Source organism: Grampus griseus (assembly GCF_964374135.1).
Source record: "Grampus griseus genome assembly, chromosome: 10".
Classification (NCBI taxonomy): domain Eukaryota; kingdom Metazoa; phylum Chordata; class Mammalia; order Artiodactyla; family Delphinidae; genus Grampus; species Grampus griseus.
The window spans coordinates 1,928,671-2,043,401 of NC_139004.1; the positions used below are offsets into that span (position 1 = coordinate 1,928,671).

The 114,731-nt window shown below is 47.7% G+C and overlaps 3 protein-coding genes and 2 long non-coding RNA genes across 12 annotated transcripts; 3 read left to right on the top strand and 2 right to left on the bottom strand.

The window, feature by feature from the left end:
* Nucleotides 1-670: 670 nt before the first annotated feature.
* On the bottom strand, nt 671-4,115 carry LOC309827776. Its single transcript, XR_014297245.1, has 2 exons — nt 3,497-4,115; nt 671-2,408 (listed from the first exon to the last, which is right to left on the bottom strand). It is a non-coding gene; the product is annotated as an uncharacterized lncRNA (long non-coding RNA).
* Nucleotides 4,116-22,974: 18,859 nt separating this feature from the next.
* On the bottom strand, nt 22,975-35,561 carry LOC309827773 (serpin B6-like). 3 transcript variants are annotated; one of them, XM_082662583.1, is made up of 7 exons: nt 35,487-35,561; nt 29,431-29,605; nt 27,360-27,509; nt 26,513-26,630; nt 25,217-25,359; nt 23,716-23,871; nt 22,975-23,503 (listed from the first exon to the last, which is right to left on the bottom strand). In XM_082662583.1, exons 2-7 carry the CDS (start codon nt 29,593-29,595, stop codon nt 23,099-23,101), a joined length of 1,137 nt encoding a protein of 378 aa, XP_082518709.1. In that variant the 5' UTR covers nt 29,596-29,605; nt 35,487-35,561; the 3' UTR covers nt 22,975-23,098. The 3 variants fall into 3 exon arrangements, with proteins under 3 accessions (XP_082518709.1, XP_082518707.1, XP_082518708.1); XM_082662581.1 differs by lacking the exon at nt 35,487-35,561 and adding an exon at nt 35,216-35,345; XM_082662582.1 differs by lacking the exon at nt 35,487-35,561 and adding an exon at nt 34,999-35,189.
* Nucleotides 35,452-40,485, top strand: LOC309827775. Its single transcript, XR_014297244.1, has 3 exons — nt 35,452-35,564; nt 39,830-39,918; nt 40,318-40,485. It is a non-coding gene; the product is annotated as an uncharacterized lncRNA (long non-coding RNA).
* Nucleotides 40,486-54,733: 14,248 nt separating this feature from the next.
* Nucleotides 54,734-70,234, top strand: NQO2 (N-ribosyldihydronicotinamide:quinone dehydrogenase 2). Of its 3 annotated transcripts, none has more exons than XM_082662786.1 (7): nt 54,734-54,855; nt 56,051-56,193; nt 57,708-57,872; nt 64,943-65,073; nt 67,224-67,337; nt 68,229-68,330; nt 69,892-70,234. In XM_082662786.1, the coding sequence occupies exons 2-7, from the start codon at nt 56,187-56,189 to the stop codon at nt 70,066-70,068; spliced, it is 696 nt and encodes a 231-aa protein (XP_082518912.1). In that variant the 5' UTR covers nt 54,734-54,855; nt 56,051-56,186; the 3' UTR covers nt 70,069-70,234. The 3 variants fall into 3 exon arrangements, with proteins under 3 accessions (XP_082518912.1, XP_082518911.1, XP_082518913.1); XM_082662785.1 differs by having other exon boundaries at nt 54,752-54,958; XM_082662787.1 differs by lacking the exon at nt 54,734-54,855 and adding an exon at nt 54,969-55,404.
* Nucleotides 70,235-76,910: 6,676 nt separating this feature from the next.
* On the top strand, nt 76,911-111,738 carry RIPK1 (receptor interacting serine/threonine kinase 1). 4 transcript variants are annotated; one of them, XM_082663311.1, is made up of 12 exons: nt 76,911-77,034; nt 87,902-88,125; nt 88,929-89,085; nt 91,823-91,960; nt 93,672-93,897; nt 95,858-96,007; nt 100,854-100,930; nt 104,605-104,695; nt 105,577-106,149; nt 107,367-107,519; nt 109,162-109,490; nt 111,247-111,738. In XM_082663311.1, exons 2-11 carry the CDS (start codon nt 87,974-87,976, stop codon nt 109,446-109,448), a joined length of 2,004 nt encoding a protein of 667 aa, XP_082519437.1. In that variant the 5' UTR covers nt 76,911-77,034; nt 87,902-87,973; the 3' UTR covers nt 109,449-109,490; nt 111,247-111,738. The 4 variants fall into 4 exon arrangements, with proteins under 4 accessions (XP_082519437.1, XP_082519435.1, XP_082519438.1 ...); XM_082663309.1 differs by having other exon boundaries at nt 109,162-111,738; XM_082663310.1 differs by lacking the exon at nt 76,911-77,034 and adding an exon at nt 77,597-77,766 and having other exon boundaries at nt 109,162-111,738.
* The last annotated feature ends 2,993 nt before the right edge of the window (nt 111,739-114,731 follow it).

A 114,731-nucleotide genomic window follows, 5' to 3' on the forward strand; every position in this document is an offset into this window, starting at 1 on the left:
TAAAAACTCTTATAAAAACCAAGGATAAAAGGATATTTTTAAAACCATTTATGTAGCTTTTATTTCAATTTCAGTACCTTGTCACTCAGTATTACACAAATGGTCGTATTCTGGAGATCTTGTTTAAATTATGTGCAGATTAAAGAATTATATTTTCGTTTTTTAAATTTTAATTTAATTTTTAAAATTTATTTATTTTGGCTGCGTTGGGTCTTCGTTGCTGCGCACGGGCTCTCTAGTTGTGGTGAGTGGGAGCTACTCTTCGTTGCGGTGCGTGGGCTTCTCATTGAGGTAGCTTCTCTTGTTGTGGAGCGTAGGCTCTAGGTGCAAGGGCTTCACTAGTTGTGGCACGTGGGCTCAGTAGTTGTGGCTCGTGGGCTCTATAGCGCAGGCTCAGTAATTGTGGCATACGGGCTTAGTTGCTCTGCAGCATGTGGGATCTTCCCAGACCAGGGCTCGTCCCCTGCATTGGCAGGCAGATTCACAACCACTGCGCCACCAGGGAAGTCCCCAGAATTATATTTTCTTAGTTAAAAATTTAAATAAATGGACATATAGAGAGTAAAACAATGTAAGTTTTCCTCCTATACCCCCTACTCCAATCTATCCCAGAGATAACCACTGTGCAGAAAAGATGTGGCCCCTTAAACTTTTTCTTATGGATTCACATATATAAATTCACATGTACACATACAGGGTTTTGTTCACAAAAATGACATCATACTATACACATTGTACTGCAAAATACATTTTTTTTTTTTTTTTTTGCCGTATGTGGGTCTCTCACTGTTGTGGCCTCTCCCGTTGTGGAGCACAGGCTCCGGATGTGCAGGCTCAGTGGTCATGGCTCACGGGCCTAGCCACTCTGCGGCATGTGGGATCTTCCCGGACCGGGGCACGAACCTGTGTCCCCTGCATCGGCAGGCGGACTCTCAACCACTGCGCCACCAGGGAAGCCCGCAAAATACATTTTTCACTTAATTTGTTTTCATGATCTTTTTCAGGAACTGCATACACATACAGGGAGGAGCCGACTCTGACTACATGTTGGATCTGTTTCTTTTACTTTAACCTTTGCTTCCCGTTGCTTTTGTTCACCAAAAGGATACTGTCTATACGTAATGGCCTGCCTCGGGGAACCCTGCTCCTCTGCCTGAATATTAAAACAAAGTGGTTCAAAGGACCCCTGAAACACCCCAAAGAGAGATATGAACTAATTAGGTTCACTTGGTATGTTGAATTACATGGGAAGTGTTGTCAAATAAGTCATAAATCTTCTCAGGTTATATTGTATGGCAAATGGAGAGGTAGTCTAGGGATTATATGGACTTCCTACAATCTGGTATGTCCTGGTAAAATGTTATCAGTCATAATTCTAGCTATTGTCTGAAAAGTGTTGCATGTCACAGCAGTAACCAAGTTACTTTGTCAGTTGCATTGTAACCAGATTTAAACGTGCTTCTTAAGTCTTTCGTCATTATAGACAGTTATGGTTTCACTCTGACGCCTTTGCAAAAATGTTTCCTCTTCGAGACGTTTTATAGAAGGGACCTTTGGGTAAATATAAGTTTCTGGCTTTCAGACAATAATGCTGAACTGGGTAAGAAATTGAAGAATTCTAATGGGAAAACTGATGGCTTCTTAAAGCTGTTTTTAAAAAAGGATTAGTTACATAGGACTGAGTAAACTGGTGAATATGGTTATAATTTTTATAGTTTCTATCTGAAAAATGACTGGTTTCAATCTGTTTTCCAGGTGTAAGGAGAACCTTCCCCTTAAACTAATTATAACTTAGAGGAATTTGGTAAATTATACCTTCATAAGCAGAATTGAAACATTTATCTTTTTCTCTCTACTTGGTCGATCCTGCCTGTTAGCATAGGCTTGTCTCAAAGATTAAGCCATGCAGTTTAAGTACGTACGCCCAGTACAGTGAAACTGCGGACGGCACCTGTGGCGAGCGGGGAGCTACTCTTCCCCTGCCTCTGGGAATCCTGCCCCTCTGCCTGAATGTTAAACCAAAGTGCCTTTGTTCAGCGAAACATCCGGCCCCTGTCCACTTGTGAATGGCTGCAAGAAAGAAGAAATTAACACATCCCCTCCCCGAGGCTGGCCATTCCAGGAGATATTTGCAAAACGTATGGCCTTTTTACTTTACTTCCTCATCTCCTCCCCCTCTCTGTGCTATAAAAGGAACTGGCATCCAGACCGCATAAGACGGAGACACTCATCTGCTGTCTTCTCAGTCTGCCAGCTTTCCGAATAAGGTCTTATTCCTTGCTTCAACACCTCATCTTGCTGTTGTGCGGCGAGCTGAGCAAGCTTGTCTCGGTGACATATAGACCAATCACATTTTTTTTTAATTTCCTGCATCATATTCCATCATATAAATGAATTACATTCTTCTCCTATGGAGAAAAAAATTAAAATTGGATTAATTCCATTTCATTGTATTCCTTTCCTCTCCTACCCTTCCTCCTTCCCCCTCCCCTTCTTTCTTCCTTTCTTTTTCTTTCCTTTTTTGCTATTAAAAAATAATGTTAACTGTATACTTAGAAATGATTAAGATAATAAATTTTATATTATGTGTGTTTTTACCACAATTAAAAATAATAACTTAAAACCCCTGTAGATCTGAATTTTTTAAATAATGCTGAAGAAAAGAACCTGGAACATATCTGAGCATGTGTGCAAATGCTTCTGTACAACAGATAATCTAAAAGTGAGAGTGCTGGCCCCAAGGGAACATTCATCTGAAATTGAAAGACTTCCAAAAAGTCTTGTTAACTTCCCTCCAAAAAGCCGAATTTATACCACACTTCTTCATAGTCTGATGGGCACTGGGAATTACCAAGCTCTAAATTATAACAAAGGGCAGCACAAGGATTCTTATGGTGATTGCACACTCTGTCTCAGAATTCCTGGATAGTGCAAAAAAGACCAAGACAAAACAAAACAAAAAACAAATTCTAAAAACAGGAACCAGGAGTGTATGAGAAGGATGTGCTCCCTCTTAAGGTCATTTGCCTCTTGCATAACCACAGAGCAGAAAACCCAAGAGAATGTATTGAAAACTCTTAAATGACTAAGAGTTCACCAATTTGGCCATATATACAATAAATGCTGTGATATAATAAGAAATATGTATTGGTCTCTGCCCATCCCCCAGATCCCGACACAGAGCTCCTAAATCCCTTGGCACTTCCTGGGTGACAGGAGCATCACTTGTTCTAAGGAGGCCAATCCTGGTGGCTCCCGGATGGCTGCAGGGTGGGGCTGCTCTCCAGAAAGGCCCAACCATGATGAGATGCTTGAACTTTCAGTCCCATCCCCCAGGCTCCAGGGAGGGGAGGGGGGCTACAAATTAATAATCGATCACGCTCCATGAAAATTCCTAAGTGATGGCTTCTGAGAGCTCCCAGGACGCTGAACACGTGGAGGACCAGCCTGGTCTGTGCATCAACTGAGTTACCCGACAACAACTCTGGAATTTTACCTTCAGGGAAAAGTAGAGAATACAAAGCATGATGAATCAACCATGATAGGGCTTATTGGAACATCCTTGATGATTAGTCTAGAACCAAACATTCTTTTTTCAAATTTGCTGAGTTTGGCTTGGTATACAGAGAAATCACACACGCGGGTGGTGACATCGGGACATCTGCAAAGTCAGTGATGTGAACCACTTCCCGGTCACTCAAGGAAAACTCTGCTCCAGGTGGGAGAACAAGACAAACAGGAAATGAGGGATGGGCTGGAGAGACTACGTCATCTCATGTGGTCAAATGCCCCAAAGCTACGTCCAGGGCAAACATTCCACGACTCGGCACAGGCAGCCACAACGAATGGCTCGAAGGGGAAATCACCAGCCATGGACAGCGTGAGTGCATTGATGAACTTCTGGAAGCCTCCAGAAAAGATGCTGGGTCTGGAGCCAGAGAGCGAAGAGGAAGGAGGCCACCTCCATAAACCCTGAATGCTGTTGACCTAACACATGGCAATTTTAGAATTGTACTTTTTTTTCATTTTAAAGCTCAAAAATATTTTATGGAGGAAGATCCACTTATTGTTGCTCTCCATCCAAAAAATAAGTCCAATATTAAGGTAATTAGCAAAGTGTGGTGCTGGCAGCAGGTCAAGCCAGCTCGAGAGCCTTGGGAAAATCAACAGAAATCACTCACAGGTGCACTAGCGCACGCACGCACGCGCACACACGGCTCCTGGGAGCAGTGAAGTCCAATCCTTTCCCATCTGAAGAGGAGGACAGGGTCAGGGAGGAGGAAGGGGAGGAAACCCCAGATGAAAAACTGGTAGGTACTCTGCCTGGTCCCCACACACCACGTCTATTCTTTTGCGGTACGCGGGCCTCTCGCTGTTGTGGCCTCTCCCACCGCGGAGCACAGGCTCTGGACGCGCGGGCTCAGCGGCCATGGTTCACGGGCCCAGCTGCTTCGCGGCATGTGGGATCTTCCCGGACCGGGGTACGAACCTGCGTCCCCCGCATCGGCAGGCGGGCTCTCAACCACTGCGCCACCATGGAAGCCCACCACGTCTCTTCTTGCAGACGTGAAGACTCCTCGTGAGATTTTCAGTTGTGACTCAGGCCATGGTCTCCCCATGTGCCAGCTGATACTTGAAAAATGTATGAGATGCCGAATTGTATCCAGACAGCCTGGAAACGGGTATAAAATGGTCTGTGAGGCAAACAACTTTCACCTACAGTGGCTGCTCAGTCTGGGGACGGCCCTCGGCTCCCTCTGGCCAAGCATTATCCCATAACCCATAACCCAGCTCAGAGCGCCTGCCCTTCCTGTTCTCCAGACCTCCGGTGACTCTTGGTCACTGGAAATGGGGCCGAGACAGTGTGCATTGTTTTGTTCTGTTTTTTTTGTTTTTGACTCAGAAACACGGATTTGGAAGCTTCCCTCATTCCTCCCACCCAAAGCCTCCAGGGTAGGCTGAGCATGACAGGGGAAACGAGTGCCTGGGAGACATCGGAGTGGAAAGGCGAGGAGGAAGGGGGGGTCCAGGAAAGGACAGTCGGGGTGACGGGGTACAGCCAGCGAGAACGGGGAGGCTGTGTCTGTGAAGCAGGGAGGTCGGCGGTGTTTGCGCTGGTGGGCAGGTCGTCTGAAACTGGGGGCACATCTGAAACTGAACGAGGCACGGCCATCGTCCCCCAGCCCACATTTCTCCGGCCCACCTTGGAAATGAGACCCTCTCTCACCCAACCAATGGCCTCAGGCCCCCTTCATCCATCACACGCGTCACCACCAAGCCTTGCCTGCTGCCTCCGCGCCGCCGGTTGAGAGCCTCAGGACAGAACGGGTCCCCCACCTCTCCCCACATACACTCTGCGCAGAGGAAGGCGTCGTCCTGGCCCTCCACGCAGCTCTTAACCCGCCCACGGCCCCTGGGATCAGCTCAAAGAGCACTTGCCCTAAACGACCCAGCCTCCTGCCCCGGCCTCTGGAACCCCTGCAGCCCCTCCAAGCCACGTGTGAGCCTCCGAAAGCACTGTTTGCCCGACTCCGGTTAAGGGCGCTCACCCTTCCCTCTCCACGCAAGCATCACGGCCTCAGGCGGCGTCTGAGTCCCCACCCTGCGCGACTCTCCCAGACCCTGCGCCCCGGACGCGCGCCCCGGCCCGAGCCGCACAGCCAGCGCTCCGGTAAACAGGCCGCCCCGCCCGCTCTGCGGGAGGGGCCCCCACGCGCGCGCGGGCCCACCTGCCTCCTCTGCTCCGCGGGACCCCGACCGCCCGAGGCGCAGACCCCGCCGCTGCAGCGCCCAGTGCCGCCCACCGCCCAGGACTTCCCGGCTCCGCGGGCGGGGCGGGGCGCGGCCGGGAACTGGCGCCGCGGGCGGCCGTGCCCCGCCCGCCCCGCGCCCCGCCCCGCCCCGTCCGCCCCGCGCCCCGCCCAGCCCCGTCCAGCCCCGCACCGCCGGGACGCACGGTTCCGCCGGGACCCCGACCGCTGGGACGGGGGCGGGGACAGGGACGGCGGCAGAGGCAGGCGAGGTTCTGAAAGGGAAAGCGCGGCTGCCGGTGGCTCTGTGTCCAGTGAGAAGGGACACCAGGGGCGCGTGCAGAGGGGCGAAGAGGACCCGGACCCCTGGGTTCTTACACTTGCATGAAGCGGACACAGGTGCAGAGGCGCGCTTCTGCTGTAGGTGCGGAGGGCCTGGGGCTCTTTGTAGCGGGGCCGATGCAGCCAGGACGGAGGACTCCTGTCCTCCAGGGCCCGCCGCTCATCAGCGGACCCGAGCCCACTTACAGAGGCCAGCGTCCCTGGGGTCCGAGCCCTTGCCCACCGCCGGGCTTGGGCTGTGGTGCTGGCTTGTAAGCCGAGTGGCAGAACAGATACGGAGTCAGAGGGGCTCGGCCGGGGCCTCCGAGGGGGGCAGGCTTCCAGCGGGTCTCAGTGGTTCAGGGTCATCAGGGCCCACACTCCTCCCATGCCTCCTGTGTCAGCCTCACCCCAGGCCGGCGGCCAGAGGCCCCAGCCACCAGAAGCATGTTGACAGGATGATATCTTTCTTTCTTTCTTTTTTTCTGTTAAAAGTGAAATTTATTACAATACAGTAAGTACAAGTGTTATTTTAAAAGCTGGTGAAAATTATCAAGTGTCTATATAATTTTTCTAATATAAATATTGGAAATAACAACTTGAACAGTTCTATACGTATGTAGTACATTGAAAACATAAAATCATGCACAAGGCTAAAATATCACTTTGCATATTATCCTTTTAGGTATCACTCCTGTCTTCTGATTCCAGCATCATTCCAGAATATGAAGGGGTTACAAACTTCAGGGTTTCAGTGTTTTGAATGTATGTCAGTTATCACACATTAACAATGCTTTAAGATCATTGCTTATGTTCTAATCACGTGGTTCTAGTTCCCGCCTTTCCCTTTCTCCATCTCCATAAGGTCTTGGACAAAAAGTTGAGCTAGAAAACCTGTGATTACAGGACCCAGCATGACATGAATTCCCAATGATTCATTTAAAAGTGGCATAAAGTGTTATATATTTTAAAAGTCCTACAGGACATGAAAGACAATAAATACATCACATGTAAATAAGATTAAGCAGCTCATCCTCTGCTTACTTACTTGGCTCCGTGTCTCTACAGAAAGGAGAAGCCGAGCTGTGAAGAAGATGGGGCAAATCAGAACTGCTGGGAGTGTGTGTGTTTTGGGGGGGCTGGTGAGCAGCATAGGGAAGGAACTGGGGAGAAATGTCAGATTATGAAAGGAAATGAAACAGCATTACTCATCCGTTCTTCCCCATCCTGCTAAAGCAGGGGCCGGTTCCAGCCCAGCCCCCCTCCCATGCCTCCCAGTGGGGGACCCGTCCCCCCAGCACTGTAAAGGCAGCCACTGCCTTTCAGACAATATGAAGCCGTAGCTGTTCCCTGCTGAGAACACTTCGCAAATTTGAGGAACAGCCCATAAAGTATAGGTGTGGACATTTCACAAATTCCAAGGACAGTCTGAAGCCGGCCTCAATGCGAGGGGCAGGGGAAACAGTTTTTCCAAGCAGCTAACGCCCGGAGAGGCTCAGGGCTTCAACCAAGGGGAAGACAATGCTGCTTCCTTCCTGACAGCGCTTGCCAGACTTTGATGTGCCTGTGATTCACCTGGCGTCTCATCAAAGTGTATTAGATTGAGGGTGAGGCCCAGACCCTGCATTTGTCATAAGCTCCTACGGACCACTGAGGCGCTCCAAGGACGCCCCAAAACGGCGGGCACAGCCTGGGAAGGGAGCCTTCCCAGGGTATGTGGGGAGGACAGGACCACTCAGGGGTGCCCCAGATGCTGCAAGACAGACACAACCTTTTCAGCCACACCTGTCACACCTCTGACGCCTCGGCTGCTCCCAGCAGCTGCGGGATGCTCAGCACGAACGTTCAGAAAGCACTGAGCACACACTTTTTTGGCCATTTCAATTGCTGCACTCATTGGATCCCTGATTTCAATTAAGGCAAGGTCGGCAGAGGGGAAGGTGTGTGGATAGCAAGGGTACCTCTTTCTGGAGAAGAGAACCTGCCGCAGAGCGAAATGCTGCTGGTTTCGCGGCACCTGATGGAGGGAGGGAAGCCGAGCACCAGGTGCTGAGCGCTGCCTCCCTCGCTGGCCTCCACTGAGCGCTGTGCTCAACCTTGGGTGACGCTCCCTAGTGAACATTCCAGGAAAGTCGGCCTTGGCCTTCTCAAACACACCAGTCATTCTTGAACTGCAGAGGAAAGACTCCAAGGCACAGCTCTCCTCCAGCTTTAATCTGGGAAGGAAAACTTGAACTTTAGGTGAGCCTACACACGCACGTATGACCCTCACCCCACTCCTCATGCCCGTGCCCCAGAGCGCTTAGGCACTGAGTTCTGGTTCAAGAAAATCCACAGACTTCTTTTGCTTTGTATAAATACACCAAGACTCTGCCCCAATTCTGGAGTTTTCCCTGCCCTATGGACACAGGAGTAAAACAGCTAGGAAACACCCGAGACAAGCAGAGATTTTAAAAAGAACGATTTGCCCTAAACTCATTGTAAATGTTTTTTGATTTCAAGTGTTCTCATAGCCAATTGCTGTATTTATATTCGTGTCACACGCATTCCTGTGAGTCAGAGGATGGTCTGATAGAGGACAGACGAAGGTCTCTGACTGAGGAAGAGAAGGGCCTCGGGGATCCCCGGAACAGGAAGGACGGGGTGCAGCTTCGGCCATCCCTGTTTGCCCACACACACCAACTAACAGCCTGCCCGCGAGTTAGCGTCCAGCCGTCTGAGCCCTGCCTTGTTCTATGCGTCCACGAGGAAGGAAGAAAGGAGAGAGGGGGCTTCTTCTTGCATTTCGAGGCTCCTTCCCTGCCACTGTGCTCTCCCCCGTTCCCTCCTTGAGGCACCCCCCTCCCCTGCCCCCCAGACCTCCCAGGCCATTCCCAGAGGACCTTCCTTCTGGGCGTCTCCTGCCACCTGGAGTCCAGGTGAGCGCTTCTCCCAGTGACAACTGCTTGGACACTAGCTCTAGTCCCAGCCTCTCCTAAACAGCAGATCTCATCCGTGCTCCCATAAGGGAAGTGCCTCTGATCCCTGGAGGAGGGTCAGGGAAATCTGCAGGCCCGCTGCAGCGTCCTGTGCAGCGATGAGCTGGACCTGGCTCCTGCAGGCAAGCTGTTAAACATGTGGTAACCTCAAGTCAGCCGCGGTGAGCTCATTTACACCCGGAACCAGCAAACATGAATCGGGCATCCTCCCCGGCCCACACCCCTACCTGCTCCGGTTTTGCAGAGCCAGTTTGCCCTGGAGCCTGCAGCCCCTCCTGCAAGCTTCCTCTCTCCTTCTCAGCTCTCTGCCTTTTCTCTCCTCTAACACAGATGCGGGCAGCCTCTGTGCGCCAAGACCCGAGGAACCTTCCCTCCCATACAGATACTATCCCCAGGGATAGAAGATGGATTTAACCAAGGACAAAAAAACAGAACTCTCAATATGAAAACGCTTTTCGTTTCTTCTCCCTCTCCTCCCAATAAAAGATACATAGGGGATGTGAAGTCCTTTCAGCGATAGATTAACAGTGGAGAGATTTTGAAATGCTATTTATTTTTCCCGTCAAAATCTTCCCCGTCTTATTATTTTAAGAAAGTACGATTGTATCTGAAAAGTATTTCCCTATCCGGTTGAATGTTAAGGATCCTGCCAGATAAGGGAAAAACAAGGCCCCCCCAAAGGAAGCATTTTTCGGGAATTTTCCAGCACTGTCCAGAAGGGAGGAGGTTTACGTGTTTCTCAAAGTACCTGATTCATGATCTGACAGGCCCAAGAGAGATAACAATTGTGTTGCTGGCCTGAAAATCTGGCAAGCGCCCACGAACAGGCCTCGGTAACTGGGTCACAGCAGCAGCCGCCGGGAGACCACAGCCAAGGTCAGTCCCTCTTTCCCTTGTAATGTCCAGTGAGGCTGACACGTCGCACTGGCAGCCTTTCCTGTGTCCTTTACAGGTACTGTTAGCAAATCACAGCTCCGCAGGCACTCAGACAAGATTTCTCAGCAGCCTACGAAGCACACACACTGACTCTGGCCCTATTCTGCAAAGGTTTCCGTAACGTTGAAGACCTCTTTGCCCCTCTTAACATGTTTCTTCCAGGAGTGCTTCCCCAAGTCGGGCTGCGTCCTGTCATAATGAAGACTCGTTAACTCCGTGAGCAGAGGAGTCTCAGCCCCTCCCATGTGCCGGGCGCTGGCTGGGTCCCAGCTGAGGACGTGACCTGTGACCTGAGGTGGCTCACAGTCTGTTGAGACACACGCTCAGAGGTACTTTCTAGATGTTATGAGAAAACAGATGGTGGCAGCCACACCCAAATACCCCCCATGAAAATCCCCATCAGACACTTAACTCCAGAGGGACTTTCTGGAGAATCTTCTGTCTTCCGCACGAGATGACCAGCCTGAGGACAGCCTAACTCTCCTTGACTCGTTTTTGTGTCCACAGCATCAACCACAGTGTCCGAAAGGTATTTGTTAAATGACTGAGAGGACTCGGGGGGATGTGATCATCAAATAACGCTGTAGCTCTTCAGTCGGAAAGAGAGCTCTTCCCGGTAACTGAAGAGCACAGGGAGCAAGGAAGCTCCTCTGCGAACGGCCTGGAGGTTTCGGGGGGATGCCTCTCAGGGAGGGGCTTGGGGAGAGCACAGGGGCAGGGAAGGAGCCTCGACATGTAAGTTGGGCCAAATCAGGAAGGGTACCCAACACACTGAAACCGAGAGAGAAGCGCCCCGCGATTCCTTGGTTTCCGATGTAAAGTGCGTGGCGGTCAGCTCCCGTCCTCTGCGCATCTCGTGCTTTCAAATCGTTTAGCTTCCGTAGAGGAAACAGGAGGTGGAGGGAAGGAGGAGCCATGTGACCAAGAAGGTGGCAGGAGGCTCCCTGCGTCCCAATATTCCCCAACGTTGAAAGAAAGATCAGGCTGGTGTTCAAAAATGAACATCAATTAACCAGGAGATTCCTGGAATCACCAGCGCTTGTCCAGGAAGACCCAGCCAACCAAAGGGCCCAGCATCACCCCAGTGAGATCAAGCCCAGAGCAGGTGACCTCCACGGGATGGTACCAAGAGCCGTGATGAAGGGTGTGTCTGAGTCCCGCAGAGGAATGCTTGGCAGTGCTGACCAGTCAGAGGGCCGGGAGCCCCCCGTCGGCTCGCTGATCTCACAGCAGCACCACCCCGTGTATTCCACGGCCAAAATGTGGTGACTTCAAGTATTGCCTTATGGAGGGGTTTCTCTGGACTAAGGAATTTCATAGAAGCTATGCAGACTTAAAGCTTCAGTTTCATGAAGAGATTTTTATTTAGAAAGACTATTCTGTCAGAGTGTGGATTTATGAGACACAGGAGAGGACCAGACTGGACCTGGAGAGACCAGTTAAGAAGCAGTTAAAATGGTAGTGGAGAAGGTACAGTGAGACTCTGAATCCAGGCAGTAGCAGTGCAGCTCAGAAGGGGGCACATTTAAGACATCTCGGCGGGGAACCTGCCCAACAACTGAGGTAAGATTGGGGGGGATCCAGGGTGGTCCTTCTACAGCACGGTGGGTGACAGGGAGTCAAGGGGGAGATGCAGGTTTGGGTGCAGGAGGATGGACATATTGGGATTGATACCAGGGAGACAGAAACAATAAAAAAAAAAAAAAGAGAGAAGACATAGTTGAGAAACAATATTAAAATTCAAAATTGTAGTTGCAGATGTGTATCTCTAAGTACATGTTTAAGGCAGTAGAGTATTACTTCATTCTCTTCTCTTCCTTTGTTTTCCTTTTCAGGAATGTGTGAACACTACTTCCCGACAGCAACTCCACATACTTGCTTCACAGAGCCAGTCAGCAGTTCTAAGAAAACGCTGCGTGTTGCGTTTGTTAACTTCATTGAGAAATGATGGGGACCTTGGTGACCGTCTCCACCTTTGTTAACAGAAAATACCACCACCGGCTTTGAGCATCGCCCACTAACCCCCAAAGAGCAACCTCCAAACAGATCTCCGTGCTGAAGACTTGGTGGGTTCCTACGTGAAAAGGGGGTTGATTTAATTGTCCAGCTCAGCCTTTCTCAACAGCAGCACTATTGATATTTGGGGTCAGATGACCCTTCCTTGAAGGGGCTGCCCTGTGCACTGTAGGACAGAGGAAGGAGACAGATGGGCCCCAAGCTAGGCATTTACCACTGGCCTCCCGTTTACATTTCATGGGGCAGGAAAAAGTGGGCTTCAGGCCAGACACAACTAGCCATCTGTTTGCATTTCCTGAGACAGGAGATAGATGGGCTCCAGCTTAGACATTTACAATCAGCCTCCTGTTTGCTCTCCAAAATGGAAGTAACAACAGAAACAGGGTAAGTAGCCAGGCTCTGTCTCCTGTGGACGCCTGAAGATAGCAGTCGTGGCAGGAGCAGAGAGGGGCTAACCCTTGTTTGAGTAATAGATCAACAGGTCACATAATTCCCATCCTTGGGGCAAGGGAGACACTGCACATGCGCAGAAAGGCTCCTTGGGGGTCAAAAAGGAGGGGGCACCACCCCAGAATAGGTGATGCTAAGGCCGTCCCATAGGCCTCTGGGCTGAAATCCCATTTGGAAAAAAGTTGGGCACACATGCTGGGGAGGGTCCCAGGGCAGGGCAGGTGTGGAAAAAGAAACCAGGTAATTGGCCAAAGGTGAACAGAGACCCAGAAGGACCGCCCTATATGAATGACTTCACCGCCTCTTTACTGGGGTCCTCGTCGCTAGGGGGGACGCCCACACCCTTCCTCTCCCCGTGTGCATCTCTGCCCTGCTTCTGTCTTAACTAAACAAACTGTTTCTCTGTGTGCTCTCCCACCTGTTGTTGTGCTATGTCTTTAATAATAAACTCTGTACCTGTTTTTGCAGTTTTTGCCTCCGTGAGAAATGCCTTTTTCACTTGGGGCAAGAGCCAGGGGGTCTGGTGGCTGGGATTCCTAGTTTCCATCCAGGCTCCCCAGGTTCAATTCCTGGGCAGGGAATCAAGGTCTTGCTTCACGCCGCCACTCACTGCTGCCTCTGCGAGACCAGGCCGGTTAGCATCCGCCCACTAGATACCAGTTGCACTTCCCTGAATTATGACAACCAAAAATGACTCCGGAGATCGCCACTTGCCTTCAAGGGGGGAGAGTGGCCCCCAGGTGAGACCCAGTGTAGCAGACTTATTCAGGCCAGGAGAGCTTGATAGCAGGAGACAGAGAGAGAGAGAGAGAAAAACAAGCCTTTGGGATTGAATCTACCACGGCCCAGGGAATACAGGAGAGAGCATGAATAAAAATGAAAATGTTTCACCAGCAATTTTACAGAAGTTCTCCAGACCCGACTGTGAGTACGTGTCAAGTCAGAACGAGAATTTAGGTTGTTCCTGTATCCCACCCTCCCTGATCCCACACCAGCCCAGAGACTACGTGCTCCAGCGAGCCGGAAGGAAGCCCGACTGGGATCCACGGATGCACTTCAGGGGGGAGTGCACACTCCCCATATTATTGTTATTATTAATTATATTCCATATTAATTACATATATCATATCGATCATATATTAACTATATTAACGTTGTACAGATGGCAATGTCCCAGGACACTTTCACCAGATCGTCAAAGAAACCTGAAACAGGAAGACGCTAAGGACCACTTCCCTAAAGTAGGGCCCACTACCTCCTTTGTCCATAAGGTCACGTAACCCTTCAGAGCAATGAGATGTAGCCCCAAATAATTCCAGAAGACGTAAGGCCCCGTTTGTGTTGTGTTCTTCTTTCACTATTGCACAATCACACACAAAAAATGACCCAGTTTTCAAAAAGTTCACTTGGACAGCTGCATTTCACTTTTAAGTACCCTTTTAGCCAAAGTTTAAAATAAAACAAGGTTGAAATCCTTGGCCTTTTTGTGAAACAGAATTGTACTCTTACCTTCCTTATCAGAGATGCAATTTTGCTATATAATACATTGAGGTTCTGGTCCAGAGAAAGTAACTTGTGACTTGATTTCTCCCGTGACACTGGGAAATGCCCTGTCCTCCACAGCTCAGTTTTCCACCCAAGGCTGCCCTTTCTTCATCACCACGGTGCCCCTCCTGCCACCTGCAGGCCCCACTGGCTTTCATGAGCTGGTGTGAAAGTGTGATAAGATCAGCCCTATGAAATCACAGGAAAAAACATACCTGGTTCTTCCTGTGTGGTGGGTACACACCTCTGGGCCATCTGGGCAGACTTGTCTCCGTTTGTTCCCAGGAAGACCATGGCCAGGGGGGAGGAGAGACTCAGGGGCAGGGAAAACAGGTTTCCTGAGTTGTCCTCTCTACCCAGCATTCTTCAGAAACTGACGGCACTCGCCTGCCACACAGGCACGTCAGTGACCCTGAGGACCAGCAGGAAAGGTCTGGAGCCATGCTCTGCTGTGGTCGCCTGGCCATCAGTACCCCTGCCAGTGGACGCGGGGCGTGGCCAGCAGAATAAGGGCCCCTCAAAGATGTCCACATCCTGACCCCGCAAACCTGTGACTGGGTCACCTTACGTGGCAAGAGGGGCTTTGCGGATGTGGTCAAGGATCTGGAGAGCGGGAGATGGTCCTGCACTGTCTGGGGGGCTTGACACAGTCACGGAGTCCTTATGAGAGAGAAGCGGGAGGGTCAGAGGCAGAGAAGGAGACGTGAGGACAGAAGGAAAGGTCAGAGTGACGTGAGTAAATCAAGCAGCCTCTAAAAGCCAGAAAAGGCAAGGAAACGGGTTCTCGTCCCCTGGAGCCCCCAGAAGGAGGCTGCTCTGACTGTCTGAGCTCCAGGATTGTAAGATAATACACTTTGGTGGTTTTCAGCCAGGAAGTTTGCAGTAATTTGTTACAGGAAACTAATACACCTGTTCATTCACAAGCAGCCAATCCTAGCTGCCTGGGTTCATGACTGGTGACCCTGGGCAACAGGACACCTGTGGACAGGAGACCCCCTTGCCTTTACAGCACTCCTCTGTGCCGGCGCCGTACATGCTCATCTCTTGGACCCCTATAAGCACACACTGGGGGCGGTGCAGGGGTGACCCTGCTTTAGCTACGGGGAGATGTCAGTAATGAACCTGCCATGTGATTCCAGAGCCCAAACCATGACATAAAACCCGCGAGTGGCTGGCTCGCCTTCACTTTGGTGTCTGGGTTATCATCATCAACAGTGTTCTACAAATAAAGAATATCGCTCTCTGCAGATAAAAACTACATTTTGATCCCCATGTCATCAGCTGGGCAGATTTCACCAAACCTGGAAGGTAGGTTTGAGCCAGTCCAACGTAAAATGGGGCTACAAGGAAAAGATAAACCTTACTTTGAATCTGGGGGACCCCGTAGAGACATACGTTTTTTGCTCGAGGGGCTGAAACTGGGCTGGGTGGCCTCCGGGGGCGCCTGGCAGGGATGACAAAAGCCAAGCTTGAATCTGCAACCCTGGGGAGGGCGCTTCCTCTAGAGGTGCTGATCGGGGTCCGGCCGCCGGCACTCTCCTGGCAGCTCTGATGCATGCGCCCAGGTAAGAAGCAAAGGACCCATCTGTATGTACCCTGGAGAATAGGAAAAGGGGAGAAGTTGCCCCGAAAGAAGCTTTGTTACTAACTCAAAAGTTATTACAGTTTACTCTTGGTTATTATAAGCTTAGCAAATTACTATAAGTCCAACACTAATGTTTATTTCCATTAACCTTACTTAATAAGAGTAAGGTGTTTTTTTGACTGGGCTACAACTCGATAAAATATTGAATTTCATCAACGCCCTCCTGTTTCCGTGAGTCTCCTTGCTTTTGAGGGCATTTTGGGAAATGAAGAGACAAATCACCCATAATCCCATAAACCTACAAGCTGTTTTTCTCTATTATTTTATCCTTTTTTATATGCAGAGACATATTTTTAGCTCATAGTTTTAAAGCCAGGTAAGAAATATATGTTCCCGCTTGGGAATTTAGAAGATAAGCAAAACAAAGTTACTGGAAACTTCACCCAGAGATAAGGATCATCATACACAGATTCATTTATTTTTTATTTTTTTAGATTGTGGTAAAATACACATAACAAAATTTATCACCTTAACCATTGAAAGTATACAGTTTGAGACACTGTAGCATTAAGTACATTCCCAGTGTTGTGCAACCATCACCTCCAACCTCTCCAGAAGTCTTTCCATCCTGCAAAACTTACAATCTGTCCTCATTAAAAACTAACTCCCGGGACTTCTCTGGTGGCGCAGTGGTTGAAAGTCCGCCTGCCAATGCAGGGGACACGGGTTCGTGCCCCGGTCCGGGAAGATCCCACATGCCGCGGAGCAGCTAAGCCCACATGCCACAACTACTGAGCCTATGCTCTAGAGTCCACATGCCACAACTACTGAGCCCACGTGCCACAACTACTGAAGTCCACGCGCCTAGAGCCCGTGCTCTGCAGCAAGAGAAGCCACTGCAATGAGAAGCCCGCGCACCACAACGAAGAGTAGCCCCCGCTCGCCGCAACTAGAGAAAGCCTGCACGCAGCACCCAGGACCCAATGCAGCCAAAAATAAATAAATAAATTTATTTAAAAAAAAAAAAAACTTACTCCCCATTTCCCTTTCCCCAGCCCCTGGAAACCAGCCTCGACTTTCCGTCTCTGGATTTGACTACTCTACATACTAACATAGGTGGAATCACACAGTGTTTGTCCTTTGTGACCGGCTTAGTTCACTGAGCATCATGTCCTCAAGGTTCATCCACGTTACAGCCGGTGTCAGATTCACCTTCCTTTTCTTAAGGCTGAATGAGTTTCCATTGTATGTGTAGACTCCATTTTGTTTACCCATTCATCGTTTGAAGGACACATGGGTTGCTTCCACCTCTTGGCTCTTGCAACTAATGCTGCTATGAACACGGGTGCACAGATATCTCTTTTACTTTTTTTTTTTTTTTTTTTTTTTGTGGTACGCGGGCCTCTCACTGTTGTGGCCCCTCTCGTTGCAGAGCACAGGCTCCGGACGCGCAGGCTCAGCGGCCATGGCTCACGGGACCAGCCACTCTGCGGCATGTGGGATCTTCCCGGACCGGGGCAGAAACCCACGTCCCCTGCATCGGCAGGCGGATTCTCAACCACTGCGCCACCAGGGAAGCCCCAGATATCTCTTTAAGACCCTGCTTTTAATTCTTCTGGGAACATGCCCAGAAGTGGAATTGTGGCTCACATGGTACTTCTGTGTTTAATGTTTTGAGGAACTGCCCTACTGTTATAGATTCGTTTTCATAAGCAGATGGATCGTCATCTGATCTTTCTTCTAGTTTCCCCGTGGACAGCAAGGCGCTTGGCACTGCAGTTTTGGAACTGCTCCTTTAAGCCTGGGGAGGGCCTTCTGCATCTCTGGGGGCAGCATGGGAGGAGAGCAGAGCTGGACAGGTACTACTGGGGGCTGGGGCACAACTGTTTCAACCAGAGCATCTCCGCTGTTCAATGTTTTATTTTAAGCTTCCTCCTAAAATAGTTTGAGAGGGAGTGTCTCACATTAGAAAAATAAAGTGTAAAGGCCACTCTCTAAATATATAACAGCAGCCCAAACCAGTGCAAATTGTTTTAAGTTTTACAAAAGTGTGTGTAAATGTCAACCAAGAGAGCACAATGGCGGCACTGTTTGCACGGCTGCGCCCGCCAGTAATCAGTCAGCTCCTCGGTGTCCTCGGGTCACTAAGCCTCTCTGGAGCCCCTGGCTGCTCGGGGTGAGCGGGGCCTGTACGGGGTTGGGGAGAGGGTGTTGCAGCAACTGGAAGGCTGGCCTGAGGGCCCTGGGAACTCCCACCTCACCTTACACTGGAAGATACTTCAGGAAATAAAGGGCTGGGGCCAGAGAGGCAGAGTCAAACTGGAAGCACTGGGCCCACCAGCTGTGTGACAGCAACTAAAGAGACCCAAAGAGGGAGAGGATTCAGCAAAATAGAGATGACAGAGACACAAACAGAACGTGCATTGACCTACCTGAGCGTGAGCGCCTTGCCACCTGGATGAGGCAGGCACAGACCTGGGCCGGTGTGTGCGTGCGTGTGCCCGTGTGTGTGCATATGTGCGCGTACATGTGAGATCGTCCTGTCCAACAGGTAAGGGGCTGAGCTGCAAGATCCCGTCCATCTCAGCTTCACGTTTTAACTGCTGTCAGTCCCTCGCGGTTGCCCACGTCTGGTCTCTCCTTGCCTTGCAGTTGTCCCAGGGTTACTTGAGATGCTGCCTCCCGGGCTTAAGTCCTAAACATTTCCGCCCAATAAAACATAACTCTCGACTTTTAGGTTGTGCGTATTTTTTCAGTTGACACACTTACCTGTGGAATCTAAAAAAGGACACAAACTTAGTTACAAAAGAGAAACAGACTCACAGACGTAGAATACAAACTTATGGGGAAGTTTGAATAAAGAGCACACGCAGAACTCTCCTTATATGTTTAAGGGGAAGAAAATGAAAGCTAGATGCCATAGGTCCTGACCTGGAGCTCAGACCCCCGGTGGGGCCAGGTAGGTGAGTGCAAGCTGCCAGGGAGCCAGCACTCTGCGTCTTCTGGCCTGGGGTGGCCAGAAGGGAGTCTGCATGGTTTCCTGCAAGAGATGTGCTGACACCAACGCGGCCCTTTGATCTGCCACCTGGAAGGCCAGGCAGAGTTTAATCCAAGTTGGAGGTGAGCACTTTGGAGTTTTAGGAAGAGCAGCTGCGAGCCTGTCTGCAGACCAGTGCTGGAGCCTAGGGACCGCGGGCTGCAGGGAGAAGGGTGCAAATAAAGAACAGGGAGCTTGCTCCCCACCAAGTCTACAAGGGTTAAATCGTCAGACACTGCACCCCTGGCCGACCCAGCACCGTGCACCCTGAGAGGGGCTCAGGGGGAAAGCGGGGTGGGCACTCTGTGCTTTGGAAAACTGGCCCCCTAGATAGACACATACCTCAGGAAGAATTGTAACGACCCCAGATTCCTGCATCTTCCCACACAGAGAAAAGCACTAAAATCATTAGCTCGAAATATCTGTTCTTCGTGACTTTCACCAAGATGTGTGCTTGCTGCATGCATTCCCTGTAGCCAAAAATTGTTTAGAAAACATCTCTTCCCCTCCCTCTTCAGAAAAATTCCCTCGAAGCTTCTGAGAGGCAGTCTCCCAAGCTACAGTCCTCAGCAAGGTCCCTGAATGGAACTAAACACTAATAACAGATTATCAGAAAGAGAAAGTAAGAAAACAGTCCCATTTACAATTGCATCATAAAGAATAAAATACCTAGGAATAAATGTCACCAAAGAGGTGAAAGACCTGTCCACTGAAAACTATAACTGATGAAAGAAACTGCAGAAGATACATAAATGAAAACACATTCCATGCTCATGGATTGGAAGAATTAATATGGTTAAAATGTCCACACTACCCACAGCAATCTAGAGATTCAATGCAATCCCTGTCAAAATCCCAATGGCACTTTTTCCCAGAAAAAGAACAAACAATCCTAAATTTGTATGGAACCACGAAAGACACTGAATAGCCAAACAAATCCTGAGGAAGAAAAGAGCCGGAGTCATCACACTTTCTGATTTCAAGCTATATTACAAAGCTGTGGTAATCAAAACTGTATAACATTGGCATAAAAGCAGACACATAGATCAATGGACAGAATAGAGAGCCCAGGAATAAACCCACAGATATATGGTTCCCTTACAACAAAGGAGCCAAGAATATACAATAGGGAAAGGATAGTCTCTTTAATAAATGGTGTTGGGGAAACTAGACCACTACCTTACACCATACCCAGAAATTAACTTAAAATGGATTAAAGGCTTGAACCTAAGACCTGAAATTATAAAACTCCTAGAAGAAAACATAGGTGGTAAGCTCCTTGACATTGGTCTTGGCAATGATTTTTTGGAACTGACACCAAAAGCAAAGGCAACAAAAGCCAAAAATAAACAAGTGGGACTATATCAAACTAAAAAGTTTCCATACAGCAAAAGAAACCACCAGAAAAACGAAAAGACAACCTATGGAATGGAAGAAAAATATTTGAAAATCACATATTTCATAAGGGGTTAATATTCAAAATGTATGAAGAACTTACACAACTCAATTGCAAAATAATAATAATAATACAAACAGTCTGATTAAAAAATGGGCAGAGGATCTCAATAGACATTTTTCCAAAGAAGACACACAGATGGTCAATAGGTATCTGGAAAGGTGCTCAGCATCACGGATCATCAGGGAACGCAAATCAAAACCACAGGGAGATAGCACCCCACACCTTTAGAATGGCTATTATCAAAAAGACAAGAAATAACAAGTATTGGCAAGGATATAGGGAAAGGGGAATCATTGAGCACTGTTGGTGGGAATGTAAGTTGGTGCAGCCACTATAGAAAACAGTATGGAGGTTCCTCAAAAAAATTAAAAATAGAACTACCATATGACCCAGCAATTCCACTTCTGGGTATTTATCTGAAGGAAAGGAAATTACTGCCAAAAAGATACCTGCACCCCTATCTTCACTGCAGCATTTTTTATAATAGCCAAGACATGGAAACAAGATGGATGAATGGATAAAGAAAATGTGGTACATATACAATAGAATATTACTTAGCCGTGAAAAGAAGGAAATCCCGCTATTTCTAACAAGACAGGCTTTGAGAGCATTATGCTAAGTGAAGTAAATTAGACAGAGAAAGACAAATACTGTGTGACCTCACTTACGTGTGGAATCTAAAATAACAAAAACAAAGAAAGAACACCAAGCTCCTGGATACACAGATTGGCGGTTACTGGAAGTGGGGAAGGGGTGCAGCAAAGTGGGTGGATGGGGTTTAAAAGTACATCTCTCAATGGCCATCATCGAAGTCTATAAGGAATAAACGCTGGAGAGGGTGTGGAGAAAGGGAACCCTCCTGCCCTGTTGGTGGGAGTGTAAATTGGTGCAGCCACTATGGAGAACAGTGTGAAGTTTCCTCAAAAAGTTGTTTAATTTTTTTTGCAGCTTTTCTACTCACCCGGGACCCAAGAGGATTTTGGCTCAGTGCTCGCGATGGTCCCAACGGCCCGATGCTCAGTCCTGTCACTGTGGACAGGCCTTTTGAAACCCCAGTGAGGGAGTCCAGCTGGGCACAGACCCCAGAGCCCTCTGCAGGGGCACCCAAACCCCAGCTCCTGTGCCCGCCCTTCCCGGGACTCCCCAACCCCTCCCTGTTCCCCGTCCCCACCTGGCAGGGATGCCCTAGGCAAGTCCTGGGGCCCCGGCCCCGTGCTGCCCACTAGTCAGTGTGAGATTAGGGTCATCTTGCGCACAAGCCCCCCTTCTCCATCCCCTTCCACCCAGGCTCTGGTGTCCAGCCACTGCCTACAGGCCCTGGGCCTCCACGAATCCCCTGCCTGGACCCCTCTGTGACCGTGGTCCTGTGGCCCCTCTGAAAGGCCAGATGTGGAGCTGTCAGTACTGGCCTGAGACCTTGGCTCTACCTCTTGGCCAGCTGCAAGAATTTGTTCAAGTTACTTGACGCCCCCTGGACCTCAGACCCCCCCGGGCTTACTCCTTGCTGAGGATTAAGTAAAATCATCAATGCTAAGCAGATGCTCAGTAAACATTTGTGAAGGGGTGAGACCAGCTCTTTCCCAGACTTAAATCCCGGGAGGATTTTATTCTCTAGGTCCTTACAAGAAACATTGCACAACGTAATGGAACTGTCTTCTGGTGGAATTTCATAAAAGACGTGGGAGCATTATTCAGGCAGCTGTGCCTTTTACTAAAATCATACGTTGGGGGATAACTTTTCAAAGGCCATTTGACCGACAGACAAAGTGGAACAACTCAGCGGGACCCAAGAGCCCCTTCGAGCAGCAGCACATGGTTTATTCCACGTGTGTTAGGACTTCACCTGGCAGAGGTCTACCTGTATTATAGGTCTGCGACAGACGGGACCACTGCGTTCGTTTTCACAACTTCCTGCTGATGGGCCCGAGGGTTCTCATCCAGGGAAAGGAAGGACAGATGCCTCGATACCTGGATGGTCAGACCACTGCGCTACACGCCGCAGGTACAAACAGAGCTGTGCGGGGCAGGGAGATGGCGCTGACGACACGGCCCTTCCCCTTCTCACACATCCCACTCAAAATGGCAACGTCTCCTCAGTCTGTCTCTCCCCACGGCTAAGTCGCTGGCTTGGGCTCAACAGGGAAAGCAGACTGGAGGCAGAATGAAATATGCATCGCATCGTTATGTTAGCGGGAGCCCAGCTCCTAATGATGGCAGTCAGGGCAGCGGAGGAGGCCTGGTGGCTGGCCTGGAACACGGCACAGCTCTCCACCTGAACCACAGCGTCAGCTGAGAGCCGGGATCGCGTCTCCAGCAGGTAACACAAGTGGCCGCAGAAACTTTAGCCCCCTCTTTATCTCTAGTACTTGCAGCAGGATAGAAAGTCACCTGGCGTGTATCCGTAAAGCGGTCTTAAACTCTTCCGCTACTGTGAACAGGACTTGTCTGCTCGTCTCTGGCCCCTGGTGGCAATTAAGCATTTTCAGGGAAAGTGGGTGGCTGTGCATCTGAAGAGGTCTGTGACCGCAGACCCCTCGAAGTGCAGACACAGCGGGAAATGGGACTGACTTCTCACGGGTCTGGGTCACTGGCTCTCCCCACCTCTATGCTGGTTTCTGGAGGGCTCACAACAGCGGGGTTCTTGGAACAGAACCCCGCTGAGGGTCTCTGCAGCCTGCTCCCCGTGGCTGCCGCAGCCTCTGCTTCCCTCTGTTCTCTCGCAAACAGGGGCCCCTGAGCAGAGGAGGGAGGAAGCACCTGCGCTCCCTGAGGGCCTGGACGTGGAGGGCGAGGGGCGCCCCTCAGAGCAGGGGCACTTGCCGGGCGTGACCGCCCTCCCCCGAATGGCAATGCAGGTCCTAGGGGGCACGGGACATGCGAACACACAGACACAGGCCTTCTCGATCAGCCCCTTTATTTCTGGACTGTCGCCAAGGCCACTTTGGGTCGCAGGCGCGTCACGGAGCACCCGGGAAAGCGGGCCGGCAGGACCCAGCGGGGCTGCCCGCGGCCGCCGCCTCCTCACGGGCAGCTGAGCCGGCCGCAGAACAGAAGCCCGCGGGTCTTGCTGTGCTGGATAAAGAAGAGGAAAGGGTGGTCGGCACAGAACCTGGGGGTGATCCTGGCGCAGCGCAGCATCAGGACTGCGGCGGTGGCGGCGGCCGCCTCCGTGCCCTGCTCGTCGACCTCCACAAAGGCCTTGTGCACGACCCGGGACAGGCACAGGTTGCTCTGGGCCGACATCGCGGAGAAGTCGGCCCTGGCGCCCTCGAAGGCGTCGGTGACGCCCAGGGCGCGGAGCACGCCCTCCAGGTCGTAGCTCTCCCGCAGCTTAAACCTGGGCAGGGATACCTCCACCTCCTCCTCATCCAGCAGGTCCGGCCTCGTCCACTCGACGAATTTCTCATAAGTGAGTTCCTTTTCCACCTAGAAGAGGTGAGTAGAAGGGCTTCGGGTCCAGAGCAACGCTCAGTGGGACCGTCTGCCGTGGCCCACACGCACCGCACCGTGGGTTCGAGGGGGCGGCCAGGGGAGCTGTGCTGGCTGCAGAAAGGGTTCCTGCTGGGAGGTGGGGAGCCTGCCGGGCGGGGATTCAGACGGGACCCCCTTCCCCCACGGCGCGGTTACCGCTTAGTTACCGTTTTCAAATCGGTGCTTTCATCGGGAAGCATGATGATCATACTGAGCTCGCTGCCGACGTAGGGAAGCACGAGAATCTTCGTGGATATCTCTTCGATGTAGGTCATCTTAAAGCTGGATTTCTTAAACATCATTTGCACAGGCTTCTCCACATCCTGTAAAGGAATGGATAAACAAGAAGTTGAAACAAGACACTGGACGAGTCAGCAGAGCCGGCCCCTCTGGGCCCCAGGAACACTTTGGTGGCTTCCAGACACCACACCAGTCCCCTCCCTCTTGCCAGCTCACCTTCACTGCTTCCGCCTCCAAACCCTGGGGCACCCAGGGCTCAGGCCTCGTGCTGCTTTTCTGCCGGTGATCTCAGTCCCGTGACTTTAAACAGAATTCCCACATTTATATTCCTGGCCGGGACCTCCCCCCGATACTCCAGAGGCATAAATTTTACTGCCTACTCAACACGTGCATCTGGACATAACAGAAACCTCCAGTGTCACCTCTCACGCTGGCTCCTCGTGTTCCCCTCCACGGCTGCTCCATCTATAATTTTCCCCATCTCGGCTGATGGCAACACCATTCATCCCGGGGTCAAAAACCCTGGAGTGTCCTTGGCCCCCGTCCTTCACACTCACATCTGACTCATTACAAACCGCGCTGGCTCCACTTTTTTTTTTTTTTTTTTTTTGCGGTATGCGGGCCTCTCACCGCTGCGGCCCCTCCCGCCGCGGAGCACAGGCTCCGGATGCGCAGGCTCAGCGGCCATGGCTCACGGGCCCAGCCGCTCTGCGGCATGTGGGATCCTCCCGGACCGGGGCACGAACCCATGTCCCCTGCATCGGCAGGCGGACTCTCAACCACTGCGCCACCAGGGAAGCCCTGGCTCCACCTTTAAGACACAAAGCTTGTGCTTCCCACCCCCGCTGCTGTCAGCCCAGCCCTGGTCATCGTGACAACTCCCAAGTGACCTCTCTGGTCCTGCATTTGCACAGGGGCTAGAGGGGTCCCGGGAGATCGGTGCCACAGCTCTCTGTGAGAGCTCAGAGGAGGGGTACAGAAACCGGGCTGGGGGCACTGCTAGGGGGGCTTCCAGACGCCGCTGGAGAGGAAAGGGGGATATACAGGTACTGACAGAATGAAGACAGAGACATGGGTAGGATCCAGGGCCACAAAGAGCTTCACATGCCATAGTCTGGAGTTTGAACTTGATCTCAAAAGTTCTGGGAAGCCAGGAAGACCCCTCAGCCTGAGAGCTACACCGTGGGATGTGCGATACAGACAGAATGCCCAGCGGCAGCATGGACCACGTTCGATGACACAGTGCGGGGGGCGGGCAGGGCGAGAAGAAGGCCCCAGGTTTGCTGGGAGACCGGATGCTGGGCTGCCTAAGGCCACACGAAGCACCAGTTACTTGAGGTCAGCCTTCTCGCACGTTCTATAAACCAATGTGAACACAGGGACTGTTTCCAAGAACCTCCTCTGTTAGTGCGAAATACCCATATTCACCTTGCTGACTTTGAACGGCCTTTCCTTGGTGTGCTGTTTGTTAAACTGATTCTCCCAGTTTCCTTTGAAGTAGATGGCGTTCACGAGAACCAGAGAAGTCATGGAGTCCACTGAACCTGGAGACAGCAGGTCTATAATGTTTCCTGAAAAGAAGAATTAAAGAACCAGTTAGCTAAAGGGCTTCCTGACGGAGGCATCGGGACGACATTCACTGGGCCGTCTTCTTGAGGGGTCAAGTGCACAGACCAAGGGGCTCGCCGTCCTCTAAACAACCATGTACAGGGAGACTGGCCCCTAAAACAAAGGCAGCGACAAAAGCTTTTAAAGCTCTGGTCAGAAAAACACCACCGGTTGAATAAAACATAAAAATGAACCAAGTAATATGTGCAGGATAATTCCCAGTGGGAGAGAAAGGAATGTTGGATGCCTGCGCTTCAGGGATTGTCCTGAAGGTGAGAGGCTGTAGCTTGTGTGGAGAACATTTAAATTAAGAGCCGCAGGTGGCTGAGGACTTAACCAAGTGTCCTGCAATGACACTTAGTCACCCGCAGAGCATAAGCGGTGATGGACAGGCAGGCAGCTTGAGACCCGCAACCAAATTTTTCTTTACACTATTTGTGAAGATAAAGATTATATTAACATTAACAACGACAACAACAAAATTAAAGTGAAGACTGTTATGGGGCTTCCCTGGTGGCACAGTGGTTGAGAGTCCGCCTGCCACGCAGGGGACACGGGTTCGTGCCTCGGTCTGGGAAGATCCCACATGCCGCGGAGCGGCTGGGCCCGTGAGCCATGGCCGCTGAGCCTGTGCATCCGGAGCCTGTGCTCCGCGGCGGGAGGGGCCACAACAGTGAGAGGCCCGCGTACTGCAAAAAAAAAAAAAAAAAAAAAAGATTGTTCTGGAAGAGGTGCACCAAACATTGATGAGGAGACGGAAAAAGCTAGAGAAAATAATTATACACTGATTGTATTTCAAAAGTAGATTTTTAAAGTTTACAGTTATTCAGAGAAAAAAAATCATTCCTGTTTACATTTGATGCTCTTGTGAAGGAACTGATAATAAGATTAATTAAAATACTATGAAAACATCTCCTGTACAGCACAGGGAACTCGACTGAATACTCTGTAATGGCCTATATGGGAAAAGAATCTAAAAGAGAGTGGATCTATGTATAGGTATAACTGATTCGCTTTGCTGTACACCTGAAACTACCACCACGCTGTAAATCAACTCTACTCCAATAAAATTAATTAGAAAATAGCAGGAAAGCAGAAATAACAACGTATCTTCACCTTCTGTCCTTTGGGCCACCCAGGTGTTTATGTGTTTCCTGGATTCCTCCGCAGCGCTGATAAAGTCCAGCTCTTCCATCTCCGCTTGGTAGAACTTGCGGCAGGCATCTTTGAAAGACTAGGAGACACAGAGCAACATAGTCGCGTGGCTACAAAAACAATCAACGCCAAGAGCCTACTTCCTCACCACCCCAAATCAGAACGTTGATAATTTTATGGTTTGCATAGGAATGTACAAATGAACGCGAGGAATTAACCTCAAATCCTTTCTCAGTCTTCAGCTCCATTTAATAATAAATACAAACTAAGAAAAGTCATGGTCTGGATGCCAAATAAATGCCATGGACGCCGCACCAGCGAGGTCAGGACGCTGGCACTGAGACGCAGCAACTGCAGGGCCACGGCCGTGCCCAGTGGGCTCCTACCGTGGTGAGGGCCACTGCTCCCTCGGTGTTTCGGAACCGCCGGCCGTGAACCAGGGCCCGTTGTCCCACAGTAACATGGGAAACCTGCACCCCATGCCACCACTTCCTCAGCGCTCGTGGTGAGGTGTTAAATCCACACCGTTCAGAAGGGCGCCACCTGCGGCTACGGGCACCTGAACTGCAGCCGGTGCCACTGGGGGACTGAATACTTCACTTCACCTGCACTGAATTAACGACACTGGGACATAAGTAGCTGCGTGTCCAGTGGCTGCCATCGCGGACGGCAGTGCGCGGGGTCCTGCGTCACCCCACCCGTGTGCGTCTCAGCCCACAGGCCCTCTGCTGCACCACAAGGTCCCCCCAGCCACCTCCCCGCCGCCTTGGTCTCTACCTTCTTAGTAAAAGCAGCGAGTATGACTTACTGGGAGGAAATCATAAGTCTTCTCTCCAAAGAGCCTGTTGGCGGTTCTGAGCAAGTACTGTGTGCCGGTCCTGTTAACTTCGGTGAGGAGGTTCTGGAAATCCTGGTGGACGTCTCCACCTCCGCTGCTGCTTCTGCTTAGAGAAAGTGCCTGAAATCAAAAACAGATAAAAATACACAACTTCCATGTGCCCTGACTACAGGAAATGGATACAACACTAAAGTCAGCCTAAGGGCCACACTGATCCTCACTGCAGCTTAAAACGAGATTCACCCAGTTAAAGACACAATGCTTCCTGGAAGCCACCCGGCCTCCCTCCCGCAGGGAGTCCGAGCAGTGACGGCAGGAGCAGAAATGCCCCTTTGCAAGCTCAGTTCCGTGCGCCCACTCCTGTGGTCTGTCTGCAGACAAGGCTGCCCGCCAGGCCTCCCGTCTCCGCACACACACGCCGCGTCCTCGGGTCTGGGCTGGCCCTGGGACATGCTCTGACCAGCAGAACACAGCAGAGGTGACTCTTCCAGGCCTGGGCCGAAAACGGCCCGGCAGCTCCACGTTCGCTGTCTCGTCCCCCAGCCCTCACGGTCTAGGAAAGTCCCCGCTACCCGCTGGGGGCGTCGCGGACAGCCCTGGGGAGCTGACACTGCTCGGGGAGAGCTCCTTGTGGGAGGACGGAGGTCCCAGCCAACAGCCAGCACCAGGGCCCTTCCTAGATCACGAGTGAGCCCAGCGGGCACCATGGGGCCAGGCCAGAGGCTGAAAAGCTACCGTCGTCATTCGCAGCCACTCAGCTGCGGGGCTGTTTCTTTTGCAGCCATAGAAGGTCCAGGCAGCTGTCCAGGCATGGTTCTCCTGTAACACAAAGCTAGAACGTGGGCGCTGGCTTTGGACCCAGCAGCTGGCCGAGGCTGGGAGGACAGTGCGGACACCACTGCCACCTGCAGCCGCGGGAAGGCTGGCCCTCTCCCCGGGGAATCGTAAGGAGATGCCCGGGAAGAATGCGGCGTCGGTAGCCGCCTGGGAAAGCGTGAGGGAAGAGAAAGACGAGCTGAAGAGGGAGCTATTTCTTTGTCAAGCAGAATTGAAGGAAATATTTGCAACCCAGGACTTGCTGGGTGGAAAGAGAGAATGCTTCTCCCTCCCAGCCTCTCCAGCCAGCAAATGATTCTGAAAGTAAGTGACGGCCTCAGGGCAAAGGTCAAACGCAAAGCACAGGCCTCGGGCAGGATCAGGACACTTGGTTAAACCTTGGAGATTGAGGCAGGGCCCCGAGAGCCTCTCAGCCAGACAACGGGCTTCAGGACATCGTCCCCCAGCCCAACGGAGCCCTGCCTCACGAGCTTGTGCCCGTGCCCCTGCTCAGGGAAGCAGAATTTAAGCTGCTGTTAGAGACCCACACGGTTCAGAAGCAGCCTGGATCCCAGACACCCAGCCTCCAGAGCTGTGAGGAAGGAAATGGCTCCTGCTTAGGCCACTCAGTGTGGGCCTCGTCAGCATGAGCACGCTGGCACCTCCCCACGGCGCAGGGTGATCCCTCCCTGTCTCTCCAGGGTGTGCCAGGAGTGGGGCGGCCTTTAGTTCACAGAGCTCTGCACCCAGGAGCCTCAACAGCCCTGTTCCTCCTGGACTTGGAGCCCAAGCCCGGCCCCAAGAAGGGATGAGACCCTGGGCCTTGGGCGGGCTGTGAATGCTGGGCGGGGCCAGAGGACACACTATGGCTGCCATCGGTGGCCGCAGGAGCTGGACCTTCATGCCCCGCGCAGCCTGCCTCGGGCTGGTCTGGGCTTCACTGCAGGACTGGCCTCGCCAGCCGGGCCTTGGCCAGCGCATCAGAGCAGAGGCTGGATGAGCACTTGCTCATTCAAGCGTGTCCTCCTGGAAGTCAGGTACTGAGCTGTCAGGAAGGCCCGGCCACCTGCCAAAGAGACATGGTGTGGGAGGCCCAGGGGACGGGGCAGCACAGAGGGGGTTATGTGTCAAGAGCAAGACCTTTGGGATTTGAAACACGGAGGACCAACTCAACTGAGAAAGTAACAGCATTTGCCATCGCCCGGAACTGGTTTCAGGTACGTACCTGGGACATCTGGGCCGCGGTGTCTCCCTTTGCCCCCATGAGGACCATGGCCAGGGCAGAGGAGATGCTGATGGGTGAGATAAACACATTTTGCGAGCTGTCTTCACCCAGATGTTTCAGAAGGGTCAAGGCAAACGTGCCGTTCGCTTCCAACAGAGCATCCATGGCGGCGAGTCTGAAACGATGGATTTAAAATCAGCGTCGCGTAAATCTAGGCTACGCGTCGGCCGTGTCTCACTCTGCTGTTAAAAGTTACCACTGACACTGGTTCAGCGAGCAAATAGGTACAGGCACAAAACTCGATGTCTCTTGCGGGGGCCCTCAGCATTATTTTGTGGGTTTCTAACACTTAGTGAACAGTGACGCTGATAGCACAGCGAGGGAGCGGGAGGGCCCCCATCCTGGGTACCTGCTGGGGGCGGGATCGGGGAAGGAGCTATTCGCCTTTGCTTTCATTTCTGTATTGTCTGGTGTGTTTAAGGGCCTATATGTATCATTTCATAATTTAGAAGTCATTCAAAATGATAATCCAACGACACAGTTACACAAGAAAAGATGGTTGAACGTTTCTGTAATGCGGGAGCAAGGCCCCCATTTAGGGTAACCTGAAGCCTTAAGGTAAAAGACAGATCACATCACATACAAAGAGGCACGAAAGCCTTAAAAACAAACACCTCTGACGTCCAGTTCTCCTTCTATGCGGCCTCAGCTTGTGCCAAGGCCCAAATCAAAGGCCCTGTCCCCAGGCCCTTGCTGCCCCCCAGGCCCAGGCCCTCCTTGCCCGGCTCTGGACGAGGGCACTTGGGGACTCACGCAAGAAGCACAGCCTCCAGCATCCCTGATGCAGTCAGACGTCACGACTCAGCCCCCCCCCCCAACACACACACACCGCACAGGTCATCCTCTGGCCTGGGGACAGGGCCACCAAGACGGCCAGTCTACCAGGAGACGCTGCAGCCCCAGGGCCCTCCATGAACTGAGGAAGGACAGGGTTGTAGGGCCCTGTGTGTGTTAGGTCTGCTGCAAGGTCACCTGGCCAAGGAGATGTCCCACGAGCCCCCTCCCCACCCATCCAGGACTCTATTTCGCCATCTGCACGCATTCCTCCCTCAGATGTCGAAGGAGTGTTGATTCAAACGGAAATGCCAACCTGAGAGACGCCATTAATACAGCACCCTGTCTCTGGTGACGTCCAGCAAACCTGTTTCAGGCTCTGACTTTTCTGTCACTGATCTCGAAAAGCACACCTGCCCTCATCGCCGCCACCCCCCCCCCCCAGGAAAGCACTGTCCTGGCCAGCCCACGGCATCTACTGGGGCCGCGGAGAAATCAGTGTACTTCTGTGTATTGTGTGAAGGGAACTGGAGGTGAAAGATCAATAGTTCTTCCACAGAAAGCAGCTTTGGTCTTAAACACTGAACTGGGAGAAACAAAGCAGGAGACTCAGAGGAAAAGGCACGGAGACCAGGCTCACAGTCCCAGCTCTGGTGCCCTGGGTCAGTTACCTGATTTCTGCTCCCTCCATGAGGAAGGGGATATACCAGATAATCTGTGTTCTGATGGGGTTGGGGCTGGCCACCCCAAAATACTGAAACAGGACTGAAGCTCTCTTGTGCCTTTTTAAGCTCACCTTGTTTGCCTCACCTGAGCTTATTAATAGACTCATGATCTTTTACAAACAAGGTATTTCAATGAGTCGATGTCTGTTTTCTTCTTGGTGCTCAAATCGTCACAGGTGGGGGCTAGTGGGCTTCTCTTTCATCTACTTTATTTTGAGATGTTGATCTCCAACACCCTCCCTTTACAGCAACAACAAGGTCTTACATCCATTTTGAATTTTTTTCCCAGTCCAAAGACACCAAGTGTCAGGCCCTCTCTTGGCTTCATGGAAAAGTTGTAAAGCACAAAACCGAACCCTTGACTCCTCAAGGAGCGCGTGAGTCTTGGTGCTGCTGCGGCGAAGCTGGGCAGATGCTTCCTCCCAAGCCCCTCACGCACCGCGCTGTGAAGGGGAGACAGCACGTCAACTTTTCCTCCACCACCCCGCCCCCGACTTTCCTCAAACACAGCTGAGCTCAGAGACGCCCACCCGGGCTGCAGTGGTCCCAGCCTCCTATTCGGTTGTACCGACGTGTGGATCCCACCGTCTGCCAGCCACGCCGTCCCCACGGTTCCATTGCGGACTCACTGCTCTTCAGCCTGAGCACTGCTGAGCCCCAGACACTCCTTTGGGCCCCATGTCTTCCTGCTTCACGGTTTACTCCCTTCTTTGATGAAGCGAATCGTCCAATAGCTTTCTAAGACAGAATACAGACACTTTGACTTCTCACATGTCTGAAAATGTCTTTATCCTCCCATCCCATATGATTGACGGCTTGGCAGCCAACATCGATGGGCCCCGTTCACTCATTTTGTCGTGCACTTGGTGGGCCCTTTCAATCTAGCAAATCAAGAAAATTTCCCTTCCTCTCTGGGAACTGAACTTTTTTTTTCCCCACTTTTTGGCCACACCGTGAGGTATGTGGGATCTTAGCTCCCCAACCAGGGATCGAACCTGGGCCCCCTGCATTGGAAGCGCAGAGTCTTAACCGCTGGACTGCCAGGGAAGTCCCTCTCTGGGAACTTTTAAGGCACTTGTCAGTTCCCTTGCAGACCGATTGTTCTCTTTTTCTGGGCCTCATGCCTGCACGAGTGGCAGGCACAGGTGATATCTGTCGGGCACTTGGGATCGCACGGCTGCTCTCTGCTCTCTGCGTGCAGTAGAGAGCTCTGCTCTCATCTACCCCCCTCTCTTGCATTTTCCATCACAATGACGTTTTGTTCCATTTTCTGGAAGATACTCATGATTTTCTCTTGCAATCTTTCTACTGATTTTTTCCAGTCTCAGCCATCGTATCTTTAATTCCTAAACACTCCTTGTTCTCTGCTGTTCCTTCTTTACTGCCTCCCCCCCACCCCCGCCAGTTCCCTGGAGAACGTCAATCACAGTCTGTGGTGTTGTCTTCTGCTCCCTGTATCGTCTCTCTTCTCCTGGGGTCTTCTGCTATTGTGCTGGTGTTTATATTATTTGGGTCTCTTTCATACACAGGCTTTCCACAAATGCTTGACAATCCTGGGATGTCAGTCATATTTAAGAGGGAAACACAAAACGAGGTTGGAAACTGCTCACATGGCAGGATGTGTGCGATAAAGGGGTCAGTAGCTTTTTTTTTACTGAGCAACCAGCAAATGGAGGAGCCCCCTGGTCTGGCTGCAGGCAGGGTAGGGGCTGGGGGGTTTCTACGGGACCCATAATCCCCTCCTCTCAGTCCAATGCCTGGGGGTCCCTGAGTTTGCGCATCAGATCCTGCAGGGGTGAGACCTGATCTCCTACTGGGCTCTGGGTAAGGCAGGGAGGGTGGCTGTCCGCTGCAGAGTAGATGGCCTGTGGGGGTCACATCAGTCTGTGGACACGCTTTCTACCCAGGCCCCATTTGCAACCCTGCACTCCACCCCTGCCTTTGCTGGCGCTCGGGCCCCAACGTTGAGCCTGTCCGCCCCTTCTGGTCTGTTTCCCCTCCTCGGCACTCAGCCCCTCCCCTGGTCACTCTCCTCCTCCAAAACCTCTGACCTCTCTTGTCCACTCTTTGTCTCCTCTCTCCCTTCTCTGTCCTTGTGTTTTTCATGCTTCACAAGGCCCCTTCATTGTCGTTTTAGCACGGTTTTATGAAAGGAAGATGCTAACCACATGGTCACAAACCCACAAACTATTTTTGTGAGCAAGAGAAAAACATGAAAAGCCATTTCTTCGCCCACTACCCGGTTCCTCTGTTAATTGTGAAATAAATGTCCAAACTCCGAGTCCCATTTATCAAGATCCTTCTTGTCTGTTTGATAATAACCTGCCACATAATCATAACCTGATTCTCATTATCACTTTGCGATAATATATAAATCCTTAACAATTAATCATAAAAAGATTAAAGAGGTCTTAATCCTAAAAAAGAAAGAAAAATAGGACCAAATTCAAACAGTTTACCACAAAGACACTCCAGATATCAAAGAAAATTATAGACAATCTAGTGGGGTTTTTATATGGAGGGATAGCTCTTCTCCATTCAATGCACATACCAGTAACAACGACACACATTCCACAGGATCACACAGCAAACACAACACCTATCAACAGCTTTCCAAGCTCCTACATTTTAGCTTCCGTAGATAAGACAGCCAAGAGTGTCCTTCATATACACACATGCACACACACACTTGCTAAATTCATCATCTATTTCAAAATTATTTACAGCTTCAATAACAATATACCTTTTAAAATATATTTAATCATGAACATAAAAACCAGCATTAAGGTTTCATTAATGAACTATGCCGTGTGTGTGTGTGTGTGTGTGTGTGTGTGTGTGTGTGTGTAAAACAAGTCTAACCAATCTACCTTTGGCACCATTTTTTCCCTGTGGCACCATCAGTAACCTTCGGCAGTTAATGTACATAATTGGTTTAATTCAACTGATCAAGTCTTAATAATTTTTTAAGGTGTCACTATTTAATTGTGCTTCTTGTCTTAGGATGCCTTAATTTCCTAGAGGATTTACTATTAAAGATAATGGAGACCTGGGCTCCTGCTTGGTCCCCACCTGGTCTCTGGGGCAGTGTGTGTGTGTGTGTGTGTGTGTGTGTGTGTGTGTGTGTGTGTGTGTGTGTGTGTGTGTGTGTGTGTGTGTGTGTGTGTGTGTGTTGCCTAATACATAAACGGGATGATTCCTTCCACTTTACAGGTTTACTGTGAGGCACAAGCGGGTATATTCAATAAACGGTGGTAGAACTACACGTTCCTTTCTTTCTGCTGATGTCCAGGCCTGATCTCAGGTCCAGCAAGCTTGTTAGTGTAAGGTGTGTGGCCTTCCCTGGGGTCTAACGACAAACACTGGGTGCGATGGAGGCCACTCTTTGTATAAACAGAAAAGAATGGTGATTCCATTCACTCTAATTTCACTCTATGGTTGCTGGCTGGAGCTACCCACAATAAGCTCAACTGTGACAAAATGCCGTGGATTGGAACTGGCCTCATATATTGCTTTTAAATACTCAGCTTACATGAGCAAGTATGACTAAAACTGTGGTCCTTCTCTGGGGTGGCCTAAAGCCGGGGATGCAGGCACTCACGAGCGGTGGGGAAGAGCCGGACACACCGAGAACCCTGAGAACCACAGCCCTTCCTGCTGATGCCGGGGCACATCTCTGAGCCTCGGCCACGCAGCCACAGGACCTCAGTCCAGAGGCTACTTTTCACACTCCCCCTCCCCACTCGGCCGTAAGGTACACCAGCTGGGCCTGGAGGGGCCGTGCCAACACTGACCCAGCTTCCCCCAGCACCCGCGTATTCCTGGCGGCATGTGAGGACTAATTTTCCATACTCTCTCCCTCAAAACTGAGCTTTATGGGGGGGGGGGGAAGGGGAAGAAAGCAACTGAAGAGCCGACCTCACCCAGCACGCGCAACCCCAGGTATGACTAAAACCTCTCCCCGGTGGTCCTCTTAGCCCTGAAGATGCCGAACCTTACCACACCGTACCTGCAGCGAGTTTAACAAACAACACACGTGCCAGGATCCGGAATGGTCCTCACTGAGGCCCCCGAAAGCGCCTGAGCGCCGGCCACCCGGTGGGCGGGAGACCGCTGGGCAGCCGGGCCGCCTGGGCAGCCACCCGGGCTTCTCTCGGGCCCCAGCCCCACCCACGCCCGGGCTCCCAACGCCCGGCGCCCTGCGGCGCCAGCCCGCGGGGGGTCACCTGTGCGCGCGGGGCCAGGAGTGGCCCCCGGGGAGGCTCGGCGCCGCCCCCATGCGAGCGTGCGCGAGACCGAGGGTCCTCTGCGTCCCGGGCGGCGGCGGCCGCCACACTCACCACGCCGTCACTTCCGCCGGATCCGAAAGGGAACCCCAGCTGGACCCGCGCCCCCGTCCACCCCTCCGGTCCTCAGCGGTCACGACCCGGCCGCCCGCCCGCCTCCCCGCCTCGCGCGCAGGCCCAACGCCAGGGCCCGAGCGCCCCGGACACTCACCGGGCGCGCGGCCGGAGCGGGCGGGGCGGCAGCGGAGGTGACAACGGCCCCGGGGTCCCCAAATACCGCGGCCAGGAGGTGGGGCCGCGCGGGAGGGGCGGGGCGGGGCCGCGCGGGAGGGGCGGGGCGGGGCCGCGCGGGGCGCCAGGGGTGCCAGGTGCGTCAGGTGCGCCGCCGAGTCCTTTCCGCTCCCAGGGTGGTGACTGCGTACCCGGGGCCGCCTGGGGCGTGGATGGAACGAAGGCCCGGCTCTCCGGAGGCTTTCAGTGGGGCGACCACGGTGTCGCTGTGTCTTAGTACAGAAAGGTGCCCCCCCCCGGCACGTGGGCTTGAGTCGCACAGCGCAGAGCAGAGCGCGCTCTTCCTGGGTGTGCAGAGGGCCCAGTTATCCGACCCGTGTGAATCGGACTCCAGGGAACCGACAGATTACACAAATGCTGTGGAATCCTGGTCTGCCACCTCGGAGCAGTCTTGGAGAACGGAAAGGGCTCGGGTGACTGCAGTGGGGAAAATGCTATCCTCGTCTTCAAAATGATAAGTTCAATTTTGTAAACCTCAGGTAGTTTAGTGCCTCTTCTGCCCTTAGCCTAAGCCAGGGGCTCTCAATATCGACACTGTATTTACCTCTGAGCCGGATAAGTCTTTGTTGCAGGAGGGCTGTCCTGGCCCCTCTACCCACTAGATGCCGGCAGCAAACCCTGCCATCCCTCCCCCAGAGTGACTGTTTTAATTTTATTTTTGGAGTAGTAAACATTGACGAAGGTTCGAGATATCTCGCTTCTACCCTTATCTTCTCCAGTCCTTTTCACCCCAAGTTTATTAGCTGAGCTTTATCCTTCCAGCTTATCTTCTTGCAGAAATAAGCAACATAAATATATTGTGACATGAGAAATAAAATTGAGTCACTATGTCACCGGGTTTTAAATGGAGCTGGAAGGCCATCACGGAGGTGGACTTATGCACGGCCTCGCCAGGTAGAATGACAAACCTTTGAACTGGGCGGAACCACAAAAGCTCCAAGGAGTCTGCAAGAACAACCTGCAACTTGTCACAGTAAGACCTTCCCCTCCCTCTAGTGATGGCCTTAGCGATCAGTCAGGGTCAGCCAAGACTAGCTACTGCCACCATCGGCAGCTGAAATTCTTAGTACGGCAACCTGCCTTCCGTGCCTTTAAAAGCCCCTGACTCCTTTTACTACTCCCAGTGTGACTCGGTTTGGGTTCCTACCCGAATCTGTGTGCCCCAAATTGCAATACTGTGATCTCAGATTATCACTTTTGGTTTGGTTCTTTCCTCCAAGGTTTCTTCAGTTTAAAAAAAAAAAAAGTATATGTATATATATTCCACTCCTTTCTTATCAAAAGGGTAGCATTCTGTCTCTCCATCTGTCCATCCGTTATCTGTCGATAGTTCTGCAACTTGCTTTTTTCACTTAACACTCAATTTTGGAGCTCTTTTTAATTTGGCACATAGAGATCATCCTTATTCTTTTTCAAGGCTGCACTGTATTTCATTGTGTGCCACTGATGGCCATTTGGGTTGTTTCCAGTCTTACGTCATTGCAAATAACGCTGCCATATAAAACCTAGTGCGGGGCTTCTCAAACTGTAATGCACGTGCAAACGGTCTGAGGGTGTTGTTGAAATGCAGCTTCCACTATTTACAATAGCCAGGACATGGAAGCAACCTAGGTGTCCATCGGCAGATGAATGGATAAAGAAGATGTGGCACATTTATACAATGGAATATTAGCCATAAAAAGAAACAAAATTGAGTTATTTGTAGATAATGATTGTAAGAGACTGTCATACAAAGCGAAGTGTGTCAGAAAGAGAAAACAAATACCGTATGCTAACACCTATATATGGAATCTAAAAAACAAATGGTTCTGAAGAACCTAGGGGCAGGACGGGAACAAAGACGCAGACCTACTAGAGAATGGACTTGAGGACACGGGGAGGGGGAAGGGTAAGCTGTGACAAAGCGAGAGAGTGGCATGGACACATATACGCTACCAAACGTAAAATAGATAGCTAGTGGGAAGCAGCCGCATAGCACAGGGAGATCAGCTCAGTGCTTTGTGACCACCTAGAGGGGTGGGATGGGGAGGGTGGGAGGGAGATGCAAGAGGGAGGAGATATGGGGACATATGTATATGTATAACTGATTCACTTTGTTATACAGCAGCAACTAACACAACAGTGTAAAGCAATTATACTCCAGTAAAGATGTTAAAAGAAAATGCAGCTTCCAGTTCACTAGATCCTGAGGTGCTGCATTTCTAACACGCTCTGTGGTAGCTGATGCTGCTGGGTCACAGACCACACGTTCAGTAGCAAGAACTTGGTGTGAATATTGTTTTGTATGATTCCTAGATTCTTAGGAATGGGATTCCTAGATCAGAAGTTAAATACAGATATATTTTTATTAGTTATTGTCAAATTGGAATTGTTAGGAATTGTTTCCTCTCACCAGCTATATCCGAGTGCTTCTTCACAGACTTACTAACAGTGATGCCTGGATATCTTCGGATTTTTACCAATCTGATAGGTCAGAAAAATATTGTCTCAGGTAGTTTAATTAGCATTTCCCTTACTGTGAGTGAGGTTGAACATCATATGCTTTTCATATGTTTAAAAGCCATTGCCTCTGTCTAATTTATTTTTTACCCTGTGACCTGCTCATGACTTCTGTTCGTTTTTAAACATTGTTTGGTCTTTTTCTTCTTGGTTCTTAAGTGCTCTTTATATATTAGCATAATTAGTCTTTGTGATATGTCACACATATTTTCTCCCAGCTTCTCATCTGTCTTCTGACATTGCTTCTGGTGATTTTAGCATATATCTTTTTTATGTAGTCAAATTTAATGATTTTTCCTTTATGGCCTATAGATTTTTGCATCATAATTAAAAGTCTTTCTCCAGATTATAGAGTTCACCAGTGTTTTCTTGCAGTATTTGTATGGTTTTTTTTTTGTTTTTCTGTTTATTTTTTTAAGGCTTTTTTTTTTTTTTTGGATGTTGCGGGTAGGAGTTTATTAATTAATTTATTTATTTTTGCTGTGTTGGGTCTTCGTTTCTGTGCGAGGGCTTTCTCTAGTTGCGGCGAGCGGGGGCCACTCTTCATCGCAGTGCACGGGCTTCTCACTGTCGCGGCCTCTCTTGTTGTGGAGCACAGGCTCCAGACACGCGGGCTCAGTAGTTGTGGCTCACGGGCCTAGTTGCTCCGCGGCATGTGGGATCTTCCCAGACCAGGGCACGAACCCGTGTCCCCTGCTTTAGCAGGCAGATTCTCAACCACAGCGCCACCAGGGAAGCCCCTGTTTTTCTGTTTTGTTTTGTTTTTTACATTTAGACTGCTGATCCATTTAGAGTTGATCCTGGTGTTTGGGAAATGTAGATCCAACTTTTACTCTTTCAAATGGCTTTCCGGTTGTTCCAACTCCATTTGTTACAAAGGCTGTATTTTCACTGATGATTTGACAGGCCACCTTTATTACACACCAAATAGCTGTCTGCACGTTTCTGGACCCATATCCTGTTTCTGTATATGCCTGGCTCTGAACGTTATATCCAGCCACATCTGTCACTCTTTCAACTACAGAGCTTTCCTGATGCGAGTCGCTACCTGGTGCGGGGCAGTCTCCTCATCGCTCCTCTCCTTCAGGGTTTTCCTGGCTTTCTCTGCTTCTTTATTTTCCCATATGAACTTGAGAGTCAACTTGTCTAACTCTAAAAAAAAAAAAAGTGTTGGTATATTTGTTAGAATCATACTGAATTTACCTGTGGTGAATTAACATTGCTTCCTGATTTAGCTATCCTCTCTGAAGGGGAGCAGAACATGCCACCCCAAAATGTGCCCCCCTGGCATGTGGATTATTTTGAGCAGAAGGCGACCAAGACCCAGCAGACTCAGGAAAACCTTTACCTCTCCCTTAACTGCCTAAAAGAATGTAGATAGGGGGCCTAGCCCAGAAAGAGAGCTGTGACCAGAGATAACTTTTCACCTGAAAGACTTACCTGCACAGCGGGGCAGACATCTGCTCTCCTTACGGTCCAGTGAATGCCCCCACGCCCCTCCCCGTGAAGCCCCGCCCCACCCCATTCCTTAGCTCAGGATGGCATATAAGCCTCAACTGCCTGCCTGTCTTTGGGTCTTATATTTTCATGGGACTCCCATATATGAAACTAAATTTGTCTTTCTTCTGTTAATCTATCTTATGTCAATTCAACTATTAGACCAGCCAAAGGACCCAGACAAGTAGAAGGGAAACTCTGACGGTCCCCTGCACAGCCGAGAACAGGCTCTGTCTGTTTGCTCAAATATATTTTTTTGTTTTTCAGGACTGTTGAAGGTTTCTTCAAAAAAGATTGGCACATTTATTATTTAGTTTATTCCTAGTTATTTTATCATCTTTCCGGTGATATTATAAGTAAGCACGTTTCTTCCATTATGTTTTACAGCTGGCTTCTGTTTGAATAGGAGAACATTGTTTTTATGTGTTAACTTTATAACTTGCTGCCTTACTGAATTTTCTTACTATTTGGATGAGTTTTTTTTTTTATTGATTCTTTTGAGTCCTTGAGTCCTACAGCTATATTATATCACCTGCAAATAGAGATAGTTGTATTTCTTCCTCCGATTTTCATGTCTCTGACTGTTTTCTCCTGTTTGATTGCAGTGGCTAATACCTCTGATAGAGTAAATTACTTAACCTATCTACATTTTAGTATGTTAATACCTAGAAAATAAAAAAATAAGCACAGGAAGCCAGCATGACTCCACAAAAGAACAAGCCATTCCTAACCTCATTTGCTTTTTCTAAAAATAGGTTTGGGCTTCCCTGGTGGAGCAGTGGTTGAGAGTCTGCCTGCCGATGCAGGGGACGCGGGTTCATGCCCCACTCCGGGAGGATCCCACGTGCTGCGGAACGGCTGGGCCCGTGAGCCATGGCCGCTGAGCCTGCGCGTCCGGAGTCTGTGTTCCGCAGTGGGAGAGACCGCAGGGTGAGAGGCCCGCATACCGCAAAAAGATAAAAAATAAAAAAAATTAAAAATAAATAAAAATAGGTTTACTTGGCAGGGAGACCTAGGCAGGGGTTCTGTAGACCAGTATTCTCTACCACCCTGTCTGGATTCAAATTAGGTTGGAGAACTGTTTCCAAATTATGTAGGCTAATAATTCTAGGCTCAGTATCCTTCTAGAAAGATTTCTCTTAGCATAAAGTTGTCGAATGCATATTTATCACATTTTCATAACTTAATATCTTAACAGGCTTTTAATGAAAAACAGAATCAAACCCAAAAGTAATCAGATATTTAAAAATAGATGATATGAGTTCACAATTGAAGAACTACTCCGATCACAGGTCGTGTGTGACAAAGGCCTGGGTCTCAATTGTCTCTAACCAAGCATGAAACACCAGCTTGATGTGGTATCACTGGAAATGCTTGTGGGATTTCCACCCCCCCCCCCATTAGCCACTGATTTACAGAGGGAAGAGGTTGCTGGCATTCTTTAAACAAGACCCCTGGCAAACAGTCTCCAGAGCCTCACGGCTGAGATCTAAAGGTCATCACTCCACCGTTCCTCAGAGCTCTTCCGTGCTTTTTCTCCGCTCTTCCTGATTCCTGTTGTTCAGTCATTAACTCGCCGATGGAGAGTGTCACACTCTCTCTGGACCACAGGCCATGAGGAGGATGGAAAGGCAAGGAACTCCTGCGTCTCACCCGCATCTTCGTTTCCCTCAAGGCTTTTCCGTGTTTGGACCTTCACTCACAGAATGAGCCATGGTAATTGTCTTGGAAGCTGAGTTTGGGGGGGTCAATGGTGAGGAAAGAGCACCCCAGCCTGTTTGCAGAAGGACGCACACAGTTATTGCTCAGTAGGACTTGGTGATTCACTGGTGTCTAATGTTTACAGAATTCACCTCAGATATAACAATGATGTCAACAAAAATGACTCCAGAGAATGCCGTTTTCTTTCTGTTCCCAGCTAATTGGTCCCTGCTGCCAACGCTGGCAGAACATCTGGCCTTCACTCAGCAATAAAATGGCATTTTCTTTCCCCAAATGTCCCTGGATGGGGAACTGGTTTGAAGTCCATTTCAAAGGACTTCAGTACTCACTGTAAGATAAAAGTAAGCAGAGCCTTTCAGGTGTGGATCAAGCAGTCTGCATTTACAGTCAGTCATGTGGAAACAGATGAACAAAATCTTGATCATGGTTTCTAAACACAGCTCATTTTATTTATGAATTTGGGATTGTTACAGGTCAATGTTTTCTTTCATTGTGTTTTATTTTTGAAAATAATCCTTCTTTCAAATGTTGGAAATAATTTGTTGGACAAAACACTCAAAAAGCATGTTGTGACCCGTATCCAGGTCATGTAACACAGGTCAGTTTTGACATTAGAGCACACGCGGCAACTCACGTGCGACCCGACCACAGAGCAGCCAGTAAACATCTCCCTGAGCCAGTGCATTTGCCCTGCTGACATTTCAGCTCCAGCACAAAAGCAGGAGAGGGTGGTCCTCTCCTAACTCTGGGCCTCTCACTGTGACTCTTGTGTCATTAATGCGTTCCACGTGCATTTTTCAGTATTGCGTGGATTGACTGACTTGCAAAACGTAAAGAGCGTTTCTGCTTCACGTGCGTGGTAGGGATGGACTTGGATTGACTTAGCCACGTCTTTTAGAAATCAGACCACAGTGAATGAGCCAAGAAAGGTCGTCTCTAAATAGGCAACTGGGGCCTTAGATAAGCAACAAAAACTTACCCTAATGGGTTAAACCATCCACGATTAGGTCAATTGCTTACTAACCCAAGCTAATTGCATGGATATTTACCACACATCTATAATGCAAAACTCTGAGGCTGGTCCAGGGCCAGCTAGAACCTCTGCTCTCCAAACGGGGGCATAAAATAAGTTCCAGGCAACTATCTACATCTATCCGGTTTCCGTAGAGACAGTGAACACTGCAGTGTTTCCTACAAACAACAGAAGTCCTCCAAATGACATAGAGCATGTTCTGTCAGCAACCTATGAGACTTGGCTCTTCATATCTTTTTTTTTTGGCTGCGTTGGGTCTTCGTTGCTGCGTGCTGGCTTTCTCTAGTTGCAGCAAGCGGGGGCTACTCTTTGTTGAGGTGCGCGGGCTTCCCACTGCAGTGGCTTCTCGTTGCAGAGCGCAGGCTCTAGGCGCGTGGTCTTCAGTAGTTGTGGCATATGGGCTCAGTAGTTGTGGCATGTGGGCTTAGTTGCTCCGCAGCATGTGGGATCTTCCTGGACCAGGGCTCGAACCCGTGTCCCCTGCATTGGCAGGCGGATTCTTAACCACTGTGCCACCAGGGAAGTCCCCAGTGACTTCCTTTTTTTTTCAAACCGGAAACCACCTTTCACATTCAGATGCTTGGACTCATAGCACCTTCGTACCCTTGAAGCCCCACTAGGTAGCAGAGCTGGAAAACCCCAAACTCCATGTGTTAGACATTTATTGTACTGAGTACTGTATCAGGTCATAATGGAGTTGAGGAGTAAAACACGGTCCTTTCCCTTCTCGCCGTTCAGATGGATGGGAAAAAGACATTGTGTCTCAGTGTAGTGGGCGGCGGCTCTGATGGGCACACACACAGCGTGATGGGAACAGAAGGACGGAGCCAGCGATGATGCCGTGGGGCTTGGGACAGATTCACGGGGGTGTCAGGGGAGCTGGGTCTTGGGGGAGGGGTGACTGTCCAGATGGAGAGAGGAAGAGGAGCCGCCCAGGCAGGGTCACTCCCGGGAGTGTGTGAAAGGGCTCCCGGGAGGTGCTTTCAGGCTGGGGTACAGGATGTGGGCCGGGGAGTGGCCAAGGTGAGGCCAAGTAGGGTTGAAAGGGTCAGGCTGGGCTGGGCCGGACTGGAAAAAGCCCCGAGGCCGTCCTGAGGAACTGGGGTCTTATCTGTCAAGCAATGAGGAACCGTTGTAGGATTCTAACTGAAGGAGTAACATGACTCATTCTTTGATTCACTCATTCGTTTCCTTCCCTCCCTCCCTTTTCACCTGACTCTAGCACTGCCCTTGGGATGGGTTGGACGCAGAGCAAGGAGTAGCAGGGCCACTTAGGAGTGGCCCTCAGGGACATGAGCGCAGGCAGGTGGGCCTCAACCCACCGGCGGTAATGCTGGTGAGGCCGGGGCTGATGAGGGGGCAGAAATCGCAGGATCTGATGACCAGGTGGCCTGCGGGGAGGGACCAGGGAAAGAGTGGAGTTCCAATTACCCAACTCGGATAATTGGATTCAAGGTGATGTAATTACCTGAGAGAACACGAGGGGAGGAGAGGGGAAGGTCAGATGAAGAATTGGTTTGAGTCAGAAGGGGCTCATGGTGAAAGTGTCCAGGAGACGGTAGGAACAGACTCAGGTACGGGATGAAGGTGCTGGAAGCCGTGCGCGGGTTGTGCTGGCCCACAGCCAGGAAGATGGAGGGGGGGACAGGAAGACGCTGGGCTGTGGGAAGCAGGGCCAGTAGGCATAGCATCAGCTGCTGGTCCTGGAGGAAGCAGAGAGTGAGGACGGGAAGAGGCCGCTTCTCGCTGCAGGTCAACAGTCCCCTCAGTGACAGTGGGACAAACACCAGGGTGCGTGGGATCCGGGCACGGAGAGGTGTGGAGGTAGCTCTTTGGGAGAGGGAGAGAGTGCTGGCCAGAGCTGCAGGTAAGCTGGAAGGAAGGTGTGTGTTTTAAGGACGGAACAGAGCTGAGCACGTCATTTGCTTTCCAAAGAGCGACAATCAGAAACAACCATAAAGTACTAAGAACTTAGGAAATTGATTTAAAGGAAACTCTAAACTGAAAAATGATTGTTCTGTCAAGAGGACAATAGTGAAGCAAAGCAACGCTGCTTATTTCGAGCTTGATAAGTATTTGTGTTATTTAGGTCTTTCATCTAATGGCTCAGATGAAAGTTGCACTTCCCAGCCTGACACGTTAACCCAGCACCTGAAGGACAGGTGCCCAGGGGTGAGGCTCTGCAAGGCTTAGAGGGGGCTCATCTATGCTGTGAATGACCTGAAACCTGGAAGATGTTCTTCAGAATCTGGGTTTCAGTCATTTTACTTTATTCAATTATTTTGCAATTATACTGTCACTTAAAATCTGAGTTAAATTAAGAGAATCTTGTTACTTGAGTTTTTTTAATATTCCTGATCATAAATTTTTTAAGATATAGTTAAGTAACTGAATAGAGGTTTCTCTCGCTCGCTCTCTCACTTTTTCTCTCTCTCTTTTTTCTCATCTAGAGAAGCTGACTTTCTCATCTGGTCAGGAATCACCTGGGGATCCATTTCACAATGCAACGCAGAGCGAGATGAACCAGAACCTGCTGTCTGGGATAGGGTCTGCGAGGGTGCAGCTGACTCTGGCAGCCTTGCCCTGAGGCCCCAGGTCACTGCTGAAGGGAGCTGGATGAATCTGCATGAGGAACTCAAGAACTGCCTCCTCAGATGCCAAATTAGCAGACCTAGTGGCTTGACCGGAGCAGTCCTGATGGGGCCCTGTGGCGACGAAGCTGCTCAAACTAAACAAGCAAACAAAAAAAAAACTGGCGAGCAGGGCTCAGCTGTCACGAGGCCACTTTCAGCCAGTCTGTGCTGCCTGGGGAGCACCAAGACCCCCCAGCTGCTGCCCCCATGGCACGGGGGCTGGAATGGGACCTGCTTTACAGAGTAGTGGCCTTGGAGATCCAGGAGGGTGCCTTCTCGGCCAGGCTTAGTGCTCGGGGAGTGGGATGCCCTTGAAGGCTCACTGGGTTTCCCACAAAGGGCAGGGGTGTTGATTGCAAAATGCAGGCTTGGGTACGTTGACCTGAAGCAAATAGATGGCCAGGTTTTCTCCAGCAAAGATGAGTTTATTCAGGATCAGCAGAGAATTGCAATTCGGGGGCTCAACCACGGCAGCCACGTGCAAGTGCCCACGCAGCAGAGGAAGGAGACACTTATAGGCGGGACAAGGGAGGAGGCGGGCTTAGTAAACAGAGCCGCAGCCTTTCATTGGCTGAGTCCTGGCGGGAAAGAATGGGAGTCTGTCTTCTGTTGAGCTGGGCTGTCAGTGCAGGGGTGAGAGCGCCCCCTGCTGGTCTCCCGACTCTGTTTAACAGGTTTCCGTTCATTAATGTTTTACAGCAGTCACAGGACAAAAGCCAAAAGGGACCTGAGATATGCATTTTCATTATTCCTGCGTGGGGAGGGTGGTCAGAACATTGTCCTTTTTAAACAAAACAAGTGGTTCCAGCATATTCTAGACTCCCATCCAGCCTGAGGTAGAGAACCTCAGCCCCTCATCAGGAAGAAGGGCAAGGGTCGAGGGAGGGGCTCCATCATCCGCCCCTCTGTCATTCTGCCGCCTTCCCCTCCCCGACCCCAACTGCCACCAGCACACATGCTTCCTCTCTCTTCCCAGGGCCATCCCACCTCCAAGGCAACGTGAGACCTGCACGAGGACCCTGGGGCGCTCTCCTCCTGTGGGCTGTCTGAGCAACACCACGGCCAGGTCCTGGGGTCATCTACGGCGTTATTCCTGGCGAACTTGATGTTTGCGCATCGCCTTTAATAACTTTATTACCTGAACCACCCAGCATGCATGAAATGGCAACCGTGACGCACTAGCTCGTGCTGTGACTGTTTATTCATTCCACAAACTTTTATTGAGCACCTACTCTATAGACCAGGAGTTACACTAGGGTCTGGTGACGTCGTGGTAGGGGACACGGTCCCTGGCCTCAGGATACCAGATAGATATTGTGAGATAATAGAAAAAATGTGCACTGGAGTCTGCCACCGGTTCCTGGCACAGGGCTCCGGAGCCCTTGTAATTTCCTAGGTGATGAGAACACGAGGAGCATCTCTTGTTCTAATATTTGGTCTTTGACCCCCGTTCCTGACACTGAGCTCCTGAAACCCTGGTAATATCCTGGGTGATAGGGGTGTCTTTTGTTCTAATGAGGTGACTCTGGGCGGGCTCCTGGTTGAGGGCTGCTCACTGGAAAGACCCACCCGTGATCAGAAGCTTGGAATCTTCAGCCCCACCACCCCACATTCTCTTGAGAAGGGAGAAGATCCGAAAAATGGAATTAATAATGGGTCATGCCCACGTGAGGAAGCCTCCGTACGTAAAATCCCACTAGTGTGGGGTTCAGAGAGCTTCCAGGTGGGTGAGCACAGCCACACGGAGGGGGGTGACGCACCCCAACTCCAGGGGGACAGAGGCTCCTGCAGTCAGGACCCTCCCAGACCTCGCCCTGTGCATCTCTTCATCTGTCCTTTACTATATCCTTTAATAAACTGGTAAACGTTCGTGTTTCCCTGAATTCTTTGAGGCACTGCAACAAATTAACCCACCCTGAGGAGGGGGTCGTGGGAACCTCTGATTCGTAGCCAAATCCTACAGAAGGTGTGGGTAACTTGGGGCCTTGTGACCGTCATCTGTGGGACAGGGAGCAGCCTTGGGGGGCTGAGCCCTTAACCTGTGGGATCTGACGCTGTCTCCAGGTACACAGTGTTAGAATTGACTTAAATTGCAGGACACCCAGCTAATGTCATGGGAATTGGTTGGTGTGGTGTGGGAAAACCTCACACACATTTGGTGACCAGAAGCGTCAGAAGTAAGGTGCTTTGTACGAGGAATAAAGAAGAGAAACATGGGAGGGAAGAACCGGGTTATTCCCTATTCGGGAAAAGACTGAACTGAGGTTTTTCCTTATACGGATATGCAAATAAATGACAGTTGATGTGGTATGTGCTGTAATGACGCTAAGCCTGAGGGGCAGGAAAAGGAGAAGCAGCTAGAAGTCTGGCTGGGGCGTTAAGAAGGGGTCCCAGAATCCATGACACTCAGCTGAGATCTGAAGAATGAGGATGAGCCCAGGTGACACCCAGGAGGAGAGAATTCCAAACTAGGGATGGGGAAACTCACCAAAGGGCTCATGGTTGAGGAGACAGATAACCTACTATTGCTGGACCCCTAAACATGAGGCAGTTCAGGCTGGACACCTATGAAGGGCCTCATCTGTCAGGCCAATAAATTCGTGTTTTATCTTACAGGCTGCGGAGAGTCCCTGAAGAATTCCGAGCTGCGGGGTCACGGAAGCAGAGTTATGCATCGGGAAAACGGCTCTGCAGCAACGCAGACAGATGGGATGCAGAGGTCAGGAGTATCTGGGCCGCCATGCTTCGGGTGAAAGGTGGCAGGTGGTGAGCAGGGCTGTGGCCCGGGGTGGAGGGCATGGAAGGGAGAGCTGGTTAAGAAGAACTCAGGCAGGTCCTGGGGGTTGTTGGGGAGGGGGGAGGGGGACCTAGCATGATTTCCAGATTGCTCACTTGGACCAGCAGATGGTTGGCCATGATATTGCTCTGAAATTGTTCTACTTTTTCCTGGAACAAATGAGGTTAGCAGAGCGTGACTATAATCTACTGTCCCTAAGGTCTGGGAAAAACACAGGCAATATACATTTGCACTGAGGTAGAGCACGTAACATCAGCAGAATCGTCTCCACTTAAAGCCTCTTTATTTAAAAAGCCTAACATGAATTAAAAATGCACACAGGTGCCTTTGGGATGATTGCTCAATATCACAGCTTATAATTGGTAGGACTTTGCTCTGAACACTTCCCTACGTCAGGTTTAACCAGAAGGAAGTAGGTACGGACGTGAGAATGAATAAACCAGTTTCCCTGGAACATAGTTCCCACGAGGGCAGGAGAAGCAGTTCCTTTAGAGCTTAGGTGAGAAACAGTCAAAGGGAAGACTGAGTGCAAGGCTAAAATTTTTAAAATTAATTCTACAAGCAATAGGAAGACAGTCAAGCTTTCTGAGTATTGTGTGACAGAGAAAAGAAATGATTTAGAAAACATAATTACCCGTGACATTTGGAATGGCCAGAATATGGAAAAGTCTATTGCAGGGAAATAAATTAAGAAACTGTTACAACATATCATTATGAGGTGGTGTGGGCCTGAATTAAATTATACATAATCCTTAATTCCCCAGATTCCCCTCGATGACCCCACAAACCAAGTACCTCAGTTTAATGTTAACTTTTCAAAAAAAAGAAAAAAGAAAACCTCTCAACAAAGAAAAGGCCAGGACCAGGTAGCCCACTGGTGAATTCTAACACTGAGGCTTCTCAAATTCTTCTAAAAAATTAAAGAGGAGGGAGGACTTCTGAACTCATACCCTGATATCAAAGCAAGACAAAGACACCACAAGAAAATAAAACTGCAGGATAATATTCCTTATGAATATTGATGCAAAAATCCTTAACAAAATACTAGCAAATTGCATCCAACAAGATATTAACAGGATTATACATCATGACCAAGTGGGATTTAGTCCAAGAATGCAAGGGTGGTTCAACGTAAGAAAATCTATCACTGTCATACATCACATGAATAGTATAAAGAGAAAAAAAACACATGATCATCTTGTGAAAATGAAAAAAAGAAACCTCATTTAAAACGTTTATAGTCAGTTGATTTTGATAAGGGTGCCAAGTCCATTCAAGGCGGTAAAGAATATTCTCTTCCATGGAAGATGCTGGGACAACTGGATTCCCACTCACAAGGATGAAGTTCTACCCTTACTTCACACCACATACAAAAATAACTCAGAATTGATCAACAACCTAAATACAAGGCTAGAACTCTACAATTGTTAGAAGAAAACATAGGACTAAATGTTCATGACCTTGGGTTTGGCAATGGGCTCTTAGATATGACACCAAAAGCTCAAAGCAAAAACAACAAAAATAAATAAAATAAATAAATTGGATTTCATCAAAATTAAACATTTTTACGTGTCAAAGGACATTAGCAAGAAAGTAAAAGACATTGGAAAGCAGGCTTGAATTAAGGGCCAACCAAGATGCATGCAGACACAGGTGTGCTGTATACGTACTTTGAATCGCGTTAATGTGCTTCGAAGGCTACTCCCGCACCCTTACAGGGGGGCAGAGTTCGTTCTATGGTCGTTGCTGTTGTTTGCTGCTGCCTGCAAAGCTGAACAGAGGATACAAAGAGGTGCTCATCTCAGCACGCCTTCAATTCTCAGCTCCTTGCGAAACAGACTCCATTTTTATACAGTTTGTGGTTTTGATTTACAGGGTTTTTTTTAATCTTATGAAAAATGAATAACCTCCTACTTCCCTACACCCGCTTTTAGCCCTATCATTGGGGATACTTCTCTTTAACTCATTATCATAGTTAAAGGTGGGCTCTGGAGCCAGACTGCTTTGCATCTTAACTAGACTCTTTGGACCTCAGTTTTCTCATCTGTAAAATGGAAATAACAGTAGGAACTGCATTATGGTGCTGTTGGGATTAAGTCAGTTAATCCATGTAAAGAACCTTCCACACTGATAGAACACAGTAAGTGCTATGTAAGTGCTAATGGGCATTACCCCATACTATTCTTATTTCTAATAATTACCCAGAAATATTAAGTGCCCTTTTAGCTTGTCCTCGAGTAGCAGGGAGCAGTCAGTTCACATTCCCTCACCCAAGGTTCATTACTGAGTCATAGATAAAGTAGGAAGAAAAGTCATAGAACAGAATTTTGGCTTCATTATATTTGCAATTCCAGTGGTACAATCTTGAAAGTACCCTTTCCTTCTAATTTTTAAGCAAACTTTCACCCATCATACATCACTGTGTACCATGAGAGCCTAATACCTCTAATCATACGGTTGCCAAAATGCTCGGACTGGTTTGGGGTGGAGAGAGGGAGTTCAAGCTTTGCTTGGGTCCAAGTATTACATGCAAAAGTAATTTTGAAAAGCATGTTAAAGTTGCCAGTATTTGGTTGTCAACTAAATCTTAGTTAAAATGTGAGAAGCTTTTGTTCTCATTTTTTAAAAATTTATTTATTTATTTCTGGCTGTGTTGGGTCTTCGTTGCTGCGCGTGGGCTTTCTCTAGTTGCGGTGAGCGGGGGCTACTCTTCGTTGCGGTGTGCGGGCGTCTCATTGCGGTGGCTTCTCTTGTTGCGGAGCACGGGCTCTAGGCACGCGGGCTTCAGTAGTTGTGGCGCACGGGCTCAGTAGTTGCTGCACACTGCCTCTAGAGCGCAGGCTCGGTAGTTGTGGTGCACGGGCTTCATTGCTCTGCGGCATGTGGGATCTTCTCGGACCAGGGCTCGAACCCGTGTCCCCTGCAGTGGCAGGCGGATTCTTAACCACTGCGCCACCGGGGAAGCCCTGTTCTCATTTTTGATGAGTCAGTTATTCATGGCATGACTGGCCATTTAACATCAAAAACCTATTTAATCACAAAGAGCTTTTTATTTGAATCTAATCTCTAGATTACCATTTTGTTGGGACAATATCCACTTAAGACTTATTAATGCAAAAAGCCAGTTCATAATATATCGTCATTAGAATTCCAGCCACAGCTTTTGAGGAATCAAGATTGATCACTCTCGACAAGCAGCAGACTATCCCAAAGCACCGCAGGAAGTGAAAGTTCTCAGAAAGCAGGGGTTTTGTTGGGAAATCAACACAATAGCTCATTTCCTAATGAAGCTAGCAGGGGTCAGTGTCTTTTAGTTATGTTTGAGAAAAACCATAAAATTGCCTCATGAGATTTCAGAGTTTGGACGATCTTCAGTTGGAGACAAAAGACACCTTGAAAACACAAAACATCTACTCACCCCGAAATGTCCAAAGAAACCTGAAAATATTCAGACACCCAACGTGTTCCCTGCACACGTTCCCTGCCTGTGCCTCCAAACCGCCTCCAAGTTCTTTTCCTTGGGAACTCAGCAGCAAGGTAGAAGTAACAATAGAAAGGAACTAAGAAAAAACTCTGGTCAATTGTTTTTAGAGGAATAGGGCCAAAAAATAGTGAAAGGCAACCTACAGAATGGGAGAAAATATTTGCAAATTATATATCTGATACTATCCAGAATGTATAAAGAACTCTTATCATTCAACAACAAACAACCCAATTAAACAATGGGCAAAGGACTTGCATAGACATTTCACCAAAGAAGGTGTACAAATGGCCAATGAGCCCAAGAAAAGATGCTCAACATCATTAGTCATCAGGGAAATGCAAAACAAAACCACAGTGAGACACCCCTTCAGATGTTAGGACCGGTATAATGATAACCAAAAAAGCAACATAACAAATGTTGGTGAGAAACGTGGAGGAATCAGTGGGAATGTAAAGCGGTGGAGCCACTGTGAAAACCAGTTAGGCAGTTCCTTAAAAAGTTAAACAGTTACCAGATGACCCAGCAATTTCACTCCTAGGTATACACCCAAAAGATTTTTTTAAAGGGACTCGGATACTTGTGCACCAATATTTATTGCAGGATTATTCGCAATAGCCAAATGATCCAAGTGTCCATCAACATATGAAAGGATAAACAAAATGTGGTCTATTCATAAACTGGAATTGTATTCAGCCATAGAAAGGAATGCAGCTCTGATACATGTTACGATACGGATGAACCTTGAAAACATTTTTTTTTTTTTTTTTTTTTTTTTGCGGTACGCGGGCCTCTCACTGTTGTGGCCTCTCCCGTTGCGGAGCACAGGCTCCAGACGCGCAGGCTCAGCGGCCATGGCTCACGGGCCCAGCCGCTCCGCGGCATGTGGGATCTTCCCAGACCGGGGCACGAACCCGTGTCCCCTGCATCGGCAGGCGGACTCTCAACCACTGCGCCACCAGGGAAGGCCAACCTTGAAAACATTTTGCTAAGTGAAGTAGGCCAGACACAAAAGACCACCTATTGTATGATTCCATTTGTATGAAATATCTAGAACAGGCGAATTCATGGAGACAGAAAGAAGATTATATGTTACCAGGACCTGGGTGGAGGGGGGAGTTACTGCTTAATGATTACTGAGTTTCTGTTTGGGGTGATGAAGAATTTTTGGAAATACAACTAGTGATGTTGCATAACATTGTGAATGTAATTAATGCCACAGAATTGTGTACTTAAAATGGTTGAAATGGCAAATCTTATACAGATTTTACTACAATAAAAAAAATAACTATGTTATTGGGAAGAGTGTGTTTCCAAAAAGAAAGGGGATGCTGTTAGCAGAGGGAAAGAAAAGTCATTAAATAAAACCAAAAGTAACTACTTCTCTAGGAGAAAGTTCAGGCTACTTCGATTAGTCTTAAGGTAGCCCTCGATGTTAACTTTCATCTGAAACACAAACAGGGGGAGTTGGGGAGAAGAGGTAGTATACAGCTGGCTTAACTGCCCACTTGCCTGGGATGCCTAAGCCTGTGCCTGCATTTCTTCACAGCAAGGGGAGCCCCTAGAGGCGATGCTTATTGCTGATGCTAAACCTATTTATCTCGTTTTAAGAGCACCACCTCCTCCTTGGACTCAGGATACAAATGCGGTTCCATCTTATTTGTTTGCAGTAAATGCCAGATTAGCACGGAGTTCTGTTATTTCCCTTTGCCGGACGGGCTCCTACTGAATCAATCACTGGCTCTTCCACCATCCTGAAGGCCAAGGGAAGGAGGGCCGGCCAGCTGCCCTTCCCCACCGGCAACGCTCCATCCACACCTGTGATTCCTCGAGCGGCCACAAGATGGTGCTGTCGCGTGGCGGCCTTGAACCAAAGCGCGGCCCCAGGCGCTCCCTGCACCTGCTGGTTTTCAGAGGTGATGTCGCATCTTAGTCTCTCTTAGAGCTCAGCGCTTTCATTCCCACACCAAGGACTGGACGGCTCCCGGGCTGGTTCCAGCACCTGCTGCTCCACAGTTACCGGGTCCTCCCACGGGATCCACACCACCCGGAGGTCTGGCTGTTTTCCTTATAGGTCCTCGTAGCACAAAAGACGTGAACACACCCCTCCCACGGGACAACAGCGTCACTCGCCCTCCTTGTAAGGAAGCCTACCTTCAGTTATTTCAGAGCGCCTACATCTACCTTTCTTAGTTGCACTCATTTACTTTCTGAGACACAAAGATGATATGAGGACATCATCTCAGTGAGTCTTACAAGAAAGCGGGGAGAACAACCAAATTTCATCTTTGAGGACATTCTAATACATTCGGAAATGCCTCTACAACTTTTCATTCGGATAAAGGTCATTCTAAAATGAAAACGTCCCCCCGGACCTCCTGGGCTCACAAGACAAGGTGGCCTGTCTCCTGCTGGCATGAGAGCATGTCACAGCGAGGCCATGTCCTCACTTCTGAACCCAAGGAAAACATCAGCCACAGACAGACCACCCCCTGACGCTGGTGTGCAAACAGCAGCTGCAGTTATTTTCATTAGGAACATTACACAAGCGGGAAAAATCTGCCTTCTGCTCTATAGGGCCATCCCAGGACACCGGAAATCAAGGCAGAGCGTTTGGGGAGGGTCCTTGGGTGGGTCGCAATGGCAGGTGGGCTACCAAATTAGGTGTTACAAGCCAGAAAGTGCTGGAAAAGGGGAAAAGGAGAAAATTAACCCAAACTGCTCACCAGCACCCCTCGCCCACACATCCACAGGCTACGGTTCTGTACCTCTCTGCCTTCTAGGGGCTCTCCTTGGCCTTGAACCTTCATCCTATGTGCTCTTTACCCAGCCTCCCCAATAGAAACATCTGGCCAAACCACAGTACAACGTCACCACCAGGATGCGGTCACACACCGAACATTCCCATCACCACAAGGTCCCTCTTATAATCACACCCACCCCCCAAACCCTGGCAACCACTTATCTGTTCTCCGTTTCTAGAATTTCTCATCTCGAAAATGTTACATAAATGGAATCGTACAGGACGGACCATTTGGGGATTGGCATTTTTCGTTCATAATTCTCTGCAGACTCGCACAGGCTGCTGGGTGCATCAATAGTTCATCATTTTTATCGTTGTTATGCCGCGACCTTCAGACGTTACCCTGGACACCCGCCTGGGGGTGGAGGAGACGTGAGGCGCGGGCAGGGGCGCCCCCATCTTCCCAGCACTACAATCCCTCCAGCCACCACCGCGCGGAGCCACCGCGTCCCGCTCGAATACGAGGGCCCGGGCTGGCGCTGGGCAGAGCCCGGGGGCGGGGACAGGGCAGGGGCGGGGCGCCGAGTGCGGGGAGAGATCCTGACTGGTCGGGCTTGGGGGCGGGGCGGGGATAGGGGCCGGGCTGCGCTCGGGGGCGGGGCGTAGTCTAGGGCGAGGTGGGGCGGTGTTCGTGGGCGTGGCCAGGGCTGCGCTCGGGGCGGGGCCCCGCTGACAGACTCCCAGCGTCCGCTTCGCAAAGCGCGTCCGCCCGCCGACGTCTGCGAGTGCGTGGCCCGCGCGGCCAGAACGTGTCGTGGACGTCGGACGTTCTTCCGGAGGAAGTCCGAGTCCTGCCCTTGTCCTGGGCGCGGGCGCTGGCTGCGGTGAGCGTCTGCGCCCACCGGGGAGCGGGCTTGGGGACCCTACCCAGGGCGAGGGTCTCTGCGGGTTCCCACTCCCCGCGTGCCCGAGGCTCCTCTTCTACAGGTACGAGGCTGGGGCACAGGGTGAGCAGGCCCTTCGCTGCCGTCAGCCGCTGCCCTCCGCCCTGGACTCGGGCTGCGCCGACCCCAGTTGCAGACGGGAAGTGGGCAGCCTGGGGTCAGCGAGTGGGCGTCGCGGTGACCCGGCCTGGTTCCGGCTCGGCCTCTGCCCCGCGTACCGTCCAGTCTGTACCAGGCCCTGGAACTCAGCTTCTTTAACTTTAGTCCCTGAGATTCTCAGCCAGAGAAATTCGAGAAGAGAAACGTGTACTCAGTGTATGCTGCCTGCACGGCTATTTCTAGTTCTAGGGGGGATGGAAAGAACACAAGTGTAGGAAGAGAGAAACGGTCGCAGAGATTAGGATGAAGTAATGTATATCAAATTATCAGCCCATTTGATGTGATATATAGCGTTTAACAACCACGTGGCTCTTTTTTCCTGTTGACCTGGTAAGTGTATTAATTTCCGAGGAAGGGGAAAGTACCCCTGCTGTGCAGGGGCAGTAGGTAGGGAAGGTCAGTGGGGGAAGTGTTGGGCTAGTAGCCGACTTCTGGGGCCTCAGTTTCTTATTCTGTACAACTAGGAGAATTGACCAGAGCGGGAGTCAGAAACTCAGTGGCCTCCAGGGGCCTGGCGGGTGATGTAAATAGGTAAACTGGGCCCAGCAAAGCAAGAGGGGAATGCATGCCCTGCTCTAGGCATTAAAATTAAATGGTTTTTAACCAAACCAAAATGTCTTTGGGCCCTGGCCCTAGGGATCTCAGGATGAGGTGTTCCCTGAGTCTGGAGTGACACTGCTGACCTGTCCGAGGTGATCAGGTCCCATCACTCTCCTGCATAACATGCTCCAATGGCTTTCTTTTAGGCTCAGGGTAAAGTCTTTGCCCCTGTCCTGCAGACCCACCCATCTCTTGGACCGAATCTCCCACCACCCAGCGCTCTGTTTTAACCCCAGCTGCCTCATGCAGGCTTCCTTGAACACCTGGCTTCCACTCCCACCGCGCGCCTTACCCTCGCTCTTCCCTCTGCCTGAACCTGTCTGTGGCTGTGCCTCGACCTCTCCCCCTGCCCCTCAGTGTTTGTTTTCTCTTCTAGATTGTTGGGGTCACTGAGGAGAGTGATTGTGCCTGAGAGCCCAGGCCCCACCACACGCAGTCCTTCTGTGCCCAGAGTTCACTGCAGACCCTCCTCTTGGCAGCATCCGGAGAGAAAAATACCCATCTTCTAGAATATGGCAGGTGACTATTAGCCATGGGGGAGTTAAGCTTTTTTAAATTAAAATTTTAGTTAGAAATGGAATACCTTGTTATAAAAACTCCAGACAGCGCTGAAGTGTATAAAACTTGTTTATAATGTGCACTGCTATCTGGAATTCTCTCGTTTTGTGTTTTCTTACTGTCCATTTCAGCCCCATCAAAATCTAATGCTTATCCTGTCTTTGCTTTGCCTCCAGCCTCTGGGATGACCACTAGGACATAGTAGGTGCTCAATAAATAGATATTGAGTGAATGAGCCCCAAGAGTTACAACGGTTAAAGATTCAGCACGACTCACACCCATCCCATTCTGTGACATCTCTTTATTTCAACAAAAGATGAAAATCCTTTCATTTCAGAACATACACGTTCGCGTTATTTCACACGTCGCATTGTCCGTTAGCGTTTGTCAGCCTCGGCACTGCTGACCTTTGGGGCTAGATCGCCCTGTGTTGTGGGACCTGTCTGTACTTCTGGGATGTTTAGCAGCAGCCTTGGGCTCTGTCTCCCGTATGCCAGCCTTGCCTCCCTCTAGAAGTGACAGCCAGAAACGTCTCCAGACCTCGTGAAATAGCCCCTGGGAGGCAACACTATCCCCAGATCGTGTGTATCCCTTTTCCTTTTAAGTCACCAAGTAGAGCTCCTTTATGACAGATGAGTCTGAGAGGTTAAAATAGAACTGTTAATCATTAATTTCACTTGTGGGATTCAACCTTTACACTCAGCTGAATGCCCCAGAGCTGTTTGCTTCCAACTGACGCTTATATTTTCTCCTTAAGGGCCTAAAGAGAATAATATAAAACAAGAGTTGAAACATTTTGGTCTCAGACGTTCCCAGGGAAGACTTAAACAAATCCCCACAGCTGCCTTCGGTACCTAAGCTCACAGAACCTTCCGAACGAGGAAAGGACTGCTCCAGAGGCTGTTGGTGTTAACGACACGGCCAGGCCCTGTAACGCTGGTCTTCTTAGAGCCCCTTGCCCTCAGCCTCCCCCCAAAAGCGGGGCTTGATGCAGGCTCTGCCTCTCCCATGGGACTAGGGATCTGATTTTTGATGTCTTAAGTGTCAGTTTTTGATGGAGGGGAAGGAAGCAGAGCTGTGTGTCAGTGGCTGATGCCTTCCAACAAAGGGTTAGCACAAAAGATTAGTCACGGTAGTTTCTTATGATATTAGGCAACACAGCTAAAGCTTACGGAGGATAACCAAAACAGATTGGGCTTTTAAGGAACTCAGTTGTGTTACTCTTGAGGAATCGTAACTTGACTCGTCGTATATTTGTGTGTTAGTAAACTCAAGTAATGATGAACTATGACATAGTTAGATTTTTCTTAAATGCTCATTGTTTTAAACGTGTCACCCATAAAAAGCGTTGGTCTTTCTCGCTTAGCTTCAGCCATGGTGGTGCACCTACATGTTTCATTGTCGTCTTAGTCCTTCTTGCATTTTGACAAAGAGGAATTATTCTTCAAGAGAAATGGTTTCTTGTCCGGATTTAGGTAAGAAAGTGCTCATCGTCTACGCGCACCAAGAGCCCAGGTCTTTCAACGGGTCCCTGAAGGATGTGGCGGTTGCGGAACTGAGCCGGCAGGGCAGCACCGTCACCGTTTCTGATCTCTATGCCATGGACTTTGAGCCTAGGGCCACGAGGAAAGATATCACTGGTGAGTCATGGAATAAATGCTCTGGTTTTTTAAACTTTCTGCTCTGTGTGTGTCTTCTTACTGAGGTATAATTGACATAACGTTGTATTCGTTTCAGGTGTGTAACATAAGGATGCGATGTTGGTATATGTTGCAAAATGATGACAAGTCCAGTTAACATTCGTCACCACACAATTTCACTTTTCTCCCCTCTTGATGAGAGCTTTCAAGATCCGCTCCTTCATATATGCAGCGTCCTAACTGTAGTTGCCGTGCTGTGCGTGACATCCCCGTGACTCAGTCATTTATAACTGAAAGTTTGCTCTTTCGGCTCTCTCTACCTGTATTACGCACACCCTCCAGCCCCTGCCCCAGGCAGCCACCAATCTGTTTTCTGTATTCACGAGCTCAGTTATTTTTTTATTTTGTTTTTTAAGATTCCGCATATAAGTGAGATCATACAGTATTTGTCTTTTTCTTCCTGACTTATTTCACTTAGCATCATACCCTCCAAGTCCATCCATGTTGCTGCAAACGGCAAGGTTTCTTTCTTTGTGGCTGAATGATATTCCATTGTGTTTATATATCACCTTTTCTTCATCCATTGATGGGCATTTAGGTTGTTTTCGTATCTTGGCTGTTGTGAATAACGCTTCAGTGAACAGGGGTGCAGATATCTTTGTGAGTTACTGTGTCCCTTTTCTTTGGGTAGATACCCAGAAGTGGGATTGCTGGATAGTGGCTCTATTTTTAATCTTGGGGAGGAAACCTCCGCACTGTCCTCCACAGTGGCTTGCACTTTGCATTCCCACCAACGGTGCACGAGGGTCCCCTTTTTTCTACGTCCTCACCCGCGCTTGTTGTCTCTTGTCTTGTTGACGATGGCCATTCTGACCGGTGTGAAGTGACATCTCACTGTGGTTTTGATTTGCGTCCCTGATGATTATGATGTCGAGCATCTTTTCACGTGCCTGTTGGCCATCTGTGTGTTTTCTTCAGAAAGATGTCTGTTCAGATTCTCTGCCCATTTTTAAATCAGATTGTTTGGGGGATTTTGCCTTCTTTGTAATTTTTTTAATTAAAACAAGTTTGAAAACAAAGCTTATCATTGCACATGATGGAGAGTTCTCAAGTCAAAAAGGCCTCAGGGCAAGTCCTTTCCCCCGTCCCCAGCCACCCGGTTCCTCTGCCCCCAAGGAAACCAGTGTCACCCATTACCTGTGCATCTTTCTGGAGTGAGTCTGCGCTATCTCTGGATGTACCTAAAACAATTAAGGGCATAGTCTCCATTTTCCCTCCGCTTTTTAAAAAATGGGAACATGTTACATATGTTGTTTTCTTTCTTTCTGCTGCGGAGTCCCCCATTGTATGGAGGAGCCATGGTTTGAGTAGCTGCCACTAATGGGCATTTTTGGTTGTTTCTCACTTTTGCTGTGGTAACAGAGCTGCAGCACTCGGTCACGGCCATACGTGTTTTCCTATCTGTGCTGGTATATCTAGAATGGAGTTGCTGGTCAGAGGGAATGTGCGTTTTGAATTTTCGTAGATAATATCAAATTGCCTTCTGTAGGTGCTGTACCAGTTTACCCCCAGCAGTGTTTGCAAGTGCTCGTTTCCTCATTTAACCAATTTTTTGATAATTGCCAGTCTGACAGGTGGAAAAATGGTCCCTGAGTACATACACAGTTTTGTATATGAATTGTAAATATATTTTTACCTATTTTTTTTTTTTAGTTTTGACTTTACTATGGTGGCTTTTTTCATGAAGAATTTCATTTACTTTTGTTTAGTTGGCTTTTGACCTGTGTATTTTGTGTCATGTAAACTCTAAGCTTATTTTTTAAAGGTGTTATAGTTTCTGGTATTTGACAGGTTCCACTGTTTTTTTTTTTTTTGCGGTACGTGGGTCTCTCACTGTTGTGGCCTCTCCCATTGCGGAGCACAGGCTCCGGATGCGCAGCCTCAGTGGCCATGGCTCACGGGCCCAGCCGCTCCGCGGCATGTGGGATCTTCCCGGACCGGGGCATGAACCCGTGTCCCCTGCATTGGCAGGCAGACTCTCAACCACTGCGCCACCAGGGAAGCCCAAATAATTTTTTTTTTTTGCGGTATGCGGGCCTCTCACTGTTGTGGCCTCTCCCATTGCGGAGCACAGGCTCCGGATGCACAGCCTCAGTGGCCATGGCTCATGGGCCCAGCCGCTCCGCGGCATGTGGGATCTTCCCAGACCGGGGCACGAACCTGTGTCCCCTGCATCGGCAGGCGGACTCTCAACCACTGCGCCATCAGGGAAGCCCTCCACTTTTTAAATTTAAGTATGTTCTCTATTCAGAATTTACTTTGGTGTATGATGTGAGGTGTGGGTCGTTTTTCCCAAGTACTTACCCAGCTCTCTCATCACCATTTATTACATGATCCAGCTATTTGCCCCAATTTAAAAGGCCACCTTCATTGTGATCTGAATTCCCACACATTTTATTCTCTTCTAAACTTTGTATTCTGCTTTTGTTTTCCTATCCATGACTCAGTACCACATGGCTTTAATTATTTTGGCAAATAATTTGTTTAATATCTGATAGAGTTACGTCACCCTCACTTGTCTTATTTTCTATTTTTTTCTGACTAGTTTTACTTTTCCATAAAATCTTTTGAATTAGCTTTCCAGATTGTCAACTGAAAAAAAAATGCACAACATGAGAGTTGTGAGTTAAGTTTCTTTTGGGGCAAAATGAGGACTATAGCCCAGGAGGCAGCCTCTCCGAGAGCTCTGAGGAACTGCTCTGAAGAGGTAGTGGGGAAGTCAGGATATGTGTGATTTTAGTGAAGGGGGTGCGTGCAGTTGAGCACACAGTTCGGCAGAAGGTTGCTGCTGGTCACGAGGAGCACACGTCTCCGTTAGTGATGTTAGTGCTTTCCTAGATATGAAGAGATGCAAGAATTGGGCTCATAAACTCTTCTCCGGGAAAGATCTAACTCTCTGAAGACCTGTTCTGCCAGGTTTTCCGGGAGCACAGGGCGCCTCATTCCTGATCTCCACCCTGAACCCCTTTCAGGGCGTGTTGAAGGTCAGTGGTCACAGCAGTTTGTGACTTAATCCTTGTAGAGGCAGATGGCAAGTGCTAACCTTTGGCTGGCAAGATTCAAAAGGTAACAGATGATCTTTTTTTTAACATCTTGATTGGAGTATAATTGCTTTACAATGGTGTGTTAGTTTCTGCTTTATAACGAAGTGAATCAGTTATACATATACATATGTCCCCATATCCCCTCCCTCTTGCATCTCCCTCCCACCCTCCCTATCCCACCCCTCTAGGTGGTCACAGAGCACCGAGCTGATCTCCCTGTGCTATGCGGCTGCTTCCCACTAGCTAGCTATTTTATGTTTGGTAGTGTACATATGTCCATGCCACTCTCTCACTTTGTCACAGCTTACCCTTCCCCTCCCCGTGTCCTCAAGTCCATTCTCTTGTAGGTCTGTGTCTTTATTCCCATCTTACCCCTAGGTTCTTCATGACCTTTTTTTTCTTTTTTTTCCTTAGATTCCATATATATATGTGTTAGCATAAGGTATTTGTTTTTCTCTTTCTGACTTACTTCACTCTGTATGACAGACTCTGGGTCCATCCACCTCACTACAAATAACTCAATTTCGTTTCTTTTTATGGCTGAGTAATATTCCATTGTACATATGTGCCACATCTTTATCCATTCTTCTGATGAAGGACACTAACAGATCTCTTCATTGAGGTCCCATTAAGTTTACAGACGACTCAGCCTCGTGAAGTTCTTTCTGTCCCAGTGACAGGCGTGGCTCCTCATTTGCTCGTGTGCTCTTACAGCCTTCCAGGTCTGTTTATGGGTTTTCTTCATGCAGATCTCACGTAATTCTTACTAACTGGGTTTTGCTCCTCTGTGTCAGCAGGTCCCCGGCCTTATGACACCAGGGCTGGGTCTCGTGGAAGACAGTGTTTCCATGGACTGGGGCGAGGGATGGTTCAGGCGGTGATGCGGGCCATGGGGAACGGCTGTAAATGCAGATGAAGCTTCTCTCCCTCGCCCGCCACTCACCTCCTGCTGTGCAGCCCGGTTACTAACAGGCCGAGGACCGGTACCAGTCTGCGGCCAGGGGGTTGGGGACCCCTGCTCCACGTGAAGAGGACTCATCTGTGTGTGCGTGTATGTGGCTGCTACTAATTTTCTTACTGTTTGTAGTTTTCAGCTGATTCTCTGGGGCTTTCCTGATACACAGTCAGATCATCTGCAAATAATGATAATTTCACCTGTGGTTTTCCAGGAATTTTAATTTTAAATTAATTACCTTTAATTTCCTTCTGTTTGCAGTTGGGTTAACAAGATCCCCAGGTTTAGTATTTAGTGCTGATGGTGATAGCTGACATCCTTGTCTTTTCTTGTCTTCCCTTTTTTTTTAATTTTTTTTATTGATTTATTTTTGGCTGCGTTGGGTCTTTGCCGCTGCGCGCAGGCTTTCTCTAGTTGCGGCGAGCAGGGGCTACTCTTCGTTGCGGTGCGTGGGCTTCTCATTGCGGTGGCTTCTCTTGTTGCAGAGTACAGGCTCTAGGCATGCAGGCTTCTGTAGTTGCAGTGCGCAGGCTCAGTAGTTGTGGCTCGCGGGCTCTAGAGCGCAGGATCAGTAGTTGTGGAGCACGGGCTCAGTTGCTTCGCGGCATGTGGGATCTTCCCGGACCGGGGCTCGAACCTGTGTCCCCTGCATTGGCAGGCGGATTCTCAACCACTGCGCCACCAGGGGAGCCCTTCCCTTTTTAAAAAAAAAACAATATTTATTTATTTTGGCTGCGCGGGGTCTTAGTTGTGGCGTGTCGGATCTAATTCCCTGACCAGGGATCGAACCCGAGCCCCCTGCATTGGGAGCATGGAGTCTTACCCACTGGACCACCGGAGAGGTCCCTGTCTATTCCCTTTCAATAAACCAAACATTCTTTTCACTGAGCGAACAGCAAAGCAGGGACTGGGGAGATAGAGGATTATGTGGGGGAGCCACTGGTTTTCAGTGAATCGGGTGACACAGGCTCTTTGTATAAAGTATCTTAAATGTGGTGAACAGGTGGGCAGAGGGTGGAAACAACAAGCCCTTCTCATGCCCTCCTGGTCCCGCATGGCCCCGGGGACGAGCAGGCGGAGCTTTGTGGTGTGGATCGTTGTAGGTCTTAACAAATATCGACAAAATGTGTGTCTGTGTGGAGCTTAGACTCTCCAGTACAGGCGGAAGTGGGGATTTGCTTGATTCACTAGAGCTTCCAGGAGCCTCTCTATGACTGCAGGGCACTTCGTGGCACCTGCTGTAACTTACCAGTTCCCCTGTTGACTTAGGCTTACTTTGTCTCCAGCTTTCGTTTCAAGCTGAGTCAGTATGTTTCCATGGCTCTGGACTTCCTGTCTTACTAAGAAAGTCCTCTCCATATCCTCACTTATAAAAATATTCTCATTTTCCCATGACATTTGGATACCTTTGCTTTGATATTTACTTTTATCTAGAGTACACGTGGCCCATGCACATTTTATTGTCCGTTTACCATTATCAGAAGCACCCCGTGTCCTCTGTGGGCTCCACACCCGGTGGGCGGCAGCCTGCCTGAGACACAGGCTCTCCTGCTCAGGGTCTCTGGTCGGTACAGAACCTCATGCACAGAAGGGTCCCAACAGGTGCTTTGAATGAAAATGAACCCCGGGGAGGCTGAGGGAGGAAGCAGAGCCCTGGCATGTTCTCAGCTGTGGCTGCTGAAGGGCTGGCCTCTCCTTGGGCTCCTCTGCAGGCCGCGTGCTGCAGGGGCCGCACCTGGGCCTCCCGTCGTCCCCTCTGCTGCCGTGTGGGACCCGTGGCCTTGAGCTCGGCCCTCAGCCTTCATCTCCTCTCTGGTCGGTTGGGAATTACCCAGCCTGTCGGGTTGTTACGAACATAGAAAGGTGATGCTGCAGAGCAGTGGTACGTGGGGATCCTCAGCCACTGGTGACTGTTGTTAACACTGATCAGTGCGGTTGGGTGAGTCATGATGCTTGAAGAGAACCCACTGAAGGCCTAGATCAAAGTGTTAACTTGGCTCTCAGCCTAGTTGTCGAGAGTTAGGGTTAGAGGGTTAGGGTTACGGTTGGGGTCGGGTTAGGGTTAGAGGGTTAGGGTTAGAGGGTTAGGGTTGGGGGTTAGGGGTTAGGGTTGGGGTCAGGGGTTAGGGGTCAGGGTCAGGGTTTAGGGTTAGGGGTTAGGGTTGGGCCGGGGTCAGGGGTTAGGGGTTAGGGCTTTGGGGTTAGGGTCAGGAGTTAGGGTCAGGGGTTAGGGTTAGGTGCTGCAGGTTCCAGCCCAACCCCTCCCCACCCCTGCTGCTGCTGCCTGAGCCCCTCCCCTACCAGGCCTTCTCCTGAATCGCTGAGGCCACAGTGAGCTTTTCCAGAGCTGAATTGGAGCGTTCACTATATACATGGGGAGCAGACCCCTGTGTGCAGGAGAAGCTTAAGCTCCTCGGCCGGGCTCACAAGCCCTGATCCATTCCTGCAGTCACATCACCTGCGGGCCTCCCGGCCTCTCACCGCAGGTCCTCGGCTGTGCTCCCAGTGGCCCACTCCTGGGCTGGCCAAGTTGTCCCGTCTGCGTCTTCTGCCCAGAAGGTCCCCTGCTTCTCCTGGCTGCCCGAAACTCCTATTCCATCGTCAGAACCCTGACTCATCCCCAGGGTGCGCTCCTGACCCGCCCCCGCAGAGCTGCAGCGCTTGTTACATGCGCAGAGTGAGGCCCGCTGCTTCTGGGCCGTGGGGTGTGAGGCCCGTCTGCCGTAACGTTACACCTAGCAAGCTGCGTGGTCGTGTTCTGTGTGTTACCGTGTGGTTGCTCATCCACATCTCCTACCGGACTGTGAGTCCCTTAGGAGAAGGTCAGGACATAGCTTGCTCTCTTTGCGTCCACAGTCTGACCCCAGGGCCTGGCGCGTGCTCAGGTCTCCGTGACTGCCCGGTGACCTGCCGGGGGTGGGGAGTGACGTCCAGGCAGCAGTGGCGCTGGTGGGATTGGCGGGATGGGCCGCGGCTGCCCCTGCGTGAGAACCCCTGTCCTGTTCTTCCAGGCGCCCTCTCCCGCCCCGAGTTCTTCAGCTACGGTGTGGAAGCGTACGAGGCCTGCAAGAAGAGGTCTCTGACCAGCGACATAATCGCGGAGCAGAAGAAGGTCCAGGAGGCCGACCTAGTGATGTTTCAGGTTTGGTTCCCCTCAGATTATGGTAACGAATTTGGTTTGTCCTGTGTGCAGGGTCTTTCCCGGTACTGAGTTCACGCTCCTGGCGGTGGTGCTACAATCTGCACGCTTACTTCTGTCTCGTTGGGTCCGAAGACCCAGGGAGCCCATACCACCCGTTCAGATCCTGGCCCCCAAGTAAACAGCAGGGATTTCCCTTTAGCCTGTGGGTCCCGAAACGTCTGACCCTGCAGACGGTGCTGCCTTCGTTCTCTGATCCCCAGCCCGGAAGGTGCTGGGCTGCATGGAAACCAGTTTGTCTGCGTGGGTGTTTGTCAGAGTAATTTAGGCCAGATGCAACTGCTGCCTTAAGTATCCTGGTCGTCAAGCCCCGTGGGTGGCCTCACCCCCCACCCTCACCTGGTGCGCACTCACCTTTGTCCCAGGCAGGCTTCACTGCACGAGAGCTGCCCAGGACGCTACGTCCACGGCCAGCCAGGCGGGCATCATGGCAGCAGAGTAAATGTGCTTTTGGGGAGTCGTTGGGTGGATAGAAATCCAAGTCAGGCCAGGAGAGAAGGGGATTTATCGAAAGGGTCCTGATCGCTTGGGTCCCAGAAACCCGAGGACAGGCCGTGGCGGGCCTCAGGGCAGTGGCACGGGGTGTGGGGTGTCTGTTCCCTTCCCCATGGCAGCTGCTTCTCTCCGATCTGGCCGCTCTGCCTCTGCCCCACGTCACTAGATCCAGCCTCCCAGGAAGGGATCTCCTGGGTCCACATCGTCTCTGTTTTCCAACCTGCTGAGGGGCGGGACGTGGGCGGGAGAACAGGACCACCCTTGCGGTGGGCGCAGAGCCAGCTTCCAGACACAGCGCAGAAACACCGCGTAGACTACACCCGTGCACGCGGAGGCGGCAGCCCCGCGCCCGCCCCGCGTCTGCCCGCCCCGCGTCTGCCCCGCCCGCCCCGCGTCTCCCCGCGTCGCCCCGCCCCGCGTGTGCCTCCCCGCGACCTTGACTCCGGGTGTGGTCCAAGTGCGGCCGTGCTTCCATCCTCCTCACAGCCGAGTGCCCGCGGCTCCCCACCGGCACGCTGGTAGTCACGCAGGACCGTGCAGCCGTGTGACGATGCCCAGCAGTCCGGCCCCTGGTCCGAGCAGAACCCAACGCAGCTCTGTCTCCCCTTCGCTGCGGCTCCCGGCTGAGCACACGGAGCCCGAGGCTTCCCCCCTCCCCCTCTCCTGTAACTGGAAGGTGAACACCTGCCGAGGCCTGTTCCTTCTGTGAGAGTCTTTCTTTACTCTGCCTCTTTTCACTTGTTTTTTCCCCACCCCACCCCTTTTCCCGTACTCTGCCCAGAGCCTCTGCATATATGTTTATTTTTTTTTTGCTCAACACTGATAAAAATGTCATTCACCACGATCACTGCTACTATGACCATAGCTCACCACTAACTGAGCATTTACCCTGTTCTGAGCACTGTGATGTGTCATTGAACCCTCACCACAGTGCTGTGAATGATTTGCAAATCAGGCTAAGGAGGCCCAGAGAGGTTAAGTAACTTGCCAACGTCACACAGCAGTAGGTTGTGGAGCTGGGATTTCAGTGCCAAGTCCTGAGTTAGATTCATAGTGAAAGCACGTGAAACACGGGCTTCCTTCTAGCTTTGGTAACAGGTTATTGCACGTGTTCATCTCTTTTCATTGATATTGTTGGATATGGTGTTAGGGCTTCTAACCCTAACGGGAGTGGACTCCAGGAAGACCGTGCTGCTGGTGTGTGGAATCTGAGGATCAGACTTCTCATAACCTACCCCAGCCCGACTCCCAGATGCCGTGTCTCATCCTCAGGTGGGGAAACGGGCAAACTCTTTCCCACACCCTCCCTCTGGCCCCGTGGCTGGGGGTCAGCACCTCCCGGCCCACTCAGTCAGGGGCAAGCAGTTGGAGGCCGTCACGGGGGACGCAGAGCCACCTGTGACAGGGACCAGGACGCTGTCGGCTCTGCCCGCCCCGCCAGCCGTCACCGCCACACCGCGCGCCTAAGAGAAGGGGGAGAAGCCTCCCCATCGTGTTGGTGACATCTGCTTGCCCGGGCCGGGGAGGAGGCTCCCCCGAACCCCCAGGCAGAGGAATGCGGAAGTGACCCCAGCGCTCCCTGCCTGTTCCACTTGCAGTTCCCGCTGTACTGGTTCAGCGTGCCGGCTATCCTGAAGGGCTGGATGGACAGGGTGCTGTGCCAGGGCTTTGCCTTCGACATCCCGGGATTCTACGACGACGGCCTCCTCAAGGTACGGCCGGATGAGGGGCGGCGTCCATCGGGGATGGAGGGGGCGTCTCAGCAAGTCACTCCTAGTTTGCATTTTTTAACCAAACACTGAGCGCCAACCGTGTGTAAGGCCCCGTGTGGTTACATGGGCGAGAAAGCGTCGCTCCCGAGGTTATGGGCTTTTCTTCCAGTAAGGGACACAGAGCGTCCACGTCTGTCTGTGTGCTCAGCCAGGGAGGCCTGGGCTGGCCTGGGGATGGCTGCCGAGGGGCACCTGCTCCACGATGCGGGCTCATCACTGGCCACGCACCGGTTCACCTCTGAGCGTCATGTAACCACCTTGAAAACAGGATAATGCCTTGCCCCCAGGGAAGAGGTTGCGGGGAACCTGGCAGGTGCATAGGACGTGGTAGCTATGGATTTCCCACTAAAACAAATGACATTTTTAATTCTGAGATCCTCAGAAAATAAGTGCATATAAAGAAAACACTGAGTCATGAGATCCGTCTCGGACCGTGAAAAGATGCCACCCTTTGCTGAGTGGCCCCAGGAGCCGGGCACTGCGGGCGGTACCATTTGCCCTCCCAGCCGCTCCAGGGTCTGGCCTCCGCCTCATCCACTCCTCCCCTGCGTCCCTGAAGCCTGCTCTCCACCACCCCCGGGGCCTGTCAGCTCTGTGTGCACCCCATCCGTTCCTCTGGTTGTCCCCTGCTCTCTCCATTTGATGTAGCTGTCACCTGCAGTTGGGCTGGACGGAGATGGGAATGTGTGTCTTTCCATCAGGGAAGGGTGCAGGGGAGCTGGCCTCGGGTTTTCCCTCCCGGTCGTTAGAAACTTCTGGGCTGGAGTCACAGTGGCCTTTACTACCCTGTCCTCTGGGGTCCCACCAGAGCGTGTGCTGTGTCCTCCGCAGGGTAAACTGGCCATCCTGTCCATAACCACGGGCGGCACGGCCGACATGTACTGGAAAACTGGAGCCAGCGGAGACTTCCGATACTTCCTGTGGCCCCTCCAGGTACGCCACACCCTTCCCTGAGCCGCACCTCCCCTGGCACAAATGAGGTGTGACATAGGCCTGAAGGCCAGACCGTTCTGACTTCCCTGGGTTCAGGAAGTGACAGCCTCTGCCCTCTTTCATGATTTACTTGGCAGCACTGGAAAGGCTGGCCAATGAGGAAAACACGTGTTATCAGGATAGCTTCTGCCATCGTTTGGTTAGAGGCCAGGCCAAACCTAGTTGGCTGGTGTGCTCTGGGGCACACAGGAGCCCCACGGTGGCCCGTGTGTGTCACGATTCGGGAGGGCAGAGCCATCCACACTCCGGCTCTGCTTCCCGAGGCAGCATCGCCTGGAACCCTGGCAAAAGGCTCCCCGGCCCGCAACCGGCAGCCTTGTGAGTGGGCATGTTTCCATGGAGCCAGCGGCTGGGCGCCTCCCCAGAGCCCACCCCACCTCCAGGAGCCCGGGACTCAGCTCCGGGCCGCACTCCCAGGTGGACGCCGGGCTGCCTCTGCGCCCTGGGCCCGGGGTCGGCGAGGACGGCGGTCAGCGGAAGTGCCCTGGTGAGGGGCAGAGCCGAGGAAGGGAGCTGGGGGCCCTGTCCCAGCCCCCCTGTGCTGTAGGGAACTCCTGGGAGACCCAGAGACCTGCATGGAAGCTGCCCATCTAGGTCGTTAGGGGTGTGTGTTGAGCTCGGAAGGGATCACGTAGCTAAGGGTTCGTGCGCTTTAGAAATGCAGGCGGTGGCGTGGGTCCCGGCCTCCCACCCACCTGATGGGGCAGGCCTGGACAGGGTGTGGGTTTAGGGAAGGAGTGCAGACGGAGGACAGTGATATTTCTAGAAAAACGATCTCTGAAAGGAGACGGGATAGTCGTTCCATGTAGTGATGCTCAGCTGCAGAAGCCCGAGCTTCCTCTGCAGAGGCCGAGGGGCCTCTTAGGTGCCATTAGCCAGGCCTAAATTCTTGCTTTTAAAAAATCTTCACCTTTATTTCAGTTTGCAGAAGTACATATCATAGAAAAAAGTGAGATTAGAAAATACAAAAATAGCCCCTAATTTCTCCCTTAAACATAGTCACGTTGAACGATTTGATGTATTTCTTTACAGCCCATATATACTTTTAAATATATACTTTTAATGATTAGGCTTATCATGTTTATCTTTTTACATAAACCGTGTGCCACAAATACTGCTTCACGCTTCTTCTTGCTGTTTACATTTAATGCATATCTTGAACAGCCTTCCATGGTGGCACACTGTAGCTAAAGTAACCTCATTCTAGAATATTCCATCACATGACTTGCCATAACTTGCCTAACCAGTCAAAACCTAAACTTCAGTGTCTGACTCAACAGCAGAGATTAAAGATTAATGTCAGTTATCAGAGTAGAATTTGGAACTTGCCGCTGCCCAGCACTCTTCACCTCCCTGGTAGCGGCCGTGTCCTGAGGTTCTGGGGCAGTTCCGTTGTTTTCGATTAACTGGTAGCATGAAAGGTGTTCTGTCCCCTTTGGTGACTGAACGGATGGCGTGTGCAGGGCGGCTTCTCATCGCTCTCCTTTCTTTGCGGCTATAGCACGGCACGCTGCACTTCTGTGGATTTAAAGTCCTTGCCCCTCATATCAGTTTTGCTCCTGAATATGCATCAGAAGAAGAAAGAAAGGGGATGGTGGCCTCCTGGGCGCAGAGGCTGAAGACCATCTGGAACGAGGAGCCCATCCCCTGCTCACCCCCCTGGTACTTCGGGCAGTGACCTCGGGGCCACGCTGGGAGGTGCTGGTGTGTGTAATAAACGACGGCACAACAGAGCAGCAGGTGTGTGGGGTGATGTGACTGCGTCTCCAGGGTCCTGTAGGCCGACTCGCGGCTCCCGTCACCCGCTGGTTGTCCCGGATTCTCTCCTGACAGATGTCCGTATTCTCCCAGGCTTTCTTTTCATTTCTAATATTTTTCCATCTCCCTGTCTTCAGCCTTCACGGGTAGTGGTGTTTTTCTGTAGTTCTGGCTTGGAACTGGATTTGTTAGGTTTTGTTTTGTTTAATTCCATAACTCAACTTGAATTTCTCTTTGCATAGAAAAGTGAAGTCTGTTCACAGCTCGTGTTTGAGTGCTCTGTTTGGACTTACTTCTTCCATCTTTTTTTTTTTTTACTTGCATCATGACTGTGAAGTTTTAATTGATCAGCCACTTAACATAGTTTTACAATCCCTGCGTGCCCGTGACAACGAGGTTTCCAAGCAGTAGTGAGAAGGCATCCTGTCAGTGTGTGCGAGCTCGGGGAACACGACTGACAGTAACCTCAAGGTGTGGGCACGTGTAGGTGGAGTGTCTCCCCCAAAGCAGGTTTGAGGAATTAGATCCCTTCCCCCCACCCCCTCCCCCCATCGTCACGGTCATCGTCACTGCCCAGGACAGAGCAGCTGCCTGGGGTCAGGGCCCTTCTGCTTAGTATCCCAGCCCCGCCCCCATCAGACTGTCCCAGCTTCCCGCTGGATCCCCCTCGTCACACACCTTTCACCTTCCTCTCCCCCTCCCCCGCCCCTCCACCCCCCACCATCTTCAGACCCTTTTCCATCCTCATTTTCTTTCTTCTCTTTTTCACCTAATGCATCACCTGATAGTATTTCTTTTTGTTTTGTTTTTAATATTTACTTATTTATCTTTGGTTGCACCAGGTCTTAGTTGCGGCTTGCAGGCTCCTTAGTTGTGACCTGCGAACTCTTAGTTGCGGCATGTGGGATCTAGTTCCCTGACCAGGGATTGAACCTGGGCTCCCTGCTTTGGGAGCACGGAGTCGTGTCCACTGTGCCACCAGGGAAGTCGCCACCAGATAGTATTTCGTGTGCCTCCTCTTCCTTTCATCTGAACCTTCCCTCACTCAGAGCTGTTATCCTCAAATCAGCATCTGATCTCTCAGGGTCATTTCTTTCTGACTCTTTTTTTTTTTTTTTTTTTTTTTTTTTGCTGTACGCGGGCCTCTCACTGTTGTTGGCCTCTCCCGTTACAGAGCACAGGCTCCAGACGCGCAGGCTCAGCCGCTCCGCGGCATGTGGGATCCTCCCGGACCAGGGCACGAACCCGCGTCCCCTGCATCGGCAGGCAGACTCTCAACCACTGTGCCACCGGGGAAGCCCTCTGACTCCTTTTTGACGCCACTTTCTTCAGACTTTTTCAGAACAGTCCTCAGATTCTCTTTCTTCCATCCTCCTCAGACCCTTTTTGGGGCTGTCCTCCTCAGATTCCTTCTCAGGGTCACCTCCAAAGCCATTCTTGAAAAGCAAAAACAATACCTTCTCAGCAAACTTGGGTTGGAAGAAATGTCCCCAACCTGATAGAGAGCATCTAAAAACCTACAGCTAATGTTAAACTTTTCTGATAAAATAAGGACTAGAGCAAGGATGTCCACTTCCACCACCCCTGTCCCACATCACACAGGAAGAACTAGTCAGTGCACGTACTGGAAAGGAAAAACTAAAACTGCCACTGTTTGCAGATTATATGATTGTCTACATAGAAAATTTCAAAGATCTACAGAAAAGATGGTCTAGAACTAATAAGAGAGTTTAGCAAGGTCACAAGATACAAGGTCAACCAGCAAAGGCAAACTGTATTTCTATATACTAGCAAGGTACAGTTGGAAACCAAAAGTAAAACAACATTTATGATAGAAAAATGAAATAATCTCACAAAACATGTACACCGTCTCTGTACTGAAAACTGCAAACAGCTGATAAAAAATTAGAATAGCTCTTTAAATAGAGAAACCCATCATATTCGTGGATTGGAAGAATCAGTAGTGTTAAGATGTCAATTCTCCCCATTCATCCATTGTACATCCCCTTATACATTCCCTTATACATCCGTTTAATACAGTTCCAGTCAAAATCCTAGAGAATTTCTGGTACATATAGACAAGTTGATTCTAAAATGTACAGAGAAAGGCAGAGAAGCTAGAATAGTTAAAACAATTTTGAGAAAGCATACATTTGGCTCCACAGTGCACAATATGAAGACCTACCCCAAAGCTACAGTAATGAACACAATGTGGTGTAGCAAAGGAATAGATACAAGGTCAGCGAAGAGGGGAGAGAGAGGAATAGACCCACACAAGTACAGCTAACTGCTTGTTTTTAGCATTTTAAAAATTAGTAGACCATTTTAAAGAACAGTTTAGATTCATAGAAAAATTGAAAGAAATTACAGTTTCCATATACCGTATGGATAGTTCCCCCTTTATTATCTTAGCATGACACATTTGTTACAATTAATGAACCAACACTGACACATTATTATTAACGAAAGTCCATAGTTCAGATGACCTTGGTTTTTACCTAATGTCTTTTCTTCTGTTCCAGCCTCCCATCCATGATACCATGTTACATTTATTTGTCATGTCTTCTTAGGCTTCTCTCACCTGTGAGATTTCTCAGAGATTCTTGGCTTTGATGACCTTGAGGGTTTTGAAGAATACTGGTCAGGTATACCGGTTGTCCCTCTACTGGAATGTGCCTTTTTTCCTCATGATTCGCCTGGAGTTATGGTTTTGGGGAGAAAGCTCACAGAGGGAAAGTGCTATTTTCATCACATCATATCAAGGACACATACTATCAATACGGTTTATGATGGTTGATGTTGAACTTGATCTGATCAGCTGGCTGAAGCAGTTGTATTGTTTCCCCCTTTCCATGCTGTGTGATTTGGAAAGAAGTCACTTTGTGGAGCCCACACTTAAAGAGTGGGAGTTATACTCCAACTCGCTTAGACTGGAATACATACATAATTTATTTGGAATTCTGCGTAGGAGATCTGTTTCCCCTCCATTTATTTATTCAGTCACTTATCTGTATCAATATGCACTCATGGATATGATTTTCTACCTTAGGTTATAATCCAGTGCTACGTTTTAAGTTATCTTGCTCATTGTCTTCCAACTTTGGCCATTGGGAACCCTTTTAGAAACAAGATCTGGTCACTAGGTGTGCTGGTTGCTATGGTACAGTGTGATTTCTTTCAGGCTCCCTTAGCTGGTAGAGCAAAGAAATGTATGTCTGCCACCAACTCATGTATATGCATGTATGTGTAAATATTTTTATATGTAGCCATCTGTATCCACATTGTTTTACCATCATCAACTCTGTCCCTCACATGTGGACTATTCTAGCCTCCTCCCCTTTCTAATCTGTAAATTCCCATTCTAATGACAAGAACCCTGGCTTTCATCATCCACTACTCAATTGTTCAGGTCCAGCAAACACATATGGCAGTGTCAGAATTGTTAACATGTGTACCGTGGGAATCAACTTTATCAATTAGAGCATCGTCCCGTGTGCAGTTCCTTTTGCCTTTAGCCTATGGACTCCAAAGTGACTGAAGTCCCTTCCCCCTGCCCCCACCCTCCTTGGGGTGGTTGTTTCATACTTTTGTAATACAATTAGACTCCCTTGTCACAGTCTACATTTTTTCCTGGAATCTCCAGACCTCCTAAATTATTATTTTTCTAAATCACATACATTAAAGTTCACTCTTCGTGTAGTAAAGTTTTATGGGTTTTGACAAATGTCTGGTATTATGTATCTACTATTACAGTATCATAGAATAGTTTCACTGTAATAAAATTCCCTGTGCTTCAACTATTCATCCCTCCCCTCCACACCCACACCTCTGACCACCACTGATTTTTTTTTTTTAACCACTGATCTTTTTTTGTATGTATAGTTTGCCTTTTCCAAAATGTCATAGAATTGGAATCAAACAACATGTAGCCTTTTCAGACTGGCTTCTTTTACGGAGAAATATGCATTTAAGTTTCCTCCATGTGTTTCTGTGGCTTGATAGCTCATTTCTTCTTATTGCTGAATAATATTGCATGTATGTACCATAGTTTATCCTTCATCTATTAAAGGACATCTTGGTTGCTTTCAGCTTTGGGCAGTTATGGACAAAGCTGCTATAAACATCCATGTTCAGGTTTTTGTGTGGACATGAGTTTTCAGTTCATTTGGGTAAATAAGTAGGAGTATAATTGATGGATCACAGGTAAGACTGTGTTTCGCTTTTTAAGAAAGTGCCGAACTTTCTTGCACAGTGGCTGCACCATTTTACATTCCTAACAGCAGTGAAAAAGCTACTTATTTTCCATATCCTCTCCAGCAATTGGTATTTTTGTGTTTTGTTTCTGATTTTAGCCATTCTAAAAGGTGTGTAGTGATGAAAATAAGTAAACAACTCATTGTTGCTTTAATTTGTAATTCCCTGATGACAAATGACGTTAAGCGCCTTTTCATGTTTTTTGCCATCTGTATATTGTTTTCGGTGAGCTGTCCAGATATTTTGCCCATTTTTAATAGAGTTGTTTATTTTTGTATTGTTGAGTTTTAAGAGTTTTTAAAGAATATTTGAATACAAATCCTCTATCAGATACGTGCTTTGCAAATATTTTCTCCCAGTATGTTGTCTCTCTTCATTCCCTTAATAGTTTCTTTCCACAGCAGAATTTTTTTTTTTTTTTTTTTTTATTTTGGTGGTACGCGGGCCTCTCACTGCCGTGGCCTCTCCCGTTGCGGAGCACAGGCTCTGGAGGCGCAGGCTCAGCGGCCATGGCTCACGGGCCCAGCCGCTCTGCGGCATGTGGGATTCTCCTGGACCAGGGCACGAACCCATGTCCCCTGCATAGGCAGGCGGACTCTCAACCACTGTGCCACCAGGGAAGCCCCCTATTCCTTTTTAAATGCATAAACTCTCACCCTTTGAGATGGTCACAGGACACCCAATGCACTTCACTCCTGTCTCTTCTGACTGAGACTTGATAAGAGATATTACAATATTGTAAAGGCCTAATTATTTCAATTAAGAATAACTGTATTTTGGTAGAGCAATCTTTTTAGCGTCTCTCAGAAAATGAAGACCTTAAGAATCACACCTTGCAACCTAGAGATTTCATCTACTGGAGTAATTACCTCCAGAAAAACTCTCTTCAACCTTGCTGGAAAGGCCCCTATCAAGTACTGCTAAACCAACCCTTGTGCCACCAAACTACAAGGAATTGACTCTTGGATTCACATGACACACTTAAAGAAAGTGCCAAGCCCTGACTAGACCTGCACATCACCTGGTGACCTGAAAGTCAAGATTTCCCAGAATTGAAGCAGATGACATCCGATGAGACATCTTTCCCAAAATATCCATTCCAGGCCTGTTGGAGTTTGTCACCAAACCTTTGATGATGACATGCTCAGATGATCTCCAGTGTCTATGATCTTGGTAACATATGAACTTTAGATGAAAAGTGCCTCACAGTTCTCTCTGCTCCTCTTCAATACTCAAATGTAATCTCAGTAGGTTTGAAATCTGCATTTTCCCTCTGATGTGAGACTGTACACAGGAAAGGTCCTCCCTGGCACTGAGGTACAAAAAGCCACTGACACCAAAAAAACCCTCATGCTTGATCAGATGCTTTCAGAGAAAGATTTTGATCAAAAGGGGGAAATGTAAAAAACACAAACAAAAAAGAACAGAAACCTCAATGAAAGAGAGTCAGGAGGTCATAAAGGGGGAGGGGGAAGTCTCACACCCTGCAAAAATAGCAGGGACCTTTTCTTTCCTGGCAACAACTCAGCCAATGAAAAGCAATGGACTGTTGGTTTTTTTTTTTTTTTTTTACTACATCCCTCCCAACTTCCTTTCCCCACATAAAAGTGTCCTCCTTTCCATTTTTGCTGGGGACTTGCATGCAGGTTCCCATCGTGGTAGCCCCCAAATTGCAGTTCTTTTTATAATAAACCTGTTTTTGCTGGAGAAATAGTTGGCAATTTATTTTAGATCAACAGTAGGTAGTGGTATCTCATTGGTTTTTCAAATTTACAATTTCCTAATACCCTATAATACTGAGCATCTTTTCATATACTTATTTGCAGTCTGTATGGTGAGGTGTCTGTTGAGATCTTTTGCCCATTTTCAACTGCGTTTTTCCTTTTCTTGCACTTTTAGTATATTTTGGGTAACTTTTATCAGATATGCCTTTTGCAAATATTTTTATCTTGTGGCATCTCATTCTCTTGATGTATGTATCTTTTTACAGTATATAATCACGCTGTGAATATAATTAGCTTTTCAACGTAACACTATAGCAAACATTTCCCATTTGGCTTGAGACTTCCCAGTCACCTTTGTATAGGGCTGCAAAATAAGTACCCAGTTTCTTCCTCCACAGCCCGACAGAGCAGATTATCCCCACTTTACAGGTGAAGGAGATGAGAGACTGGTAGCTACCTGCCTAAGGTTTCAGCGCTGCTGACCCGCAGAGCTCACAATCCCCTGGGTAAGCAACCCAGTGCCTCCCGAGCTGCCTGTCCCGCCTGGGAGGTTTCCGTGAGTGGTTTCTATGGCTCGGCGCACTAACTGTCTTCTCTTGGCCTCCCAATCCCGCTCTGAAACACAGCAAAGCCGCGATCCTCTGGGTTTTAAAAAGCGGCCAGGAGGCCCCGCCGGGCGCGGGGCGGGCACTCTCGTCGTCCTCCTCCGGGGCAGGAGCGGGCGCGGAGGCGGAGCGAGCAGTCCACGCCTTCCGCCAGCCAAGCTCCTTCAGTCGGCCCGCAGGCGACGTGGACACCGGACCGGCCTCCCGGAGCGCGGGGCCCGGCGACCCACCCGGAGGGGAGCCGGAGCGCGCTGACGCGCTGGGCTGCACGCGGCGGACAGCAGGCTCGCGGAGCCGGGCGAGGTGAGCTGACTGCTCCGCCCCGGCGACCCCCCCCCCCCGCCCCCGGGTCAGGCTCGGCTCGCACCCCAGCCCCGCGCCGGCGAGGCTGCCGGGCGTCGGAGCAACTCCGGGCTGCCCCCGCCGCCTCTTCCCTCACCCGGTCTCGGGCCTGGGGAAGTTTCCCGCGGAAGCGAAAGCGAATCCTTTCGCGAAAGCGAAAGCGAAGCGGTGGCGCAGATAGTCTCGCGGGTCGGCCTCCGACCATGGTCGGGGCTTCCGCTCCGGCGCACGGGCGGTGGGCGGGCGACGACGCTCCCGGAGGTCAGGCGGTGGGCGTGATCCGTGGCGTTCCGGGAAGTCGGGCGCAGAAGAGACGGGCTCATTTCTGGCTGGGGGTTTCGGTCTGTCCGGACAGGGCGGACACCTGCCTTGGGCGCGATAACGGCGTGAAGTAGGAACAGACTGTCGGGTGGCCACCGTTGTTTTGGGGGATGGTGGGTTTTCCTTGCTGTGCCCTTAAGCCTCAGCGGTGCCTGCTCTCGCCGCAACAGGGTTACGCAGGCGTCCCAGGCCGGGCCTCCTCCCCCGCCCTTCGGAAGGACCTTTGACTGGGGCGCTGGGGTCGCCGCGAACTGCGAAGCAGTCAGAAGTGTTTCCGCGTTGTCTTAGACGTGTGCTGACAAGTGGGAAAGGAGGGTTAACGGCGACGAAGGGGAGGTTGCTGTCACCCTAGAAGGCGTCTTCTGTTCGGTGGTCAGTGGCGTGTGCTTTTACGAAATGTTCATAATCTCTTGAGAGTTTTTGTTTTTGTTTCTGTTTTAACACCTTTATCGGAGTATAATTGCTTTACAGTGGTGTGTTAGTTTCTGCTGTATAACAAAGTGAATCAGCTATACATATACGTATATCCCCATGTTTACTCCCTCTTGCGTCTCCCTCCCTCCCACCCTCCCTATCCCACCCCTCTAGGTGGTCACAAAGCACCGAGCTGATCTCCCTGTGCTATTCGGCTGCTTCCCACTAGCTAATCTATTTTACGTTTGGTAGTGTGTATATATGTCCATGCCACTCTCTCACTTCGTCCCAGCTTACCCTTCTCCCTCCCTGTGTCCTGAAGTCCATTCTCTAGTCTGCGTCTTTATTCCTGCCCTGCCCTGCCCCTAGGTTCTTCAGAACCTTTTTTTTTTTTTAGATTCCATATATATGTGTTAGCATACGGTGTTTGTTTTTCTCTTTCTGACTTCTCTCAGTATGACAGACTCTAGGTCCATCCACCTCACTACAAATAACAATTTTGTTCCTTTTTATGGCTGAGTAATATTCCATTGTATATATGTGCCACATCTTCTTTATCCATTCATCTGTCAAGGGACACTTAGGTTGCTTCCATGTCCTGACTACACACATACATTTCTATTCTTCGTTAGGCTTGTTCTTGGTTTCTTGAGAGTTTTGTAGAGGATAAATTACATCCTTTTTTCCTAAGCATCGGACAAAACCCCACAAAGGGGGTGTTGGTTGTTCATTTCTTTGTCTCCTGCTGATCGTCTGGCTCTTCCTTGCTCGTGTATCTTGGACAAAGCCTGAGACTGTTATATTCAACCAACTTTCCAGAAGTCCTTTGGTCTTTAGACCACTATTACTTCTCCCCCGATTTACACATGAAGAAATCAAGGCAGGAGTGAGCTTTGGAGCGTAGAGTGACTTCTTACCTGATCTGCATTTTGTAACCATCAGGTAGGTGCAAGAGTAGAGAGGAAATTATAGTCTATTATAAATTTGGAAAACTGCAGCCCTTCTAAACACAAAAGGTGAAGACTGAGCTTGCTTAAAATATTTGGGGGTATATCATCCTCATCACTATTATTACTGATAAAACAGCAATAACAGTTAACTTTCATTTTCCTCTGTCTGAGCTATATTGCACACCAGAGCTATATTGTACTTTCAGGTTTGTGACTATTAATGAGAATTAAGAAAAAAATCCCTAAATAGCAATTTCCAAAATCGCACATTACTATTGGGTGCTTATTAATCCACAACATGTTAATACCACCAGTATGATCTGGGAATTTGAAAAATACAGAGCTTCCCATGCTTTGGTTGGATATCATACTCTGGCAAAAATGATCATGTTAGTTAACCTGTAGAATATTGATTTCGAACCACTTAGTTTCATATGTTTTTTAAATTTAGTCTGTACGTTCCCTATGTTTCTGACTGTCGCATACTTATTTAGTATAGGTGAGCAGTTGTAAGATTAAGTCTTTGCATCTGATTTTAACAAAGACATTATTGGTTGCTCTCTAGAGAAGTAGCATGTGTTAGTGAGCTGATAGCAGAAGTTTGCGTGAAGAGATAAAGGCTGAGTTCCAGGATCTGCTACTTTAGGTGAATCATTAAACTCCAGATTTTAGTTTCTTTATTTGTAAATCGGAACGGTGTAAATTGGTACGTCAGAGGGTCATAATGTGGTAACGTACATGATAACGCTGGGTTGAACTCTTCCAGTCTCTTCTCTCTTGCTCAGCATTTAGATCTTCCTTGCGCAGAGCTCTTGTTTATCTGGGGCAAAGTATCAAGCAGTTATAATCAAAGAACCTTGAGAGATCCCCATTGGATACCTGAGTAAAAACAGAGTTCTGTTAGCAGGAAAAAGGGGGGCGTGACAGATAGGCAGCCAGCATTTTCTGTCAGACTCATTATGTATGGTCATCACTGAAAAATTGAAAAAACAGTCCTCTACCACTTAAAGGTAAATATGAATATTTTTTAAAGTTTAAAAAAAATTTTTTTGAGGTATAACATACACAGAAAAGTACACAAGTCATAACTGTTCAGCTGTATTAAGTATCGCAAAGTGAACATTAAGAAGAAATGAGACATTTGCCATCACTCCTGGAACCGCTGCGCTTTCTGTGATTCACAGCCTCCTGCTTCCACCTAATAGGAACTACGGTCTTGACTGTGTATGTTGTAGATGAGGTTTGCCTGCTTTTTGGTATTATATATTGTTAATAATTTGTATTTTCCCCCATTTTTACTGAGGTATAATTGACAAAATTGAATATAGATATGAATATTTTGATATATAGACTTACCCTGCCTCAGAAGATAATTTGTGAAGTTTCTTGGGATTTTCAGTTAATTTCAATGGAAAAGATTTGCTTCCCTAGGTCCCTGAATTAAATATACAGAAAACAATAAATTCCATTAAAATAGATACATTCTTTGTTGAAATTAATCATAAGACGACATGACAGGCTAGCGTGCCTTCATTAAGCACCCTGTAACATGGCTTTGTAATGTAGTTTTCTACCTGCCTACATTCAGTGTTTTTGTGACTCTTGGGTATCTAAGTTACTCACAAGTCCTTCCTAAGATATTCAGTGCTTATAAAGTTGAATCATTCATGGAGAAATAGTGGGGGAAACAGTAAAAACAAAAGAAATCATTGGAAACCATGCAAAAGGTGCATAAGGTTAAGTAAGACCAGACTAAACCAGCAAACCGCAGACTGAGGAGAACCAGCTGGGGTCAGGAGCCAGCCTCACAAAGTGCAGCCCACCCGTGAGGAAGCTCCCCTCCCCTGAGCTCCGTCGCACTTGTAGGAGGCACTGCAGGTCCTAGTTGGTCTTGGCAGCTCTGAGGAGACAAGACCTGGGCTGAAGCAGAGAGCTGAATCTTAATACCCCATGGGCATATTTCAGGGCATGGTTATAATTCCTTCCTGTTTCTTTACTCTGTCTGTGAGCCTTTTTTTTTTTTTTTTTTTTTTTTGCGGTGCACAGGCTTCTCACTGTTGTGGCCTCTCCCGTTGCAGAGCACAGGCTCCGGACGCGCAGGCTCAGCGGCCATGGCTCACGGGCCCAGCCGCTCCGCGGCATGTGGGATCTTCCCGGACCGGGGCACGAACCCGTGTCCCCTGCATCGGCAGGCGGACTCTCAACCACTGTGCCACCAGGGAAGCTCTGTGAGCCTTTTTTAATGTTACTAAACATTGATACATAACGTCATTTTTGAAAACTGCTAGATGTATTTCATAGTGTGAATGGGTCATAACTTATTCTCCCTTATCCTGTATCTGTCAGTTGTTTTATGTGCTTTTGCTGTTTTACCTAATGTTACTGGGAACATCCTTGTACATACTCTGTATCAGCATCTCTGATTTCATTCCTTAGAATAAAGAACTACTGAGTGAAGGAATTATTCCCTTTTAAAAAATAAATGTTATTATAAAGGTAATTCATGTTTATTGTAGAAAATTTGGAAAATGTAGTAGAAATGTAAAGAAGTAAAAATCACCCAACCATCCAGATATCCTTGCTAACATTTTCGTGTCTTACACTGTGTCTTTTTTCCTGTACATGTGTCTATATGTATAGCTAGCCATCTACCTGTTAATATATTGGTTGTATAATATTACATCTTATGAATGTTCTATAATTCGTTTAACTATATTCTTTATTTTTGGATGATTAAATAATTCTTGTATTTAAAAAATTATGTATTTAATGACCAACTGCCATATGTCAGGTTCTGTGCTGGGCACTGTAGACAGTGCATAAGACAGACAGTTTCCTGCCTTCTGTGAGCTTAATTGAAATAACTCCCAAATTACAGCTGTCCTGTTTCAAAGGGGAAGTACTGGGTGCTGTGAAAATGTCTAATGGGAAGATGTAGGATGGCTTTCCTGAGGAAATGACGTTTCTGAGACCCGAAGGAGGAACAGCTTCTAGCCAGGAGAAGAATGTGCCCTCAGAGGCTTGTAGGGGAGAGTGGGACAGATAACTCAATCTCCCCCCACCCCACCCCACGCTCACAAGGACTGGTCAGTAGAGAGCTGCTGAGAAGAGTGATCCCAGATGCACACTCGTATTCTGAAAGCCTGGGAAACAGGATGAACGTGGAAGCGCATGGCTCGGTGGGCCGATCGTAGCCAGAACTGTAAAGCAGGCAACACATGTGTTTTCACATATTTTTTCTCACATAATCCTTAGCAGTCTTGTGAGGCAGTCATTATTATTCCTTTTGCCAATGAGGAAATTGAGGCTTATGTAAGTTACCCAAGACACAGGGCTGATAAATGAGAGCTAGAGTTCATATGAGAGAAAAGCCTGTGCTCTTTGCACCATCATAATGGCTTCTGGTACTTCACCTTCAGTCCGTGACTCACCCCTGTCCCCTCCATCTTTATGCCCTTTATCTGGACAGCCTCCCTCAACCCCTGTCTCTGCCCCGCAGATGTGCTTCTTTCCAGAGGGTACTTCCTCTTGCTTGGAAAGTCTCCTGTTACAGGAAAATGGTTCATAGCATCATCTTCCGTGCTGATATGTGAGCTTTGTTGGGGTGGCAGGGCCCACCGAAACCTTTGTACAGGATGTAGACGGTTGGTTGCCTGAGCCAGACTGCAGCAGCCCATTGCACAGGATTGCTGTCAGCCTAGGCATTTTCAGAAATCCCTTCAGGTACTTTCAAACAAACAAACAACTTCCTGCCCCCAACATTTCATTAAGAAAAATTTCAAAGTGCAAAGTTAAAAAGATTTTACACCTGCAGCTAACATCATACTCAACAGTGAAAAACTGAAAGCTTTTCCTCTAAGATCAGAAACAAGACAGGAATTCCCTGGCGGTCCAGTGGTTAGGACTCTGCACTCTCACTGCTGAGGGCCAGGGTACAATCCCTGGTCTGGGAACTAAGATCCCACAAGCTGCATGCATGCAAGTTGCGGCAAAACCAAAAAAAACAGAATCAGTTACAAGACAAGGATGTCCACTCTTGCCACTTTTATTTAACATAGTATTGGAAGTCCTAGCCAGAACTATTAGCAAGAAAAAGCAAAGGCATACCAATTGGAAAGAAAGCAATAAAGCTGTCACTGTTTGCAGGTGGCGTGATATTTTGCATAGAAAACTAAAGACCCCATCAAAAAACTGTTAGAACTAATGAACAATTTCAGCAATGTTGTAGGATACAAAATCAGTATACAAAAATATTTTGCATTTTTATATACTAATAATGAGCTATTAGAGAAATTAAGAAAACAGTCCCATTTATAATTGCATCAAAAAGAGTAAAATATCTAGGAATAAATTTAACCAGGGAGATGAAAGACTTATATACTGAAAACTTCAAGATATTGAGGAAAGAAATTGAAGAAGACACAAATAAATGGAAATAGTCCATGCTCGTGAATGGGGAGAATTAATATTGTTAAAATGTCCATACCACAGATTCAGTGCAGTTCCCATAAAAATTCCAATGACATTTTTCATAGAAATTGAACAGATAATCCTAAAATTTCTATAGAAACACAAAAGACCCCAAGTCATCAAAACAATCTTGAGAAAGAACAAAGCTGGAGATAACACACTTCCCAAACTGTATTACAAAGTTATAGTAATCAAAACAGTATAGCACCAGCATAAACACACATATGCATCAATGGAACAGAATAGACAGCCCAGAAATAAGCCCACACATAAATGATCAGTTAACTTACAAAAGAGCCAAGAATACAGATGGTCCACAACTTATGATGGTTTGACTTATAATTTTTTAACTTTATGATGGTGCAAAGCAATAGGCATTAAGTAGAAATCATACTTTGAATTTTTATCTTTTCCCAGGCTAGTGGTATGTGGTATGAAATTCTCTTATGATGCTGGGCAGCAGCAGGGAGCTGCAGCTCCTGGTCAGCCATGCAGTCACGAGGATAAATAGCCAATACACTTACAACCATTCTGTACCCATACAGCTATTCTGTTTCAGTATTCATCAAATTATAAGAGATATTCAACACTTTTTCATACAACAGACTTTTTGTTAGATGAGTTTGCCCAACTGTAGGCTAGTGTAAGTGTTTTGAGCATATTTAAGGTAGGCTAGGCTGAAAATGGGGAAAGGACTGTGTCTTCAATAAATGGTGTTGAGAAAATTGGACAGCCACATGCTAAAGAATTAAACTGGGTCACTGTTTTACACCATACACGATAACTAACTCAAGATGGATTAAAGATTTGAATGCAAAACCTGAAACCATAAATCTCCTCGAGGAAAACATAGACAGTAAGCTCCTTGACATTGGTCTTGGTGACGATTTTTCAAATATGACATCAAAAGTAAAAGCAACGAAAGCAAAAATAAGCAAGTGGGACTATCAAACTAAAAAGCTTCTGGACATCAAAGGAAACCATCAACAAGATAAAAAGGGAGCCTACTGAATGGAAAAAAATATTTGCAAATCATGTATCTGATAAGGGGTTATTAAAAAATATATAAAGAACTCACACAACTCAATAACAACAAAAAATACGTTTAAAAAATGGGCAGAATATCTGAATAGACTTTTTAAGAAGATATTTATTTATTTATTTATTTATTTATTTATTTACTTGGTTGCACTGGGTCTTAGTTGTGGCAGGCTGGCACCTCAGTTGTGGCTCACTGGCTTCTTAGTTGTGGCACTCAGGCTCCTTAGTTGTGGCATGCAAACTCAGTTGCGGCATGCATGTGGGATCTAGTTCCCTGACCAGTGATCGAACCCAGGCCCCCTGCATTGGGAGCTTGGCGTCTTAACCACTGCCCCACCAGGGAAGTCCCTGAATAGACATTTTTCTTAAGAAGACATCCAGGTGGTAAAGAGGCAGGTGAAAAGATGCTCAACAATATTATCATCAGGGAAGTGCACATCAAAATCACAATGAGATACCACCTCACACCTTTAGAATGGCTATTATCAAAAAGAAAAATAACTTTTGGCGAGGATATGGAGAAAAGGGAACTCTTGTGCATTGTTGTTGGGAGTATAAATTGGTGCAGCCACTATGGAAAACAGTACAGAAGGTCCTCAAAAAATTAAGCATAGAACTACCATATGATCCAGCAATTCCACTCTTGGGTATTTACCTGAAGAACATGAAAACACTCACTTAAAAAGATATATGCATCCCTATGTTCATTGCAGCACTATTTATAACAGCCAAGATATGGAAACAACCTAAGTGTCCATCGATGGATGAATGGATAAAGAAGATGTGGTCTACATACAATGGAATATTACTCAGCCATAAAAAGAATGAAATCTTGCCATTTGCAGCAATATGGAAGGACCTCAAGGGCATTATGCTGAGTGAGATAAATCAGACAGAGAAACAAATATTGCATGATCTCATGTATATGTGGTATCTTAAATTTAAAGAAACAAGCTCATTGACACAGACAACAGATTGGTGGTTACCAGAGGAAGGGAGTTGGTGTGGGTGGGAGAAATGGGTGAAGGGGTCACAAGGTAAAAAAAAAACAAAACAAAACAATAAAAAATCAAGAGCTACAAAGTGCAGTGTGGTATCCTGGATTGGATCCTGGAGCAAAAAAGGAAATTAGTAGAAAAACTGGTGAAATCAGAAAAAAGTAGAGTGTTTAGTTAATGGTGACATACCAATGTTAGTTTCTTAGTTTTGACAAATGTACTATTAGGACAAATGGGTGAGGGGTGTATGGGAAAAGAAAATTAAATATGTAGAAACAAAAAAGTAAAATTAAAGATTTTACAGTGAACTCTCATATATGCAGTATTTATATCATTTTACTCTGCTTGCTCTATCATATAATTATCCATATACTTATCCCTCTCTCTGTCCACCAGGCTATCGGTCTGCAAGGTAAATTGTCCATAAATATTTCAGCATGCATACCACTAACAAGTTCAGCATGTTTACAGATTTTTCTAGATGTAAAATTTGCCTGCGGTTCTGCAGTGTACATTTGTTGGGTGTTGACAGATGGTTTTGTTTGTGTAACCCAAACCCCCACTGAGATGGTAGAACATTACCTTCACCCCCAGAATGGTCCCTCGCCCCGTCCCTGGGCAACCGGTTTCCACCACAGATGAGTCTGACTGTTCTAAAACTTCATGTAAATGAAGTTATATACTATGGATCCTTTGATATCTTCTCTACCTTAGCATAATGTTCTTGTTACTCTTCCACATTGTTGTGTGTATTAGGTCATTGCTTTTTATTGCTGAGTAGTAGAGTCCATCTGTGAACACACCACAGGGTGCTTTTTTGGCCCATTCTCCTACTGATGGACAACTGTTTCCAGTTTTGGATGGTCATGACTAAAGCTGCTCTGAGCATTGTACAGGTCTTTGGGGACATATGCTTACATTTCCCTTGGGATTTTCTCAGGTGATTGTACCATTTTGTGTTCCCACCAGCAGCGTGTGAGGATTCCGGCTCACTGGCATGCGGTGGTGGCCGTTTTAATTCTGGATACTCCGGTGGGTGTGTACTGGTGTCACATGTTGGGCCCCAAGGATTTTTATTTTTCATTTCAGTTTGGGAAAGATAAATGAATGAAGGAAGAAAGAAAGAAGGATGAAGCAAATAGCTGTGTTTTGAGATTACACATACTGCATACTTTCCGGCCCTGTGTTCAAAGTCTCCAATCCTCGTCCTTTCCATATCTTCCTACTCTTTTTAGATAGTGCATTGTTCTCTTTGTATTCTTCAAACTCCTTTTCTTTTGTTCATAATTACTTTAAACCTGTTTATTTCTAAGGATATTCAGTAGTTTAATTACCTGAACAATTGGGACCTAATACTGCTGTTTGTTGTATATGCTGGGTTTGGCTCCTGGTGGACTTTTTTTTTCCGGTGTTTTATAGTTTTGGAAAGGGAGCACATGTTAAGTTAGGCTTTATTTGTTGGAATCCTGTCTGGTCTGCCTTGGGGGTGTTTAGTTTGCTTTAACCTTATAACCCAGGGATGTCATCAGCCTGTGACCATTTTCTGTATAAAAGTTCTTAATTTGGGGGATCCTGGCCATAAGAGGTAGGAGGAGTGTAAATTTAAAGCCCAAATCTATTTGAAGACAAACCCAAGGTTATGAATTTACACGGAGACTTTTTTTATACCCCAAGCTCAGTCTAAGACAAACAAGTCCCTTTGCTAGTGGACTGCTTTTTTTGTAGTCCATCCTTTCATTGTGGGGTAGGGTAGCACATTGAGAAGGGCCACGTTAAGGGCAGAGTCTTTGTTCCAACCCTCTTTTCTTGCACGTCCTGACCTCAGCTCCTGTCTGTGGCTGGGTTTTAAACCCTGACCTTTGGATGTTGAGGTTGGTGGTGCCCCACAGGGCCACTTCTTAGCTCGGCTGCTGTAACACGTTACCATAGACTGGGCGGCTTAAACAACAGACATTTATTTCTCGCAGTTCTGGAGGCTGGAAGTCCAAGGTCAAAGCACCAGCAGATCCAGTGTCTAGTGAGGGCCTGCTTCCTGGTGTGCAGATGGCCGGCCATCCTCTCCTTCCACTCTCACATGGTGGAGAGAAAGGGGGATGGGTGCAGAGAGAGGAGAGGAAGCAAGCTCTCTCCTGTCCTTTTATAAGGCCTCGTGGATGACTAACGTCGTTCCTGAGGCCTCCTTCGTGGCCTAATCGCCTCCCAAAGGCCCCACCTCCTAATACTGTCAGAGCTCAGGCTTCAACATACGAATCTGGGGGGCACACGGACGTTCAGCCCACGGCAGCCATCGCGTGGCCCTTGCCCCACATGCTGTTTGTTTTCCGTCCCTGGAGTTCTTTTCCTTTCTGCTGAGCCTAGCTATGCACTTGAATGAATGTTTGTATTATGTTATCCAATGTATATGGGTCCTTTGTAGCAGGAGAGTTTTTAGTCTTTCATGTTGCTAGAAATGAAAGTCTAAGGAAGAAAGATTTGTGGTTGTCTGTGATTCCTGGAAATATGAAAACTTTCATCTTAGAGACTATAAATCTATCTTCAAAAAATAAAGGCACACCAAGCGCGTGGTGGAACGTTACATACATTTTTTGAATAATGATTTTTTTGCACTGATGTGTCCTCTTATTTTCTTCACAGGGCACAGCTCTGAGGGGAAAAAAACAGTTGTGTATTTTGGGGGCATTCTGAGCCTTCAGAAGGAAAGCAGACATGTCCTTGGATGACATTAGGATGAGCTCTACCGAATTCCTGAAGCAGGAGGACCTGGACAGCGGGGGCTTCGGGAAGGTGTCTCTGTGTTTACACAGCTCCCATGAACTCGTGGTCCTGAAGAAGGTGTACACGGGCCCCAAGCGCACCGAGTGAGTTGGGGGCAGAGGCAGATGGGCCACGTGACTGGTCAGGGCGGTGGATACGGGCAGCACAGGCTTTAGAATGAGACAGATGGGGTGCAAGGGTCAGCACCTGGGCTTTATGTCAGATAACCTGAAGGGTGGATATTAACATCCTTGAATCGCTGATGAGGGTTCGGAGGCCGGCTAGGGAAGAGCTCAGGGCTGGTAAATAACGGAAGAAAGCTGAAGAGGAGGCAAAGAGAAAGGGAAGAAGACGCAGGGCAACGCAGGGGCCGCAGGGGCTGATGGAAAGGGAATGGGAGGGAGCAGGGAAGGCGGATGGAAGCCCTTGCTTCACCTTGTTGGTGAGAACCAGCCCTAAGTACAGGAACAAAAAGCTGGTTCATGAATTAGAGGTTCCAGGAACCTTCTCTTTAAGGCAGTTGGTGGCATTGTTTTACTGCCCTCTGTTCTCGCCAGAGTGGTTATGAGAGAGACCGCGTTTTTTATTACACTGTCCAGCACAGTCCTTTTTTCCGGCCGCATTTCGCTGCTGCTGTTCATGTATTGATACTTTGCGTTGATTCGTTCATCCGTGTAACATTTCTTGAGCACTCGCTGCTGGTCACTGGGAGAGAGGAATGTAGAGTGAACGAGCAACCGCTTCGCCTTCCGGAGCTTGTGGTCTGTGTCTGGTAGAGACCAGCACGTGCACAAGGGGTGACAGAGCGTGTGCGGGGATGCCCCAAGGAGTCCCAAGCCGTGGCGTTTCTGGGGGCAGGAAGGGAGCGGGGCTGCCTCTGTCTGCCTGAACCCCTTTCCTCCCCCAGGTACGACGAGGCCCTCCTGGAGGAGGGCAGGATGAGGCACAGGCTGCGGCACAGCCGCGTGGTGAAGCTGCTGGGCGTCATCATGGAAGACGGGAACTACTCGCTGGTGATGGAGTACGTGGAGAAGGGCGACCTCATGCGCGCGCTCAAGGCCCAGGTACCCAGGCCCGAGCGCGCGCCCTGCCAGCCCCTTGGTGCACAAGAATCCTTTGTGAATGGCTGGATATTCGGGATTTTCTAAAGTCAGCCCCTCATTAAATCTTCCTTGACTTTCCATGCCCAGAAGGTGGGCTCGCCCTCCTCTCAGTGCCTACAGACAGGTGTCCATCCCTCTCTCGGAGGGTCATCTCTAGGTCTCAGTGTGGTAGGAGGCTTTTGTCAGCCACTCTCAGATCCACAGTTCAGAGGCAGGCACTGTCTTTACGAAGCACGTGGTCTGATGGGTGCGTGCATAATGGATTACAATTAAATATTGATTGATTAAAAGATGTACACTATAGGGCTTCCCTGGTGGCGCAGTGGTTGGGAGTCTGCCTGCCGATGCAGGGGACACGGGTTCGTGCCCCGGCCCGGGAGGATCCCACATGCCACGGAGCGGCTGGGCCCGTGAGCCATGGCCGCTGAGCCTGCGCGTCCAGAGCCTGTGCTCCGCAACGGGAGAGGCCACAGCAGTGAGAGCCCCGCGTACCACCAAAAAAAAAAAAAAAAAAAAAAAAGATGTACACTATAATTGACTGTATGAGAAGATGGAATATTAGTGATTGCATTTTGATGCCATTGAAGAAGCTTATAGGTTAAATATAGAACATTAGAATAACAATACTGGGTAAGGAAGGCTTAGAACAGGAAGGTTAATATTGCTTTTACCAAAGACAGATAACTTTAAAGCAGTTTTAAAAGTGTACATACCTGTTAAGAGCAAGGCCTTGTGCTCTTTGCCCAGGAAGCAATAGCAAATGCGACACAGACAAGTAACGGGACAGGAAATGAACATCTGGTGTGGTGTTGTTTTGATAGACACGCTCATAGCGAGCTCTGGGAACACAGAAGAGGGGCTCTCTCCCCAGCGTGGGATGGATGGGAAGGGATTCCAGAAGAAGGAGGCTGGAGCGGGAGTGTGACGGACAAGCAGAGGGTTTGAAGCAGAGAACTGGGGAGTAAGTCACCGTTCCAGGCAGAGGGAAGGGCATGAGTGAAGGAACTAGAGCCTGGCTGGTGTGGGGAACGCAAAGAACTGGGGAGGGCATAGTAGAGAGTGCCCGCGGGGGAGCTACCACTGTCCTTATGCAGATATTCCCCCCTCTTCCCGTCTTCTCCCCTCCCCACCCCCCAGCTGCCTGAAGCTATGTCAGTTCTTCAGTTCTTTTTCAGTCGGACAAATCTCACAGATAGTTGCGGGCAAAGGTAAACGATAGTCACTTACTGGTTGTATTGTAATTTGATCAGACTTCTCTTCTTCCCCATCAAGATATGATCTGTGAAACAAGTAGGCATTTTGATTGGGAGATAAATCGTTTGGGACAAGAGACCTTCTGTGGGATGGATCAGGCTAAGATAAGGTGCATCCGTTGGGGCTCAAGAAGAAATTCAGGAGGATATGAGGGAGACAAACAAAAAGAGGGAAAAAGGGGGATCTACTTGGCATGCTCAGAATTTTTTCCCAAGTCCAGAGGTATACCAAGGAAAAAGGCAGAATCTCTGGCCTTTGTTTTTTCTGTATGTGGTGATCAGGCTACTGATGCTGTAGTGCAGCCACATTGTGACTTCAGATGTTTGGGGGATTGACTTGCGAAGCTAACTTCCATCATTTAAATTTTTTTCCTGTTTATCAGCAACTAACATACACATAAATTTTTAGGAAACAGCCTATTTGTAAACTAGGGACTGCACACATACACACAGACACAGACACACACACACACACAGAGTGAGAGTTTGTGTTTTTCAATGTTAAGCAAAACTGTTTAATAGAAACTGAAATTGTCTGTATTAACATTGATATTCATATAACTAGAATACAATTTTAAGTGAGAGTGACCGGAGAATCTACAAAGGCTTGACGTATCTGATACCAAATCACCAAACAGATGTTAAATTCACTTTAGCATTGTTTTAACCACATCGTGTCATCTCATAGATTAATCTTTACATGTTTTTTTTTTTTTTTTTTTTTGCGGTACACGGGCCTCTCTCTGTTGTGGCCTCTCCCGTTGCGGAGCACAGGCTCCGGACGCGCAGGCTCAGCGGCCATGGCTCACGGGCCCAGCCGCTCCGCGGCATGTGGGATCCTCCCGGACCGGGGCACGAACCCGCGTCCCCCGCATCGGCAGGCGGACTCCCAACCGCTGCGCCACCAGGGAAGCCCTAGTCTTTCCATGTTTTTGATCAGTGTGAGCACATTCCCTTGTATTCTTTTTTCTCTTAACCTTATTTCATACATACATTTTTATGACACTGTTTACATATTTAATATATAGTAGCACATCACATTAGTACGCCATTGAGGATATTTGTGTTTTTTGTATATATATGCATTCATTCAACAAATGTTACAGGCACCATGCAAGGTAGTCAGGACACATCTTAAGTAAATAATAATAATATAGTTTCGTTCTCAAGGAGCTTAATTTTGTAGCATTTTTGCATATTACCATATTGGCGTGGAAGTTTTATTTGTACACTGACAAAGCACAGCACGAACACTCTCAGCAGTTGGGATGAAATCTCTCTTAAAGGGGGGCTTGTTTTGCAATGACAGCCGTGCTGCAGGGCCTGATAGAAGGAAACCTGGTCTCTCTGTCCTAAGGTTCAGACCCCACTACTCTTGAAGGAAACGGTTGCTTTGGCCTCTATGATTACCTTTCCATTCACGGACTTACTATCACTCGTTTTAGATCAGTATCCCTCTCTCTGTGAAAGGAAGGATAATTATGGAGACCATTGAAGGAATGCGCTACTTACACGGAGAAGATGTGATACACAAGGACCTCAAGCCTGAAAATATCCTCGTCGATGGTGACTTTCACATTAAGGTAAACCATAGTCAAGGCTTCTGGAGGATTGGGGTAATTTTAGTTTGTAATTGTCCGCTGTAAATCCATTTTCAGACGTGATACATGCTAAAAGAAGAGCTAGCGCAGCTCGTAACTGGTGATGGTGGTGCCGGAAAGCGCTACCAAGGAAGGAAAAGCAAGATGCAGGTTTGATGGAGTTGATATTTTTTATGTATTCATTTACTTTCATCTCCTTTTTTATTTTTAGTATTTATTTATTTACTTATTTGGCTGTACCCGTGGCATGCGGGATCTTCGTTGCCATGAGCGGGATCTTTAGTTGAGGTATTTGAGCTCTTAGTTCCCCGACGAGGGATAGAACCTGGGCCCCCTGCATTGAGAGTGTGGAGTCTTACCCGCTGGACCACCAGGGAAGTCCCGTCATCTCCTTTTTCAAACTCAGTTTCCTGTTGAAAACTCTCTTTCCACTGTAGTAAAAGGAAGAAGGCAAAGGGTTTTTCTTTTGCTCACTCAGGAGCAAGCACTCACTAGGCGGAGCATCACATCTAGTTGGCTCTGGCAGCAGGAATCCAAGCGCAAGCATCTGAAAGGGGAAGTGGCGTCTGGCGGAGGACTCGGGAACTGCTTACACAGGCATCCCTTCACCAGACGATTCTGCTTCTCACACTCTGTTCTAGTCCTGGACGGGGGTTTTTATTCCTGTGTCTTTAAAAGAAGGTTCTTCTTTACATTAATAACTTATCTGTTATGTTCTGGGTTAGAATTTGAGGATTTTAGATAATCACGTGCCAGAAATCATCCCCAAATGCTTGGATTCCTTGAGGCAAAAGTGAAACTGTCACCTCTGATGTCTTAACTGTAGTGTTCTGTCATTCTGCCCTGCCGCCTCCCTCTTTGTTCCTGGTAGTTTTTCTTTGCTTTTTCGTCTGTTTTTCCCTCCTTCTCATCCCACCTTCTCTTAGGTTCAGAACAGGTAGCACTGCAGTCCTTATCCTCAGTGTTGGGATCCTCGGAAATTCGCATCCTTGGGCTTCTGGACACCATTTGGGAGAAGAGACGATGCAGTACCATCTGCTATACAAATCTGCTGGGAAGAAAGTACCTGTTTTTTCCTAACCTCAGAAATAGTTGAAAAATATATGCAGAATAAATGAGGAATTAGAATGAACATGTTTTGTTGTGTTCATCTCAGAAACATCTTCTGCTTTTCTCACCCCACCCCCAGGTTTTATTGCATAAGAATTGAGATACCAGAATTTCACACAGACATTTCTGTTTTGTTTCCTTTTTTATAAATTTGTTTCTTTTTTTGGCTGTGTTTGATTTTTGTTGCTGCGTGCGGGCTTTCTCTAGTTGTGGCGAGCGGGGGCTACTCTTCTTTGCGGTGTGTGGGCTTCTCATTGCGGTGGCTTCTCTTGTTGTGGAGCACAGGCTCTAGGCACGTGGGCTCAGTAGTTGTGGTGCACGGGCTTGGTTGCTCCACGGCATGTGGGATCTTCCCGGACCAGGGCTTGAACCTGGCGCATAGACATTTCGTAAGGGAGATTTTCTAGATGGCTGAGGACATACAGTTGCTACTTCTGAGCATTAGCTGTTTTAAACTTATCTAGTGCAACCATTTGGAAATGTTACTGTACCTCACATCTACTGAAGAAGCTCCAGATTTGAAGGCAAATCTGATTTGCTTGTAGCCTTCACAGAACAATCCCGTGGGTTTGCTCCCTTGCAGATAGCTGACCTTGGCCTTGCCTCCCTTAAGACGTGGAGTGAGCTGATGAAAGAGGAGCTTACTGCGCAGAGGAGAGGAAACAGCACCACGAAGAACGGCGGCACCCTCCACTACATGGCCCCCGAGCACCTGAACGACGTCAGCTCGAGGCCCTCCGAGAAGTCGGACGTGTTCAGCTTCGCCATAGTGCTCTGGGCCGTCTTTGCCAACAAGGAGCCGTATGAAAGTAAGGCAGTTACAGAGGAGTGGGATTTGGGTACTAATCAAAGTTGTTCAACAGAATATGAGCCTTCAGTGAAGTCAGTTAAGATGTATCATTGTTTTTTCATTTAATGTCTGTCTTACCGACTGGACTATAAGCTCCACAAGGGCCAGGACCACATCTGTTCCATTCACTGCTGTTTCCCCAGTATCTACACATACAGTACCTGGAACGTAGTAGGTGCTCAGGAAGTGTTTGTTGAAAGAATGAGTCATCTCAGTTTAGGAGTCAGGGATCGTAGGACAGGTAGGAGCCTTGGTAACGCGTCTAAGCTTGGGAGGTGCTGTAACATTCCATAATTCCTGCCGGACAGGAAGGCTTGCCGGCTTCTGCTTATGAGGGGTTAACCCTTTCAGGGCATACACTCCATACTTTCATTCATCCCCTAATCCTTCATTCATTCAGAAATTGTTTCTTTTCAGTACTTACTGTGGGACTTTACTCAGAATTGAGAATATAAAGATGAGAAAGTCGTGGTTTGTGCAGGAGAACAGATTAGCCGTTCTTCAGTCTGTTAAGTATCTAAACTAATGGACGTTCTCCTGCCCATTCTTCCTGGGTGATTATCAGCTCCCATGGTTTAATGATCACCTCTTTGCTGACGCCTCCCAAATCTCCAGCCCTGGCCTGGATATCCACTTGTCTATTAGTCAGACCCAGTCCACATACCAGGGGAACCCCAAAGCAGCGTCCCCCCAAAACAAAGCCATCTCCTCCGTGCTGTCCTAGTAGCTCATTCAGCTTTGCTCTTGTGTTCAGAAAATGGAATCACCAACCACCAACCGAGCTGCCCAACCAGAAATTTTAGTCATCCCATACTCAGCCTTGCCCCTCATCTCCCACCTCCAATCAGACACCAAAACCTATGAATTCGGGACTTCCCTGGCGGTCCAGTGGTTAGAACTCCTCACTTTCACTGCTGAAGGCCCAGGTTTAATCCCTGGTCGGGTAACTAAGATCCCGTAAGCCATGTGGCGTGGCCGGGAAAAAAAACAAAAAACAAAAAAACAACAACTGTGAACTCAAGGTGTATCTGATTCAAGGTACATCCGCTTCTCCCCATCCCCCACAGGGCCCTCACTAGGTCAGACCCTCTGTGTTTCTATGGCAGTCTCCTCGCACCGCCCGCCATTCACACTGCAGCCAAACTGCTCGACCTAAAAAGCAAATGAGACCGTCTCACCCATCTGTTTAAAATCCTGCCAAGGCACCCTTGACATTCAGGGTAAAGTTCAGATTCCTCAGTGTGGAGTACAGGGTCCTTTCTGATTTGGCTTTTGTTTCTCTCTCTAACCTTATTCCTTCCTCACTTCCTTTGGTCAATATGCCCATTTACACTGAACTATTCATAATTTCTGGGATGCATCATGATTTCTGCAACTTCCAGTCTATTCATATCCTGCTTTCTTAGCCTGGATCCTCCTCTCTGAATCCTCCTTCCCACTTCTTTACCTGGATAATTCCTGCCTATTGTTCTGCACTCAACAAAGCCTTCTCTGACCTTCTAGTGGTGGTCCTGTTACCAGAACCCTTTGTACTTACTTCTCGAGTAGCCATTATCACTCCACATTTTAAGTCACTCTTATTAAACTGAGCTCCTCCAAGGCAAGCGCTGTCCCGTATTTGTCTTTGTATGAAAATCTGGAGTGTGGCATTGGCTTTATTCACATATTCCATTTGCTCTACGAGGAGTCAGCTTTGCTGTGAATTCTCTCTTTCATCTGCAGAAACTAAAATGCTGTTTGATCATCTCTTCAGTGGAATTCATCAGCTCGTTGTCACAGGGCCGTTCTGCCCCTGCTGGACGCGGCGGCTGTACTGGGAGCGTCCCCTAGGCAGAGAGGCTTCGTCCAAGTTCTGTCACCTCCCTGCCTGAGAGGAGCAGGACCTGAGAGCTCAGCTTAAGCTCCTCTTTGTTTTATAGATGCTGTCTGTGAGCAGCAGCTGATAATGCGCATTAAATCTGGGAGCAGGCCGGACGTGGAGGACATCACTGGGCACTGCCCGCGGGAGGCCGTCAGCATCATGGAGCAGTGCTGGGCGGTGAATCCAGAAGATCGGCCGACGTTTGCTGGTGAGCATCTTCCATGGCTGCACGGTCTCCGCGTGGTGACCTTCCTAGTGAGATGCCGACAGGAAGTTGCTTTGAGTTTTTAGAAAACTGAGTTCCACTTGTGATTTCAACTGACTTTCTAGATTCCAACCACTTTGTTCAATGAAAAGTTGTCATCCCTCCCCAGAGCATGAAGGCATGAAGGTCCTCTTGTTTCTTTGTGGGGTTTTTTTTCCCCATAATTAACTTTTTAAAAATTGTGTTAGAATATACGTGACACATAATTTACCATTTTAACCATTTTCAGGTGTACAGTTGAGCGACATTAAGTACATTCACAATGTTTGCACCCATCACCACGATCCGTCTCCAAAACTTTTTCATCTTCCCCAGCTGAAACTGTATCTATTAAACAATAACCCCCCCACCTCCTCTCCCCCAGCCCCTGGCACCCATCGTTCTACTTTCTGTCTCTCTGAATTTGGCTACTCCGGGACCTCATATAAGTGGAATCACACAGTATTTGTCCTTTTGTGACTGGCTTATTTCACTGTGCACAGTATCTTCAGGGTTCATCCACGTTGTAGCCTGTGTCAGAATCTCCTCCCTTTTCACTGCCGAGTGGTACTCTGTGGTATGTAGACCACATTTTGTCTAACCATTCATCTGCTGAATGGGTTGCTTCCACAGGCCTTCTTATTTCTTAGCTTTTATTTCATTTCCCTTCCCTTGTGAAGCTGGCATCTCTGGAAATGTGATTTTGTCATTTGGATTGGGCCAATAATAGAAGGAGAAGGAAAGGGACATGGACATCCCACATCTGTGTACCTCTTCTCATTCCCTTGTGTTGCCCAGGATCTTGCTAAAGTCCTAGAGGCAGAGGAAAGAAGAAAGTCAGAGGAAAGGGGCAGAGGAAATAAGAAAATCAGGTGAGGAAAAAATAAATAGCAGGAAGGAACGTAGGAGCCTACAAAGGATTTTGCTCTCATATTTCTGCTATGAGAAAACAGAATTGAAGCCCTACCTACCACTCCCACCAAAGGGTTAGAGGGGTGATTGATTTGGTTGCCTGTTTTCTTATTTGCTGAATCTTATCCTGGCTTGCTTTCTTCTCTCATGCCTTTTTCACTTTTTTAAACTAAAATTCTTATTTTGAGGTAATTGTAGATTTACATGCAGTTGTAAGAAATGACACAGATATCCCGGGCGCCCTTTGCCTCGTTTCCCCCCCGATAACATCTGGCCGGACTGCAGGACTGCATTACCACTGGGATACTGACACTGACACAGTCGGATACAGAACCTTTCCATCACCGCAAGGGTCCCTCCTGTTGCTCTTTCATAGGAGTAAAGCTGCTGTAAATATTCATGTTGCAGGTTTTTGTGTGAATATAAGTCTTTGTTTCTCTGGAATAAAAATACCCCGGAGTGAAAGAACTAGGTCATATGGTAGGTTCATGTTTAGGGTTTTTTTTTAAACAAACTGCCAAACTGGGAATTCCCTGGCGGTCCAGTGGTTAGGACTCCGTGCTCTCACTGCCAAAGGCCCAGGTTCAGTCCCTGGTCGGGGGACTATGATCCCACAAGCCGCGTGGCACGGCCAAAAGAACCCCAAAAAACAAGATCACACATGCCAACAACAACAACAACAAAACAAAGCAAAACAAAACTGCCCAACTGTTTTCCAGAGTGGCTGTACCATTTTATATTCTCACCAGCTTCTCTGCATCCTTACCAGCATTTGGTGGTGTTGCTGTTTTTTAATTTTAGCCACTCTGATAGGTATGTAGTGATATCTCATTGTGGTTTTAATTTGGATTTCTGTAATGGCTGATGTTGGTGAATGTCTTTCCATGTTCTTATTTGCCATCTGTGTATCTTCCTTGGTGAAAAATGTTGCTCTATGTCTTTTGCCCATTTTCTAATTGGATTTTGTTTTTTCACTGTTGAATTTAGAGTGTTCTTTATATATTCTATATATAGTATTCCTTTCTTGGACATGTGGTTTTCAAATATTTTCTCCCAGTCCATAGCTTGGTTTTTTTCATCCTTTTAGTAGGGTCTTTCACAGAGCAAAAGTTTTTTATTTTGATGAAGACTCATTCATTAATTTTTCCTTTTATGTATTATACTTTTGGTGTCAAGTCTAAGGACACTGTCAGGGTTAGATCCCAAATTTTTTTTTCTGTTTTGTTCTAAAATTCTTACGGTTTTACATTTAAGTCTCTGTTAAGTTTTTTTTGTTTGTTGTCAAGGAAAATTTATTATTGCTAACATAAGAATGGTAACACAGAACTAAATATTGGTTGTTTTTCTTGCCAGTTATTTAATTTATGTCTTACTGGGAAAATACCATGATCCATTTTGAGTTAATTTTTGTATAAGGTGTGAGACTTAGGTTGAAGTTTGCTTTTTTTTTTTCTTTTTGCCTCATTCCAACGCCATTTGTTGAAAGGCTGCCCTTCTTCCCTTGCATTGTTTTTTGTCCTTTGTCAGAAATCAGTTGGGATATTTGTGTGGGTCTATTTCTGGGTTCTCTGTTCTGGTCCATTAATCTATGCATCTATCCCTACTCCAGTACCTACGGTCTTAATTACTCTAGTGACATAAGTTCTTGAAATTGGATGGACTGATTTCTCCCACTTTTTTCTTCATTTAAAAAGTTATTTTAACTTTAGTTCCTGTCTTTCCATATAAAATTTAGAAAAATCTTGTCTATGTCTAAAAAAAATCTTACTGGGATTTTGATAGGAATTGTGTTAAACCTGTGTATCCATTTGGGGAGAATTGACATCTTTACTATATTGAGTCTTCTAATCCATGAACACAATATGTCTCTCCATTTATTTAGATTGTCTTTGATTTCTTTATCAGTGTTGTATAGTTTTCAACATACAAGTCCTATATATCTATTTCCTTTTTTTTTTAGCAATTATAAGTAGGTTGTATTTTTAACTTAGGTGTCCATTTGTTCATTGCTAGAATATAGAAGTAGAGTTGATTTTTTATATGTTAATCTTATATCCTGTGACCTTGTTGAACTCACTAACTGGTTCTAGGAGTTTTTTTGGAGATTTTTTTAGATTTTCATGTCATTTCCAAACAGGGACATTTTCATTTCTTTCTTTCTGATCTGTTTAGTTTTTATTTCCTTTTCTTGCTTTATTGCACTGGCTAGAATTTCCATTCATTTTTATTGTTCTGTCTTCCATTTCACTGACTTTCCTCTTTCTCCTCCATTTTGCTGTAGAGTTCATCCACTGAGCTTTTTATTTGCCTTATTTTATTTTTCAGTTCTAAAATTTCACTGAAATTTCTTTCATATCTTCTGTTTCTTTGTTGATGTTTTCTATTTTTTCATTTGTTTCAAGCATGTTCATAATTGCTTCTCGAAGCATTTTTATCATGGCTGTTTAAAAATCTTCGATGTGTAATCCTAATGTCTCTGTCATCTTGATGTTGGCATCTGTTAGTTGTCTTTTGTCATTCAGTTTGTGACCTTACTGGGTCTTAGTATGATGAATGATTTTTCTATTGAAACTTGTACACTCTCTTACTATGAAGCCTTCTGTTTTTAACTGGCCTCTTCTGACATGGCTTTGATAAAGAAAGGGTGACTGCCACCTTGTTAGCACCAGGTGAAAGGAAGTCAGTTTCCCCACTTGGCCCTGTTGACACCTGAAGTGGGGGGCTTTTCGTTACTACTGGTCAGGGGTGAGGGTTTCAGTGGAGTCCACATGGTCTCCATGGACACTGCAATGGAGGTAAAGTCCCGACTCACCCAAGGCCTCTTCTGATAGTTCCCCATCAGGATAGGGAAGGAGTATCTTATTACTGCAAGGTGAGGATGCAAGTTCAGTCTACCCTTGTTGTCCACTGACACCACAGGAGTAGAGGGGCTATTACCACCTGACTGGAAGGAAAGTTCTGGCCTCCTGTTTGGCCTTCTCTGACATCACCCTGGTGGGGTGTTGGAGCACCCTGTCAGTGTCTTCTGGGGTCGGGAGTCTCAACTCCCCACTCAGTCTTTGCTGGTGGGGGTGGGGGATGGAGTCATGATTTTTCTATGGCATTTGGCTGGAGAGTGGTTATGGACTAAGCACTCTGTCTTGCTAGGCTGCCCCTTGCTTAGCCCTCTGGCCAGAAAGAACAGGTTTTTTTTTTTTTTTTTTTTTTAAGAACAGGCTTTTGTTGGGCTTTTTTGTTGGGTTGCTAGCTTCTTCAGGTCCAAGTCTGAGATCTGTGCAGCAAAAGAAAAAAAAAAAAAAAAAAATCCAGTAAGCTCACTGCCATATCTTTCCTCAGATCCCAAAGTCCCTAGCTAGTCTGACTTTGTCTCTCCTCCTTTCAGTCTTCTTATGTTTGTTTTATATATAATATAACATATAGGGGTTCTTGTCATACTTAGTGGGAGAAATAAGGAAAAGTATGTCTATTCCATCTTCCCAAAAATGGAAATTACATTTTTCTTTTAAGGCCAACAGCTCTAACTTTATACCAGATCCTTATTCTGAGTGTTCCACCCTATAGTAACTCAGATGCCAAAGGGACAGAAATAAGGAGTCCACCCATCTTTTTTCATTTGGAAATTAACTCGTATTAGGTAGGGCTTTGTGCTGCAGCCAGAGAAACTGTCTATTATTAGGCAGGAGTCCTGGGTTTCCAGTGATATCCTATCCTTCGTTCTGTCTGTGTAATAGTCTTGTTAGTCTCTTTATGAAAGTCAGTGATTTGGCATTTAAGTTTTTATTTCCCTGCTTTGCCCACAGATTACGGTAAGTAATTCAAAGATAATAGATTGGTAATATTTTAATTTTATTCTAGAAAATACTTAAGAAATTTAAAGTACTATTTTTTTTATATATAGGCATTGAAGAAAAATTTAGGCCTTTTTATTTAAATCAATTAGAAGAACATGTAGAAGAGGATGTGAAGAGTTTAAAGGTAGGTAACATAGCAGCTGCTCAAAATGCTAACATATTGAAGCATATATATTGTCAGTCATGAAAACCAAAGCATTATACTTTATTACTGAGATTTGAGGTAAGCTAGCTTGGTAACCACAAAAAACAAAATAGGCAGTTTTATGCAGATATCATCAAGTTAGCATACCGGACCCGTTCCTCTGTCAAAACTAATGAAATGAGAGAAAAATATATCTACCAATATGAAAACAAAAGCACAACATTACTGGAACAGGATGGAAAGTACCATAGGTGGGTCAGTCATTTTGAGGAATGCTTGAAAGATAAAAAGCCAACAGAATTATTTATATCTGTTGAGACATAAAACAGGAAAAAAGTTTTAAAAGGCTGCCCCAAACATGATAATCAAGAAGTCACAGAGGAAGACGTCTCGGGTCAGCGTGTAGAAGTGGGTGGTCACACGGGACGTTGGTAGGCGTCGTCATTTGGGAGCCATGGTTGTGTCAGTTTTAAAAGTTGGCTCCTCCCTCCTCACGTCTTGTGCCAAAGCAGCAGATGGAAGCAGCATGTGCCCAGGGCTGAAGCAGTGAGTTTGGTGCCTGAGATCAGAGAGGTATGTCAGAGACTGTTGCCAACTAACCAACCAAGAGGAACAGAGACCTCCCCTCCTCACACACTCAGGAAACAAGCTGTTATCTTAAGTCTTACAGCAACGTGCTGCTATAATCGTGAAAGGGAGACTGCAGTAAATAAAACAGGCAGGCAGACAGAGATTTTAAGATATACACACACACACACACAGTCAGATAGTCAAGAATTGCCAGGCTGGCCATCATCAAAAAATCTACAAACAATGAATGCTGGAGAGGGTGTGGAGAAAAGGGAAGAACCCTCTTGCACTGCTGGTGGGAATGTAAATTGATACAGCCACTGTGGAGAACAGTACTGAAAACAGAACTACCATACAACCCAGCAATCCCACTCCTGGGCATAGACCCTGAGAAAACCATAATTCAAAAAGAGTCATGTACCAAAATGTTCATTGCAGCTCTATTTACAATAGCCAGGACATGGAAGCAACCTAAGTGTCCATCAACAGATGAATGGATAAAGATGATGTGGCGCATATATACAATGGAATATCACTCAGCCATAAAAAAGGAATGAAATAGTGCCTTTTGTAGAGATGTGGATAGACCTAGGGACAGAGTGAAGTAAGTCAGAAAGAGAAAAACAAATACTGTATAATATCGTTTATATGTGGAATCTAGAAAAATGGTACAGATGAACCTAGTTCCAGGATAGGAATAGAGACGTAGACGTAGAGAACAGACGTGGACACAGGGTGGGAAGGGGAGGGTGGGATGAATTGGGAGATCTGGATTGACATATATACACTACCATGTGTAAAATAGATAGCTAGTAGGAACCTGCTGTATAGCACAGGAAGCTCAGCTTGGTGCTCTGCGACGACCTCGATGGTTGGGATGGGGGGTGGGAGGGAGGTCCAAGAGGGAGGGGATATAGGTGTACATATAGCTGATTCACTTCGTTGTACAGCAGAAACTAACACAACATTGTAAAGCAGTTATACTCCAATTAAAGAAAAAAACAAAATTAAAATAACATAAAAATGCCTATGTGTTAAGTAAAAAGCAACATACAAAATGCTACAAACTGTACACATAGTTAATATCCTGTGTCATTCTCCCCTAAATCATTCATATGTTGATTCTGTATATTTTTGATCATCTACCTATGCAGCAGGCACTCTGTTAAGACCATAGTGCAAATATGACCAGGGGAAAAAACTTGTAGGAAATACAAAACGTTAATTTTTTCACTTGAGTAGGTTTCTATTTAAAGATAATCCTATACATTTTCTATATCTTTTATAATGAGTATTATTATTTTTATAAGGGAAGAAGTTTTTTTTTAATTGTAGTAAAATATACATAACATAAAATTTACCATCTTAACCAGTTTTTAAGTATACAATTCAGTGGCATTACGTATACTCACAATGTTGTACCACCACGACCAGTATCCATTTCCATTTGTATTATCCCAAACAGAAGCTCTGTATCCCAAGCAACAGCTCCCCATTCCTTCCTCTCCCCAGCCCCTGGTAACCTCTATTCTAATTTCTGTCTCTATGAATGTGACTATTCTAGGTGCCTCATAGACATGGGATCATACAATTTGTCTTTTTGTGTCTAGCATATTTCACCTAGCATAATGTTTTCAAGGTTCATCCATTTTGTAGCATGTATCAGAACTTCATTCCTTTTTAAGGCTGAATAATATTCCATTGTACGTATACGTCACATTTTGATTATTCATTCATCTTTGATGGATACTTGAGTTGTTTCCACCTTTTGTCTATAATGAATAATGCTGCTATGAACATTGGTATACAAGTGTCTTTTTGAGTCTTCGCTTTTAATTATTTGGGGTATATACCTACGTGTGGAATTGCTGGATTGTATGATAATTATACATTAAACATTTGAGGAACCATCAAACTGTTTTCCATAATATCTACACCATTTTATATTCCCACCATCAACTTACAAGGGTTCCAATTTCTCTACCTTCTCACTAACACTTTTCATTTTCTGGGTTTTGTTTTGTTTTGATAATAGCCATTGTAATGAATGGCAGTTTTGATTTGCATTTCTCTTTGAGTAATGATGTTGAGCATCTTTTCATGTGCTTCTTGGCCATCTGTATGTCTTCTTTGGAGAAATATCTATTCAAGTCCTTTGCCTGTTTTTGAACTGGGTTGCTTCTTTTTTGTTGTTGAATTATAGGAATTCTTTATATAATCTGGATATTCATCCCTTATATTTATGTGATTTACAAAAATTTTTCCCTACTCTGTGGGTTGTCTGTTCTCTCTCTTGATAGTGTCCTTTGATGTACAGAAGGTTTTAATTTTGATGTAGTCCAGTTACCTATTTTGTTGCCTGTGCTTTTGGTGTTATATCCAAGAAATCATTGTCAAATCAATGTCATGAAGCTTTTCTCCTATGTTTTCTTCTTATATAATTTTAGCTCTTAAGCTTAGGTCTTTGATCCATTTGAGGTAATTTTTATATATGTTTGTGTATGTTGAAAGGTAAGGATCTAACTTCATTCTTTCACATGTAGATACCAGTGTTCCCCCACTGAATGGTCATGGCCCTCTTGTCAAAAATCAATTGGCCAGGGACTTCCCTGGCGGTCCAGTGGTTAAGACTTGGTGTTTCCACTGCAGGGGGCAAGGGTTCCATCTCTGGTTGGGGATCCCGCATGCTGTACGGCAAAAGTAAATAAATAAATAATAAAAAATAAAAATAAAAAATCAATTGGCCATATATGCAAGGGTTTATTTCTGGGTTCATTATATTCCATTCGTCTGTATGTCTTTCCTTAGGCCAATACCACACTGTTTTGATTACTGTAGCTATGTAGTGAGTTTTGAAATCAGGAAGTGTGAGCTCTCCAACTTTGTTCTTTTTTAAGATTGTTTTGGCTATTTAGGGAAAAAAGTTTATTTTCTTAAAGAAGTATTTACTGCTTGTAAGAGCTATGTGAAATTTCTACCTTCTGAAAAATTCGTTCTTCCTTACAACAATTTTCTGGAATTTTTTGGCCAACCCAGTATTTTCTGCTGCTTACTAAAGTATGTCTTTATGTTCTTAATTCTAGAAAGAGTATCTGGGCCAAAATGAAATTGTAAAGAGAATGAAGTCTCTCCAAATTGGTTGCGTAGCAGTGTCTCCAAGCAGGTCAAATTCAGGTAACTTATACTGTGATTGAAAATCTATTTATTCACTTATTTGTTTGTTCATTCACTCACTGTACTGTCTAAAAGGCTATTTACAACTATATGAGAAACAGAAGAAGCTATAAAATATAACAGCTGGCTTAAAGGACTTTCTAATATATTCGGAGTTAAGGTACATATATTTGAAATATTAGGTAACAACATGTTCACCAAAATCATAAAGTATCCTGAACACAAGAGGCCTAATATATCTGATAGGGAGGAAGTGACAGCTCAGGAAAAAGACGGGAACCTATGTGGGAGCAAAGTCCTTGAGAAGGTCAGGGATGACTGGGTCCAGAGTACATGCAGAGAGGTTGGCCTCAGATTCAAGCAGGGATACTTTTTTCATTTAATAGAAGGGAAAGCAGAGTATAGGATATTGAAGCCACTTATCAGCTGTCTGTTCTGAGGCACATCACCTGACTTCTTGTAAGCCCCGTCCATCACTGTAGTAATAAGTGTTCCTACTCTTTATAGGACTTTTAAAGAACAAAAGAATCCACGGAAGTGCTTAGCTCAGAACTGCTGCCATTCTTATTTTCCAGCCCTGCGTCACAACAAGGGGACACCTTCTCTGCTCCAACACAAGTCCTTTTCTTCCTTGGTCATTCCTACAACACCCACTTTTCTGCTGCTTGGTTATAACTTCTCTCGTGCTCTCACACTGCCAGGCAGGGACGGCTGCTTATTACCTGTGTAACTCACAGGAGGAAAAGCACCTGGTAAACGCTTTTTCTTTGTTCTCAGAGTTTTCAGTGTGTTACTCCAAGGTACAGATTCATGACTGTGCTCAGGTTTTTACTCTTAACGTTTCATGAAACTCTTTCTGACGCTGATTCATTTGTTTTCAGCCACAGAACAGCCCAGTTCGCTGCACAGTTCACGGGGATTTGGGCTGGGTCCTGTGGAGGACTCCTGGTTCGCTCCCTCCCCAGAGCAGCAGCAGCAGGAGGAGGAGGACCTCCTGCTGCACAGTAAACTCCAGGAGGAGGCCAACTACCATCTTTATGGCAGCCGCATGGACAGGCATACGGAAGAGCAGCCCAGACAGAATGTGGCTGACAGGAGACAGGAAGAGAGGAGACGGCGGGTCTCCCATGACCCTTTTGCACAGCAGAGACCTTATGAGAATGCTCAGAACCCAGGGCTGAAAGGCCTTTCTTATTCCGGTGCAACCAATCATGGTAGTGCGGTACAGCAACCAGCAGGGCTAACCAGCCAGCCCCAGTTACCACACTGGAGAAATGGATTGTGTACATCACTCGGTTTTGGAGCAAGACCAGTGGATCTGAGAACCGCAGGTCCAGGAGTTTGGGATGGGCCAAATCCAGGCCACATGCCAAGCCTGTATAAAACTCCAGTGCCTGAGACCAACCTACTGGGAAACACACCCACCATTCCATTCAGCTCCTTCCCATCAAGAGGTAAACAGGCCTTTCAGTCACACTGTTCTATTTTGTAACCTTTCCTGAAAGTAAAGCAGCCATTAGCTCTGTTGTAGACTATAAGTGAACAAAGGACAAGCTGTTTGGGGTCTTCAGCCACCAGACACACCTTGCCTTCTCGGAATAAGTCTCCATCAGACCACCTGGCCTAGGCTCTTGGTTTGGGTAGAAGTCAGTGCAGCTGCCCACAAGTGTCAGGCCACAGGTCTTTGCATCTAGTAGGCATCTTCCACTCTAACCCGAATCTCAGTAGCTCCTCTATGTCTGATCTCTGATGTAAGTGAAGGTATCTGCTTGTATTCTTCCGCTTGCTTGCTGTTTTCTGAAGGTAAGAAATAAATCTTGGATATTTTCATTTTTTATCTCATATAGGCCAAAGACTACCACTGGTGATGAAAACCACGTTGTTGGGCAACCATCACCACCATCCACCTCCAGAACTCTTTCTTCTTCCCAAACTGAAACTGTACCCATCAGACAATAACTCCCCATTCTCCTTCCTCCCAGCCCCTGGCAACCACCCTTCTACCTTCTGTCTCTATGAATTTGATGGCTCTAGGGACCTCATATAAGTGGAATCATATGGTGTTTGTCCTTCTGTGACTGGGTTATTCACTGAGCACAATGTCGTCAAGGTCCACCCATGTTACAGCCTGTGTCAGAATTTCCTTCTTTTCTAAGGCTGAATAGTATTCCATTGTATGGATGGACCACATTTTGTTTATCCATTCATCTGCTGTTGGACACTTGGGTGCCTTCCACTTTTTGGCAATTATGAATAATGCTATGAACATGGGTGTATAAATATCTGATTGAGACCCTGCTTTCAGTTCTTTGGGGTATATACCCGGTAGAATTGCTGGATTGTATGGTAATTCTATTTTTAATTTTTTGAGGAACCACCATACTGGTTACCACAGTGGCTGTACCATTTTATATTTCCACCAGCAGTGCATACGGGTTCCAATTGCTCCACAACTTTGCCAACACTTATTATTTTCTATACTTTTGATAGTTGCCATCCTAATGGATGTGAGATGATTCAGCCACCTTTTAAAGAAGAAAATTTCAAAGGGTGGCATAGGAAAAATAATTTAACTTAAGCATTTGGAGTAAAACCCTGCCCCTTTACCACATAGTACTTTTTTCTCTTGCTTTCAGTCTAGATGTACTTACCTGTGTTTCTCTCTAATCAGATGAGTCTTTAAAATATGGCATATACAACTGTTCTGGCATTCAGATTGGAAACAATAATTTTATGGAGATTGGCGGAATGAGTCCATTGGTACTGGACAGCACGTACATGAACTTGAAAGAAGACCCAGCTTCTAAGTACCGAGATATCTTTGGTAAGATGCCCTTGAAGGACCCATCTATAGTAACCTTGAACTGTCTTATCTAATATTTCACTAATTATTCTCTGTGAAAGTGCCCTATCTTTCCTCTCTAAAATAGCTCTGTAATTTCCATGTAATTGCTTTGTAACTTATTTATGTTTACTCTGGAGATAATTAGAATATCTAATTCATGGATTTGCTGTGAAAGTTAAACGAGTCAATATGAATAAAGAGCTTAGTACACTGCCTGGCACATTATAAGATATACAAGTGTTAAACACACCATCATCATCATCGCATCAGTATTAGTACCTAGACCTAGCAGCAGTAGCTCCCTCAGGTCCTCGTCCAAAGGGATTCTGTAAAAGGTAGAAGACTATGCCCTCAGCTGCACATGCATAATAAAATAAGAGGGCTTTCTCTTGTGGCGTTCCACCATGCAGCCTCACAACATTAATCCCAAAACGCAACCTGGGAAAAGCAGTCACGAGGCCAAAGCAATGTGATTTAAGAACCCAGCTTTCTAATTAACCCTAGGATGGGCAGTTTTTTTAAATCAAGGGCCAGGTAGTAAATGTTCTAGGCTTCACTGGTCCTGAGGTCTCTGTTGCAGCTACTCAGCTAACACTGTAGTACAGTAGCAGCCACAGACAGTATGTACACGAATGGGCGTTGCTGTGTTCTAATAAAACGGTTTACAAAAACAAGCAGCGGGCTGGATTTGGCCCATGGGCCATAGTTTGACAATCCCCGGTCTAACCCATTTGAAGGCTAGTCTTTAAAATCTAGAGCCGAAGTTCCTAATTTTGGGGGTGACAGGGGTACCTTTGAGAATCTGATGAAACCCAGCGTCCCTCTCCTGGCGAAGCGCTGACAGAATTTTGGACGCCTGACGTCCAGTGGTGATGGCAGAAGCTGCACTGTGGGGAGTTGGGGAAAATGAGGTATCTTTTTTCTCATATTCAGCTTACTGAGGTCGGACGAGGATCAAGAAATTGGGTTTGTTTGTGGTGTTTTGGTGGTTTTATACTTTTATTTTGCTTCATTTTATTATTTTTACGAAGGCCTGAGAGGAAGGAACAAGTAGAAAGAGAGAGGTTATGGCTGTAGGAGGAAAGAGGACAGCACTTGGGGTAGGGGAGGGATAAGTCCAAAAACACCTCATCCATTAAAAGACAAGGGAAGGCAGTGTAATGAAACCAGTTCGCAGCCGGTGGTCTCAGTTTCCTTGATTAAGTAAGAGGAAAGCAAACTTGGGTTAAGGGTATCCTGAGTTGAATGACCTTAACTCTGGCCAGATGTAAGTGGAAAATGCCCAAAAGGAACAAAAATGGTGTCTTCCCCCTTTACATCAGGAACGTGTGATATAAACAAGGGCTGTGGCTCAGGTTGTACACAACAGCCTAGTAACCAGGGGGGTTTCGCTCTCTAAGCCTCGGGCTGTGCCTCAGACCTGCGCCTCCCGGGGCGGGGGAAGAGGTTCCTCCACATGGGCTGGCAGACAGGTAAAGTATCAACCGATGAGCCCACAACCATAGCATGAAGAAGTTATCTTTTTCACCGTCTCCTGGGACTCTTCACTTTATACAGGTCTTTGAAGCTAGACGTTCAAATGGCCATAGCTTGATGCCTTCTTCTCTTTTCTATTTGGCAGATAATACCACTAGTCTGACTGATAAACACCTGGACCCAGTCAGAGAAAATCTGGGCAGGCAGTGGAAAGACTGTGCCCGTAAGCTGGGCTTCTCCCAATCTCAGATTGATGAAATTGACCACGACTATGAGCGAGATGGACTCAAAGAAAAGGTTTACCAGATGCTCCAAAAGTGGCTGATGAGGGAAGGCAGCAAGGGGGCCACCGTGGGAAAGCTGGCCTTTGCGCTCTACCAGTGTTCCAGGCTAGACCTGCTGAACCACCTGACACACAGCAGCCAGAACTAAGCCCACAGGGGCTCCTGCAGCAGGAGGCCCTCTCCTCACTCGGTGAGCGCACCGAAAGCCTGCTGCCTCAGAAGGTTCAGAATTCTTTCCTCACTGATACGGGTTCTGTGCGTAAAAATCATTTCCTGCCTTTCATAGCTGGAGGATGGGAAAAGAAATCTACAGCAAACAACCCACTGCACAGGAAGACCTATTCATGGCCAAGGTCCAATCAAAACAGAAGCCTAATAGCGTTTTGAAAGGGAGAGAGATCCAAGGGAGATCATTTTCTTTCAGATTATTCCATAACCTTCAGTGATGCTGTTCATTCAGTTTCTTGACGTTTTGCTTGAGCAAGGAAAAAAAAATTAATATTTTAGAATATAAACTAAATCAGCTTTCTAATTCTGCACTGTCTTCTCTACATAGGCTCCTGTTGTAACCGAAGCACTGTAAAATGCTGCATTCTCGTCAAATGGGATTTTTTTCTATCACAACCACAGTTCATTCCAAAATTATAGGGTCTCTTAACTTCAGGATCAAATTCTGTGTCAGTCACTACAGGCTTCAGGAGTTATATGCTATCTTCACTCTGTAAATTAACGGAAGCGATTTTAAGGAGTACAGACAAGGGGGGAAAAATAGAGAACAAAAATAGGAGACTTTCCCAGGCTGTCATTGCACAGAATTGCTACTAATTCTGACGAGTACAAAGGTTCTTTCCTAGCATTCTGACACTTCAGGTACTTTTCCAACCTGCGTGCCCTGAAGAGGGAGCAGGTGTGCTGGGAGTATTGATCGCTTCACCCCTGGCTACGACTGGAGCCTCAGGGCAGATCAGTGTTGAGCAGCTTCCTCAGTTTATCCCAGGGTACTGTAGAAATAATTTCATTTCTTTCTGTGAGCTAGGCTGTAAAAGGACAGGTTCCGAGTCTGCTAGCTGTGCCTGTAGCACTCAACCTTTCAAAGCCCGCCTGAAACCAAGAAGGAGTGAAGGCACTCGAGGGCTAGGAGACTGACGTGACCAGGCCACCCAGCATCACCGCCCGCCCTTTGCTCGGCAGAGCAGGTGTGCCACTGTGCTCAGCCCTCCCGGGAGGGAGGCACACAGGGTGCGGTAAGGCCATCTGGCTGCCAGAACAGATCCTAGTGTTTGGTGGGTTCATAACAGTACTGTTGGTTCTGATTCTAAATCTCCTCCAGTCAGTGGTACTGTAAAGCAGAATTTCTTCACCTTGGCACTATTGGCATCTTGGGCCACGTAGCTCTTCGTTGTGGAGGGCTGTCCCGTGCATCGTAGGGCATTTGGAGGCAACCCTGGCCTCTCCCTGTGAGATGCCAATAGTGCTTTTCTCCCCCTCCTCCCATCTCTAGTTGTGACAAACAGCAATGTCTCTGGACATTTCCAGATGTTCCCTGGAGGGGCAAAACTGCCCTAGTTGAAGACAGCACTGCTATAAAGTAGTGAACCTGTTTTCCTATCCACACATATCCAGGCTCACTACTTGGTTGCCACACAGCATTGGATCACATGGCCCAAAAGGAAAACTGGAGGGGCAGACAGTCCCAGGCTTGCTGGAGGGGGCTGGATGATTTCTTTTCTAAATGCATCCCTTGTGCCTCTCTTCTAAATTCCAAAGAGGTTGCATGATCAATGTTCAGAGGCAAAAAGCGTAAGATATCTTTAATGGACTTTTTAAAATAAAATTTTGTACCTCAAATGTAAGCCATGTGTTTGTATAAGTGAAACAGTTTGAGATTCTCCACTGTGACTTTACCACATGGGTTGGCATTTCCTTTTCACCCCTGCTATTGGCAGGAGAGAGGAAGCTGCTGATAGAAGAGGAGCTTCTTGACGTTGCATTTTGACTTTCAAGATGAAAAACGCACTGATCCGAGAGCCTGCGGCACTGCCGTCCTTCACACCTGGCTCAGAGGCCCTTCCTTCAGCCTCCACGCTCTAAAAACTGGGCTGAAAAGGGCCAAATTTATACCTGAGGAGTTTCAATACAAGGCCCAAGCACCACAAAAACACTAGTCTTGGGCAGAAACCAATTAAATGAGACGACATAGACTACAACTTGAGAAATAAGACTATCCATCTTGGCTCCGAAAAAGGTATTCAGACCCTAAGGTTGACACTGCTAAATAAGACCCGCTTCCAGGTCACGCATCGTGCTAAGGAGAGTCTCCACTTGATGCTATGGTCATGACCTTTGCTTTGGGTCCATAATATGAAGTTAGATCTTCAGCAACAAGGAGTTATTTCTCACAAAACATTTTAAATAGTATTTTGGTGTACATTTTAATGTGTGGTGTTTATTTTTTTAAGTTTTTCTAATTACAGTAGTCATGTAAATAAAAATAGGTATTTATATGGTCAAGGTTTTAGAAGCATCTGATTACAAGGAAATCACTGAAGGATTAGTTCTATGGTATAATCCAGGTACAGGGTTCTGAAATCAAGCAGGCTTAAATTCCCCTCTGCCGCTCTGGCTGTGTACCTGGGGCCTGCTTCCTAACTTCTCTTAGCCTCAGTTTCCTCATCTATAAATAGGGCAATAGTACATAAGGTTGATGTGAGGATGAAAAGAATGCATCACAAAGTGCCTGGCACAAAAATAGTAGTTATTTTTTAAATTAATTTTTATTGGAGTATAGTTGATTTACAATGTTGTGTTAGTTTCAGGTGTGCAGCAAAGTGAATCAGTTATACATACATCCACTCTTTTTAAGATTCTTTTCCCATATAGGCCATTATAGAGTATTGAGTAGAGTTCCCTGTGCTATACAGCAGGTCCTTATTAGTTATCTGTTTTACATATAGTAGTGTATATATGTCAATCCCAATCTCCCGATTTATCCTCCCCCCCCCTTTCCCCCAGTAACCATAAGATTGTTTTCTACATCTGTGACTCTAACGAAGAGTTATTTTTTAAACTGCACAGTAGTGTTACGTACACAGAGCTACTTCCCAATGTGTACTTAAAAATCGTGACACCAATAGGCTAAACCTCAGCACTACCATTTTTGCTGACCAGTAGGATAACTGGTGTTAAAATTGTACAATTATTTTTAACCCTGATATTTCTGACGAGATCCCAATCAACATTTCAGGAAAACATAAGAAAATGTCGACCCCACCCAAGATTCTGAACGTCAAACAATAGTAGCTGGAATATTACATATTTCTCTTTCTTTCTATGCAGGAAATTGATGTGATAGCTTTATGTTGAAAGAACATAAATATTTTAGCATAACCCATATTTAAGCCAAACCTGCCTTTACTGCTCAAGAAACTCCAATGGGCCAGTGAGGACACTGCAGGTAACAGAACTTTGCATGGCTGTAACACGTAGAAGCACTGTGCCTACAGGACTATCACAGTGGAAGGGTGTCTGGGAGGAGAAATAACGTAACGTGCAAGGAAGCGGTTGGAATCTCCAATTCCAGCCAAGGCTAAGCAGCAGCCACGAATGTGCCAGGTATTTTCAGTTCAGGTAGGGCAGGAGAGTAGCCAGAATTAAAGGGTAGTTGTTTTTTTTCCCTACTGAATCTTCGATTGCAGATAATGTTTATAACCTTTAAAGCTTGAATTGGTCTGAAGAGGAAAAAAAATTCAATAGTGGTGAAATACACATAAAATTTGCCATCTTAACCATCTTTATGTGCACAGCCTGTAACCTGCTGAGATCCCGGGCCTGGTGCTCTGCCCACCGAGGCCCCCTCCAGCCGCGCGGGTCCTGAGGGAGTGGGAGGGAGGGAAGGGGGAGCACAAGTAAAGGCCTGACCTCCGACCCGGCACCCCTGGGGGCGGCTGGGGGAGGGGAGGAGTTCCTACACCCAGCGGGACCCACCCACGGTTAGGGGTCCAGCAGCGAAGACGGGGGAGACATGGGGAGATGATGGGGGGACACGAAGTAACGGGAGGGAACGCGGCCAGCGCTTTCCCTGTTCACTTAGGCCCCAGGGAGCCTGTTGGGCTCCCGGGCCTAATCCTCTGCCTTCGGAGCCTCCCTCCTGCCCCGCAGAGCCAAGGGCCCCCCCCCAACCTCTACACTTCGAAACCCCATCCAAAGTGCTGTGCCTAAACCCCACCCACACACCCTCACCCAGGGCCTTACCTCCAAACCCCGGAACTCCGCCCTCCCTTCCACAAGCTGCCTCTCCCCTTCTGCGCAGGTCCTAAGCAGAAGCCCTGCCCCACGCTTGAACATCGCCCCGCCTAGGCCCCACCCCACGCTCAAACGGCACCGCCCCCACAGCCGCCTAGGTCCCGCCCCACCTTAAACCCCGCCCCTGCCTAAGTTCCACCCCACCACCTAAACTCCACCCCCATAGCCAAGGCTTTGTTTTCTTTTTCATTTTTCCTCTTTTCGATTGGAGTTCGGTTTTACCGTGTTGATTCATTGTTGTTAATTCTTTTATATTTTTCCTAATACTTTTATTTTTCTAATTTTATTTTATTCTTTATACTTCATTATTGTTCTCTCCTTTTGGCTTGTTCCCCACCCCCCATTTTTTTTCTTTTTTCTGTTGTGGCTTCATTTTACCTTGTTGTGGTAGCTTCAATTATAGCTTTATTTTTCCTAATATATATATTTTTAAATTTTATTTATTTTTATTTTTGGCTGCATTGGGTCTTTGTTGCTGCACATGGGCTTTCTCTAGTTGTGGCAAGCAGGGGCTACTCTTCATTGTGCTGTGCGGGCCTCTCATTGCGGTGGTTCTCTTGTTGCAGAGCATGGGCTCTAGGCACGTGGGCTTCAGTAGTTGTGCCTTGCGGGCTCTAGAAAACAGGCTCAGTAGTTGTGGCACATGGTCTCAGTAGTTGTGGCTCACAGGCTCTAGAGCACAGGCTCAGTAGTTGTGTCTTACGGGCTTAGTTGCTCCACAGCATGTGGGATCGTCCCAGACCAGGGCTCGAACCCACGTCCCCTGCATTGGCAGGTGGATTCTTAACCACTGCGCCACCAGGGAAGCCCCCCTAATATATTTTTTTATCTTTCTAATTCTATTTTGTTTTTTATTCTTTGACATTGTACTGCTCCTTTTTTCTTTCTATCTTTTCTTTTTTTTTTTTTTAACTGCACCATGAAACTTGCAGGATCTTGATTCCCAGGCTGGAGGTTGGGCCCAACCTCCTGTGGTGGGAGCTCCAAGTCCAAACTGCTGGACTAACAGAGAACCTCAGGGAATATTAATCAGAGTGAGACCTGCCGGAGGTCCTCATCTCAGCACCAAGACCCGGCTCTATCCAACTGCCTGCAAACTCCAGTGCTGGACCTCTCAGGCCAAACAACC

Excerpts from the sequence above, each read along its gene's own strand:
- LOC309827773 (XM_082662581.1), bottom strand. The coding sequence starts at position 35,268 with ATGGGGGCGGCGCCGAGCCTCCCCGGGGGCCACTCCTGGCCCCGCGCG. Across the intron at positions 27,510-29,430 it reads CCGCGGCCCAGATGTCCCAG|GCACTTTCTCTAAGCAGAAG; the intron begins GTACGTACCTGA and ends TTTTGATTTCAG. Across the intron at positions 25,360-26,512 it reads GGTGGCCCAAAGGACAGAAG|GAAACATTATAGACCTGCTG; the intron begins GTGAAGATACGT and ends TCTTCTTTTCAG.
- NQO2 (XM_082662786.1), top strand. Across the intron at positions 65,074-67,223 it reads CCGACCTAGTGATGTTTCAG|TTCCCGCTGTACTGGTTCAG; the intron begins GTTTGGTTCCCC and ends TTCCACTTGCAG. Across the intron at positions 67,338-68,228 it reads ACGACGACGGCCTCCTCAAG|GGTAAACTGGCCATCCTGTC; the intron begins GTACGGCCGGAT and ends TGTCCTCCGCAG.
- RIPK1 (XM_082663309.1), top strand. The coding sequence starts at position 87,974 with ATGTCCTTGGATGACATTAGGATGAGCTCTACCGAATTCCTGAAGCAG. Across the intron at positions 89,086-91,822 it reads TGCGCGCGCTCAAGGCCCAG|ATCAGTATCCCTCTCTCTGT; the intron begins GTACCCAGGCCC and ends CACTCGTTTTAG. Across the intron at positions 104,696-105,576 it reads TCCAAGCAGGTCAAATTCAG|CCACAGAACAGCCCAGTTCG; the intron begins GTAACTTATACT and ends ATTTGTTTTCAG.